This window comes from Peromyscus eremicus, chromosome 12, assembly GCF_949786415.1.
Source record: "Peromyscus eremicus chromosome 12, PerEre_H2_v1, whole genome shotgun sequence".
Classification (NCBI taxonomy): Eukaryota; Metazoa; Chordata; class Mammalia; order Rodentia; family Cricetidae; genus Peromyscus; species Peromyscus eremicus.
This window is the reverse complement of record NC_081428.1, coordinates 72,460,181-72,603,375: the sequence shown is the minus strand read 5'-3', so window position 1 is coordinate 72,603,375 and position 143,195 is coordinate 72,460,181. Positions and strand designations below refer to the sequence as shown.

The 143,195-nt window shown below is 49.7% G+C and overlaps 3 protein-coding genes across 5 annotated transcripts; 1 reads left to right on the top strand and 2 right to left on the bottom strand.

The window, feature by feature from the left end:
• The first annotated feature begins 18,375 nt into the window (after positions 1 to 18,375).
• Positions 18,376 to 24,943, top strand: Tbx1 (T-box transcription factor 1). Of its 2 annotated transcripts, XM_059277137.1 has the most exons (8): positions 18,376 to 18,630; positions 19,720 to 20,062; positions 21,506 to 21,607; positions 22,351 to 22,522; positions 23,029 to 23,184; positions 23,660 to 23,727; positions 23,805 to 23,905; positions 24,183 to 24,943. In XM_059277137.1, exons 1-8 carry the CDS (start codon positions 18,447 to 18,449, stop codon positions 24,653 to 24,655), a joined length of 1,599 nt encoding a protein of 532 aa, XP_059133120.1. In that variant the 5' UTR covers positions 18,376 to 18,446; the 3' UTR covers positions 24,656 to 24,943. The 2 variants fall into 2 exon arrangements, with proteins under 2 accessions (XP_059133120.1, XP_059133119.1); XM_059277136.1 differs by lacking the exon at positions 18,376 to 18,630 and having other exon boundaries at positions 19,603 to 20,062.
• A 25,584-nt stretch (positions 24,944 to 50,527) lies between these two features.
• On the bottom strand, positions 50,528 to 129,311 carry Gnb1l (G protein subunit beta 1 like). Of its 2 annotated transcripts, XM_059277335.1 has the most exons (8): positions 129,204 to 129,311; positions 128,981 to 129,076; positions 76,346 to 76,485; positions 75,871 to 75,996; positions 71,749 to 71,911; positions 67,671 to 67,769; positions 64,309 to 64,524; positions 50,528 to 50,952 (listed from the first exon to the last, which is right to left on the bottom strand). In XM_059277335.1, exons 3-8 carry the CDS (start codon positions 76,468 to 76,470, stop codon positions 50,701 to 50,703), a joined length of 981 nt encoding a protein of 326 aa, XP_059133318.1. In that variant the 5' UTR covers positions 76,471 to 76,485; positions 128,981 to 129,076; positions 129,204 to 129,311; the 3' UTR covers positions 50,528 to 50,700. The 2 variants fall into 2 exon arrangements, with proteins under 2 accessions (XP_059133318.1, XP_059133319.1); XM_059277336.1 differs by lacking the exon at positions 129,204 to 129,311 and having other exon boundaries at positions 128,981 to 129,181.
• Positions 124,904 to 127,274, bottom strand: Rtl10 (retrotransposon Gag like 10). Its single transcript, XM_059277334.1, is given in 5 exon segments — positions 124,904 to 126,004; positions 126,007 to 126,376; positions 126,379 to 126,545; positions 126,548 to 126,619; positions 126,622 to 127,274. Coding segments are annotated over 5 exon segments (1,197 nt in total). The 5' UTR covers positions 126,962 to 127,274; the 3' UTR covers positions 124,904 to 125,756.
• Positions 129,312 to 143,195: the final 13,884 nt, after the last annotated feature.

The following is a 143,195-nucleotide window of genomic DNA, read 5'->3' as shown; positions in this document are numbered from 1 at the left end:
CCCCTGGGCCTTGGTTCCCCCAGTTCTGAGGTTAGTGTTGGGAACCCTGGGTGGACATTGAGGTCTGGCAGTTCTGAGTTGTCCAAAGGAAGGGTCGTGCTGGCAGGAAGGTGGGGCAGCACCCACACTGGCCTCTGATGCCCTGTCCTCTACCCTGGGGACCGACACTGTTCACAGACCTTGGTCTAGCCAATTGCGCAATCTCTTGAACTCTTCACAAGCAGAGCTTTGTGGTGTCTGCGGGCACACCCTGACATTCTGGAGCCAGGAATGTGCCCTCTGGGGCTTATGCCTACAGAGCCCCCAGACTGGAAGCCAGGTGTCCCACAGCCAGAGGGCCTCCAGCGGCCACAGCTGCCCCTTGCCACCTCCTTCCTCCACATTTTGCATCCTCTGGGCCTTGGTTTCTCCGCGTAGACCTTCGCAAGGACAGGACATCGTTGGGAGGGAGAGAGGGTGCTTAGGAAGTTGGGGTTGGGGTGGAAAGAAGATACAGAAAGCAGGACTTGGGATCTAGGAGAAGGAAGTGGGCAGACCCCTCTCGGTCTCCTTCAGAGGAACACAGAGGCCAAGAGTCCTACAAGGACCAAGCAGAAGAACCTGAATTAAACTCCTAAGGCCACTGGGTCAGATGGTTCACAGACCTGGGACCCTCACAGGGACCTCACTTCCAGGTCACCACCTGGAAGACAGCTCAGAGTGGTAGGTGAGGGTGGCAGGCAGTGGCAGCACCCGGCCTCACCCCTTCTCTCATGCACACCCTGTCAGAGCCCCTTCCTTGTGTCTAGGCCCCTGGCCCCACTTGCACACCCAGACTCCAAACTGGAAAGACGGGCCGAAGAACAAACAAGCTCATACCAGAGCCCCTACCCAGGCCTGTATGGGCAGGGCCAGGAGCTGGGGTTCCCCGTCTCAGGGTCCCAAGAGCCTAGCTGGAGGGACAGCCTCAACACAGTGCGTCCCACCTCTCAGCTCCTCTCCAGCCATGCCAAGACCCCTGCTCTCTCCTCCTTCAGGATAGCGATCTTACCCAGCACCCTGGAAAGCGAGGACAGCTAGGCCAGCGTTCCAGCTGTTCATCTCTTGGGAGGAAGCTGCCCATCACATTGTGTCCAAGAGATGCCAGAAGGTCACTGCAGCTGGACAAATAGGACCAACGCCTCAAGATTCTTTTCAGAGCACAGTCTCTGGACACAAGGCTCAATTCTGGCATTCAGAAGTGTGGTGAGTACAGGGGTTAGGAACACCATAGAGACTGGACAAACACTCCCTTATTCAACCAACAAACCCCTAGTCTAGGGCACGCTGGACGATTCTCTCCCTCAGTCTGCTCTCGCCATCCTATCTGCTCCCGAAGAGTCAACTGAGACCTCTAGATCCTGGCTGTGCCTCAGACCACCTCTGTCTCTGCCTCGCCGGTGACTGTCATCACTGCTCCAGGGTCTTTGCAAACTCAGAAATCAAGAAGGCCCCGTGTCTTCCAGATCTCAGTGGTGACTTTCAGTGTGTTTGGGAATCTTAGTTACAGACAGGAGGAGAGAAGGAGTGTGCTAGGGAGGCCTAGCGCTGGAGAGGGCCTTGCATGGGGTGGTGCTGGGCTTGGGAGACAGGCCCTGACAGGATCTAGAGTCCAGGATGATGTCTGAGAGTGGTCAGGGACAGGCCAAACTGTACCTCCTTAGAGTCCTAATCTTAGGGACAGTGACACAGCTCAGAGGCCCTTACCTGTCATGTTGTGAGCTGGAACGTAAGCAGGAAGTAGCCCCTCACAGGCCATATTGCCTCTGCTGAAACACAGGGACACTTCTCGCCTGCTTGGGCCTTAGTTCTGACCCCATTCTGCCAGCCTGGGCCAAACCCCACGTTTCCTGGCCCCATGCCAACATGGAGGAGCAGGATGTCCCATCACTCCACAGGCTGGTATATCTGATTCCCCTGACTCCAGACCCAAGGGCTTTTGTGAGACATCTTCATCTTGCTGCACAACCCAGGCAGAGGGACACAACTGGATTCCTGTACCAGGTTCCAAGCCACCTGCCAGTGACATTGGCCAAGCAGTGGAGGGGACCAAGGGGCTCAGGGTGGCCATGAGAAGTGCGGGCCATGGGGGGGGGGCTGTCGTGGAAGAGGGTGAGGACAAGAACACAGGGCAAGATGGGGCTTGAGGGTAGAGGTGGCAGAAGAAAGCTCCTGGGTAAAGGACGGAGTAACACTGGGTAGGACTAGAGACCGGACTTCAAATCTGCTCAGTGGCAGCACTTCACTGGTTGGCCAGGCCTGTCCCCATGAGACCAGAATGCGGTGTGCGTGGTGTCAGTGCCAGTCCACACTGGTGTGCTTGGTGTCCATCCTTCCTGGGAGCTGACACTGTCAGCAGCCTAGACATGGGGCATGGGCGAGCAGTTGAGACGGGCACCCAGCTGTCCTGTGAGGACACAAAGCCCCACCCTCAGTCTGTGCCACCGGACACTCACATGACCTGTGCCTGGCTGCCTGCCCGCCCACCCAGCCTGCTGCCAATCACCAGTCACTATCCTCCTACCACACCTGCTCATGACTGACAGAGGTCTCTATTCCCGGCCAGCCGCCTGCTCGGGTTATATTTAGGCCACAGGGGTGGTGCTGAGCTGCTGACCCCCTCCTGGGGCCCAGAGCAAGGGCAGCTGGGCTGGGCTGACTGCCCAAGCCCGGCCTGGTGGCTCAGGCCGAGTGCTGAGGCCTCTGGGGAGATGTCTGCATGGCTGGTCCCTCAGTGCCTTGTACTCTGTTCCTCAACTAGTGGATGAAGAGAGGCCTGGGGAAGTGAGGCTGGAGTGGGGAATGGGTTCTTATTCACTCGTGGAGGTTGGACGTGATGGCTGAGGAAGATTCAGGGGGCCCAGCAAGACTGAGGAGGTAGGTGGTCCAGGCCAGGGTCCAGGAAAATAGCCGGGGACTTGGGCAGACAGTACACCTGTTTCCTCTTGGAGCTCACTGCACCTTGTCAGGGGTACCCTGAACCCCAGGCCCGGACCCAGGCTGTCTCACAGGACGTTGCTAAGCAGGAAGTAGCCCCTCACAGGCCACATCGCCTCTGCTGAAACACAGGGACACTTCTCTCCTGCTTGGGCCTTAGTTCTGACCCCATTCTGCCAGCCTGGGCCAAACCCCACGTTTCCTGCCCCCATGCCAGCATGGAGGAGCAGGATGTCCCATCACTCCACAGGCTGGTATATCTGATTCCCCAGACTCCAGACCCAAGGGCTTTTGTGAGACATCTTCATCTTGCTGCACAACCCAGGCAGAGGGACACAACTGGATTCCTGTACCAGGTTCCAAGCCACCTGCCATCTCCTGCACACACGCCCTGCTCTGGAGTCATCTGCCGCTGTATTCGTCAGGGTTCTGTAGAGGAACAGAACTGATAGAATGAATACATATTTATGTGTATATATAGTTTAATAAATATAATATTTATTCAGTCAGCTTACTTCAAAATAGTAACAACTGCTGTTCCACACGGGGAGGCCGGGTGCCCCAGCATGGGGAACAGTGGCTGTCACACACTGGAGAGGGTGACAGTCCAGTAGTTGCTCGGTCCCTGAGACCAGGTTCCTCCGTAGTCCCAATCTGGGGCTGGTGACCTGGAAATTTCCTGGTCAAGAAGCCACTGGTCCTCAGTCCATGGTGGGAACCTGTCAACACTGGTTCTGTCAACAGTAAAGGAATCAGCGGAGCAACAGAGCCGGTCAGCTCAGGAAGACTGAGATGGCTGAGCAATGGTGGGGGGGTCTTCCTCTTGCCAGACATCTAACGGAATGTGCCACCCATGCTTGGGAGACGCGTCATCCCACATCGATTAAAGCCACTTCTACAGGTGAGGCTCCCTACTTTCTACTCAAATGAACTTTTTTTGAGACAGGATTTCTCTGCGTAGCCTTGGCTCACAGAGATCCACCTGCCTTTGCCTCTGAAGTGCTTGGATTAAAGACCTGTGGCACCACACCCAGCTCAAATGATTCTAATTTGTGGCAAATTGACATTAACGCAACCGTCACAGGCTCCCTGTCTGTCCTGGGGTGCTCTCCTGAGTCTGACCACCTATGAAAGCGACAACTGCACAGACCGTCCCCTGCCACAGCTCTGCCTTGGACTCACGGGTCTGGCCAGGGACCACCACCCTGCCCAACCATCGGTTCCAGTTCCAGGGGAGGCTGCTCAAATCTCAGTCCTCCCCCTCCCCCCAGCTTCCTGCCCTGCTGACCCAGGATCTGAATGAATGTCTGGGTCCCGGCCCTAACCGCCCCCCCTCATCACAGGAAACACATCACTGGGGGACTGTGGGACCACAGACCACGCAGAAGGCATTGAGGGCAGGGCCAAGGGCTCTTGCCGGAAGTGGCCGCCCTACTCTCTGAGGTTCAGGAAGTAGGGGTCTCAGAAGCTTCCTCTGGGCCAGACGTGCCTCGGTGGAGCTGGGCAGTGGAGGGTCAGAGGCCTGGCTGCAGCTGCCCCTTCCTCTCCAGTCAGTCACCAGCTGGGTGGCCTGTGTGTATGGGCTGGGAAGCGGGGGTGGGGAGGGTCCCTTGGGCTCCCACAGGTGACCAGCAGTCAGAACAGGAAGACTCTGAGCCCAGCATCATCAGAAGATGGGGGAAGGGCTGCCTGAGACAGGGACTCTGGTGCACATGTGCCCACCTCAGCCCGGGCCTGTACGCTTCCTGCCAGATTGGCCTCAGCCTCAGTTTACCCATCTGTACAGCAAGACGTCCATCACTGTGCTCAGGGTCAGAGGGGCTCACATGGAACTAGAAACTCTGTAGGTGGCTAGGTCTGTGAGACACGTCAGGCCAGGCCTGCTCCTCTGTACACACACCAAGACACACACACCACACACACACACACACACACACACACACACACACACACACACACACTGAGCTCCTCTTTTCTCTACCTGATGCCAAGTTCACCCCACAGTCAAAGCCCTAAGGAACCTGCTTGGGCTGCACTGGAGCCTGGGCCATGTGCCCGCTCACATGGGTAACTGTGAGTGCAGGCAAGGGCTTGTGGGGGACCTCGGCCCACAGGGCCAAGAGTGTCCTGGGCAACAGTGGCAGCTAGGTCTTGAAGGACCACACTCTAGCTTGTCCCCCACTTGCAGAAGAGGCCTGGAGTAGAACTCTTATGCCCCACTGGGGATGGTGACTCCAGGGAGCCCCCTGGTTGTCCACCCTGGAAGAGTCTCAGAGGAGGTGGAGCGGGCACCTCAGCTCATGCCTGCTCCTCTGTGTGTCAGCTGGCCTGGCCTGGCCCACACATGACGAGTGGCTGTCCATCAGCACGGCCAGCCACTTTGGCCATCCATCAGCACCCGGCAGTCACAGGAGGAGCAGCCTGTTTGTTTTGCCAGGTCTGTGCCGCTCCCTGGGGCGGGGCCAAAGGAAATGCCATTTTCTGCCTGGGGTGCAGGGTGGACAGCAGGGGAGGCAGGCAGATATCAGGAGGGGTGGAACCCCAGGGGCAGGGCCAGGCTGGGATATGGAGGGACCCCTGGCTAGTCCAAGCTCCATGTAGATGCCCACAGTCTGTCCCTGTTCTGCCCCTTCTGGAAGCAGGAGTGTGACACTGAGGTCTCCTGGTTCCCATGGTGACTGTCTTCAGCCAGGTCACTCACCCCTGTTCCTGGCCACTGGGTAGGGTGGACTCAGGTGTCAGCTGCCACCAGTTGGGGGGTGTCTCTGTATCTGAAATCCAAGATGCTTGATCCTAGCTGTGCACACTGGTATGGGAGCTGCTCTGGGGATGAGGACTGGGACAAAGACTAAATGTTTTGGCGAGGTAGGGGCTACCAGGAGATTTAGAAGGGCCTGGACACTGACTTGGAAGCATCCAGCCTTAGAGTCAGAGCCAGGGATACATGAGGCTACATTAAAAGAGGTAACATACACATATCTGGTATCCAGGAAGCTAGTATCCAGACCCTGGGACAACGTCCTCAGCATCCACACTTGCTAAATTCATCCAACTATTATTTGTATTAAATGAAGATTCAGTCATACATGTGTCTGCATATGAAGTATATGGAACAAGTGTTATTTAGTGTGCTGAGGTTCAATGATCACTTTAGTTTCTTTTTCAAGATTTATGTATTTCTATTTTATGTGTATGACTGTCTTGCCTGCCGGCATGTATATATACCATGTGAGTGCAGTGCCCAAGAAGGCCAGAAAAGACGTTGGATCCCCCGGAACCTGAGTTACAGACAGTTGTGAGCCACCACATGGGTGCTGGGTACCCAACTCTGGTCCTCTGCAAGAACAGCAAGTGCTCTTATGTGCTGAGCAGCTCTCCAGATCCCCATCTGTTCTCACCAGGCCCTGGGGGGTGGGGGGACACCATACATTGACATACGTGGGGGTTTGGAGTGATTTTTAAAAATGGGATCTCACTATGTTGCCTGATCTGATGCTGAGCTTCTGGGCTCAAGTAACTTCTCAACTCAGCCGTCTGGTAAGCCAGGGCTACAGTCTCCCACTTCCGTGTCCAACCTAGGATATGTGTGTTTGTCCGTTCATCTGTCCATCCGTCCACCCATCTGTCCATCTGTCCGTCCTTCCTTCCTTCCACTGCAATGTTGAAAACTGATCTTAGTCTCTCCTCTACCGTGTGCTCACACTTTACACCTCCAGCCCTGGGCCACCAAGGACAGTCTATGTGCAGCGAAAATGAGGCTCAGAGTCCGTGGCATCTTGGCCGGCTTTGGTGGGTCTCTGCTCCTGGGGCAATGCTGACACTGGGACCAGAGTTTGGCTCTGTCGCTAGGATGAAAAGCCAGGAAGTACTGGGGTCAGGATGATGCCTGTTACCTTAACCCCTATGATGCTGTCCTGCTGCCCACAGGGAATGAGGGCTTCTGGGAAGCACACCTCTTCATGAGAAACTTTCAGAACACTCTTCCCTTCCGCAAGGACTGCTTCAGCATGAACGTGGCCTCACGACAGCTCTGCAGGTGTTTGCAGGGTGTGTCTACCTTGTGTAGCCTCCCCAGACTAAGAGCTGCTGTCAAAAGCGTAGACAGCAAAAGTAGACCGCAGGGATGCCACCTAACTAGATGTGTCTGTGCCGACAAAACCAAGAGTTGTGAGCAGAGCACAGAGGGCCTGCGGTTCTCCATGGAGGGAGCAGAGCCCAAAGAACTCAACAACAAAACCAAAAAGCCACTTCACGCCTCCCAAAGCCCACGGGAAGCCCCTTGGAAGACTGAGCAGAGGGTTGGGAATGTGGCTCAGTGTATAGAGCATTCCCTTACATGCATTAAGCCCCAGGCACCATTTCAAGGACTGCACGGAACCAGGCACAACGGGACACACCTAAGGCCAGCACGTGGGAGGTGGAGACAAGGAGAATCAGAAGTTCCAGGTCATCATCCTTAGCTACATAGTGAGTTTTCCAAGCCAGCCTGGTACACATGCCATCTTGTCTCAAAAAACAAAAACAAAAACAAAAACAAAAAAAGGCTGAATAGATACTTCTCAAAAAAGACAAACATGTGGCCAGTATATCTAGCACCAAACACTCGAAATAAAGGATATAGAGAAAGGGGACCCTTACACACTGCTGATTGGAGTGAAAAGTAGTGTAGCCAGGCAGTGGCGGTGCACTTTAATCCCAACACTTTGGAGGCAGAGGCAGGTGGATCTCTGTGAGTTCGAGGCCAGTCTGGTCTACATAGAGAGTTACAGGCCAGCCAAGATTGTTACACAGAGAAACCCATCTCAAAAAAACAAAAACAAACAAAAAGAATTAAACTCCCATTTGATCCAGCAATCTACAACCAAAGGGAATGAAAGAGATGACATCTGCATGCTCATATTTGTGACGGCTGTGTCCATGATGGCCCAAACCTGGCAACAACCGAACATCCAACAAACGATGAGTGGAAAAAGAAAGCACAGTAGAGCTCTTTAGTGGTAGACTATCCAACCATTGAAAAAGTGGAGATCCAGGCTGGGCTTGGGTACTTGCCTGTAATCCCAGCACTTGGGATGTGCAGACAAAATGGTCAGTAGTTCATGGTTTTCCTGCCTACGCAGGGAGTTCAAGGACAGCATGCAGTACGTGAGACCCTATCTCATAACAAACTGGGCTGCCTGGGGAGAGAGCTCCGTCAGTTAAATGTTTGTTATGCAAACATGAAGAGCTGAATTCAATCCCAGCACTCACATAAAAAAAAGTGTGTTCTGGGGAAATGGAGACTCCTTGGAGCTCAGTGGCTGGCCAACCTATCCTAACGGGCAAGTGCCAGGTCCTGTGAGAGACCTTGTCTCAAAGAAATGAGGTAGATGGCACTCGAGGAACACCCCTAAGGTTGACCTCTGTCCTCACAAGCACTGACAGGCACGCACATGCATGTGTGCCCATGAACACATGCAAACATGCACACTCACCTGTACACACACACACACACACACAAATAAGAGTAAAAAAGAAACGAGATCTCCATTTGCCACAGAATAGATGATAGGGAATGCTATATCCAGGGGCAAGCCAGAACAGGAGGACAAATTCCACATGCTCTCACTGACGTTGTTCTAAAATGTTTATCTCCTAGAGAGCGGAGCTGAGGGAAGCTGGGGAGAGGAGAATTAGGATGAGTAGTTACAATTAGACAAGGTGAAGAGAGCTGTGGGGCAGCATGGCGACTGTGGTTCATAAGCCATGTTCCTGAAGAATGCCAAAAGACCAGATAAGTGTCCCAACAAGCACTGTAACTCTTCAAGGTCATGCATTTGCTGGCTGCATCTGACGTTTCCACAGTGCACACATATACACCTCAGTGTGCTGTATTGCACATGAAAAATATATACCATCTTACCTGCTGATTTAAGACGGAAATACATTTGAATTCTCTAAAAGTAAACAAATGTTATTAAACTCTTGCTGCTCAGAGAAAATGTTTGCAAAATGTGCAATTAAAAAAGTCCCCTGTGAGGTGGGTGTGACAGCCACCCCATTTGCAGGTGGTGACAAGAGCACCTAGCCTGTGCTAACTTGAGGGTTCTGGAGCAAGAGGACCCATGGGCTGGGCCTGCTTCTACTCAAACAAAGGGGGACTTCCCTGCACCCCCAGGCCACACAGCCCCAGCTCCACCTCGTGAGCATTGCCTTAACTGGCCTCTTGGGCCACTCCCTGGTGGTTTTTGAATCCACTCACTAAGACATCCATTTCCTTTTGCACATTTCTCAGCTGTGGACCAGTTCTCTAGCTTTGGTGTCTTGGAGACCTTGAGCTAGCCTGGAAGGAAAAAGTCACACACTGGCAAATGCTGTGAGATAAGAGCTGTTCTGAGGATCCCAGAGAGCAAAGGAGCATGAGACCAGAGCCCAGGGCCCTCAACATCCAGAGCACAATCCTGAGATCTGCGCACCTTACCATGGAACAGGACAGAGAACCGAGAGGGGACACAGGGCCACGGGGTAGTCCACATGGGATCCGGGACCCAGGCAAACAGGTGATGCATAAAGCCCACATGGTGCCATCCATCGGGAGCACCTACCTGGCCTGCTCCCTGCTGGCTTGTTAAGGGAGTGCTACCTCAGTTTCTCCAGGTGTGTCTTGACCTCCAGCTTCAGTGGGCACCGTGGTTGCTCCCAAAAGCCTCAGGGCCTGCTTGTTCCCAGTGAAGCGTGAGACAGCCTGGCGCCTGCCCGCCTACACACTGTAGGGTGGCCTCTGGTCACTGGGTCCTGGCAGACACCATGGAGGGAGGGGCTGAATTGTCTTCAGGACTCCAATAAGGGCTGCTGTCCATCTGTCTGTCTTCTTAGGACAGCTGGTACAAACCACACCCAGACGGATGCTGCCTCCGTGCTGCCTGTGACCCCTCCCTACCTGACCTTCTCTCAGCCTCAGTTTCCCCATCTCTAGGAGAATCTCCTGGGGAAAAAGACCAAGGACTAAGTAGGATGGACCCTCCCCTCTTTCCTAGTCCCAGGGTTAAGCTGGCTGGGGGAAGCTGAGGGGTCCATGCCTGACCAGAGGCCCCTCCCCACCATGTATGACCCTCACATCACCTCAAAGCCTTTCACAGCTTAGTGAGCACCCACATGGGGTAGTGGCTTCTACCGAAGCAGAATGGACCCAGTCTCTGGCCTGCCATGGAGACCCCCATGCACAGTTGCATGCCAGGTCCTCCCAGCTGAGGAAATCTTTGTAGCAAAGCATGTAGCGGAGGAGATGGCAGAACCAGCCTAGACTGGGATGATCCAGGATACTATAGGGATCCAGGATGATCCAGGGAGAAGGCACTTCAGACAGGGACTCCGGCCTGGGGCCCCGGGCTGTCAGGACAGTTCACTGTCCCACAGCTGTCTCAGCTCCCATCTCCCCCACCCGCCCCAGGATTCTTATTTCACTGAAGAGATTAAGACCACCTGGCAAGAGCCCCCTCCCGATGGCCCGCCCTGGCCCCAGCCCCCCCCCAGCTCTGGAGCCCCTCCCCCAAACCATCTCTCCCATGCCCACATTCCCACAAAGCCTCCACACCCTGTTCTGCTGTGGCCCCAACATCACTGCCACCTGATGTCTGCCTGGAGTCACCTCCACATAAAGCCAGGCTACCCTCTGTGCTCCACACAAGCCTCCCCCCCCCACCCCCACCCCCCCCACCCCCCCACCCGCCTACAGTGATTCCTCAGCCCAGGCAGTCTCCAGTAGCTGTCCCTGCAGTGAGTCCTGGCCTCTGGCTGCCTAGGCTCCTGCCATCCTCAGCTGATGTTAAAGAGGCAGGACGGGCTGGTGCTGCCCTGACTTGAGGTTCTGAGCTTGGGTGCAGCCCAGCAGGCCTGGAACCTCAGCCAGCTCAGACTCAGACAGACCCAAGAAGAACCTTAGCTCTGGGAACCACAGCTCTGAGCTGTTTGCTTTGAGAAATTCCAAGCCGGCTCAGCAAAGCCTCAGAGAAGGGATTTGTCAGGGCCTGGGTGGGGCTGGGCCATGCTCTTGGACCTGGGAGATCCAGGCTGCATTGTGACTCATGGACCAATGGAAATTGAGCAGAGGAAGCCTAACTGGACATCCCTGGAGGGTACTCCTGGGACTTTCTCCCAATCCCAGGCCGGATTTGAGCAGTGCAATGCCGGCATTGGCCATCATCTCACGGCTAGGGGACCAGCTGGGATATAGGAAGGCCCAAGGAGTCTGAACAGTGACAGTGGCAACATCAGCAGAGGAGCCCAGGAACAGCTTGCTCTGTCCATTTTCTGGTGCCTCCCGCATTCTTCCCATTGTTCAGGTGAAAACACAGAGGCAGGAGAGGCCGGCGTGTCTCCTAGCACAGCACTCACCATGGTGAGCCCTGCTTCTGCCGCATCTCACAAGTGGGCCACATCATCCTCATGGCTCCCCCTTGCTCTGCAAGGTCAAGAAGACAGGGCCGTTGCCTCAAGTGGTTCTTCTTTCCTGTGGGACAGCACCCCATGCCTTCTCCTTATCTGTGTGGGGAGGCACTGGCAGAGCTGCCCGAAGCTGGCCAGCACCATTGTCCCCCACCAGGCTATGTCCCAGGCCTCTGTTCCCATCAGTCCCTGGTGGCATTGGCTCTCCTCAGGCCTGTGACAGGCTGGCCAGCTTCAGATCCAGGCTAGTGGGAGCTTCCTAAAAACGTGGGACCAGGGAGAGGTGGAGATTTGCCTGCATGGGCACTGGGCACACAGGCTCAAAACATCAGACCAAACTTCTGGCCACAGCCCATGCCGGTGGGGAAGCCAGAGCCCTGGAGGACAGCAAAGGGCAGAGTGGACAGGGAAAGCAGAGTCCTTATGGGACAAGCTTTCACCACGTACTTTCTCCAAGCAGTTCAGCTCCACTGTTGCAATGAGTATGAGGGCACGAAGTGACCGCTCACCTCACAAGAATCCCAGGTTCAGCTGGGCATGGTGGTATATACCTATAATCCCAGCATTCAGGCAGTGGATGCAGGAGTATTAAGAGTTCAAGGTCATCGCTGGCTTCATGGTAAGACCCTGTCTCAAACAAAAACAAAATGTTCTCAGTTTGGGGGCTAGAGAGGTGGCTTGGTGTTTAAGAGTACTTGCTGCTCTTGCGGAGGCCCTGAGTTCGAATCCTAGCATCCACACAGCGGTTCACTGCAATCTGTAGTAAGTACAGCTGCCTCAGGGGACCTGACCCGCCCTGCTGGCTTTCCCAGGTCCTGCACACATGGCTCACATAAAACACAAAAACGTACATGCACACACATAAATAAACTAAATCTTTCGAAAAATATTCTCAGTATAATATGTTTATTTTGCTACTTTGAAGATCTATAAGAAAAGCAACATATGGAATGATGGATCACCAGGATCCTAGGCCTTCAGAACTGGCTTATTTACCAACATGCCAGACTCGGGACTGGCAGTTTAGGATGGAAAGGGCCTTCCAGGTGGATCCATTCAAAAGGGCCGTCTTTACTGGTGTTTTCCATGTGGGATACTCTTCTAGTACGTGTGTTCAGGACACTGGCCCTTCCCCCACAGCCCGTCACCTGACTGTGTTCCCTTTAGCAAACAGCAGACATGAATGGACTAATATATTCTTCCCTTACTGTGTGGCAGCAGGTTCCACAAGGGCCTTGTCAATCAAAGGTCCACTTACATTTCCAAAATGTGTGTCAACATCAGAGACGACCAGTTATAGCAAGCCTACATGTGTGATGCACTGTGTGTGTACGCTCTGGGCAAGTGTCTGCATGCACAGTATGAATGTGTGTACCTGTGCTCACGGGTCTTTGTCCCTGTTCAGTCTTTGCACGAAGACAGCTATGATGACATATGTTATAGTATGTTCACACGCGTGAGCATGCATGCTCATACACATATTCACGTTTAAATCAGTGCTCCCAAGTGCTCATGTGTGTGTGGTAGTATGTATACCTGGCATCCTATCCAGTTGAGGTGCCCTGCGGACGAGGGGAAGCTTGGATGTTTTGGCAAGATCTTCTGGCCACTCAGCCTGAGTCAGCACACCTCCTCAGAGCTGGCTGGCTCCTTCTTTAGACAGTGTGGTATCTCCCGCTGTGGCCAAAGAGGGGAGGGGAAGAGGCTGTTTTCCTCAGCTGCCCACTCCACGGGCCACCTCCCGCCATGCCATCCCTCTAGCCTGAACCCAGGCCATCAGAGGCTCCGTACCACACCTCCGCCTGACAGTACCTGGCTAGAAGATGGACAGCTGACTCCCCATGTGGCTGGCTTCTTCCGCCAAGTGGGCAGCTAAATCAACAGGCTCAGAAACTGGAGAGGGGCTCAGGCCCGGGCTGTCCATCAGTCTGTCTGTTTGTTTGTTTGTTCTAGAGTTGTGGGGACTTCTAGCCTGCAGGGGGCCCTGGTGACCTGGGGGGGAGAGTATTGCCGGTCCAGCCTGACCACCCTTCTCTCCAGCTCCCCTCTGGACATCTTCTCCGACACTTGGCCCAGAACACAGCAGCCATACTGTTTCTGTGGGAGGCAGGAGGCCAGCTGTGCATGGCGGTCCTCCTAGGAGGTGAGAGTCCTCTTCTGTGACAGTATCTCTTGTCTTATTTGTCCCTGTTCACCCTGCGGTCATCAGTGCCTCAGGACCTAGACATTTCAGGGTCTGAAGTGGGTCAACCTTTGCCTGGTGGCTCTGGGGCACAGGGAGAGTCTCAGTGAAGAGGAGCCAGCAGCATGTCAAGTGACTCAACTCTCCGGGACCTCACCAAACCACAGGCCGCACGCAGGGAGCTGTTCACCAAGCTGCCCAAAAGCCTGCTCAGGGGTGCCCGGCCAGGCCACCAGGATGGCTCCCTGAGTTCCCTGATCCTCCTCCGCGACACCCCACTGTAGAACTGGGTGCTACTCTTTTCCAGGGGGCCCTGCTTGCCGCTGTCTGCCGCAGGCCACAGTGCTGAGTCCCGAGTGGGCAGCAGCCTCCTGGACGAAGTTGCGGTGAAAGGCTTCACAGGAGGGTGGGCTTGACAGGGTTCAGCAGTGGGTCCAGGGCAGAGAGGTAAGGTACCAGGAGAGGAAAGGGTCAAAGACCAGCAGGAGAATTTGAGTTAAGAAACGGGAGGTCTCAGGGAGCGGCCAGACAGGGAGGGAGCGCTTATCTCTCCACTGTCCCCGGGCTCATAAAATTCACGGGGCGGGCGCAGGGCACAGGAGCCATGTCGCATCTCCTGCCCCCAGCCCTTCTCTTGCCATGGGCCTGAACCCTATTCCAGCTCTAGCTCCAAGTCACACCAGGACCCACCAGCGCCTACTTCTGGCCGGGTACAGCGTTTGCACACGCGGCGCTTGTGCTAGTGGGGCTCGTGGCTGCACGTGCAGGTGCTGGCTGGATGTACCGCCCAGATTCTGATGGGATCCGGAGCCGCCAGCGCTCTCAGTACAGCCTACCAGCGCCAGCAGTACAGCTTACCCCCACAATTTCCCCCAAGACTGGGCGGCTGGAGACCAGGGAGGGCGCGAGGCCACTGGGCCCAGCGACTGTGCGGCACGGGCACGTTTCTTACCAGCGTGCCTCCAGAGCTGGGGGTCTCTCGATCTGCCTTGTTCCCTAGGGGTCACCCGGAATGGCTCAGTTACAGCCTCGGGCCAACCACCTACAGGACGGACCGACGCCGGTGCGCTCCCGAGGGGCCTGGGTCCCTGCGCAGGCAGCCGCCAGGGGGCTGGGAGCGGGGGAAGAGCGCAGAGCCTCCCGCAGGCCCGCGGCTCCCGGCTCCGGCGAAGGTCGAACTCCCACCCCGGCGCCTCGGAGACTCCCGCGCGTCTGCGTCTGGGGCGCCGAGGCAGAGCCGCCGACGTCAACAGAGAAGCCGGGGAAGCTGTTCCGGCGTGGCCACGGGCTTCCTTTGAGTCCTTGAGGCCGCGTCCAGGCAGGCGCTGGAGGCAATTCCCAGCTATCAATCCTGAAGTGAATTAACCGGGTCACGTAAAGCCCAGCCTCTCTCCGAGCCTCCCTCAGCGCCTTGAGGGACGTAGCCTGAGTCTGCCCTCCATGTTCTGACTTCTGGAGGAGAGGACCCCAGCGCCCCGACCTCTGCACGGATCCACCTGTGTGCATGTTCGCTCCAAGTAGCCCAGAGTCGACGCCGGGAGCCCCCTGGGCGCGCGCACTTTGTTCGGGGAGCCGGTAAGCCCTAAGACCCGCGGGCTGTCAGGCCGCCAGAGACGACGGTGCGCAGGGACTTGTGCTGCTGGGAGCCAGGCTCTGAGAGGCCCGCGTCGTTACAATAGACGGGGAGTGAGGAGTGGGGCCAGTGGGTGTGGGGGGCTGGTCTGCCCGCTCCCCTGGGGCAGCCACGTGTGCCCAAGGGAGGCGGAGCCGAGCCGCAGCGAAGCAGGCCCGCAGGATTCTCTAGGGGTCTGTCTCCTGCGCACTGGGAACTTCAGGAATTCGACTGGCTTCGCCTCCGACCCTGCAGATGGCCGACCAAGGGGTGTGTGAGTTGAGGCAGAGTCCAGCGACGGTGCTGGGGTGCAGCCAGACGCCCATATGGCCTGCCACAGGGCCAGGGTTCAAGGCAAAAAACAGCTGCCCAGCTTCTCAGCCCCACTCCGCTCCTCCATCTCGAGCCTCTGCTCCCCACTCCTTTCCTACCAGCCGTCAGTCTGGAAGCTAAAATTCGGTTTTAGGGCCCCGTGAAATGGTCTAGTCAGGGATGTCAATCCCCTGCCTCAGCTTTGAAGAATTGCTCTTCTCGCTCTTCCTGGCATGGGCAGGAGCGGAGGGTGCAGCCCAGGCCCCAGCCACGCACTGCGCCCTCAGGACTAAGATGTGCAGCTCACGACCCCTGCATGCAGCCTGGCTCGGTGGGGCTGCAAACCACCGGCTCGCAGCCAGGCCTCCTACCGCCACGGTGGAAGCGCGGCCGGCAGGGGGAGCGAGGCGGAAGGGAGCGGCGGCCCGTGCAGGTGAGGGAGGAGCACTTCCCGAGGGTAAGGCTCTGCGTTCCTTCTGAACCTGTGCGCGCGGGGTGTAGAGCTACCAAATGGATTCGTTCCTTCGCGCTGCGAGCGAGAACTGGCAGTCAGGCAGCGACCGGAGGAAAGGAGCTCAGGCCAGTTACTGGGCGACAGGCACCGACCTCACAGTTTCGGGGCAGCGCCCAGGGTGGGGGCGGTCCTAAGAGCCGGGTCCTGAGGTCCGTGGAGGCTGCTGCTCTACTGCAAGCTGGAGGCTCGGGTGGACTCTCACTTGCAGGGTTTCGAGCTTCTTAAGCCAGTCTTCCTAGGGGTTCCAACTTTCTACTGTAAGGAGAGTTAGGGAGGAAGGGATGCCGACGACCAAAGGGGTGCGTATCTGCTGCTAGTGGAGCGGGTTGGCCACACAGAACAGGCTGAGTGGGGCCCCTCACCCATCCCCAGCGAGCCTCTGCTACTGGGATCGTTTGTATCCTGCCTGTGTCTTCGCTGTGAAGTGTTTGCTGACCCACAAGTGCAGCCACAGCAGGAAGGGGTTAATGGAGACTAGGGAGACTTCCCCTACCACTGCAGGTGAGGGCTGGGGGCATCAAGACAGACCCAAGGGCTGACGCAGAGTAACCAGGGGTTCCAGAGGTTTTTCACTTTCACTTCTCAGTGTTGGCCTCACTGGGGCCCAGAAGCTGGCTGCAGCCCTGGGAAGGGGTACTGGGGAAGACCCTGGGACGGTGTACATCCCAATCATGCAAGATCACCTGCCAGAGCCCTCCCGCTACATCTCTGCACAGAGCCCTCCCGCTACATCTCTGCACAGAGCCTCTGTGGACAAAGATCTTGATGCTGCTACATCTCTGCATACTGCTGTGACCTTTATGCACCCGCCCACCTGCCCAAGGCTGGGCTAGCCTATGGAGGCAGTCCCTTCTGGGGTTCTGGAGGCAATGGGGTATCCCTGCTCAGAGAAGAGGAAAATAACCTGTGGCCCGCCTAGACTCCACACTACACTCCTTAGGTCTGCCCCCAGGCCAGTGACACAGGTCACTACCAGTCCTCTGAATGGCCAGCCCCTCAGCAACCAAGGAATGACCTGGTGATAGCCTCCCTTTCTTAACGTGCGGTGTCCTTAAGTCTCAGCTGCAGACTGGGGCAGGCTGAGTGTACCGGTCCAGTTTCACACACACCCCACCCCCCCACCCCCGACCCATCTCGCACAGCTCCTGGGTACCCACTCCCTGCACCCCTGGCCTTGATCCTCCCTAGAATTCAAGTCTCCACCTAGTACAGCCCAGGAAAGGAGGCCCTGAGATTGTAAACACCCCAGGAGAGGCTGTCTGCATCCCGCCACATCCTGAGTCAGCTCAGCAGAAGGCCTGGTCCGAGGAAGGCCTTGGAAACAGGGCCTTGTCTACTAGTCTTCAGCAGAGTCAGGGAGGTTCTGGGCTTCATATCCTGAGCATAAAGGGCATGGGCATACTGAACGGGTCAGAGAGGCCCCAGAGATAGTAGAGAAGGTGCAGAAGAAGTGGGGCATTGATGTACTGACCTTGGACCTTGAGGCCCAAAGGCTGAGGGCCTGGTCCTGCACCTTAGCAGCTAGGCCTTGCTGTGGGCAGGCTGGCTGCAGGGTGGAGAGGGGACAGCACCCCACCATGCGGTCTGAATTTCTCCGACGTGTCCTCAGCTCCCTCGGCCGGCCAGGCCCCGCCCCCGGCCCTCCCTGCGCCCCGCTGGTGCGCAGGGAGGTCGGAGGAGCGGGCACTGCCCACCCTCCGGATGTAAAAGCGTCCTGGCCAGAGGCGGGCGGTGCGCGCGGGGTGCGCGTGACGCTGGGGCTCCCGGGCTGTACGGCCTGGGCGGCGTCCCACGGCTCGCTTCCCCACCACGAAAGCAAGCTGACCCAAGGGGCCTGTAGGGGCATTTGCTGGTGAGGTCCAGCTCTGCCCCGGCCGGAGGGACGAAGGACTCCGCAGCCCTGGGGCTATCAGCCTGTGGCCTGTGCGAGAGCCGGAGCTGCTCTCTTACCCAGGTGCAGGGGCCGCTGGGGAGGAGGTGGAGGCAGGTGGGGCCAAGGGCAGGGCTAGACTTAGGCAGCCCCTCAGTGCCTCACCAGTGCCCTGCCATCTCAGACTGGGACTGAGTGCTTGAGACATAGCGGCTTCTCCTTTGGGGCTGTAGACTCTGGTGGTGGCTTCGCCTAATAGAGGGGACGCCCAGCCTCCGCAGAAGCAGGGGGATGTTCAAGGGGCGTTGGTCACACAGAGCCCTGGGTGCAGAGGCCAGGGACAGAGAGCTTGGAAAGCAGGAGGGCCCTGAATTTCCAGGGCGCATCAACAGTTCGGACTCCCGGGCCAGTACCGGCTGAAAATGGGGGGTCTCATGACGCCATAATCCCCTGGGCCTGGGACCGACGGCTGTGAGTGGCACCACAGGCCCCCGCCCCCGGGCCCCCTGCACTGGGCTGGGCGCGGTTCTGCTGGGCGTACGCAGTCGGAGGCGGCGCCGGTCAGGCCCGGGCGCCTATGGACGCGCGGAGCCCGCTGTCTGCCCGGGCCAGCGCGTTCAGCATCGCCTCTCTTGTTGCAGCCGAGGCCTCGGAGGGCACCGCCCACCGGGGCCCCAGGCCCTCGGACTGGGCGAAACTTCGCCGGCTACCAGGATCCCCAGCCGGGATGCACTTCAGCACAGTCACCAGGGACATGGAAGGTGAGCCTTCTGTCCGTCTACACCGGCTGGCCGCCCGCTGGCCCCCTGCTGTGAGGCCCTGCGGCCCAGCGGGTAGGAAGGAGCTCTAGGCTGGGTGGGCGCCAACCTTGAAGCTGGGACGCCGGGGCAGGGAGGAAGGGCCGGCATTCCCCAAAGTCAGTCCACCCACCATTCTGGGACTCCAACCTCGGGGACTGAGCATAGCAGCAAGGTCTCCCAAAGAGAGGACAACGGGAGGCTTTGAACCGGCAGACGGAAAGATGGTTAGAGAAGAGTCAGGGAACACAGTAAGGGGGCAGAGGGAGACAAAAACAAACAAACAAATAAAAAATACAAAGCATCGAGATCATCCAAGAGGAAAGTAAACTGAGAAAATAGAAAATACAACAAAGGTAAGAAAGGAAGACACACACACAGGAAATAAAGATAATGAAAGAGAAAATGAAGGAAAACTTGAGACAGAAAAAAGTAACATTATTGACTAAGAGAAAGTCTTTAGATTTTATTTACCTTTAAAAGGTCAAAGACGAATAATAGAGAACGTACGGGAATAAGAAGAGGTTAGACGAAGGGGAGGACAAGGAGTTTTCAAAGTGGAAAGAGGGACACCGAGAAAAGAGAGAGAGGCAGGGGATTAGGAGAAGCCGCAGCAGCAGGAGAGGAGACGGCAAAGAGATGAGAAGTTGAAACCAGGGACACAAAAGGTAGAGGAGCAAGAACTGCGGGAGCGTCTGGCGCGGAGCAGAAGCCAGCGCGCGCTGGCGGCGAGCAGGGGCCGCGCACCGGCCCGCCGTCCCCGGAGCCGGTCGGAGCGGTCGGGGGGCCCGGGCCCGCGGAGCCGCGGCGGGGGAGGGGCGGGGGGAGGGGCACGGGCCATTGTCTCGGCGGGGCGGGGCGGGGCGGGGCGGCTCCGCGGGGCCGGCCCGCGGGGTGGGGCGGTGCGGCCCGGGGCGCGTGCGGCGCAGGGCCCGCCACTCGGCCCGCCGCGCGGGACGGCGCTCTGATCGGCGGCGGGCGACCTTCGGGTCATGATCTCCGCCGTGTCCAGCCCGTGGCTCACGCAGCTCTCGCACTTCTGCGACGTTGCAGCCTTCGCGGCCAGCAGCCTGAGCGGCCTGGGAGCCCCGTCGCCTGGCGCCGACCCGTTCGGCCCGCGCGAGCCGCCGCCTCCGCGCTACGACCCGTGCGCCGCCGCCCCCGGCGCCCCGGGCCCGCCGCCGCCGCGCGCCTACCCGTTCGCGCCCGCTCCCGGGGCGGCCAGCAGCTCGGCGGCGGAGCCGGAGGGTCCGGGGGCCACCCGCGCGGCCGCCGCCAAGGCGCCGGTGAAGAAGAACCCGAAGGTGGCCAGCGTGAGCGTGCAGCTGGAGATGAAGGCGCTGTGGGACGAGTTCAATCAGCTGGGCACCGAGATGATCGTCACCAAGGCGGGCAGGTCAGGCGCCCCCTCCCCGCGCCCTTGCCCACGTGCGTGCCGCGCCTCTGACTTGAGTGTCCAAGGGATGCGCTGGAGCCGGGCGGAGAAGCGGATAGAGGTGCGGCCCGGCCACCTGCGGGTCCCTCTGGCCTCTCTGCTGACCCGGCTCCAGCGACAACCCGAGGAGCACCAACCGCGAGTCCCGGGACTCTGCGAGTGAAATCTGTAGGCTGAGAGTGCGCCCGGCTGCGGCCAGGCAGCGGCCACCTAGGAAAACTCCGCGTGAGTTCAGTCTGTACGGCGATCTCAAGAGCAAACACCCCCTAACTGTATGGATAATTTTAGGAAAGAATTAAGACCCTAAAAAGCCAGTGCGCTCAGTTTCCGGGAACTCGAGACCAGGTTTTCTTGGGCCTCAATTTCGGCCGCTGTGGGCCCAGTTCTCCATAAGCCTGGCAGGGTATCGGTGCCAGTCACCCTGTTATTTGTTTTAAGGGCCGAGAGGGAAAGGGAACAATTGCAGATGCTCCCGATTTGACCAGTAGACAAAGGCGGGTGCTGGGTTGTGTCTAATGTACACACCAGCTCGGTGGCCAAGGAGGCTCAGGGCCTGTTTGCAAAGCCTTCTCGAGGTTTCTGTTTCCCTGCTGTGCAGCCGTCCCAGGGGAACCTAGGGCCTGTCCTTTGCTGCTGCTCTGTGGATTTTCTCCAGGTTCTTTTTGCTGTCCATACCCACACAGCCTACTGAAGAAAGCGGCTAGGCCTCTTGGCCCCGGGGCAGAAGAACAAGGGCCTTGAATGTCTGGAGGGGTTCAGAGGAGAGAGAGGGAACCGGGAACGCATAATCTAAGTCCTTTGCAAGTAGATTCTTGGGGGAAGTGGGGACTTGCCTGTGTCCTACATAAGGTGGAGAGACTCTGGCCAGGTCTTGGGAGCTGGAGATTGGAGTTCTGAGGTGTCGGCTTTACTGGGGGGACTGGACGCAGTAGCAGTGGAGACTTTTGGAATCACTGCAGCGCTCGGTTTCATTTTGTTGGAGCCGGGAACTTTTTCACTTTGCTGGATCAAGCAGGGGAGGCTCTAAGAAGTCCGGGGAAGCCGGGGTCTTAGGTGTCCTGCTGCTGGTTTAGGCTAAGTCCAGAAGCTAAAGGAATTCTTTGGGCAAGGCTGTCTGTGTGGGCAAGGAAGACAGAATAGGCTCTGGGACGGTGCAGCTGGGCACCTGGTTAGCTATTTCTGTGTTTCAGAGAGGGACCTGGGGCCCGGCCTGCTGCTTGCCTTGCCCATGGTTGGATAAGGGCCTACTTGAGGTTAGAGGGCGAGACTGAAGGTCTGGGCTGAAGACAGCAGCTGAGGAGGGGCCCCGAAGGCAGGGCTGATCTAGGGGCTGCCAGGCCAGAGAAGTCAGAGCAGAGGGCAGTCCTGTCCGCCCCCACCTGAGGTGGCCCGACCTCCCCCCAGGCGAATGTTTCCCACCTTCCAAGTGAAGCTCTTTGGAATGGACCCCATGGCTGACTACATGCTGCTCATGGACTTTGTGCCCGTGGATGACAAGCGCTACCGGTGAGCGGGGGCCCTTGGGACCACTGGGACAAGCTCAGGGAGCAGGGAGGGTGTCCCTGGCTGCTGACAGTCTTCAAATGCCACACAAGCCAAGTAACTCTTTCATGACCGGGTCCTCCTGTACTGGCTGCTCCACTGACCGCTCCTGCCCTGCTCCCCTTCGCCCCGCTCAGATCCCACCCCGGTTTATTCTCTAGAATAACCTCGGAAATCCAATGTAGTAACACCTCTTGAGCTTCTGCCTTTGCCCGTGCGCCCCGCCACTTTACCCCTGTCTCCTGGTGAACGTCTTGTCCCCTTCCCCCATCTCTAGAGAACCGTCAGTTCCAGAGCTATGCCGGAAAGGTGGGGTGGCTGGTAAAGATTATGCAGGGCGGGCCTGGGCTGCCTGGACAATTAACAGTAATTAATAAAGGGAACATGGGCCGCCCTGTGCCCAAAGCCACTGGCCGGTGACGCCAAAACCAGTCTCCTGCCTCCTGGGCCCTGGGACAGGCAGACCCGCTTGCAGCGAAATGCAAGAGGGGAGTGGCTTCCTCTTTTTCTGCCGCAGTAGGGCCGGGACTCGCGGGCCTTTTGTGTGTTGCAGCCTTAGGAAGGTTTCTGGTTTATCCACAGCCCCTTCTCTAGCCTCTGTGACTTGGGAGTCCTGATTTCGCCGTGAACAGAAACAACTCTGAAGCACAGGGTTTTCTTGTTTGCCTCTACATAGTATGACCCCCCTACCCCCCGTGTTGCCCTAGGTACGCCTTCCATAGCTCCTCCTGGCTGGTGGCAGGCAAGGCAGACCCTGCCACACCTGGCCGAGTGCACTACCACCCTGACTCTCCGGCGAAGGGCGCACAGTGGATGAAGCAGATCGTGTCTTTCGACAAGCTGAAGCTGACCAATAACCTGCTGGATGACAATGGCCACGTAGGAGACCCCTTTCCACCTTCTGGGCTATCCCCCTGTGGCAGGCCTTCCCCATCGGCTAGAGACAGAGGCAGTACTGGCGCAGCACTGGGGTGCTTGGCCTGAGAGGGGTCGCCTTCCTTCTCTTCCTGGCTCTGAGCTCACGGTGGGGGCTCTTTAATTAGGAAGGATGGGCCCTTCATGAGAAGAGGGCCAGGCCTGTGCAATCCCAGCCTGGGGGCCGCTCTCCTGCTGGGTGGAGCTCTGCCTCACTGCTACCACCCCCTGCAGGCCTGGGGCGAAACTGGGGGTCCTAGGGAAAGACCAGCAACCCCATCATTTACCCGCTGAAGCATCCTTCCCTGGAGGTCCTAAATGGGCCGCAAGGCCCTGTGCCGTCTGTAGAAGGAGGGCATTCGCCCAAACTAGCTAAGGAGATTGATTCAGTGCGTACTTAGACTTCGTGATTCTGGCCCAAATCTTCCTCCAGCCTTAGGCTGGAGCTGACTCCCACCCTTATCTTCCAGATTATTCTCAACTCCATGCACAGATACCAGCCCCGCTTCCATGTTGTCTACGTGGACCCTCGCAAGGACAGCGAGAAATATGCAGAGGAGAACTTCAAAACCTTTGTATTTGAGGAGACGCGCTTCACTGCAGTCACCGCCTACCAGAACCACCGGGTGAGGGCCTGCTGGGGGGTCCCGGGGACAGGCACACCACTGCCCTCTCCCTCCGCGGGCCGGCCCAACCTCCCTATATCAGCTTGACCTCTGTAGCAGCGACTGTCACGGCGGCCTGAAAGTTTGTTTTCCAAACCATTCCGGAAACTCCCCATCAGAGGCCTGATCTGAGCTTCACCCAGATTCCGAGGGCGCCAGCTCCGTTGCCCTATTCGTGCTGGGAGGCTGAGGAGGGCGGAGGTGACCACATTCCCATCCCAGCCAGGGACACTCTCCCTGGTCGCTTATTTGGGGAGGCAAAGATAGGTCTAGTGAGAGAGAGGAGGCGCACCGTGCGGGGGCGGGGGCTGTTGTGGGCCCCTTCTCCTCTAGACAGCGCACAAAGCCTACCCCTCCAAAGCTAGAAACACTCCCTTGTGCGCCGCTGCGGAGGTCGGGCTGCTAGCACGGCTAGTTTACGTCGGCTTCCCCGCAGATCACGCAGCTTAAGATTGCCAGCAATCCCTTCGCCAAAGGCTTCCGGGACTGCGACCCCGAGGACTGGTGAGTGCCCTCTGAAGAAAAGGCCAGCGCCTGGGCGCCTGGCCTGGACGCCGGTGGTGACCCACTCCCTTCCGCAGGCCCCGGAACCACCGCCCCGGAGCGCTGCCGCTTGTGAGTGCCTTTGCTCGCTCTCGGAACCCCGTGGCTTCCCCGACGCAGCCCAACGGCGCGGAGAAAGGTAGGACCCGGGGTCGTGGGATCGCGGCCGCAGCCCGTGCGCGCTCCCGCCCCCCCCCCCCGGGTCGGCCGCCGCACCGGGCCTCGCCTGCACCCCGGGGCGTCGCGGCTTCACCAGTTGCACAAGGAGGTGGCGGGCGGGCAAGCGGGCACTCGTCCTCCCGCCCTCTGTCCCGCCCGCCGCGCCCCGGACGTCGTGGACCCGGGGTGGGTTTGGGGACTGCGGTTCGGTTCGGCAGGTGCGTTCCGGACGGTCTCACCCCCGGCTCTCCCCGCAGACGCGGCAGAAGCCCGGCGAGAGTTCGATCGTGACTCCGGACCCGCAGCGCTCGGCGACGCCGCGCACCCGCCGCAGCTGCTGGCGCGCGTGCTGAGCCCCGCACTGCCCGGGTCTGGCGGCCTCGTCCCACTACCCGGAGCGTCCGGAGGCCGGCATAGCCCCCCGCACCCCGAGCTGCGCCTAGAGGCGCCGGGCGCGTCCGAGCCGCTGCATCACCATCCCTACAAGTACCCGGCCGCCGCCTACGACCACTACCTCGGGGCCAAGAGCCGGCCGGCGCCCTACCCGCTGCCCGGCCTGCGCGGCCACGGCTACCATCCGCACGCGCACCCACACGCGCACCCGCACCACCACCACCACCCCGCGGTGAACCCGGCCGCCGCTGCCGCCGCCGCCGCAGCAGCAGCAGCAGCCAACGTGTACTCGTCGGCGGCCGCGCCGCCTGGTGCCTACGACTACTGCCCCAGATAGTGCGCCCGCGCGCGCGCGGCCCCAAGGGCCACCTAAGGACGCGCTCCCCCGCTGGGGAGCCTTGCGGGCCTCCCGCCCGCCAGTGCCAAAGCTCCCGTCCGAGGCGGAAGGAAGTGGTATTTATTGTTCTCCGCGAGACCGCGTCGCCTCCGGCCCGGCCGGCAATTGCAGTGTAGACGACCCGAGTGAGCCCCGCCTGCGGGCGGTGTAGATACGTGTAGATATGTGTAGATACTGTAGATACTGCACCGGCGCCGATTTCATAAACGGTTTCGCCTCTTTTGGAAACTGCCAGTGTGGCTATTCATTTGCATCCCGTTCGAGCGGGCATCTTTGGGAGAGAGGGACTTAGTCTTTCCAGGCCTGGTCACTGGTGGGGGCTTGCAGCAGGGGTCTCCACAGCTCTAACCAGCCCTCCCCTCCTGTTGGCCTCTCTGCCTCTCTCCCGCAGCTCCCCGGGTCCCCGACAGGCTGGCTGTCTGCGGTTTCCCCAGGGCAGGCACTGGCTTTCCCTTCAGTTCCCCACACCTGAAGCTGCTGCTGCAGGACTTGGGCCTGAGCGCTGACCTGTTTGCAGGACTAGACCCTACAGTTTTTCCGAGGAAGCCGGGAATGATGGTCCGGACAGGACACTGTCCATCCGGCCTCCGATGGCATGTGGAAAGACAAAAACAGGCGTGCTCTTCCAGCATTGCCCTGACTTGGCACCAGCCCAGAGTTGAGTTCCTCCTGTTTATTGACTTTATTCACTGAATGTCCCCACAGAGTGACCGGGGAGGGGTGGGGGGCGGGCGTACAATGACAGTGGTCGTGAGTCATCTTGAAACTCCCGTGTGAAGCAATTTTCCCCAGGCCAGGTGGCTGGGTGACCTGTCTCCATTAACTCAACACCATCCAAGTGGCCAAAGGAACCCTTTGATCCCTCCCTTCCTGAGCAGGAAGGGCCAACCGAAGGCCAGCCAGAGTCAAGGCTGGCTTATGCCTCAAACAAGTGGGAAATGCCAGGTTCTACCCCTGGCCCTCTGTTTCAGTGTGTTCATGGCACTTGCTGCCAGTGGAGACACCCCTTTCCCAGGCACTTCCAGAGGTTAGCCCCAAGTCTAACTTTGTCTCACGTCTGACCTGTCCCAGGTTGGTGGCCAGCCCCTTCCCTCCAAGGGTATCTAGCACCAGGGCATGCAGACTTCTGCAGCTTCTGTCCGTATGTCCAGAGGAGACATAGCTGTAGGGCGTTCTGAGGGCAGCTACAGACACTTATTCCCAAGTCCTGCCCCTACCACACCTTCAAATGCAAGTTTTCCTTCTGCAAGTGACAGCGGGCTCTGCTCAAGGCCACCTGTTCCACATTGGCCTCATAGTTGTGTTCCTGGGAAGCCAGGGATTCCATGTCTACTGGAGAAGTAGCCTGGGGTTTGTCCTGCAGAGGGCAATGGTCGGCTTCAGGCAGCCCTTCTCCCCATGGAATGCAACCATATCACATTCTTTCAACATGCAGGGGAAATGGGGAAGAGCTGTTTCATTAGAGACCTCCACTTTGGTGTTGTTTAAAGCTGAAGAGAGCTGTCCCAGCACCTGGCTTTTGTAAATAGAGGTGGAACAACACATCACAGAGCAGAGACCCTAAGTGTGCAACTCATTGGCCTTGAAAATATCCCTGCTCCCACAGAGCTGGCTCATTCATAAGGAGAAGTGGGCCATGGCTAGCCACACAAAAGCACATTTTATGACTCAGGTCCTCACTGGTGTGATTCCTAGTGTCGACCAGAGGCAGCAGGGAAGGATGCTCTCAGCACCATGTAGGGACCCTTAAAAACCAAGGACTTCTCCCTCTGCTCCAGAGATGAACCTAAGAGTGTCTTGTAAACAGAAGGCCATGCAGGGCACACTGCTGTCATGTTCTCCTTGCTCCTTTATGGTTGCTGTGTGTCTGCTTGGCGCTGCCTGGCCGCTGATCTCATGGAGCTGATCTCCCTATGGGCAGCTGCCTCTGAACAGCCCTTAATTGCCTGATGGGAGGTGATTTCCAGAAGTTTCTTTTTCTGTGATGGCCAATCTGGGTTTTTGTTTGTTTGCTTGGTGATAGATAGATGTGTGTGTGTGTGTGTGTGTGTGTGTGTGTGTATGTGTGTGTGTGTATGTGTGTGTGTGTATATGTACAGACACACTATATATACATACATGCACACACTATCTATCTGTCTATCTATCTATAGAAACAGAGACAGACAGACAGACACACACACACACACACACAGAGAGAGAGAGAGAGAGAGAGAGAGAGAGAGAGAGAGAGAGAGAGAGAGAGAGAGAGAGAGACGTGGAGAGGGGGGTTTCACCATGTAGCCCTGGCTGTCCCAGAGCTCATTATGTAGACCAGACTGGCCTCAAACTCACAGAGATCCACCTGCCTCTGCTTCATGAGGGCAGGATTAAAGGCTTGCTCCACCATACCCTGCCTTGTTTCTAAATGTATACAACCCCAGTTCAGACTTTGCACTCCCAATGTGATGGTATTTGGAGACAGAACCTTTAGAATGTGACTCAGGGGTGGGGACGGGTGGGTAGGAGCAGGTAGAGCTCCCCTGAGAAGGATTAGTACCCATTTAAAAGATGACATGGGTGCTCTAGAGATAGCTCAGTGGTTAAGAACACTGGCTGATTTTCCAGAGGACTGGAGTTCAGCTCAAAGCCACCTGCAACTCCAATTTCAGGAGCTATGACAGACGCCCTCTTCTGGTCTCATCTCCACAAGCACTGCCCACACATGGTGCATAGGCAAAACACCTATACACATAAAATAAAAATAAACTTTAAAAAGGGGGCCCCTCGGGCTGGAGAGATGGCTCAGAGATTAAGAACACTGGCTGTTCTTGCAGAGGTCCTGAGTTCAATTCCCAGCACCCATATGGTGGCTCACAACCATATGGCTCCCTCTTTTGGCCTGCAGGGATACATGCAAACAGAACACTGTATACATAATAAGTAAATAAATTTTTTAAAAAAATGGGGGGGTCCCCTCATTCTTCTGCCACAGAGAAACTCCAGAATGTGGCCATCTGCAGCCCTCATGAGAGCAAACCACTCCACCACCCTGATCTTCACTTCTAGCCTCCAGAACTAAGAAAGGGAAATGAGCACACCTGTAATCCCAGCTCAGGAGACAGAAAGGTGGGTCTTTGTGAATTCTAGGTCAGCCTGGTCTACATAGAGAGTTCTAGGACAGTCAGAGCTACAAAGACCCTCCCTTCAAAAGGAGACACGCCTCCTGCTCCCGCTGCTAGCCAATAGACCCGCCTCCTGCTCCCGCTGCTAGCCAATAGACTTTGGGCAGTTATTTGACTGAGAGCCACTGTCTTGCCCTTCCACTTAGCAGCTCTGAAGCCACACTGCCTGCTCTGCCCTGCGTCAGCTGTTGTGCTGTCTTCTACCGGTACAGAAGGTCTTCTTTTACCTGCGTCTCCTTCATTACCCACACCCCAGTGGCTGAGCTCTCCCCCGTGATGTACCCAGGGATCCCTAGATGGTACAGATGTTCCGGGCTCCTATTCATGCCTCAAAACTCTTCAGAAACATAATAAACACCCAACTGGAGAACTAGACCAACTAGGGGAGGATGAGACGATGTCCAGAGCCACAGGCAGCCAGCGAGGGATCCCCGGGGGCGCCTGCTCGGCAATGGTGCCTTTGTGTGAAGGAAAAGTGGGGGAGCACCATGCTGCCCTGGGTCTCCCCCAGGGGAACATTTGGGATGCAGAGGACAAGGGCAACTGCTGAGGGGTGCCTAGAGTGGTGCTGACAGGGAGACCCTGGCTGTTCGGCAACTCCAGCCCCAGCCCCAGCTGGGGATCCAGAGTGTGTGTGATTCCTGTGATGACAGTGTGGAGGATGAGACACCCAGCTCCAGGTGAACTACAGATCAAAGTGGCAGCCAGAAGGAGCAGGGCACTGGCAGGGACGAAGGGATGGCCAAGGAGGCATGATGTCAGGATAGGCTGCTTGGACTGGGCTGTGTGCCTCAGTTTTCCCTCTGTGCTGTGGTGGTGCTGGGTCAGTGTAAATGCTGGGGATCCACGTGGACTCTGGGCTCCGGGCCACTCTTTTTTTTTTTTTTTTTTTTTTTTTTTTTATGTTTCCTGTCCTGTGTGTGTTTCTTAGGGTCCCAGCTGAGCTTGGCCAATGAGTCCCCTCCTCCCGACCCCTCCTCCAGCCAGCGTCTCTCAAGCCACCTTCACATCCTGCTGTGGATCCAGCCCAGAGCAAGTAGAGACTGGGCCCCTGGCCCTGCGAGGCTGCGGGACCTTCCTCCTGGCAGTGAGTCTCACGTTCTCTGCGTTTCCCTAACCACACATCAAGCCTTTGATTCAGTTCCCTTTCCTGCTTGTTGTATTACTTCAAACCAGATGGGCTCCTCAGATGAAGTCTGGAGACTCCATGTCTGTGTAATGCTGCCAGGTCTGTGTGTGGGAAACAGCAGAGGCAAAGGTATGCCGCTCACATCAGCCGGGCTGGGGGAGGGGATGCCAAGCTCTCACAGGACGAATTAAGCTGTCCTCCTAACTGTAAGGGATGGCGCTGCAACCTCCTTTATCAGTTTTCGTTTGCCGATTTCAGGTACCAATTTCACCCCCCTTCTACTGTTCCCTGATCCACTCCGGGACTTTGGGTTCAGGCTTCAGCCTGACAATGTTCCCACCTGTCAGAGACATGACTGCCTGTGTCTTTTACTGGGCCCTTGCCCACCCATGCCCCATACCCTCCTGCTCTCCGCCATTCTAGCCCTGGTTCATGGCAGCACCCGCCTTCCACGCTTACCTTTAATCATAGACAGGTTTCTTAGACCCCCCCCCCCCCGACAGTTTCTCTTATGCTAGCGTCACACAGCAATGGTGCCAGTGGTAGCACCCCAGGCTCCTGAGATGACTATGCATTAGAGCCCTCACCCTGAGGCCCTGGTTCTGTTCCTAGGTGGGTGGAATAGAACCATTCCCTGCGTGGGACTCTTGGAGGCTGGTGGGCTGGTGGATAGGGACAGCCTGGTAGACTTGGGAACATAGACCCACTACCAGACTGTTCCTGTCCCATCAGCTTCTGGTCCTCCTGGACTCCTGTGGTGAAGGCCCCTCCCTCAAGGTGAGCTGACTTTCCTGAGGTGGGAGTATTCACAGGAGGAGTCGAGCCCACAGTCAGACCCCATCTCTCAGGAACTAGCTATATCTCTCCTGGCTCAAGAAGCTATCAATGGGCTTCTGAGACCAAGCACAGTCCTGCTCCATTCTCAGGCTGCTGCTCAACAGCTCCAGAAGGGTGTGGCCTCCTGGGGACCAGGTGCTGGGCCACAATGGCCTCTAGGCTCCTTCATGTTACTGATCTGCTGCTCAGTCTCAGGCTGTCCCTTGCTCTGGGTGCCTCAGTTTCCCTCCAGCACCGGTTCAGGGGATTCCCAGTCTATGGTCTTGCCTCTGTCTAGACTAATTGACTGTCTGGAAGGTGAGGATCCCATCACCAAAGGCTGGCTTACAGTAACAGAAAGTCTGGGTTAAGCTACGATGAGATACTACCTCACACCCACAAGGACGGCTGTTCGGATTTGTTCGTTGTTGGTTGGTTTTTTGTTTGTTTTGTTTTTTGAGGGAGAGGGTTTCTCTGTGGAGCTCTGGCTGTCTCAGAACTCATTTTGTAGACCGGGTTGGCCTCAAACTCGGAGATCTGTCTGCTTTGCTAGTGCTGGGATTAAAGGAAGATGGATATCCTTACAAACAAAACAAACAGAAAATAGCAGTGTGGCTGAGAGTGTGGCTTAGTGGTGGGCCTGTGCCGAATACCCGAGAGACAAAACCCAGGTGAATTCAGTCCCCAGTTCTGCAAAAAAGGAAGAAAGAAAAGCCAGCTGTGGAGGCTCTTAGCTATAATTCCAGCTCTTGGGAGGCCACGGCAGAGGACTGGACAAGTCTGAGGCCAACTTAGGTAAAAACAAACAACAAACAACAACAACAAACAACAACCCCACAAATGATTAGCTAAAATAAAGAGTAACTGTAGAAGGAGCATGCAATTGCAGGTCCCAGGTACCTCAGGGGCAGGTGTTCATCAGAGCAGCTAGGGCGGGGCAGACTCAATGATTTTATCGTATGGTCTAGCAGTTCTACTTCTTGGGACACCTCAAAACAATTGAAATAGGGGCTCCACCCTGCATGTGCACACCCATGATCACAGCTGCATCACTCACAATAACCGAGAGGCAGAAGCAACCTACGTAACCCTGGGTAGATACATAAACTAGTGTGTTCATGCACAGTTTGAAGGCCACTATCATCCGGCCTTCAGAAAGGAGGGAGCATGGAGGGGCCTTGACAGTTTGCTCAGTAAACCAGCCAGTGATTAAAGTTCTCAGTGACATCAAGGCCACCAGGGGTCTGGAGACAGCTCTGGGTTAGGACCCAGGTCGATTTCCAACACCCATATGTGTCTCACAACCATCTGTAACCTCAGTCCCAGGGGATTTGAAGCTCTCCTCTGGCTTCCTCACATGCTAGGTAGCAGGTAAAACACCCATGCAAATAATACAGAATAACATAAAACGCTGGGGGGGGGGTGACATACACCTTAATGAGAGGCAGGTGGATCTCTGTGAGTTCAAGGCCAGCCTGGTCTACACAGAGACTGCCAGGCTAGTGAAGGGCTACATAGTCTCAACACAGACACACACACACACACACACACACACACACACACACACACACACACTGAATGGAGTAAGAATAAAAACAGAAAGTAATTAAAATTTTGTTTTTAGTTTTTAAAGACAGGGTTTCACACATTTAAAACCTCCTGCCTTCTTAGAAACGACAAGATGGCACTATTTGACCCTAATGTACTGATGACATAATTTGGTGTTGTAGTTTGAATGTGTCCCCTTCAAATGTCACCAGTGGGATATTATTATGAGGTGGGGCCTTTAAGTGGAGTCTCCTCCCCTCAAAGATCCTTCCTCCCCTTGTAAAAGAAGTTTCACATATAGCCTTATGGTTTGGATGTAAAATGCCACACACACACACACACACACACACACACACACACACACACGCACACGCACACACACGCACACACACACAAATAAATAAAGACAGGGTTTCTCTGTGTAACTCTGGTTGTCCTGGAACTCTGTAGACCAGGCTGGCCTCAAACTCGGAGATCCACTTGCTTCTACCTCCCGAGTGCTGGGATTAAAGGCATGGGGCACTATGCCTAGCTGAATTAAAATTTTGAATGGGGAGCTGGGGAGATGGCTCAGCAGTTAAGAGGACATGTTGCTCCTGCAGAGGACCTGTACCACATAATGGTTCACTGCTATCCACAGCTCCAATCTCAGAGGATCTGAAGCCCTCTTCAGATCTCCACGGACACCAGGCACAACAGTAGTACATATACATACATGCAGGGAAAACCCTTGTACACAGAAAGTAAAATAAATCTGAAAAAATATTTTGAATGGGAATTTGAGTGGAACAGGTTAGCACTGAGGGGTTGAGGGGTGGGGAGTGCAACAGCCCTGGCTGTCCTGGAACTCACTCTGTAGACCAGGCTGGCCTCGAACTCACAGAGATCCGCCTGGCTCTGCCTCCCGAGTGCTGGGATTAAAGGCGTGCATCACCACACCTGGCTCGGGTTGGTACTTTTAAGAAACAAACAAACAAAAACCTTCAAATAAAATACGGAAAGCAGAGTGGTGGGCGCCAGGAGCCGGGAGGGGGGTGGGGCTGTTAACAGTCATTTCAGTTTTGCACAATGACACTTCTTGAGGTGGATGCTGGTGACAGTTGCACAAACGTGCTCTCAGCATCACTGAACCACACTTACGAATGGGTTGGGTGGACAGTAGTATTGTTGGGTCCGGTGGCAGTGCTTATACAGGGGTTGAGTGGATGGCAGTATTGCTTTGCTTTTTGCTGGAGCTGGAGCTTGGGGCCTTTGGACATGCCAGGCAAGTCCTGCACCACTGAGCAAACCCCTAGCCCCAAGTTGTGTGCATTTACATCTATTTGACAATAAAACAGATGCAGCGTTTGCAGACCCCACCCCACCCGTGTGTCCCTCCCTACCAGGAGTGGTTCTGTCCTCTACGAGGTTTAGGCAGTGGCTGGGAATGCTTTTGTTGTTTGTCACTAAGGCGGGGTTGTATTCAGGTAAATGGTAAGTAGAGACCAGGAACGTTCCTCAGCATTCTTTTGAGACACAGTCTCTACATAGCCCTTGCTGTCCTGGAACTCTCTCTGTAGATCAGGCTGGTCTTGAAGCCACAGAGACCCATCTGCCCCTGTCTCCCAAGGGTTGGGGATTAAAGGTGTGTTCCACCACACCCAACTCTGCTCAGTACCTTACGATGCATGAACTGCCTCTCACACATGGCTATTGGGTCCAAGCATCAGAGAGTCATAGTGGAGAAGTCTGTGATAGACCCTTTCAGACAGCTAGTGTGTCCCAGGCAAGAGTTCAGCCTGGAGCCCCAAGTCCTACCGAGCATAATGCTTTCCTGTCTTCTGGGGCCTCTGCCCCAGGTAGCCCTACACCTGCTGGTGAAGCTGCTGCCCAGACTGGATTACCTGAGGGGGCCCAACGACAGTGGAGGTATCCTTGAGAGACTTAGGAAGGCTGGTGATTGCCTTGTGGGAGCCCAGCTATTAGTACCATTTCCCTACACGTGGCCTCTGCAGACACCCCTGCTCTGGCCATGTCTCCTTGGCCCCAGAGTGGAGGGTATCTGTGAAGCCACACATGGGACTGGTCAGTACTGCCATGCCACTGCCACCAAGAAGATGGGAAGTGTCCCGGGGCCTTCCTCCAATGAACAGTGCCGAGACTCATGCCCACCCCAGTTCCTGGCCACTTGAGGTCCCCTGATGCCTCGCTCTTAGTTCCCTCCTTGTGCAGCACTGAGATCACAGATGCACAGTACAGGTCCCTGACCCTAGGGGACCAGTGACACTCTTGCTCTTGGTGGGCCCAGTCTGCCCCAGCAGGGGGTTGGCAAAAGTGCGGAGCACGGGGCCTTTCACACCGTTGATGGTGTCGGGAGTCACAGCTCCTGCTCTGAGGAGCTACGTGTGACCTTGAGGAGAGAGGTAATATTCACAGGTAGCCAGGCCGCCGTGTCTGGCAAGATAGAGGAGTTCTGTTGTGGGATGGTCTTTCTGTATGCTGTGAATATGTATTGCTCTCATTGGTTGATAAATAAAGCTGTTTGGGCCAATAGCCAGGCAGAATAAGGTTAGGCGGGACATTCAAACTGGAGGTGAAGAAGGGCTGAGTCTGGGCAGGCGCCAGCAGCCGCTGAAGGAGCAAGATGCCAGAGTACCAGTAAGCTACAGTACACATGGCAATACAAGGATTAATAGAAATGGGTTAACTTAAATGTAAGAGTTAGTTAGTAATAAGCCTGAGCAATAGACCAAATGGTTTGTAATTAATATAAGCCTCTGAGTGGTTATTTACAGGTGGCTGCAGGATGGGACGGGACAGACAAAAGCTCTCGTTACAGAGTTCAGTAGTGGGTAGGGGATGGATGTAGGGAACCATGATGCTCCCACATCTGAAGTTCACATCAGCCTGGGATCAGGCAGTGGAGTCTAGTTGCTGGGCAGCTGGTATGCTGCCCAGCAACTGACCCAGTTGGTTGGGTGAGGCTTAGAGCAAGTATGTCTGCAAAGAGGTAAAGAGATGTGTGCTCAACCATCACAGCAGCCCCTGTCCAACCCAGGACAAAGCCCAGGTGTGCCACAGCAGCAGGGCGGTGACTGTACCAGGAAGAACAACTCACTCAGCAATGGAAAAGGAAGGAAGTGCTGACCTAGGCGACTACAGAGGCTCCAGCCACGGTGTTGAGTAAAGGAAGCCTGGCCTGGCTGGCACCACGCTGCAGGACTCCACACATGCACAGAAAGGACCAAGCCACGGTGAGGGTCAGCGTGTGCCAAGGGCTGCAGGCGTGGGAAAGGCCAGTTACGACAGGGCGGGAGGATTTTATTGGGGAATGGAACTTTTGCTAAAACCTTGTCAAAACTGGGGCAACGGCTCAGACAGTAAAGTGCTTGCTGAACAGACAGGAGTTTGATCTGCAGAACCCAAGTGGAAAGCTTCGTGCAGCGGCACATGCCTGGAACCCAGCACCGGAGAAAGGGAGACAGGAGGAGCCCTGGGACACTGGCTGACCCAGCTGAATCTATGAGCTCCAGGTTCAGTGAAAGACCCAGCTCAAAACATAACATGGGGAGAGGTGGCTCAGAGGTTAAGAGCACTGGCTGTTCTTCCAAAGGTCCTGAGTTCAGTTCCCAGCAACCACATGGTGGCTCATAACCATCTGTAATGAGATCTGGTGCCCTCTTCTGGCCTGCAGGGATATGTGCAGACAGAATACTGTATACATAATAAATAAATCAATCTTTAAAAAAAAAAAACAAAAAACATAACATGGTACATGACCGAGGAAGACACCGGATGTGACCTCTGATACCCATGTGAGTGCATGTCACACACACACACACACACACACACACACACACACACACACGCACCCCTTGTCAAAACTCACAAAACTGGGTGGTAAGGGAAGGTGAATTTTACCAAATGCCATTTCTCTTGTGCTAAAGAACGACTTGCTGGGGTCTTTTCCTTTCATCCCAGCCTCTTCCTGGCTACCTCCTTTTCCTCCTCTCCTGCTACAGCATGAACATGGTTTGTCTGTCCAGACTGACATCCTGCCGGTATTGCGCAAGACTGACCGACACCCTGTTGGTGTCAGGTGACTCACGGGCAGAGGAAGACTGGTGACCTTTGCAGGGTGAGTTGGTCTCTCCAGAGAAGCTGGGAAGGGAGGCTGCAGTGTGCTCTGCCTCTGGTACATTCCTGTACCCTCCTACCCTGTGTTATAACCCGAAGTAGCACAAGGCCAGCTACAAGGAGCCATATAATCTTGGACCGGTCAGCCTCTTCTCTAAATAACCTATCTTGTCTCTACTATTTTGTTACAGCAACAGAAAATGAACCAGCCATTGCTTGCCCTCTCAGCCCCTTTACCTGGGCTTCATGGTGTGTTTGGCCTAGCCTTGAGTACTATTATTATTATTATTATTATTATTATTATTATTATTATTATCATTATCATTATTATTATTATTATTTGTTGATGGTGCTGCTGTTGTGCTAAGGATCAAACCCTGGGCCTCATGAATACCAGGCAAGGACTCTACTGCTTAGCCAAGTGCCAAGCTTTTCCCACCCCAGGACTTGCAGAGCCAGAAGGACAAGGGACTGAGAGGGGACTACCGGCAAGGCCTTTGTTTAACACTGAAGATGGGCAAGGGTTGCAGGGCTATGTTTCCATTCACTTTGATCTATGTTGGAAATGTCCAAAACCAAAAAACTAGTATATTAGTTACTTTTCTGTTGCTGTGCTAAAACATTGTGACCAAAGCAACTTAGAGAAGGCAGGGTTTATTTGGTTTATGGTTCCAGAGGGCTGGGAGTCTGTCATGGCAGGAAAACGTGGCAGCGGGTGACAGGCATGGCGGCGGGAACAGCTGAGAGCTCATGTCTCGAACCATAAGCAGGAAGCAGTGAACTGGGGATGTGACCTCAAAGTCTGCCCCCAGTGGCAGACTCTTCAGCAAGGCCACACATCCTCAGCCTCTCAAAACACTGCCACAAACTGGGGACCAAATGTGCAAATGCCCGAGACTCTGGGTGACATCTCACTCATACCACGTCAACTATAGTCATTCAGTAAATGCCCAGGGACGGGAGACTGTGTTGTACAATCAGCAGCTCTCTAACCAGCTGCGGGCTGACTCAGTGGAGTGTTCACATCTGAGGGCTGTGGATGTAAAAGGGTAAACTCTCTTGACATTGGAACATCATAAACGAGCTGTTGAAACACTAGTAGAAGGCTATGGCTGGAGCTGAGTGTCCAGTGCCTGTCTACCGTGATGCGGTCCCGAGTTTGATCCTGCACTGCCGAAAAACCTACCGACCAAGCAGCAAACAGAAGCACCCAAACCAAACCCACCCAAAACAAAAGTCAGGCCTCTGCAAGCATGAAACAAAAACCAGAGGGCGAGCCTATCAGACCCGAGGACAATTCCAAGTCTCAGGGAAGACACGCTTGTCAGGAAAGAATGAGTCTCTGAGATTACTTCGAGAGTTTGCCCATCTGCTCTCTACAGGGCGTCACTACACAGGATGGTTAGCTTTAGACTGGAGATTCTCCTGCCTCAGCTTCACCCCAGAAATATTACAGCAAATGAACATGATACATCTTTCTTTTCTGTTTTGTTTGTTATTTTGAGACAGGGTCTTTCTTTGTAAACCTGGTTGGTCTGGAAGTTGGTATGTAGACAAGGCTGACTTCAAACTCACAGACATCCGCCTGCTGCTGCCTCTTGAGTGCTGGGATTAAAGGCGTGTGTCACTTTTTCTTTTTTTTTTTTGTACTTTTTTGTACTTTTTCTTTTTTCTTTCTTTTTTTTTCAAGACAGGGTTTCTCTGTGTAACAGCCCTGGCTGTCCTGGAACCAGGCTGGCCTTGAACTCACAGAGATCCGCCTGCCTCTGCCTCTCAAGTGCTGGGATTAAAGGCATGCACCAACACTGCATGGCTAGACTTTCCTTTAATTGCTTTTTATGATGCTGTGGATGGAAGTCAGAACCTTGGGCATACTGGGCAAGCTTTACCAATGAGCTACATCTGTAGACTAAGTGTTTTTTTAATTTTTGTTTGTTTTTGTTTTGTTTTGAGACAAGGTCTCACACTGTAGCCCTGGCTGGACTAGAACCTGCTTTGTAGATCAAGTTGGCCTAGAACTTGAAGGCAATCTTTCTGCCTCACCATCCACAGGGCTGGGATAACAGGCATGCCAGAGCCAGCCTAAACTTGTTTTATTTGTTTGATTTTTGAGACAGTATTGTGTGGTTTGAATGAGATGGTCCCCACAGGCTCATATATTTGAATGCTTGATTACCAGAGAGTGGAACTGTTTGAAAGGTTTAGAAGGATTAGGAGGTGTGGCCTTGTTGGAGTAGCTGTGGCCTTGTTAGAGGAAGTGTGTCACTGGGGTTGGGCTTTGAGGTTTCAGAAGCCCGTGCCAGGTTCAGTCATATTCTCTCTGCCTGTGGATCGGGATGCAGTTCTCAGCTACTGCCCAAGTGCTGTGTTCCCTACCATGAGGATGATGGACTAAGCCTAGGAAACTGAAAGCAGGACCCCAGCTAGTGCTTTCTTTTGTAAGAGTTGCTGTGGTCGTGGTGTCTCTTCACAGCAGTAGAACAGTGACTAAGACAGGAGTTGGTACCAGGAGTGGGGTATTGCTGTGACAGGGTGACCATGCTGCTTGTTGTCAGAATGTGGACTTTAGGATCAGGAAGGCAGCTGAATGCTTTAAGTAAGGCTTAAGAGGCCACACTAGTGGAGCATGGGAGACAGTGGTGCTGAGAGCAATGTAAACTATGATGGCCCAGCTCAACAAGTTTCAGAAGGGAAGACTTTAGCGGGTGGCCTAGAGACAACTCTCATGATATTTTGGCAAAGAATATGGCTGATTTTTGCCCTTGTCTTAAAAATCTGTCTGTGGTTAAACTGTAGTTTTGGATTCATGGCTTTGGCAGAGGAGATTTCAAGATAACCTAGTATTGATTGTTCTGTGGTTTTTAGTAATCACTCTATAATGATCTATAATGAAAATGAGCTAGCTGGACAAAGAAAAATGCAAAATGTACAGTTTGAGGAGAAAAGGAGCACCAGAAAATGCTTTATTGGAACCAAGTGTTATGCTCAAGAAGATAAAAAGTTTAAAGTAAAGCCTGATGCTAAATGGAATAAAAGGAGAGGTGACCTCAGGGCAAGACCCCACCCAGCTAAGCTTCCAACTTGTGGAAAGGAATTAAAGAAAAGCTTAAGCAGTGAAGGAAATGATCAACAACAGAAAGATGATGCAGATGTGATTGAACAAATGGGCCAAGTTCCAGCCCCATCAAGCCACAGGACTAGGCAGGTTCAGCCACATGATTTTGGCTTTGGAGTCAAGGATAGAAGAAAGGGGTTGTGGAATATCTGTGACTAAGGAAAGCCAATGAGGCCAGGCATGTGTCAGGGGTGTCCCTGCATGGAGGCCTAGATGGGCCATTGCATGAAGCTGTGAAGGTGAAGCTTGGATTATGTAGGAGACCCCAATATGTTGGAGCTGCTAGAGTCATGGGACATGTGCCGAGAAGAGCCGCAGACGGGGAGTGGAACCAGCCCTGAGAGAGGAGTGTTGCAGTCAACAAAGTCAAAAGGAGTTGTTCTTAAGAGACAGCGTGTTGACACTGGACACTGTTTTTTTTTTTTTTGGGGGGGTCTTTGTTGGTTAAGTTGCGGTGCTTGTGGGCAGCGGCCATGCCGACAGATGTTGTGGTGGCAGAAGAATCACGAGCCATGGTTACCTTTCTAGAGCTTTATTGGGAGAGAAAGGGAGAGGGAGAGGGAGAGGGAGAGGGAGAGGGAGAGGGAGAGGGAGAGGGAGAGGGAGAGGGAGAGGGAGAGGGAGAGGGAGAGAGAGAGAGAGAGAGAGAGAGAGAGAGAGAGAGAGAGAGAGAGAGAGAGAGAGAGAAACCGCACAGAGGAGAAAGAATATGGAAGGAGAGGTGATACAGAAAAAAAGCAGAGAGGGCACGCCTGCTTTTTAGGCTGGGATGCCATCACAGGCTGGTGACATAATTAAGGACATAATCCTTACAGTTTTGCCATCCAGGTCTCATATAAATCACACACGGAGGCTTTTTTTTTTTTTTTTTTTTTTTTTTTAGTTTGGTTTTTCGTGACAGGGTTTCTCTGTGTAGCTTTGGTGCCTGTCCTGCTCACTCTGTAGACCAGACTGGCCTCAAACTCACAGAGATCTGCCTGGCTCTGCCTCCTGAGTGCTGGGATTAAAGGTGTGTGCCACCACCACCCAGTCATGGAGGCTTATTCTTAATTATGATTACCCAGCCTTAGCTTGGCTTAGTTTCTAGCCAGCTTTTAACTTAAATTATCCTATCTACCTTTTACCTCTGGGCTTTTCCCATTCTCTTACTCTGTGGCTTGCTGTGAAGCTGGATGGCTGTTCCCTAGAGTCCTCCTCCTTCTCTGGCTCCTAGATCTCTTCTCTCAGTTTTCTCCTCTATATATTCTCTGCCTGCCAGTCCCGTCTATCCTTCCTCCTGCCTTGCTACTGGCCATTCAGTTATTTATTAGACCATCAGGTATTTTAGTTAGGCACAGTATCACAGCTTCATGGAGTTAAACAAATGCAACATAAACAAAAGTAACACACCTTAAAATAATATTCCCCAACAGGACACAGAGATGCAGAATTTGGAGTTTGCCTTGCTGGGTTTTAGCCTTGTTTTGGTCCAGTATTCCCTCACTATGCTCCCCTTTCTTCCTTTTGGAATGGTAATGTATATTCTGTCATTGAATATATGTTGTAAGTATGTGATCTGTTCTTTGATTTTGATTTTACAGGGGTTATAGATTGCCATGAGTCTTAGAAAAGACTTTGGACTTTGAAACAGTGTTGAGGCTGTTATAGACTATGGCGACTTTTGAAGTTGGACTGAATGCATTTTTGCATTATGATATGGCTACAAGCCTATAGGGGGCAGGAATTTGAATGTGGTGGTTTGAATAATAATGGCCTCCACAGACTCATATTTGTGAATGTTTGGTTCCCAGTTGGTAGACTATGTAGGAAGGATCAGAAGGCATGGTCTTGATGGAGGAGGCACATCACTGTCGACTACAAGTATCTTGCATAGCCCAGGCTGCCCTGAAACACACATATCATAGAGAGCTCTGGGTTACTCCTGGCTTGTTGGATGTGCTCTTGGGGACTCCATGTAAGAAGTTTGCCTCCCCTGAGATCATTCTGCCATGAAAGAAATTTGTGCAATCATCTTGTCACCAGTCCCTAGTAGCCCCTGCCAAAGGGCCTGGTACATAAATGAGGACGCTGAAGGCTGAGGAGGGAGAGTAGGTGCTTCAGACATGACTGCTATGTGGCAGAGACATACTCTGTGTCCAAGCTTCTCTTAGACCCCCGACCACAGCCTCTAGGTGAACAGATGGCTGTCACACCATCAGTTTATTATCCAGCAACAGTGACAGGATGAGCCAATTCTGAAGCAGTCCATGTTTACAAAGACAGAACTAAATACCTCTGGCCTTATGCCCTGGGTAAGTGCCCTACTGTGCTGGGCCCACCTTGATGCTGAGGTCCCTCAGGTCCATGCAGAAGCCCCAGAGATGCCCTGGCATTGTGAGGCACAGATGCTTGGTAGCAGCAGTCAGGACCCCTCATCTGCACATAGTGGGGGTGGGCATCTTTTAAAGTGAAGGCTGACATGCTTTCTCTGTAAAAACGGCTGTGGCTTGGGTTCTGTCATCCCTGACTAGACATCATGGGGCACTGTGGGTTGTAGGCAAAAGTTTCTGTCCCACCAGCAACTCCCAAATACCTGGCAGCCGCTTCGCAAATTACCACACAGAGGCTTGTATTAATTATAAATGCTCAGCTGATAGCTCAGGCTTGTTACTAGCTAACTCTTACACTTAAATCAACCCATATTTCTATTTATGTTTTGCCACGTGGGTTGTGGCTTATTATCACATTTTTTACACGTCCTGCTTATTTGGTGGCTGGCTCCTGACTCCGCCTTCCTTCTTCCCATCATTCTCCGTTTGGCTTTCCCACCTAACTTCCTGCCCAGCTACTGGCCTGTCAGTTTTTTATTAACCAACGAGAGTAATCCATATTCACAGTGTAGAAAAGGATTGTTCCACAGCATTTCCCCCTTTTTGTCTAATTAAAAAGGAAGGTTTTAACCTTAATATAGTAAAATTTTATACATCAAAAACAGTTACTAAGTAAGAATTACAGTAACACTATCTAATCCATTTGCATTTGGCAAAATTAGAGAAAATACTTAATTTTGGTGAGTCGTTTTGTATCTAATTTACTTTCTATTATAACTAAGGAAAACTATGATTATAACTATCTAGTCTTCAACTCCATCAAAGACCCCAGAAGGGTGAAATGTCATCTAATGACAGGGACATGAGGCTGTCTGGACAGACACCCAAAGTTCCTCTGCAAAGTTGGGGCATCCATCTTCGGTCTATAGGTCTAGCATATCTGACAGACTTTCCTGTGAAGCAGGAAACTTTGAAGGACTGTCCTACTTTGTCTTGGCAAAGTTTGGCAGTCACTTTTCTTGTGTCCTGTAGGTCCGGTTTGGACAGTAACTGTCAGCAATTGAGGCAAGGGCAGTTTCTTTGCCCACATGGCTAGCTTTTGCTATAAAGAAAACAAACTCTATATCAATATTCTTCGATGCCCTTCATCCTCTTTGAATTAATTGGTGCTGTGAGAAACAAACGTGTCTCATTGTCAAAAGCCTAAGTTCTTGAAACATTTAAAATGCCATATTCTGTAGGTCTTTGAAGTGTTTGAAGATTGCCTATCTATCTGAAATACATCTCTATATGACCTTGAAAACCTAACTAACATGACTACAAGTTTGCTACTATAGATGACTATTAATATGTATTTCTTAATTATATATTTTTAAATGAGCTGCAAAAACACAATACCTTAAACAAAGCAGAAATATACATACAGTATAAAATTAACTTTAAATTTGTATCAATAAACCAAAATCCATACTAACAAAATATTTAAGATTAACAGTTGTTTTTCAGATTAAAGTAGATTCAATATCCTATCATTTCTATATTCTCCCTTTTGTTTTTAGAACAAGATCCCTGACTCTAATTTCCTTTGTTTAGCTTTGTTCTTGACCAGTATCCATAACAACTTGTAACTAACCCTCCTAAATGATGACAAACACTTCATAATTTATTTTTTGGGAATGTGGCAGAGTTCTCTAGACCATTTCCTGTTCATTGGGAGTGCTGGTAATGTTTGGGGAACCCTGAGAAAATTTAGGATTACGGTCAAATCTTGACTGGAATATTCTGTGAGGCTGGATCATCTCAGCCAGTAACTCTGAAGTTGTTCTGGATGCAGAACTCAGAGGAAATTGCAACAGTGGCACTCTGAAATGTTGGATCATCTGGGCCATCCATTCCCACTGGAGATTTTCCAAGGTGTCTTCCTTGATCAAACCTGATTTTTCTTAACCCAGGACAAATCCATAGCCTCTCATTTCCTGTGTAAATAAAAGCAGAACTTCTTTCCCAAAGTAACCTATCTTTTGACTTAAATTTTGAAGTCAAGATATTTTTAAAATATATAGGTTGGTTTAATCTAGCAGCCTTCATAATCAAATGCCTCTCAGCAGTTATCATCTGTTCATTAGCAGTCAAAAAATTAAAAACAACACAATAGCATACAGTATCCAGACTCTGTATTTTCTATCTTTATGTGGCTTGTTTTTTTTATTACTCTATTCCTTTTTAAAGGACTTTCTCTACCCCTTTTCTGTTTTCTCTCAAGCCTACACGTTTTTAAACACACTGTGACCCATTTAGAGGCTCTTTTTGTCTGAATCTGTCCTTACTGCACATCTGTAACCTTTTCTGTCTTCATGAGCAAAAAACTGCTGTATAACTTAGATCATGGCATGCTGGCTCTGGCTCCTCCCCCTCAGTTCCCTGAGAGTTTAGTCTTATGGTGGTAGCACATTTACCGCCAGCTCTGGGAGTCTTGTTTACTGCCCCAACTCTGAGAAGTTTCTAGATCCATGCTGCCACAGAGCAGCATGCTTCTGGCTGCTCAAAAACACCAAATAAGTGTTTGGTGGTCGTGCCTCTTAAAAGAGCTGCCTGTTTTTGCTGCTAGCACCAAGCCAGGAAGTCATCTCTTAAAAGAGCCATGCCTCTGCTCATGGCCAGCAAACAGAGCCCACTGGAAGCCATGCTTGACTCTGTTCTTGTGTGTCTAGAATCCTTTTTAAGCTTTGTCAGGTTTTATGTGGAAATTTCGGGCACATGTTGGAATGCCACATGTAAATGGATGTTTCCTGTCCCAACTATCTAGTCCCAAATAACCGACTCAGAGTGAATATGAATTATAAATGCTCAGCCAATAGCTCAGGCTTGTTACTAGCTAACTCTTACAGTTAAATTGACCCATATTTCTATTTATGCTTTGCTATGTGGTTTGTGGCTTACTACCTCCCTTATGTTTTACATGTCCTGCTTGTTCAGTGGCTGGCTGGCCTCCCTTCTGACTCCGCCCTCCTTCTTCCCATCATTTTCAGTTTGGCTTTTCCACCTAACTTCCTGCCCAGCTACCGGCCTGTCAGCTTTTTATTAACCAATGAGAGTAATCCATATTCATAGTGTAGAAAAGGATTGTTCCACAACACTGGGCAGTGCACTGGGGACAGCTGTGGGCAGTGCATAGGGGGGCAGTGCATGGAGGACAGCTGTGGGTAGAGCACTGGGGGCAGCTGTGTGTGTGGTGGGGCAGCTGTGGGCCATGCACGGGGCAGCAGAGTGCAGGCATGCTGCTTCTCCTGGGCCCCCTCCCTGGCAGGGGTGGACCATGAAAGCACCCTGTTTATTTTATTCTCTTGGGTTTTTTGAGATAGCTTCCTTCTATTGAAGCACCCATTTAGATCGCATTTTTCATTTTATCTTTTGGGGGACAGGGTCTTACTATGTACCCCTGGCTGGCCTGAAACTCACTATGTAGACATGGTTGCCTCCACACGGATCCACTTGTCTCTCAGGTGCTAGGATTAAAGGTGTGGGCCACCATAGCTGTCTCGTTTCTAAATTTACTTACTCTTATTTCATTTTTGTGACCCGGTTATCTTGCTGCACAGCCCAGGCTGGCTTCAAACTTGGCTCTTCCTGCCTTTACTTCCCAATAGTGTGAGCTTCCACGGAAATGAGCGCCTGCTTCCACGGAAATGAGCGCCTGCTTCCACGGAAATGAGCGCCTGCTTCCACGGAAATGAGCGCCTGCTTCCACGGAAATGAGCGCCTGCTACCAATCCTGGCTTGATGCTGTTAGCCACGCGCTGCCCCTCACGGTCCGTAGTGTTACATGTTCCCTGAGCAGAGCTGAGGAGTCTTCCCTGTAGAGTCCCATCATGCTCTACCAGGCAAACTCCCCACCCTTCCCATCTATCCATCCTGTCCAGACACTGCCTTCCTGTCTGGTTCCTGGGCCTCGCTCAAAGCCAGAGAATAGCTTGCTGATTCCAAAGAGCCAACAACGTGTTAGGAGAGCTCATGTACCAAGCTACCTGAGACGCCCAGAGTCCTCGGGCAACTGAAGAACACCTATGGGGGGTGGGGGGTGGAATGGGGGTGAGGGTGGGGGCCTCACAGCAGAGGCGGGCCTGCAGACCCTGCAGCAACATGCCTTTCCCAGAGCTGCTAGGGTTGGTGGTTCTGCACCTTGTCTGCACGAGACACAGGCATACAGCAAGTTCAGCTTTAATGGTGTCATTGATGCTAGCTTGCTGTCTGCCACGTCGGGGTTCCGCATGAAGTTATACCTAGTTGAGAATCAAGCGTTTCTAACGAGCCCCGAAGGGATATTTTCTCTTTGTGCAAACAGTCCTTTTGTGCAGAGGGAATTCTGTGGCTTCCTGGCAGACACAGGTGGGAAACACTTCAGTGAACACCACTCACTCCCTGCAGTTTAGAGCTATGCGCTGCAAGTCAGCACAGCCAGCCCTGGGTGACAGGTGGCTTCTCTGCATGCCGTGCTGGGGGCCCCTCCTTGGACGGCCTCCTTGGACCCCTCAGTGCCCAGCACTAAATCCAGATGCAGTCTGTTTAGCTTCCTCCCAGAGGTCTGAGGTCCAGACTCACTCTGATCCCTGTTGTCTTAGTTAAAGAGTTTCTGTTGCTTGGATAAAACACCATGACCAAAAGCATCTTGGGCAGGAAAGAGTTTATTTGATCTTACAACTCTCAGGTCACAGTCCATCACCAAAGGAAGTCAGGCCAGGAACTCAAGGCAGGAACCTGGAGGCAGCAACTGAAGCAGAGGCCACGGAGGAATGCTGTTTACTGGCTTGCTCCCCATGGCTTGCTCAGCCTGCTTCTTTATACAACTCAGGACCACCTGCCCAGAGTTGACACCACCAATCATTGATCAAGAAAGTACCAGGCAGACTTGCCATATAAAGGCGTTTTCTCGATTTAAGAATTCTTTCCAAATGACCCTAGCTGCGTCAAGTTCACAAAAACAAAACAAAACAAAACAAAACAAAACAAAACAAAAACCCCAAACCTCAACTAGCTGGCACAAAGTTATCCAGGGAACAGAAGACAAGGCTACCAGGGTCACTTGTCTGTCCCAGAGGGGCCTAGCTAGCAGCACAGCACTAGGCAGGTGCTGACTACCCTCGGGCTGGAGCGCTATCAACGGCCTCACAGAGGAGTCCAGAAGGGGGTGGGCATAGAGAGGTCCAAGGCAACATCTATTCAGGTGGTCACGCCACAACTCCAGGGCTTGAGTCCCTGTGAGTCTACTGGGTCAGCTGCAGCAGCAAAGCTGCTAGGCATCTCTGCTGGAGCTCACAGACTACAGCAGCATCCAAACCTTAGACCGAGCTACCAAAGTTACCAAGCAGAAATTCTTAAGGCTACCCTATTTGCCAGATAGAGGGAATGTGGGGCAGAACTTGGGGCAGGTCCTCTGGAGTTCAGAGCCCTGCTCATCAGCCACAGCATCTGCTAGGATCAGGTAAGGAACCATCCTTCCATCGCCTGACTGCCCCCTTGAAGTGCTAAGGACAATTATCTTGTGCCTGTGCTCCTGACTCAGAGAGACACCCAACAGGGAAGTTGGGTATGGAGGCAGACAGGTAATCTCACTCAGGAGGCAGAAATAGAGGGATAGAATTCTAGGGCAGCCTTGGCTACATAGAAAAGCCAGATGGAAAGGATGTTATGACGGAATACACCAACCCAGAACCACCAATGAGCACAAGAAATGCCGCCACTATTTCCGGCACTCGTTTTCCATGGCTGTGAGTAGTCTCCCGTGATGGAAAAGGATGTGGGCAGCCACCGGGAGGCAGATGAGTGGCGTCTGCCTCTCTCGGGTGACTGGCCAGCTGGTCTGGGGCTCTGCCTCTGCCTCCAGGAGCCCCTGGCTTGTTCTGAGAACACGCACAGTGTAGGCACGGGACTTCAGGTGCTGCTTCTGGGCGGCAGTTCTGTTCTGGGTGACTCCTTTGCTGCAACTGATAGGAAGCCGCTGTCTGCCCAGACACAGGGACCACTTTCATGGAGGCCTCATGGCTCAGCCAATGTGGACGATGCGATTTAAAATGACTCCCAAAGGACACAAGAAAGAAAACAGCAAGTTTTGGGCTTGGGAAAGAAACTACAGGGTTGGATCTACACGGCCCCCATCATGCAGACCATGTACTGAGTACAGGAGTACCCAGAGCATCCCATGTACAGATAGGTGCTGTGGTTCTTCCACATCCCACTCCCTCTGTGGTACGCCTTTTCCTGGGGAGACATGTACAAGCATCTATCCACCCCACACTGGACACAGATAGGAAAAGAAAGCGTCTCACCCGCGTCTGCCTTAGTGAACCAATGACTTCACTGGAGTTACTTGCAGAAGCGTAGGTGGCGCAAAGGCAGCTGAGATGACCCATGCCAGCACTGGGGATCTCTCCATCAGCAGGCATCTGCATGCCTGCAGCTCCCTGTCCGACCTGCAGGCAGCGCCACTGGAGAGTGCTCTCTCCCCAGTAACTGATACTGCTTCCTGTAGCTTTGGGGAGGGGCCTTGAGAGTCTTAGAATGAGTCCTGTGAGCCGCCTTCCTCGGAGGCGGGAGAGGACGGTCCAATGCGGAGGAAGCAGCTCTCTAACCACCAGGCCATGGACAGAAGGGTCCCAGGAAACCCACGGCGCTGCGCACTGGCTGCCACCTCCAGGTGTGTGGCAGGAAGGGGTGGGGAAAGTTCAGCAGAGCTAGGCTTCCTGAGGCAGCCATAGTGACCCACACAGGCTGGGAGATCATCTCCAAAGATGCTGGGGAAAGGCAACTGAAGGGCAGCGCTGCACGGTGCTGCTGGGGTACCACACCACGGTCTGGGCACGGAAAAGAACGGGGCTATCTTTCCCACTCATAAATGGGCTCCCCAATTTTCCTAAAACCCTGCTCCCCCCCCCACACACACATACACAATCTTTGACCAGGTCTTTCCTCATAGCCCAAGATGGCCTGGCCTCAGAGATCCACCTGCCTCTGTCTCCCAGGTGCTGGGATTAAAGTTCAGGCTCCGCCGCAACTTCTCTTAAGGGGCCACTGAAGCACTAGCCTGTGCCCTACAAAGCTGTCCGACTTCCTTTGTACTGCCAGTTCCCAAATAATGGCAGAGACTTAATATTATGAAAGTCTGGCCTTAGCTTAGGCTTGTTCCCAACTAGCTCTTATAACTTAAATTAACCCATTTATATTAATGTATGTTCTGCCATGTGGCTCGTTACTGCTCCATACTGAGGCTCGCTGGCTTAATCCCGCAAGCCTCAGATTCTTCCTCAGCTCCTCTTTCTCCCCGGAAATCCCGCCTATCCTCTCCTGCCTAGCTATTGGCCATTCAGCTCGTTATTAAACCAATCAGAAGGTGCCTTAGGCAGAGACACATTTCCACAGTGTACAAAAAGATTATCCCACAACATGGACAGCTCTGACTGTCTGACTCTCCACTCCTGCCTTGGGCTCCCTGGGGATGGAGAGCGGCTGTGTAAGTTGCATCACTGTGACAAGGAATACCTGCACAGCAGCACCTCAAGGTAGGAAGGGTTTATCTGGGTTATGGTTTTGAGGGTACACAGTTCACGTGGTGAAGTGGTAGGTCACACTGCACTAGTCAGGAAGGGCAGTGGGGAGGACGCACCTCTTCCAGAGTCTCTCCCTCCTGAAGGTCCACAACCTTCCCAACTGCCGCCACCATCTGGGGACGAAGCGTTCAGACACAGGGGCTGATGGGAACAGTTCACACTGGGACTGTAAGAGGCAAGCTCCTGCTTCTCCCTGCCCAAGACACACAGGAAGCTCTGACATCCCCCCTCTCCTTCATTTGTCCGTCTTCCTCCCTTAGAAACTCTGGAAGAGGGTAGGGAGAGGCCAAGGCACCCCACCCTTTACCTTGAGAAACTTGGGGCCTTGTCCAAATTTCAGATGCTCAAAGCTACAGGGCCTAATATTTAGGGACTTGGTATCAGAACTTAAACAGGGTAACACAAACAGGACACTTGGGACAGGGTGTCAGGTCCCCTGGGGGAGTCTGGGAGAGGGATGAGCAGTGTGTCTTGCTACTACTCTAGCAGGGACTTTCTTCAAAGAGTGAAGAGGCCTGTGCCTATGGTCAAGGGCTGCTTTGGTGACCAGGGTCAGACTGCTCACAGATCTGCACGCTTCTGCCTATGTGTATCAAGTTGGCCCGCCCTGTCTCTAGGGACTCCAGGACAGTCAGCCCGGTCACAGACCTCTGCTGGTCAGATTCTGCTGGGGGCAGTTCCCGATTCATAGCCTATTGCAGAAGCATTCCCGCCTGTCCTTGGCGACTAAGTGCCACCTTTTATACATTGGCAGCTTAGATCCCCACTGCATTTAGAAATTCTAAGCTGAGGCTGCAGTTGCTGTGGTAACATCTCATGGCTTCAGTTGGAGCCATACCTTTCACAGGCATACAGAGAGAAGCAACCATGAAGCCCTCTGAAGACGCTGGGCTCCCCTGGCAACTGCCTCCCTCAGTGTGGGGCAAAAGGAACATCCTCCCGACCCACCTGAAGAAGGTCATGTTCCCATCTCCCAACCATTTCCTCTTCCAACTGGGCTTCTTCGCTTCCCATTACGGACACCCCTTGGACTGTGTTTAACCAACCTGGCACCGATCCAACTGAGCCTCCTCTGGCCCTGGGGCTGTGACACCAAGCCATAGTTTGTGCTGCATAGATCTGACCCGGACCACACACTCCTTCGCTGTCCTCCCTCCCACACATGCCCCGAGCTTGGGGACATCAGGCTGTGGCACAGACACATTGGGCCTCGGCAGGCTATGTGTAGAGTTTGCTCATAGAACAGAGTCCCAGAGTGGAGTTGGGACTCTTAAGGTCAGCAGTGCCTGGCAGGGCAGCACTGGGGTGCTCCAGCTCTTCAGGGTACAGAATTCTTCTAAAGCAAGGTCCAAGGTCCCCCCTCCTCAGCTGCGTCCTCACTTTGCAGTCTACAACCCCCAACCTGTCGACACTACCTCAGAGGCGGCTCACCAGTCAGCCACATGCTCAAAGAGGCTTTGGCACTCACTCCTAAGTAAGGCCACGTTCCTTATGGCTGTGCTTGTGCCCTGGGCACTACAGAGGGCTCTGGCTTGTGGCCTGTCTCAGCTGGTTTCTGGGCTGTCCCCTTTACCTTGTCCCTTCAGAGGCTAGTGCCTCCTCTCTTGGTCTTCTGTCTGGCTTGCACTGCATTCCACAGTGCCTCCTTCCCTGGCCACTTGGTTACCCCATCAAGCCACTCCCGCACCCCTTTAGGGAGCTCAGTTTCATCCTTTCCTCATCCTGGCCTTGGGTGTCAGGAGTTCCTGAACATTTCTGGGACAAGCCAAGGGGATGTGGCGGACAGCCACTGTGGGACTGACAGGCTCCCAAGGCCAAGCCCTGAGTACCTGCACCCAGAACTGCCTGCTTAGAGTAAGACTGATGACGGGCCTGCTTGGAATCTGACTGCTCTGACTCTAAGGGGAGAACACAGGGACATCTCCATGGACAGTTCCCACCTTGAGCCTTCAGGTCGGCAATGGGAAATTTATTGTCAAATATGTTCAGGCTGGCCATCCTACCAGGTCCAAGCTACAGGGCCAGGTGTCTGTCATCAGGTACTGTCATCTGAATGAACAGAGAACCTTAGGAAGAAAGTGGCTTCCACAGACCTTTGGCCACCATTTGCCGTCCTCAGAGGCCCCTGAGGACTTTCCACAGGGCCAGGTCAACACTGGGGTAAGACAGCAGCGTCCGACAGCGAGGTCACGGGCAGGGGTAGAGTGACCAGATGCTGATACGCTGGTCCTTGGACCCCGCAGCAAGCAAGCCATCGGTGGCGAAGGCCACGCAGTACACGGAGGCGCTGTGGAAGGCCAGAACAGCCAGTGGCTTCATTGTCCTCCAGTGAAACACACGGATGCGATGGTCCCAGCCTGCTGTGGCTAAGATCTTGTGGTCTGGCCGGATGGTGACTTCGGCAATCCCAGGATTGGTGAGTTCCTGAGTCTTGTACACCTGTAAGCGGGCAAGGAAAGAAGAATTAGGCTGCCCTTGGGTCTGCTGCAGTCCTTGGCCACAAATATCCCTTCCCTGGCCCTACTCTGCCATAGGCTCTGTGACAGCTACTCATTCTTGTCCATCCGGCCTCTTCCTCAACCCCAAGATCACAGCAGGGGCTCCCCTAAGCACATACAAGGCCACGGGGCTGTGCCCCTCCGCAGGCTGCTTAGACAACTCTAGCCCTGGAGGAGCCCGGGAGGCCAGGTCCTGGGTTCTCAGCGTGGAGGAGCACAGTCAACATTTCTCCTGGAGGAACCTCCACTCAAGTCTGTGGAATGTGGGTGATGCAAATTCCATCAACAGTCACACCGAGTCAAATGAGACCCCGAAACAGGGAAGGGGTTCTTGGACTGCCCAGAGAAGGGAGTGGCAGAGTGGACGGGGTGTTGTGGCTTGACTATGTTCCTCAAGAAGTCACAGTCAGAAACCCAATTCTCAAACTCACCTATTAGTGCTATCTAAGGTAGGTTATTTGGCAGGGAATTAAGGATATGTGAGATGACGAGGCCTATTAGTGGCTTTCTCGGAGGAGGAGACCTGTTCTGTCTTGTCTAGGGATAGTCCCCATGTTGTGACTGGAACTCAGCAGACGCAGGCTTTTGAGCATCCTGGACTTCAGCATCACTAGCCAAATAAACTCATTTTTAAATAACAATTTTATTTTTATTTTATGTATTTGAGTGTTTTGCCTGCACACATAATCTGTGTACTATGTGTGTGTAGGGCCCAAAGAGGCCAGAAGAGGGCATCGGATCCCCTAGGACAGGAGCTACAGAGAATTGAACTTGGGCCCTCTGCAAGGACAGCTAGTACTCTTAACCACTGAGCCATCTCTCTGGCCCTAAACCTCTATTCTTTAGACACTACCCAGGCTTAGCAGTCTCAGGCATTTTGTAATAGAAAATGGAGTAAGGTGCAGGGAGAGGGAAACAGCACTGGAGGAGGAAGAAGGAATCCAGATGTGCTCCTCACTGGCTATGGACCCCGTTTCTCCGGCTCTGCTGTCAGTGCGGTCTATTCCTCTGTATACTCTCCACAGTGCCACTCATCACTGCGCCCTGCCAAATGCAAGACCAATGCGGCCACCCAGATTTTAAACCCAGAACTTCAGGTTAAATAAAAAATTCCTTTATAAGTTAGCCTGCCTCAGGTTCTTTGCTACAGTAATGAAGGCAGCCCTCTTGTTACACAGGCCTACCATGCCTCAGGTTCTTTGCTACAGTAATGAAGGCAGCCCTCTTGTTACACAGGCCTACCCTGTACTCTGAAGGCCACTTGACAGCTCTGTTCCTGTGAGCGGCCTGCCTCTGAGCCACAAGCTTTCTGTTAGTCTCTTTGTCTTCAGTGCCTTCTTACAGGAACACATCTCCCTTTGTAGACAATGTTCATCTCCACAAAGATGACAAGGAGGCTGGGCATGGTGGCCCGTGCCTTTAATCCTAGCACTCTGGAGGAAGAGGGACAGGTGGTCTCTGTGAGTCTGAAGCCAGGCTGGTCTACATAGTGAGATTTTGCTTTAAAATGGGAGGAAGGAAGGAGATACAAGGAAAAACGAATGACAGTACCCATGGGATTGAGCAGAAATGGTCACAGAGCAACTGACCTACAAATTAACACAACACAACCCGATGAAGTAGGCTATTCTTGAAGCTCATGGTGGGACTTGGCAGGGCTCAGGATGGAGGACGGCAAGGATGATAAAGGGAATGAGCACCAATGGAGACCTTGAATGAGGTAGGATGGGGCTCAGGAGGGCAGGAAGATCAGAAAATAAACCAAGTGAGCACAAAACAGTTACAATGCACCACAGAAAACATGGAGGGCAACAGAAGAGCACTCAAAAGTAAGATATGCTCTAAAATTATTAGGGCTAAGAGTAAAGAGAGACCTTCCAATAACCAGGCCAAAAAAAAAAAAATCACATGGAAGATGAGGGCACAGCAGAAGCTGTCACCAGGAAGTTCCAGGGCTACATGTGTGCCAGCAGAGAGCGGAGCAATGCTCATACAGGCAGAGGGGGAACATGGTCCAAGAGTTTTATATCCAGCCAAACTGTCACTCAACTGTGAAAACAGTAGACAAACATTTTTGAACATGTAAGAGCTGAAAGAATATTGCTCCTGTAAGTCCTTCTGGAAGAACGAGAAGATTATCTCCAGTCTTGCAGGAGATGGCTAGAGGACTGTAGTGAACGGTCTGGCAGACAGCACTCATCTGCTCACCTACAGGATTAGGTCCAAGACATGGGGATTATGGCTAGGAGAACCAGTTATGTAACTAGCAGAAGCATGGGCGGTGATGAGAAAGATGGGGTGCTGCTGAGGACTCGCTCGTTGTTTGACCTTACATCTGAGATGATCTGACCCCTACCATAAATGATGGCAACTCCGCACATTCCTTCTCCTCTTCCACCTGAGAAGAGATGCTTGGTTTTCTGGTATTTGCTTTGCATATCTGTATATGATAATACCAGAGCAATAAAAGTATAAATATTCTCCGACTTTAAAGACTGAATTCCATCCAAGGTTAAATCAAATCTGAGCTATGTGCAGAAGGACCTCAAAGAGCCACGCATCCGATAAGCCAGGCCGAGTGAGAGAAGCGGGGATCATTTGGGTTCCAAACTCAAGGCAGTAAGTAAGATAAAACTCGGTACCTAACACTGACCAAAGGTACAGTTCACACTCAGGGGTTGTGACTGCATCCAGCAAACAGGCTCGTCCTTCATAAAGTGGTTACAATAAAGTGCCCAATGCCTAACTAGTCATCTTGTTGGAAACAATCATGAAGGGGAACAAAACACACAAGGTAATTGTTGACAGGTCCTGGACAGCAGGCAGGGTGGGGCCCTGGCATTCTCTGCCTGGGGACAAAATCTAGCTAGAATATAATAGTCACATTAAGTTGAGGAGACAAATAAAAATCTGGGGCAGCTAGAAGGTTGAGATCTGTGAGGTTGAGGTGGTGGAATGAAGGGAGACGTGATGTTTTGGGGACTGAGGACTAGATGTGTGTTTCCTAGAAGACCTTGTTTGAGGTCTAGGCTCTGTATGTCATCACAGCAGATGATAGGTTTACCAGAGAGAGGCTGTGGCAGGGTGAGAGGTCAACAGTGAGAGCTAAAGACGGGCTGAGCCACCAGGCCTCACATCAGAAATAATGATCCAACCTAGGAGTGCAGCCTTCTCTAGATATCTAACAAAGTGGGAAGCCAGGCCTGGCAGAGTCTAAGGGAATCTGGGGTTTCAATGCCACCACAATGAAGGCGGTTGAGACGGCTTTTCCACAAACCTGCCCCAATGCAGCATGAAGCCATGTCCACACAAGTCCAATGTGACCAGCCAGCCACTAAACACTAGAGAAGAGGCAAATGAGCATCGGCACAAAATAACAGAATCCAGTGTCTTCAACACACACATTTACAATGTCTACCACATTAGCAGTACTTACTAGACACAGAAAGGCAGAACTACATGTTCCATAATCAAGGGAAAATCCCGTCAGTAGAAACTGATCCCCCAAACGGTGCAGGTACCAAACATAAAGAAAGATGTCTATGAAAGGAAAAGGGCCGTGCACATGGTGCCAAGTGTGACAACCTGAGTGTGAATCTTTGGGACCCATGGAAAACCCAGGAAGGTAGGGCGGCCACTGGGAAGGTGGAGCAGCCTACCTGTAATCCCAGTATTTGGGACGCAGAGACAGAGGATTCTGGGCCAGCTGGCTAGCTAGTCTAGTTAGAACTGGGGAGCTCTGGGTTCAGCAATGGTGGAGAATCATCAAGGAGGACACTCAATGTCAACGTTAGGGCTGCAAACACATGTGCATGCTCATATATGGACACACATGTCCATACACATGTGAACAAGCATACACAAACACACGCGCACTACACACACAAAAAAACCTAAAGAAAAATAAGTCAAGATAATTATAAAATTATTTATATGAATTAAGCAGACAGGAATTATTATTACAGAGTAAAAATTATAAAAAGAATAAAAATATAGAACTAAAAATATCAATTAGAATAAAATGGATAGGACAGGGCTAATAACTGAGTAGAAATTTTTTATAAAAAAGTGAACTGGGCCAATGAGCTGGTTCAGAGAACAAAGGTGCTTGCTACCAAGCCTGTGATCCTTGGGACCCACAGGTAGGAGAAAACCTACTCTTGCAAGCTTTCCTCTGACTTCTGCATGTTCACAGTGCACACGCACAGCACACAAGCACACAAAATAAATAAAAAATGTCTTCTTCCAGATAAAGGGGTTAAACTCTGGATAGGACCTGGGCCTACAGGAAAGTGCCAGAGGTGGCAGCTGCTGATAAATATCAGACACTCTGTGTGTGAGTGCGTGTGTGGACGTGTGATGTCTGTGGTGGGGCAGGGATGCTTAGCAGGAAGAGCGCACTGGCTGCTCCTGAGCACCCACCTGGTGGCTCACAGCCACCTGTGACTCCAGCTCCAGGGATCCAATGCCTTCTTCTGGGCTCCGCTGGCACTTGTGTACATGGGATACACTCATACGCAACACAGAAACAAAAACTAAAAAATAAACTTAAAAAATACTGTATTTCAAAGCTTAAAAAAACTGTTTAAAGCAAAATTAATATAAGATGGATGTATGCAGAAGCCGAGGTGATAGCAGCGACAGACCTCACGGCGCATGTCTGAGAACATGTCTGAGAACACAGGTGCAGAGGTACTGGACCAGCGTGGACAAACAGAAGACAAAGAGCAGCAGAGGGTTAAAGACGGGCAGCCAGAGGACCGCGAATTCTCCCAACCAGAACACCAAGACAAACGCACCAAAGGCCCCAACTAGGAATCAGTGATGGTCAGGCAGCATTAAACAGAGCAACACACAGCTTGGTGTGGTGGTGCACACCTTTAATCCCATCACGAAGGGGGCCGGGGCAGGAAGAGCTCTGTGAGTTCAAGGCCAGCATTCCAGGCAAGCCAGAGCTACACGGTGAGCTCTTGTCCAGAAAAAAAGGACAAGAAATAACATGTTATCCATAAAGATAATTTTTCAAACACACATAAAGACATGCTGAAGGCAGAAGCATGGAAAAGATGTACCGTCAAAGAGCAAAGCTAAGAAAGCAGAGGCTGCTGTTCAGTATCAGCTCAGGCCGTTTTCAAGACAAAGAGCACCATGAGACACTCCAGGCTGGGTACAGTTCGGTAGCAGGGCTTGCCTAGCACCTGGGAAGTCCTGGGTTCCATCCCAAGTGTTCTCTCCCTCTCTCCTCCCCCCTCCCCTGCTCTGGCACACTTACATACAACACACACGGACACACAGACACACACAGACACACACCCCCCTACATATAACCTCAGGAAGAATGGGCCATTTGTACGGAGGAAGCAAGCATCTGAAACGCTTCAAAGATCATGAAACAAGTGGCAGAAATGAAGGGTGACTAGGCACAGGAGGACAGGGTCCCGAGCCCCTTGCTCAGGAACTGGTAGAAAACTAGACTGCAGCCCGAATCAGTAAGGACTTGAACTACAGACTGGCTTATATGACCCATGTCAAGCTGACATAAAATTGCCCAACATCGGCACTGCACCTGTCTTCTCTAGGTGTGTGAGGTCTGCTCTCACAGACAATGCCACACACAGGACCAAAATCAGGCCATGCGTTCATAAACACTGAGACTGACAACAGGATTAACTAGATTAAAGATACCTACAAAATCAACAAGTATTTGGAGATTAGCTAATTTCTTCTAAAGAAGTTATGGATCAAAGAATAAATCACATGAAAAAAGATCTAGGCTGGGCATGGTAGATCTTGAGCTCACTATGTAGCCAAGACTGGCTTTGAACTCCTGATGGTCTTGGCTCCACTTCCAGTGCTGAGATTGTAGACATGAGGCACCAGACTTGGCTCTGAAGACTAAAACAAAGACACACCAGATAGTGGTAGCACACGCCTTTAATCCCAGCACTCAGGAGGCAGAAGCAGGTGGACCTCTGAGTTCCAGGCCAGCCTGGTCTACAGTGGGAGTTCCAGGACAGCCAGGGCTACACAGAGACCCACCCTGTCTCAAAAAACAAAGACATAATGTCTAAGAAACCTGTATGGGATCCACTTTGGGAGATATCTAGGCTGGGGTTGACCTGCCAACAGCCCATGCAGGTGGGATCCAGGACTCTGGGCCCCACAGAGGCCCTTCCAGAGCACAGGTGCATCAGAACCGACTCACATACATTCAGAGGCCACCACACTGGCCACCTTGAGATCTTACCAAAGGACTGAAACATGGCCTTAATTTATGGGAGGAGGGCTACCATTCAAGAATGTCCCAGCATGCCAGGCATGGTGGCACATGCCTTTAATTCTAGCACTTGGGAGGCCGAGGCAGGCAGATCTCTGCGAATTTGAGTCTAGTCTATAGCAAGTTCCAAGACAGCCAGAGCTATATAGAGAAACCCTACATTTCAAACAACAAAAACCCAGGACTGTTATGGTATAAAATGAGACATTCTGGGCTGGTGTGGTACATATGTCATCCCAGTACTTAGGGGCAGGATCAGGAGTTCAGTCATCTTGGCAGTGTAGGCTGCATGAATCTGTCTCAAAAATTAAAATAAGGGGCTGGAGAGATGGCTCAGCCATTAAAAGTACTCACTGTTCTTCCTGAGGACCCAGGTTTGATTCCCGGCACCCACATGTTAGCTCACAGCCATCTGTAACTGCATTTTCAGGGAGACTGTCGCCCTCTGTCCTCTGCCGGCATTGCACAACATGGTTAACAGACAGAGACACATACATAAAATAAAAATCTTTTAAAAATTTAAAAGAGGGACTGGAGAGATGGCTCAGTGGTTAAGAGCACTGCCTGCTCTTCCAGAAGACCCAGGTTCAGTTTCCAGCACCCACATGGCAGCTCACACTGTCTGTAATTCCAGTTCCAGGGGATCCAACACCCATGGCACAACACCAATGCAAATAAAGTAAAAGATTTAAAAAAAATAACGAAAAATAAAAATTTAAAAGAAAAGAAAATCTATGAAAGAATGAAAAAGAAAAAGAAAGCATCAGTAGGGCAAAAGCTAGCTTCATAAGACACAGCTACAACTTGAAGGGTCAGGACTAAGAAAAACTAAAACCCACATAGGAAACTCGGTGTGAGCCCCACTAACAGCCGGTGGACAGACTGCTCTTCTAGACGGTGACTGAAGAAAACTAGGAAGATAATTACTTTATTGGCTGTTCTTAAGCTAGCCTTCCAATGCATAAAGCAAGAAACGATGGGAACAGGGAAGAGAGGAGGGAGAGGGCCAGTGGGAGGTTCTCCTGTACCTCAGGGCCTTGGCCACATGTGTGCCTAGGCAGGCATCTACGTGTACAGCTGTGTGTCTGGAGAGACAGACATTTTCTTCTCAAGCACATGTGGGCCACTGATGCAAACTGAACCAGCCCTCTGCATTTCAAAGAACTGAAATCATTCAGACCTTGTTTCTCTGACCACAACGTAATTAAGTTAGAATTTGAAAACTAGAAGATAACTGGGGTGTGGGGTGGGGAACCAAACATTTGGAACCATAAAAAACACTCCAATCAGCTTAGAGGCCAGAGAACAAACGAATACAGGGTCCACCTAAAAAACGAGGGGTGATGGTACCTGGCAGTATGGGAACCAGCTCCAGGGCAACTTCATGGGAGCACAGGCAGAGGAACTGAGGCTGACAGGTGCCATGTGCCCAAGGACAGTAAGAAGAGACGAGGACGGGACTAAAGAATGTGGCTGACATTCACTTACCAGTCACCAACAACTACAAAATGTTCATCAGACAAATATGTAGACCTTCACACCTGAAGTTAAAAGTCTAGAAAAAGATGTCTCCCGCCCCAAGCCCAGCATGCAGACTGAAGCCGCTCAGGCCAAGAGCGTGTGGAGGGGCAACAGGAGGCTCCAGGTCTCCCACCCCAGACCTCTAGCTCTGCAGCACAACAGCAATAAAGAAGTTAATTCCTGCCCAGACTTAGCCTCTGAGCAGGAGGGCAGGGACCTCTTCTGCAGCTCCTAGCCCCTCAATCCCACCAGCAGAACCATGTGGTAAAAGCTTGGGTGCCAGTCAACGGCACACCCAAACCGACCCAGCCAAGCCAGCAAGAAAACATGCGCTGCAGGGGGTTATCTTAGAACTAGTCTTCGAGACGGAGTCTCACTATCTGGCAGGAACGGTCCGATTCCTCGGCTTCCGGAAAGCTGAGACCACAGGTGCACACTGCCACGGCAGGCTTTACTTCACTGCTTTGATATTAACGGGAAAACAACTGCATTTTCTAGATTAACAGTCAAGGGGAAAATCCAGGGCTGTAGAGACAGCCCCTCTGGTACAAAGTGTTGGTTAAGCGAGCACGAGGACCTGAGTTTGCACCGCCAGCACCCACATAAAAAACCTAGAGCAGTGGAGAGCGCTTGTGACCCCGGCACTGGGGAGGCAGAGACATCAGGATCCCGGGGTTTGCTCACAGCCAGTCTAGGTGAACCGGTGAGCTCCAGGTTCAGTAAGAGACTCTTTCTCAAAAAAATGAGACTGGCTGGGGCTGGAGAGATGACTTAGCAGTCAAGAACAAGTACTACTGCTCACGCACCCACGTCAGGCAACTCACAACTGCCCGTAACGAACTTCAGCTCTAGGGGATCTCACACCCACTTCTGCTTCTGCTCACATGCACATACACACACTTTAAGATAAAACAAATCTTAAACAAAATAGAGTGGAGAGTGACTGATGAGGATACGAGAGGTCAACCTCTACCTGCACAAACACGCAGACACATGCACATACGTCTGTACATACATGAACACACAAGTAAAAGAAGGAAGCCTGTGTCAGTCAGAGAGGCAACAAACCCATCTGTCAAAACCCAGCATCCATTCACAACCCAGTTCACCCCCACAGACATGGAAGGAACTTCACCCAGTAAAAATCTGTCACTGCCCAGTTCCATCCAAAGTGACCAGCTCATGTATGACAAGTCTGGGTCCCAACCAGTGCCACCAGCAACTCCTCCTCCAGCTTTCTTGTTGCCACGCCCTCCCCTGCCCTTCCATTGCTGGGCTCCAATTCATGGAGCTGCTGATACCCTCTGCTGTCTCTTGTGGCCTGGATATTCTGTCCGCCTTCTATGTTCTCACCCAGCAGAGCCCCAGCCTTATATGGGCACAAGCAGTTAAAAGGGCTACAGAGCGTAGCTGTCCAAGAGCTCAGGTGGGTCCTCTGTGTGCAAGGCACCTCTACACTGTCCTCTGTCCTCACTGGCTCCATACACAGGCTGCACTCAAAGCCTGCACTGGGGCAGTGTGTGGGGCAGATGCTGTGGCATGGTGCGCCTGAGCACGCATGTGGGGCCCACCCATGCCTGCAGACAGACCCACTGCTCCTCCTGAGACTGAAGTGCTATCTACGGTCCTGGGGGTCTGGGGTCCGGGAACATATGCAGCAGACTGGATTAACACTGGTTTTTGTTTTTGGTTTTTCGAGACAGGGTTTCTCTCTGTAGCTTTGGAGCCTGTCCTGGAACTCGAACTCACAGAGATCCGCCTGCCTCTGCCTCCCGAGTGCTGGGATTAAAGGCGTGCGCCACCACCACCACCCGGCATGGATTGACACTGTTTTATCGTTGTCTCCCTAGGAATGCTGGCTTGGCCAAGGTAGAGAGGGGACTTTGGGCACAGAGGGCCCCCTGGAACCCACGCAGGGCCTACTCAGGGCTCTGTTTCAGGGGACACTTCCTTGCTAACTCCTTGTCCAGGAACTAAACACTGCTGATTCCCAGAGAGATGAGAGCAGCTTTTATCCTATCCTGGCTGCTAAGTAGTCTGTGCCTTGACGAGGGGGTCCGAGAGAGCCCTGACTGTGATCCTCAGAGGCAAAGAGGTGTGCAGGGGCAGAGGGCAGTCCTCACACTGACTTTTTCCTGCCTCCCTACGAGTTCTTCATGTTAGAGGGGCCAAACTACCGACTCTGACCAAGCATGGCCCTCTGGGTTAGGAGTAAGTCCGCTTCTACCTCATCCACACCTGGAAACAGGCATAGCATGGAGGTAGAAACAGCCCAGCTGGAGGACTGGGAGCCTGGTAGGAACCTCAACTGGAGAAAGACCAGCACTCACCCTGGAGGCCATGCTCCTGAGTATGGGAAGATCTGAGGAGCAAGGAAGGGTGGCAAGGCCCTGCGCTCCTATATTCCTCATATACAGACAGTGGTATGCACTGTACCCACGATCCCACTGCAGACCCCATGTTCTGCTCCAGTATGCACAGGCACTCCTGGTGCACGTGGAGATGACCAGCTGTCCCCAGTGGCTTTGGTGAGGCCATGACTGCAGCACAACCAGAACTGCAGATGGACACAAGGCTGGGACTCTCTGCTGGCACACTGGGCTGCTCTGGCCCAGGGCTCTCTTGGGTAGGGGAGTCTTGTTATTACTTAACGACCTAAAATACTACTGGCTGTAAATCAATCCCTGCTTCAAGGCTGTGGGCCCTATTCCACGTGGAGGAAAGAGCAGGGCCTGGGTACCACCTGTATCTTGAGGCCCAAACCTGACGGCCAGCAGCAGAGCCACCTCAGGGAGGCAGGCGTGAGCTAACGTCCCTGGGGTTCCCCAGCCACTCCCCGGTAGGTTGTCCTCTGCAGGCATCCTACTGGTCATAGTAGCCCCTCCCTGACAGCCCCGGCCAGGGCTCAGGACCCTCCAGAAGGATCTCTGGCCACCAGTGGCTCTTACAACTCATGACCTCAGGTGCCAGGAATGCTCGGCGCGGCACCATCTGGTTCTGATTACCCATGCTAGGCTGCGGGCGCCTCAGCCAGGGATCTGTGTCCCGAGTGGCTGGGAGATTGATTTGGGCTCCTCGGAGATCTTAGGAGGAGGATGTGAGGAAAGCACGTCTGAACCAACGTGGGGTTTGGGCCAAGGCCGGCGGCCATGTTTTGCTGTCATGGCACCAGTAAGGATGCTGTGGACCGGAGGCCATCTCACTGGCTCTCAGGTGTTAAGAATGACCTCAAACAGCTTGACTTGGCAAATTACCAGATGCTTCCTTTTCCAAGCCTGGGCTTTACAGAACCAGGATCTCCGGGGCCTCTAACACTGGACCTTCACCAGACTCAGGAGTCATTCTCACCCTCCCGAGCAGGGAGGCGAGCTCAGCAGGGGGCCTGAGGCTCTCTCCCTCCTTTGATGTAGCTGCGGAGCCAGGCCCTGCCCACCTCACCCCAACTGCTTCCAGGCTGCAGCGCCCTGTCCCCCTTCTGCTTTAACTTTTCGATTCATTAGTAGAGTAAAAGTTCATCTCTGGACTGGGACATGCCCATAAATTAAGCCTTAAGTTCTAGCAGCTGTTTCCCAAACATGTAGGGAGATCCCAAGAAGACATGGGCTGGAAGGGTCTCTTCCCAGGTGCAGGGCACAAGAGGCCTGAGTCGGAGCTGTACAGATCTTACAGGAGCTGCCTAGGCATCGGCCCTCTGCCTTCAGGCTGATGAGTCACACCATAAAGGAATGGATGCTGGACCCCACAGGGTGGTGCTGCTACCCTTTACCAGGCCAGAGGCAGGAGCGGGTGTATGAAGGAGACCCCAAGCCTACCTGCCGGGCTCAGCACCTAGTGAGGTGGGGACTCTGGCACACAGATCCAGTGGTTGAGTACTGTGCTTTCTCCTATGCTCACAGGCAGGCCATGGTTCTCAGGGCTTAGGGACTCTTCTGCAGGTTGGACACCCTTTCCTTCACAGCAGGAAACTCTCAGACAGAGGGAAGGATGGATGGCTGGACATAGGGACAGTTTTACTCTCAATCCACTATATGCCCAGCACAGCTGGACCGCCAGGGATGGTCAATGTTCAGAGTTAGGATATGTGCCTGCCTTACCGGTGGGCCTCACTGTCCACTTTCCCTCTCCTCCTGGGCATTGCTGGTGGGGAGGCCAAGTTATCTATGCTGTCTCTACTTCCTAGGGAGGCACTCCTGCCTCTGCACCTCCTTGGCCACAGTCACTGTGCCCAAGCCATGGCATGTTGTTTTGGGGCACCTCTTACAGTTCTACTCCACATCAGCCACCTTCTGATCTAGGACTTCCCTTGGCCCCCTATCTACTGTCCACAATCAGTCCCTTTCCCAGAATGACCTCATGATAAGGCCCGAATTTATACGCTGGGTTTAGTGACGCCCTCAAGACCCTGGGTGCTGCGCAGCACCAACGTAGCCCTGACTTTCCCCATCCACATGCTTCAGGAACTGTGGTAAGTCACTTAGACCTGGACCTGATGTGTTCAAAGCAAACAGTATCCTCAGCTACAAGGCTTGAGCTGGGCAGCATGAGGCGGCTGAGCAAGGCTTCTTTCCCACTTTGGGAAGGCTGCAGTAATGACCTCTGAAGCCTCCTATTAGATTGAGGCAACTTGGACCACCATGCCCCAAAGAAGGGTTGGCATGGCCCCCTAGCCAGGTCCACGGAGGCCAGGAGCTGGGCTATGGCCACATGATACTCCATATGGCATGCAGCTCTCCCACCAGGGCCGCTCCCAATGTTTGGCCAAGGCCAGGTCTGTCTTCTGAGACTCCTGGTGACAGGCTCCTTATCTACCCTGGGTCAGGGTACCCAGGCCACCTCTAGGGTCTTGGCAGCCTGTAGTTTGCCAGGCCTGTACAAAACCAAGTCCTGGATACCTATTTCACAGCCCCTGCCACAGTCCCTCCATCTCAAATGGGAACAAGCCAGCTAGGCCCATTATGCTGCACTCCAGGGGACAGAGATAATCCTGGACAGAGATAATTCCAAGTGGGATGGTCCACGAGACATTGTGGGGTTGTCTCTAGCAAGCCCTGCCCAGCCAAGGCCTTACTGCCTGGTGGGCTTTCCTGTGACCTGTGAGCAACAGTCTCCCCAGGACCAGCTTACAGATCCCATCGGGCCATGGCTTTGCTGGATTTGCCCATAAGTTTTCTTTTTTTTCTTTCTTTTTTTTTCTTTGATTAATCAGTTCCTTACTGACCAAATTCCTCTGAGTTTTCACAAAGGAGTTTGGTCGGCCTGGACATTACGTGCCTTTTTTCTAGATGGACAAGACTTGATGGCTGTTAACCCGAGGTCCAGGAGAAACCCAAACCATGTGAGTGGTGAGCCCACGTCCACTGGTCCTGGCTCCCCTACTGCCTCCGAGTGATTAATTAGCTAGGGAACTGCGGCCGCTCCTCTTCATGCCTAAATATTGTTTCGGCCTATCAGACTGTTAGTGCAGAGCAGGATAAATGAGGCCCGGGCCTGTGCACTGACCTGCAGGGACTGCTGGCTGTCCAGACTCCAGACAGCCAGCACCTTCCCGGCAGAGCCCGAGACGCCCTTGGCCTTCTGAGAGTCGAAGTCAAGGCCCATGACAGGTTCTTCATGGCAGGCGATTCGGCTGCACACCTTCCGCTCCGAGACGTCCCACAGGGTTACCGATCCATCCTCATAGCCAGCCAGAAGGAGAGGGCGGGGACTGGAGTTAGCCTGTGGGGAATAGCAGTTGTTGGCTCCCAAAGGGTCTTGTCTCCAATGAGCGTTAGGGCTGTGGGAACATCTCTCTCCAGCCATGCCCACAGTGGGGCCGGCCCAGCTGGAGTAACAGTTCCTCGGCTTTCCATAATCTTAGCAGCCTCCCACATCCCTCTCATGGGGCTGGCAGCCCAGTACCTGAGGAGCTGGAGTCCAGACCAGTCCAGCTGAGCCCCCAGGACTCACAGTCATGCATTTCCACCTACACTACATCCTGTCCAGAGCAAGGACCATATGACACCCACTGGCCCCCACCAGCACCCTGGGGCAGCTGAGGATGGACTCAGACTTCTTCCTCGTGTCCTCCACGTAAGGTAAGACTTGAAGTCACTCCTTGTTGGGAGCAGTCATCTTCTAGAACCTCCGGGCAGGGAAATTTCAAGCTCAGTGAGAAGGACTTTCTGGGCTTTGTTAACGTAGCCGCAGAAGCCCCCACCCTTGGAAGTTCGGGGTGAGAGGCCCTCACTATCGTGATGGATGAGGGCGAGGGTCAGAGGGCTCTGCGCCCTGGGCTGACGCTCGTTTATTTAGCCTCTGAAACAACTACAAAAGAAGAGTGCTGCAGGATTCCAAGTCACCCTCAGGGACATGCCATCAGTCCCTGCACTGCACAGCAGCCCAAGAGAAACTGCACAGGGCTGAGCGCTGAGGCCCAGGCTAGCTGGAGGCCTATGGTATATAGCTAACAAACAGCACAAGGGCCAGGGCTCTCTGGGTCAGCCCAGGCTGTGGCTGGGGGTGTGGTGCAGTGTGAGCCTGGTGGGGGGGAAGAGGAGGGCCCACTGTAGACCAATATCTGGAAGGATGGTAATAACAAGGAAAGGACTCAATTACCAGACTTTCTGCAAGTACAGTGAACTTGCCAAGGCCAGAGCCACCAAGGGGGCCTCTATATGTCCCCACAAATGGCTTGTAAACTGATTGTATGCTGCTGGTAATTCAAGTTCACACGTACAAAATAGGAAGGAGTGAGGCTCCTGGGAGGGGACCTAGAGACAAAGATTGGCTCTGCTTCTCCTGCCCTTTTAAGTATAGCCTGAAAGATGGTAGCAGGCCAGGGCCTACAGGAACCTCAACGGTGTGTACAACTCAACTGGAGAGCCCCAAGACTCAGACAGGGAACCTTCTCTGAGGGTGGGTACTGATGATGTTAGCTCAGGCCTGATTTACAGCCTGACCTATCCTGTAATTATTACTGCAGCAATGTAGGGCAGCTACTTTAAAGCATGAGTTAAAGATGGACCTGAGTGTTTCAGAAAATACATCAGGTCAGGATACTTTGCCACACTCTGATCAGTGAGTTCATATCCTAGGATTTCTGGATTTAGGAGGACACAGAGCATTCCTATAACCAGAGGCTTTTTGCAGCTATGGGCTTTACATTGGATCTGTATCACCAACAAAACCATGATTTGTCCTTCTGTCAACTATATTAATTACCTTAACAAGTTAGTACATCCCTTTCTACACATCTTTTTTCTGGTGGAATTTTTACATGATTGGGCAATGACCCACGTTTTCCAGGGTGCAGAAGAGGATCAGTGCAGCTATCGGTGCCTGTGCCAGGGCCTGTATGTACCATGGTCATCTCCTTGGATACTTCAGCGTGAGTTAGGTTGGGAGGCAAAATGAAGATACATTCATTTTCCCAGGAAAGCGCCCAGAAACTCTTGAGAAACCCCATCTGGACACACTGAGGCCGAGAACTAGGCTCTGCCCGAGTCAGGCTATAGACTTGTGGGCCCAGGAGCTCCGTCAGCTAGGCTCTCGGGAGCCTTGATGCCCCGAAGGCTTTTCTCCAGGAAGCTGCAGAGCAAGGGCTGCAGCTAGGGTTGGCTTACTCACGGCTTCAAATCTAACTCAACCCTCTCAGTCACACTGCAAGGGGCTGGAGGGATGCCGGCGTGGTGAAGAGCACAGCTGCTCTTGCAGAGGACCCAGGTTTGATTCCCAGCATCTACATGGCCGCTCACAACAGTCTTTAACGCTAGTTCCAGGGGATCTGAAGCTTTCTTTTGACTTCCACAGACACCAGGCACACAAGTGGTACACACACATTCATGTAGCCAAAACACTCATACATATAAGATAAAAATAAAAAAGGAAGTTGCAAGGAGAGCCAATTGAAAGCAGGCCAGACGTCTTTCTGCTTTCCATGCAGACAGAATCCCTGGGGCAGGCACAGAGATGCCCTCCCATGCTTCTTGTGGGTCATGTGGGATTCCAAACTGAACAAGCCCATCTCATCTCACTCATAGAAGAGCTCAAGGAGGCAGCAAGCCATGATGCAGAAATCACCAATGAGAAGTAGGAAGATGGCCAAAAGGGTCACAACCCCTCCCCACATGGGCGCTGCCCTGTGACTGGCCTACTGCAGTGTCTGTACCAGGCAAGACTCTGAGGCTTCCGGAATTCTTTGCAGATGACATAGTAAACAGAAGTGACCTGGGAGGGAAAGATGCTGACCTGGATGTGGCCAGGGGAAGGCTTCACCTTGAAAAGGTCTAGGCCTGTTTATGTGTGTAGGGACTCCAGACCTTAGGGCTGTGATGACTGCCTGGGTCCTAGTTTTTGCAGCAGTCCCAGGAGATGGCCCCTGACCCTCCAACAGAAACAACTATCAAGAACAAAGGAAATAGTTACAGGTTAGACTTCCCTGGAACGACCGTAGGGAAATCATCTGCTAATGTTCCTGGGACCTCTATAAGGTAGGGAAGTAGCAAAAGTGAATGCCCAGAACTGCAAGGTCCAGGCAGGCTGCTGACATCAGTCAGCTTTCCCCACAGCCTCAGCAGAGCCAAGGACCACAGCTGACCCAACTATCCCCTCATCACAGCCACATCTGGGCATCTGTGGGGCAAGCCAGTCAGGGCCTGTGGAGGGTGGGTACTGGAATCTGGTTTTCCTGCAGTGTTTCTGTTGGGGTTTCGTCCAAGCAACAGCAGCAGCCTGAGAGAAGCGATGTCCAGTCGATGTTGGACCACAGAGGACAGCAGGTACATGTTCTCTAAAGGACAGTGCCCACAGATTTGATGACAAACCCAGCCCTGAGTGGGGCATGACTCAGGGCTGTTGGGTGTGGCTGGCGCACGCTGTCTTACCTGCCACAGCCCCAGGCACATGGGCATGCCTGGCTTGGCATCTGCCTCCGGCTTCAGGGTGCACACTGACGTCTTGGATGGCATCTCCAGAATCTGAACCTGACAGTGAGAAAACAAGCTGATTTGGGCTGATGCCAAGCTGAGTCTATGCTATGCAAACAAGAGACGTTTAAGGCGATTAGCCAAGGCTGCTTCGAGTTTCTGTCTGCTCCTCTCCCTGTAGGGACCTGAGAGCAGAGCCTCCTAATTAGTTTGCACAGGCTAAAAGGCTTAGATGCTCCTGGGGTCCTTGCAAGACAAATGCTCACCTCATTCCTGAATGACCAGCCCTTTACCAGTAAGCAGCCCCAGTTTGTCATTTGGGCAAAGCAGGCCTCACTTACTTGGTCCTGCTTACTCTGGCCATCCTCCTTCCTTTGCTAGCCTCAGTTAGGATTTGCAAGGGCTCTCTTTGAACAACCTTCAGGCACATAACATGATGCAAAGTCTTGTTCAGAAGGCCTGAACTATCTACCTAGGAAATCAGCATGTTGCCAGAGGTAAAGCCAGGTCCACTGAATCCTGGTTTCCTTGTACCCAAGTACCTGACTTATCAACCCAGATTACCTAGATGCCAAGCCCTTCTGTGCCTGGCCTGAGATAGGCCTTGTGACCCACATGGCCCAGCTTCCCATTGGGTATGCAAATCCAAGTGGACTGCTTGTATGCTGACCAGCACCATCCACAAGGACCAGACTGGATTGGGTTCCCAGACATCCGGTATCTACAGTGCTAACCTGGTACTCTCTCCTGTGAGCTTAGCAGAACAGAAGGGCCCCATATGACACGCTGCAGCCCAGCACAGACCAGATGTTTCCTATGCCTTTTATCTGCCTGGGGTTCTACTGCACTGTTGTGCCTATGTGTACCTTCTGCTGTCATGTGAGCTGAGCCGATTTTGGAATCCTGGAGTGTCTCTAGTTACCAGCAAGAGCAATTCTCCATGGCAACTAGCAAGAGCATGAATACAAATCTGCTTAGCATGCCTTGGTCTACACACAAGGCACCAGAGCTCCAAAGGGATGGAGAGAATTAATTGGACAGCATATACCAGTACGGCCAGGCTGGGACAATTTCTGAGAGGCCAGAGTGTGGGCAGCCACCCGAGTCCTGTGGGGCTGGGTCCAGGGCTGCTTCCAGGCAATGCGGAATGCCAAGCACACAGCCTGGTCCTTCAGTTAGAGTCCTGCTGATGTGCCCACTTCCGATAATGAGGGCCAGGGTGCTTGCTCTGTGGCAGGGTAATCTCATCAGAGTCCCCATAGTGAGTGGACTTCTAGTGGCCGAATTAAGCACTAGGAATGGCCCACAGCTCTCTCTCTGTCTTATCTGCTGCAGGCGAGTCTTGTAACCCTGCCTTTGCAGTGGGAGGAAACATGCTCAGGCCTTTAGGAGACAGACTGAAGAACACTTGGCTGTCTGTGGGAGGCAGTAAGGGAGAGTCCTAGGCGCCGGTAATGTCGGAGGGCAAGGCATCAGGATGGCTGTCACAGCTCCAGGGACCAGTAAGCATGACAGTGCCCAGAAGATACGGTTCCAGGGAGGCAGGGAGGTTACCATGAGGTAGTACTCAGTGCCCAGAGGGGTTGGTGACTAGTCAGACTACACAGCAGACACACCACCCGAGGGCAGAGGAAGCAGAATCCATCACGGGAAGGCGGCATGTATGGAGGGAGCCGGGGCAGAGGACAACACAGGCCAGGAGATAGGGCTGCTGCGGGAAACCGAGATGAGCGGAGGCGGTGGGCCAGCAAGTGCGCATTAGAGTGGTTCCCAGGCCGGAAGGCAGAGAAGGGGAGGGGGCTCCTATCCACAGTCCTGTCTCCTCAGGCCCACAGCCCTCCACAGCCAGCAGCATGAGTAGGCAGCTCCTGCTGGGGCTGGCAGATCAGGCCCGTGCACCGGGTTAGGCCTGGCTCCTGCCCAAGAAAAGTCATTTTGTCTCCAACCAGATCTAGTTCATAAATAATGAGATAGTAACAGGCATTTATTTGTTCATGATTGCATTTAAATCACCAATTAGGAGCTACACACACTTTTCTTGCCAGTTTGCCAAAAACCTGTTAAAAGTTTTATTAATGTGAGGGGTGGGGGAGTTGCTTCCTCCTGTACAGCAGGCCAGGCAGTACCAGGTCATCTCAAGCCACAGACCCACAAGATGCCACTCTAAGGGTTAAGAGAGCTCAGATTCTCTCAGGCCGCTGATCAGTACAGTTTTCCTCTGTGGAGGTCACAGGTTTCTGTGCAGTTTTAACCAGCTTCCTGGCCCTAGTCCTCGGTGCAGGTGCCATTTGTATTTTCAGAAGAGTTTTTATGACATTTATTTACTCACCTCTCTCTCTCTCTCTCTCTCTCTCTCTCTCTCTCTCTCTCTCTCTCTCTCTCTCTGTGTGTGTGTGTGTGTGTGTGTGTGTGTATACAACTTTTGTGACACAGTTCTCTCACCATGCAGGGTCTGGAAATTGACTCAGGTTGTAGCTAGGCAGCAGCACCTTTACCTGCTGAGCCATCTCAACAGCCGGATGTTGTATTTTCAGAAGCTGCCAGCACATCCTGGGCAAATGGTTATTTTCCAGTCTGCCTGGAATCTGCCTAAACTGGCTTGGGCCCAAACAATGCCTGGGAGCACGCTCCCACCCCTCACGGCCGTCTGGGTGGCCACACTTGCCCAAACCTAACATTTTCCCTTCTGGAAACAAAAGCTGGCGTTGGGTGCCAGATGGAAAGCTCGAGTGTCTGTAGGAGGCCCCGTGCTCAGGGAGGCTGGGCACTGCTCCTTCGGCTCCCAGAGGTCTGGAGAAGCAGGGTAGGCAGGGTGCTGCCCTGGGTCTGACCCTGGGATCCTGCCCCTCTGATACAGGATGGTTGCTGTGTTTTCTATGCTCTCAGTACATATCCAGACTGGGCTCCTAGACAGTCCTGGGTTCACCATAGCTCCTCCCTGAGGCCCCTCATATCCAGCCTCTCCCTGCTGCCACAATGGGGTCTCCTTGAGCTCTCACGAAGGGACAGTCCCTGTCACGGTTTGTGGGCTGTGCAGATTTTGTATCTGTGACTTCTGCCTCCCCACGCACCAGCCTTCCCAGAAGGCACATGTGTGGAGTGGTTTCCCTGCCCTGAGTGTTGGCACTGAAGCACAGCCCTGGTGTTTTGGCTGCTCATCACTGGCCATGCTCTCTGCCCATAGCTCTGCATACAGGGGATGGATTCCACAGGGAGAAGCCCTGAGACAGGCTTAGCTTCGTACAGAAAGCAGAGGGTCCTAGTGCTGCCGCCCGGGTCCATCTCCGGGGACGCCCGGTGCTCTCACCTCACTGCTGACGGGTTGCCGTTTTCAGATGTTCTTTTTTTTCCCCGTTCTCTTTCTTTTTGCCAGTTTGTGGAACAGTTTGGTTCACAGAAGACTTGGGTGCCCCGGAGTTCCTCTGTACCTCTTCTTACCTCCAGACTTGGTCCCATTCTGGCTTTTGAAATTCAGGCTTTATCCTCCCTTCTCCAAGCCTGTGGCCACTCCCCTCCTCATGCAGCCTCCAGAACCTTCTCTTTCCCTGTGTTGTAGCTCCACCCCTCTGTGAATTCCCCTGCAGCTTCGGTTCTCTTCACCATGTCCCTGGACGGGTGTCTCTGTTGCCTCTTCCAACAGGCTAGCACCAAGGCCCCCAATTTCTGGAGGTTCCTCTCTCTATATAATGTGTATGTACATGAATATGTGAACAGACATGTATGCTTATGTGTATGTGTGTGCACAAACACTCAGGCCTAGACACAGCCCCGAGTGGCCCTCCTCCAGGAACAGCACTATGCTGAGTACCAAGGTCTGCCTGAACCCTTCGTGATTCTCACCACTGCCCTGGAAGGGTCAGAGCTCACAGGCTGTGCATCAGCCTGAGGATGCTGGAGCTGTGGTGGAGCAGGTAAGCTGTAGAGAGTCCTGTGGTAGCACTGGGCCCTCCTTACCGGGGGAGTGCAAATGTGTCTGGTTAAGACAAACCCAGTGTCATTAGTGCATGGAAGGGAGCTCCAGAAGACTGGTCCTTACCTCATCACTGCCCTTCCCAGGCACAGCAAGCATCCAACATAGCTGTCCCCTGGCCAGGACTGAGCTCTTGCAGAAGCCCACACTGTCCAACTGAACTGTGTCCATGATGGTGTTCCTGCCCTCTGCCAAGTCCCACAGGCACAGCCGCAGATCCCGGCCCTGGCTGACGAAGCAAGGGGAGGAGGTCTGTGAGACACTGTAAGCATTATGTACCCACTGGACTGGCATCTATCTGGTCCAAAGCCCTTCACTGCTGAAGGTGGCCACGTTTCCAGAAGACGGCCACGTAAGCTTTGCACCATCCAGGCTAGCGGCCTCAGATGAAGAGGGTTTCTCCCTCAGTGTTCACAGCTGAGTTGGCACCTAAGGCACTGAGGCCAGGACACTCAGTAGACTAAGAATGTGGACACTGAGGCCTGCACCTATGACCAGCCTGCTGCCGCTCAATGCCACTAAAGTATGCTTTGCACCCCTTCGCTCTCTGTAAACTGCCTTTAAGGACTCAGAAATCTCGCTCGGGTCTCTTCCACAGTACATCTGAGACCTACATTCAATCAAAATGCCAGGCAAGCATGTAGAGAGAGCTCTAGGCATCACCCGAGCTGGAAACAATCCAGCTGCTCTGCAACAAAAGAACAGCCAAGTATACTGTGCCACAGAGTGCCACTCAGCAAGGGACGGCGCCGACTGCTGACACACGCAACAGCTGGAAGGAAGTTGAGCCACGGTCTGCTAAGTGAAAGAAGCCAGATCTGAAGATCTGCAGCATGTAACTACAGCCCTGTGGTTTCCAGAAGAGGAGTGGGCACAGGGATGGAGAGCCATGAGAGAATGGACCACAGTGGGTAGCTCTAGGCTTTGTGGGATGGCAGGTTGCTTCATGTGGCCCTGGGGAAATGGACACATGGCAGTGCTGTGCCAAACCCACAGATCCACAGACAGTGTGACTGTCATTGTGTACAATGACAACAGCCCCAGCCAGCTGAGCAAGAGCCAGGAGCCGCTGAGGGACTGCTCCGACTATGTAGGTGACACAGGACACTGGTTCAGGAAGCACACACGGAAGCTGAGCTGAGGCACGCGGAGAGGTGCTGACTGAGACTGTATGCTAAAGATTCATAACTGTAGAAACAGTGAACCTGAATAGACCTGGATCCTTACAGGCACTGGCTCTGCCCTCTCTGGCAGAGAAAATATTGGAGCCAGTAGTGGATGTAGGGATGTGGTTCCTATCCAAAGAGCTGTGGCACAGCTGGTGAGCACATAAAACTGTGGGTCACATCAGGACCTAGAGGTCAGTGTGAACATGTGTGTGGCCAGACACATGCAGATAGGACGGACACACAGCAGAACATAGGTGGATGTGATAGTATGGGCAATGTAGGTTCAAGTTTCCGTCCTCATGTGCCACCCACGGACAGCCTGGGGCTCAAACTCATCAGTTTTCTAATCACCACAGCCAGATTTCTGGAGATGTGGATTCTAGGGCTGGAGTAAGGAAGACCAGGATGGGGTTCAAGTATCTTGCAGTGTGGGAGGTGAGGGAGCATCAACAAAACAAATGAAACAAAAGATGCTCTTGGCAGCGAGCCAGGGACTGCTCTTCCTCATAGGTTCCTCAGTTCTGATCACAGCAGTATTCTACCAACCGGAGTGAGGAGGAATGAGGGAAACCGAGTCCCACGAGAACACAGACAGAACTACTGCAGGCAGAAGCCACGGCAGGAAGCTACTAGTGGGAAAAACCAGGCATGAGCACAGGCTCAAAGTGTCCCCAGAATTTTCTAGGGCCTGGACTGGCTTTAACAGGCCTGCATGTCCTTGGACACCCCCGGCCCCTTCTATGACCTGCTTCTCAAGAACCTAGGAAATACCATTGGCTGAGGGCCTTTTTCTTTTCTTCTCCTCCCCCTCATCCTTCTTTTTTTTAATTTTTTTTTTATTTTGAGACAGGGTCTCTCTATAGAGTTCCTGGCTGACCTGAAGCTCACAGAGATCCTTGGGCCTCTGCCTCCTGAGTCCTGGGATAAAAGTCCCCTGCTTCCCCATTTTCTAAAGGCCTCACTGCCAACAGCATCTTTTATTTCATTTGTTTCGTTAAGGGCCATCAGGCACACATGAGGACCTCTTTTCTAAAATATGTGGGACTGCAAGTGCTCAGATATTTTCAGAGTTTGGAATATTTGTGTAAACGTCACCAGGTAAACCTCCCTATTGTGAAAGCAGGAAATATGAAACGCTCTGAAATCTGAAACTTTATGATGCTAAAACTTTCAGATTTTTATGTGGGCAGTGGTGCTGCATGTTTTTAATCCCAGAATTCAGGAGGTAGAGACAGGTGAATCTCTGTGAGCTCAGGTCCAGCCTGGTCTACAACATAAGGCATTCCAGGTTAGCCAGAAATACATAGAGAGATCCTGCTTCAAAAACCAACAAGAAGCAAGCTTTCAGATTTTCAGATTAGGGAAAGTCAACTTCTTGGATGCTGACAGTGGGCCAGCAGACACCTGGGTGACCGAGGCCAGTCTCACCTGCCAAGGAGACACGGGACTCACGCACCTCCAGCACCATAAGGTTGGCAGTTACCACACTGGGCTTCCTCCCCAAACCCAGGGCCTGTCTTACCCTGACCCTGGGGGCATTCTGCAGAGTACCTGCAAAGTAACCGGATCGTGGGAAACAAGGACCAGGGAACCGATCCCAGAGCCCACATGCAGCTGTTAGCATTTCCTTCCTGTCGCTGACCTTGGATACTGCTGTCAACAGGGCTGAATATGGAGGGGAAGAGCAGAAAGGATGATGGGACAGCGGGCTTTGCCGGCATCCCACATCAACAGAGGAACTGGGAATCTAAAAGAAGCAACAGTGAGCTCTGGAGATAGGCTAAGATAGGCTCCTTCTTAAGACTCAGGAGCCCGACCACATGGGGAAGGCCTGACCAATGTGACTCCATTACCATGAAGACACCCCTAGGAGAGTACAAATATATGTCACCCTGTTGCAGAGATAATCTGTGATAGAATAATGATGCTATGTAAAATATAAATAGGACTTCACATATCAATAAGAAAAATGCAGTCAGTCCAGTAGGAAAATGGGCTGAAGCCAGTGGTATCGCAAACTGGCCTCAAACTCAGCAATCCTGTCCGGCTTCCTGAGCACTGGGACCAGAGGTATGCATTAAGTACCTGGTAGTCTTTTGTTTCCCTAACTTAAAGTTAGGAAAAACTCATTAAAAAAAAAAAATTCTGCTCTTTTTCCAGACATTCAGCAAGACAGTCTAGCAGTCCTGGGCTGCTGCCCACGGCCCAGTGGGCGGGGCTGCAGTGCCGTCCTTGACTACCCAGTGGTTACTCAGGTGCCACAAGGGTCTGCGTACTCCTCATGAGCCTGTAAATAAGTGGTTTCATGATGAGGAAGGTAAAGAAATGCTAGCCGGTGCAGCTCTTGTGGCCCAGGTGCAACCAGGGCTGGGGGTCCTCCAGCCCTGGGAGATATGAAAGCACACAACCCTTCCAGGGCCTCTTGGAGAAACCTGGACTCAAACACAGCTGAGGCCAGGCAGCCTTGGTGGGCCGTGGTCTCCAGTGCAGTGCAAATGCAGCTGGGCATCCACACCTGCAGCCCCACCACAGGCCTCCTGACCTCAGTGGGGACTGTAGGAGGGGCGGCAGCGCCTGGCTGGGAGACAGGGTGTTTATGTAAGTGCCAGCCCCAGGCCACCCGTCATGCCTTTCAAGCCACCCAAGTGTCCGGGCCCTGGGTGGGCAGGGACTCCTGAGGGCTGAACTTTCAGCTCTTTTGAGCCTGGGCCCTGCTTTAGTCATCCCTGTACCTTTTCAGCACATGGTACGATTACCTCTGCCCACTTCTAAGGCACAACCCCGAGCCTTTCTATGAGCTGCCTTCGGGGCTGGTGTCAGCTACCTCCGACGGCACCTCCCAGACCTATCTACTTCCCAAAGGCTAGAGCTGGTCCCACACTCTTCACAAGCTACAGCCAACCTGGCAAGATGCTCTAACACCTTCGGTTCTGGCTAAAGGTAGTCACAGGGGTCTGTCAAAGAGTTACCAGCATAAGTCCCCTGGGACCTGGTGCTCCTTTGTGCTGCTGTGACCCACCTGAGGAGTTGGTGGCCCTGGGGCAGTGTCTTCAGCCAGGTTACACCCTGGCCCCTGTGGCCATTTAGAGTGGCAACTATTCTTCTGGTCTGTAGGCTCCAGATGTGCACCAGGCCACTCTGAGACCTGTTGGAGTCAAGCACAGGCAGGGACAGGGGCTGCAGTCAGTAGATATCTTGAACTTGCTCCAGGCCAACACTACACACAGCCAGTGGAAGGCGACACACTCCAAACTGAAGGTCAGCAAAGGGGGACAGAGGGCCTACAGGTGGGGTACTTAGTCAGAACTCAGTGGTGTGAGACAGAGGCATGACTCCCTGCTCCTCCAAGGAGTTCCAGAATAGACAGTGTCTCAGGCAGGTTCTGAAGGTGTGGCAAGCAGTGTCTTCTGCCAGCACCTTAGATAAGCACCACGCTCTGTGAAGCCTAGTGCTGGACTTCACCCTGGGCTTGGGGTGGGGCAGCTGTTACTCACCCCGAGAAAAGGAGTGGGTTCCCCAGAGCTTGGGATGCTGGGCAGAAATGCAGCGTGTTCACAGGTGACTGTGTGCCTCGGAGGACAAACGTGGGACCAGGCGGTGGTGGGAACAGGCCTGCCATGTGGTAGATGCAGACCTGGGGTGCAAGGGAGGGCATGTGAGTGGCAGAGAGCTCCACATTTCTCCAGAAGGCAGCTGGAGAGAGGGTCTAGAAAGCTGTTGGCTCAGTACCCAGCTTCTGCCTCTTCTGGGAAAAGGATGCTGCTCTCCATCATCCAGACAGGTTCTGTGGCTGCAGAACAGCCAGCTCTTGGCATGGACTACAGGGCTGCCGGAAGTGCAGCCCATCCTGACCCCAACTGCCAGCCTGTCAATGTTCCTGGTGGGCACCTCCAGGCCTCCCGTCCCCATCTTATCTGTCAGATCCAAGTCTGGCGTCCCTCCTTGGCAAGCACGATCTGGGAACCCTGTATAGAGGTCTTGCTGCCTCTACAGTAGGGCACTTGCTACCAAGCTCAAGGCCCCGGGTTCCATTTCCGGCACCACAGAAAAGGAGCCTTTGCTTGGCCAAAAAAATTTTTTTTAAAAAACAAGATTTAATTTCTATTTATGTATACATGTATGTTTGTGCACATGTCTGAGGGTGGCCAAGGAGGCCAGAAAAAGATATCTTAGCTAGAGTTACAGGTGGTTGTGATCACCCACGTGGGTGCTAGAAACCAAACTCCAGTCTTCTGCAAGAGCAGTAAATGCTCTTTTTGTTTGTTTGTTTGTTTGTTTGTTTTTGTTTAATGCCGAATGCCGTTTATTGAAGGAGGGAAGAGGTCTTAAATACAGGCTTACAGCACAATGGGAGAAGCCCGGAGGGCAGATGTTTGCTACTGTTTTACAATCTTGCATCTAAGCTGTTAACGCCTTTTATGCAGGATACATAGACAAGGAACTTCCCTTAAGCATTCAGGAGAGTGGAACCCAGGAGGGAATTAGCAAAGGGAGGATATCAAGGTCAAGGTCAGTAAGCAAGACAACAGTTACCCAAAACGGGGGTCAGGACCCTACAGGTCCCCCTTTTTACTAATAAATGAACTTCTGACTTAGGATGTGTGGGATGTCAGCAGTTCACCTTACTCGTCATGGAGACGCCTGTCCAGGCCACACAGGCACTCTGTCTTAGGCTGGTGAGCGTCCCCCAGGCATTACCCATCTCTGAATACTCATTATCATACAGGCTCAATCGTGTGTGAGCTGCAGAGTTAACTGCTGCCAAAGATCTCAAAGTGGTGCTGGGCTTGCAATCTGTGTGTTCGACACAGAAAAGACCAACAGAAGTCCTAACCCACCCATAGCCAGTAGGCTATAGGCAACTGAGCCATTGCCTTCCTTAATGAGCCTTACTGCAAATTGGAGTCCTTGTAAGATGGTATCCCAAAGGCAAATGGAACTTGAGTCAATAAATTTATAATTTTCAAAGGCTTGGCCAAATTTGATTCAGGCTCCTGGACCTTCAGGCAGGCCCATGTGAACACTTTTGGCAAAAACTCTAAGTCAATTAAATATCACCCCATACCCATTATCTGCACGCTTTCAGAATGATCAGGTCCCCTCAGCCTTTACTAGCCATCAAGTGGCACCTGCTTACCCTGGTCTGCCTTCAGTCTGGATCCCCAGACACCTTTTTCCATGCACTGTGTGAAGATGTATTGCTGTGACTGGTGTAATAAAGAGCTGAGTGGCCAATAGATAGGCAGGAGAGGATAGGCAGGACTTTTGGGGACAGAGAGGACTCTGGGAAGAAAGATGGATACTCCAGGAGAGGCAGAGTAAACAGGATGTGCAGGAGGAGAGGTAACAGCCATGAGCCACGTGGCAGAACGCAGATTAATATAAATGAACTAATTTAAGTTGTAAGAGCTAGTTAGGAACAAGCCTAAGCTATAGGCCAAGCTTTCATAATTAATAAGAAGTCTCCATGTCATTATTTGGGAGCTGGCAGGACAGAGAAAGACTTGTTATACTTCCACTTGCCCCCTGCTATAAACCCCGACTTGTAACACTTTTCAGTTAGGTTCAATCTCTTTTTCTCACAAGAGCCCACATCCTTCTCCCTATGGTGTTCCACGAGTCAGTATTCAAGACTGCCCCCTCCCACAGTGACCCTGCATACTCACAGCACTCATCCTGACACACACTGGGCTGACCCTCCCGGCAGGCTTCCCCTGTGACTCCCTTGGGAGCCCTCCACTCTGGAGTCCCTTGTCTTTCCTCCCTAAAGTAGGGTAATGGCATGCCTGGATGACAGATACCATCCCTGCCCCACTGCCAGCTTGGGGAGTCTGGGCTGTGTCACCCCTGTGCTGTGCCCAGTGCCAGCACCTGCTCAGCAGACATGTGTTTACAAATGAGAGCTGTGTGGGGTCCTAAGAGTGCTACAAACAGCCCTATTGGATCCCGGCCTGAACTGCCAAAACCTCTAAGTATTTTTGCTTGCTTGTTTGTTTTCAAGACAGGGTTTCTCTGTGTAGCCCTGGCTGTCCTGGAACTCTCTCTATAGACCAGGCTGGCCTTGAATTCAGAGATCCACCTGCCTCTGCCTCCTAAGTGCTGGGAATAAAAGTGTGCACCATCATTGCCAGGCCAAAACTTCTAATTATAACCACTCTGAGACTAGCATACTCTTTACTTTTGAGAAATTGAGGCAGGAAATGATTGGGTGAGCTGCCCCACATTGCTGGGAATGGGCCTGAAATGCTCTCAAGGCATGTGCCACCAAGAGGCAGAGCAGCCAGGAAAGGTACATGGGAAGGGGCAGGACCAAGTCATCTGGCCACATCCCAGAACTGCTGGCCCAGCCAACAGACCACTCCACAAAGCACAGGACTTGTATTTAAGACCTGCTAGAGTCTACCTTGCAGAGGATAAAATTCCAGTGCCCTAGACCACACATTCAACCTTGTCTGTAGTCCGCCCCCTCACACCAGGCCAGTCCCTCAGCTGGCTGCTCTTCACAGGCAGGGGTGGCCCCAAAGCCACGAGCTGGGATGAAGGTACAGGAGAAAAGGTCAGAGGCAGACAGCAGGGGGGCTGCAGCAGGTTGTTTCAGGAGTCTTTCCACTGGGCAAGGGCACATCCTACTCTGCTTACATGCAGCCCGCACAGCAGGGAGGCAAAGCTCTGCCCAACCTGGGTGGCAGCTACAGCCGTCAAAAGAACACGGCAAAGAAAAGAATGGAGCAGAAGAGCCGGGCAGGATTCTTCCAGAGTGGAGACTGGGCTTTAAGGCTGGTGCGGACTGTGGGAGGAGGACCTACAGGCTGAGGCCACACGCAGCTATGAGCAGTCCAGAGGCCAGGGAGGCAAAGGCTTCTGGAATAGGCAGCCTCTCCTATTGTACCCATCAAGGACATCCTCCACCAACAGGCCCCAGTGCCACGCTTCCACACTATCCTATGCTCTCACCTTCTCCTCTGTTACAGGAAATGCAGGTATGGGCTCTGATCCATACCACAGTGGAAGGCACACAGCAGTCAGAGCCAGGCTCCCTGGAGACCTGGGCCCTCTGGAGGGTAGTCTAGGAGGACGGGGTAGGATCAGGACCGTGCCAGGGAAGGCCAGTGAGGTCTTACCCATGACAGTGGCACGAGATCAGACAGGAATCTAGTCCTACTGACCTGATTTAGGTCCCACCAGGTCAAGCCCTAACTCTGCCCTTGGACCCTGACTCCCTCAAGGGCTTTCAAAGAAACAAGGTTACCAGGAATGCATGTATAAACTGTCAAATCCCTTCTTTTCTGATTCTTTTGGGGGGTGGTAGGGAAGGAGCTTTAGCTATACAAAACTCATCATTTGCTAAAAGCTAACTCTTCACAAATGTGAGGTGACTTCTGCAGAGAAGACATGACCTCACAGTGTTCACAGACACATGACCCTGAAAAGATCACAAATGCTGGAAGAACTGCCTCAATCAGGTAGCCCAAAGGACAGGTTCAGAGGGCAGCTGTGGGCCCTCCAAAGCCCAACTGTGTTCTTGCAAGATCCAGGTCCACAGGCGCTAGCTCCACCACTGCCAAGAACTTAACCTCTTACAGCATGTTCACCTAACAGGAAAGCCCCAAGGCCGGGATAGGGGCATCCTGCCACACAGGTCCAAGCAATGAGGTCTGACAGGCTATATCCCCCTGCAGGAGGCCACTTCGGTAGGCATGGGGTGTAATCCAGATACCACACATAACTTTAGCCATGTGTATACACACAGACACACAGATGCTCACACTTATACATGCATACATACACACCGATCCACACAGATGTACCCACTTCAGATACATTCCACATACAAGGGCATACAGACCCTCAAGTACACACCAAAACACATGTGTACACTTGTGCTCACATGCACACTCATGCACATACATGTATAAGAGTTCTCACACACATGACCCTGGGCATTGCCAACCTAAGCTCAGCCCACACTTGCCGCCTGCCTGCGGCATGGTGGGAGTTTCCAGAACCTCACAGCAGAAGGCTCATTGTGAGGTGATGAAATCAAGGTCTCCTCTATTGTCTCCCCAGAAATGCAGGGAACAAACCCGTCACGTCACGCTGTTACAACAGCCGAAAAGCTCAGGCCAAAATGATGCATCAACAATTAAGGGCTCCATCATTTCAGGCAATTAAAATAAACGCTTTATTTGAAAACTAATTAATTCTACCTACATATTTTTCCTATGACAATATCCTATGATTACTTGATTTATGACACCTAATTATTCTTTATTAATCTAATTGAGAATAATTGTATTATCCTATCTCTCCTGGCCCCTGGCCGCCCCAGTGGAGGCCTCGGCCCTTGTGCACGGCCCATGCAGAGGCGGCTGCGTGGTCCTGAGGCTCTACCTCTCGTCTCTCCCACTATGAGTGGGAGGGCAAATGATCAGAAAACAATGCAGCGCACACTTTGGTTCTGCCTGCTCTTCAAGATGTTGGAGCACGATAAATTATTTCAAAAATTTACAGGAGAGACAACCTGGCCATTTGGGAAATGGATGACCTTTCCTATAAATGTTACAAGTGCCAAAGGCCCTTGGCCCACACAGAGTGAGTGATAACCGTGTCTCCCTGGGCAAATTACAGCAGCCTTTGTCTAGACGCCTCAGGGTCACCCTCTTGGAGAGGCTCCCTCTCTATGACTCTACTGTGCTGCTAATTCTAGGTCAACTTTACACAAGCTAGAGTCATCCATGAAAAGGGAACCTCAGTTGACAAAATGCCTCCATCAGGTTGGCCCACAGGCAAGTATGTGGGGGGCATTTTCTTGATTGATGATTGAAGGTCCAGTCCAGCGGTGGTGGTACCATGCTTGTGCAGGTGGTCCGGGTTGCATAAAAAAGCAAGCTGAGCAAGCCATGGAGGAAAAGCCAGTAAACAGTGTTCCCCCATGGTCTCTTGAGTTCCTGCCTCCAAGTTCCTGCCTCTGCTTGAGTTCCTGCCCTGAATTTGCTCAATGACAGTCTGCGATCAGGACAACTATGCCCAACAAACTCCCCCAGCTGCTTCTGATCCTGGTGTTTTATCACAGTAATAGAAAGCAAACTGGGGTGGAGGGGATACATTCCAAATCAGGTCTGAAAAAGATCCAATCTGGTGAAAAGTTGCTGGGAAATAGGTTTCCAGGGTTACTCTTTTGTGGTTACTAGTCACAAAGGAAAGTGTACCTTTACAATGAAGACACCTAGCTGTCATCACCTTCCCCAAATGATAGAAGCATTGCTTATCTCCTGATGATATGCGATAAGATGTTATGGCACAATCTGCATGAACCCATGCTGACAATGTCCAAACATGAAGCTGGCCATGAGCAAACAGACATATCCAGACATGGGACACTGCACAAGAAAATTAGCTTAGGCATGTGAAAATGGCTAAGGTCAAGAGAAACTACAAAAACAAAAGGCAGTGATTCTTTGATATTAAAGTAGACTGTAGACATATCAAAACCAGCCAGGCAGCTCTCAGGAGGCAGAGACAGGCAGGTCTCTGAGTCCAGGGCCAGCCTGGTTTACAAAGTGAGTTCCAGGCCAGCCAGGGCTACACAGAGAAACCCTGTCTCAACCCCCATCCAGAGAGAGAGAGAGAGAGAGAGAGAGAGAGAGAGAGAGAGAGAGAGAGAGAGAGATCTCACAACCCAATGTACTGTGAACCTCAAATATTAAATTAGATACAGGATCAAAACAGAGAGGGCCAGTAGGCTGGGCACGAGGGCACACACCTTTAATCCCATCATGTAGGAGGCAGAAGCAGGTGGGTCTCTGTGAGTCTGAGATCAGTCTGGTCTACTCAGAGTTCCAGGCTAGACAGACAGGGCTACAGAGATACCTTGTCTCAAAAAACTGGGAATGGGGTGGGGGTTTAGAAAAGAAAGGCTAGGATCAGGAGGATGGCTCAGTGGATAAAGGTACTTCCTGGTAACCTGAGTTGAGCCCCAGAACCCACATGGTGGCAGAAGAGAACTCTACAAAGTTATTCTCCAACCCCCCACACACATGCCGTGACACCCCCATATTATGCATATGCATACAAATAATAAAATGAGTAAATAAAAATCAAAGGGAGAGCCATGAAGGCTATTTGGGGGATATCTGACTTTGGAGATATTTGAGAAAATCTGGGTATGGACAGTAGATCATATATATGTGTATCTGTGTGTGTGTGTGTGTGTGTGTGTGTGTGTGTGTGTGTGTATTTGCATTTTTTTAATGTTTAGGGATGTTTTGCCTGCATGTATGTCTAAGTACCATATGCATGTCTGGTATCTGTAGCGGTCAGAAGAGGGGGTCAAATTCCTGGAACTGGAGTTATAGGTGGTTCTGAGCCACCATGTAGGTACGGAGAATTGAACCTGGGTTCTCTGTGACAAAATGTGATCTTAACCACTGAGTCATTTCTCCAGGCATTAGTTTTTTGGTTTTGGTTTTGGTTTTTGGTTTTCCTGGTTTTTTGAGACAGATTTCTCTGGGTAGCTTTGGAGCCTGTCCTGGAACTTGCTCTGTAGACTAGGCTGGCCTTGAACTCACAGAGATCTGCTTGTCCCTGCCTCCTGAGTGCTGGGATTAAAGGCGTGTGCCGCCGCTGCCCAACCACTTTTGTTTTTGTTTTTGTTTTTTTTAAAAGATTTATTTATTTATTATGTATACAGTGTTCTGCCTGCACACCAGAAGAGGGCACCAGATCTCACTATAGAAGGTTGTGAGCCACCATATGGTTGCTGGGAATTGAACTCAGGACCTCTGGAAGAGCAGCCAGTGCTCTTAACCTCTGAGCCATCTCTCCAGCCCCCTTGTTTTGTTTTTAAATTTGGTAACAAACCAGGAAACAACAGGGAACACTATGACTGATCAACAGAAATTCAATATAAAATCAGAAAGAAAAAAATACTGAAATAAACCATCAGAAAAGCAGAGACATTCGGGGCAATAAAGTCTAAGAAATATGAGAGACGAGATCAGAGCAAAAGGAAGCACTTAAATCAACAAGGACTGAACGCCTGGGGAAGATGAGCATTACTCGAGCCACTGATGACTACATCATGATTAACTTCTGAAAAGCAGCAGGAACATAGCCATGGGAGCCAGGGCAGCTGATCTGATGGGTTCCTCTCTCAAGGACACATGTACTAGAGCTCAGTCCCAACGCAGTGCGGGAACCTTTACAAGGTGGTACCTATTTATAACAATTCACACCCACTGTCCAGGGAGTCCTGCCCTCAGAATTGGTCTCCAGGTTTTGGGCGTGAACTGCAAGAGAGAATCAGGTCCCTGAGCAGCTCTCTGGATCCCTGTCCGTGAAGGGCCCATTCCCTCTTGCACACACATATGCTACGATGCCATCTCCTCTGGCTCTTTACCAGAGGCCACCACTGGGGCTGCCCACTCGGGGACTTTCATTCCCCCAAACTGTGTGCTAAGTAGACCCTCTGTTCTAGTTAGCATCCAGCAAGCACTTCGCTGTGGTAACAGAAGCAGAAGAAGCATCCTTAAAGTCAGGTTTCTTTCACTTGGACTCATCAACCTGAGAAAATTTTATACAGCCTTGGGTCTATAAATACACACAGTGGGTTTACTGATAGTAAGTCATAAATGCATTCTAAAACAATTCTTGGATATACAGACACCTATTAACGATAAAATCAAGATTACATGCTAATGAGATGAATACACTTATTTATTTTTATATACAAAATTAAGTCTTGTCCGAACATTTAATACTGCAGGATATAAGGAATCTTCAGTGTTTTCAGGGCTGATAGAGAACTTGATTTTTATTACTGTTGATTCTGAGGGCATGGCTTTAGATTAATATATAACAAAATGGCAGAAGTATATTTAGAGTTATTTCAAAAATTGTTGGAGCCGGTTGGTGGTGACACAAGCCTTTAATTCCAGCACTGAGGAGGCAGAGGCAGGTGGATCTCTGTGAGTTAAAGGCCAGCCTGGTCTGCATAGTGAGTTCCAGGACAGCCAGGGCTACACAAAACCCTGTCTCTTTGTGTAAACCTGTATTTAAGACCTCCTCCCTCCTTCAATAAATGGCATTCTGCATTAAAAAAAAAAAAGAAAGAAAAGAAACCCTGTCTCCAAAAACAAAACAAAACAATCATTGGAAAGTCTCTCCTAATCCCAAGCTAAATTTTATTAAACAAATTTTATGCAACTCAACCAATAACTTTAAAAATTAAGCAAATACAACCCAAATATAATACACTAATTTGATACTTACCTAATTGAGAATAATGGTAGGAAAAAATTGGGAATTTTTCCTTTCTCTAATTAAACTATTCTGTTTCTAACGGCAGAGAACTGTGCAGTAAAAACGCTGCGGCTTACACTACCCAAGTCTCCTGCGTCTGAGCCTTGCTGTCTGGGACGGCACCTCCTGGCTCCAGGTGGGAGAATGAAATGCTCGGTGCAAAGCGTGTATGTGGTATGTTCAGAACCTACGGGGCGAATGCTGCCACAGACACCTCAGGCTCGCGTGCATTTCATTTTCAGTTAATTTTCTGTTGCTTTGCTCAGAAACCTTTGCTGTTACCATTACTTGTGACCCACAGTTGGAAAAGCTAGACATTATAGACATTAAGTACTGAAACTGACAAAACACTGAAAACAGAGATGTTCTCAGATGAGGAAAAATGGAGAGGGTTTCTTATTAGCAGATGAGCACGGGAAGGATTGCTAAAAGAAACTAAAATTCATGCACAAAGGAAATGTGGGACCTCAGAAGACAGGAGAAATGACAGCTACCTGGGTGGATCTAAAAGCTTCTCCTGCCGGGCGGTGGTGGCACACGCCTTTAATCCCAGCACTCGGGAGGCAGAGGCAGGCGGATCTCTGTGAGTTCGAGGCCAGCCTGGTCTACAAAGCGAGTTCTAGGAAAGGCGCAAAGCTACACAGAGAAACCCTATCTCGAAAAACCAAAAAAAAAAAAAAAAAAAAAAAAAAAAAAAAAAACCAAACCAAAAAAAAAAAAAAAAAAAAAAAAAAAAAAAAGCTTCTCCTTAAAAAAAAAAAAAAAAAAAAAAAAAAAAAAGCTTCTCCTTGCTCACAGAGGTCAGAAGAAGGTGTCAGATCCTTTGGAAGTGGAGTTACAGATGGTCAAGCTGTCTTGTAGGTGCTGGGAACCAAACCCAGGTCCTCTGGAAGAACAGCCAATGGTCTTAACAGTGAACCATGTCTCCATTAATAATCTTTAAAACCATAACATTAGCCAGGTGTGGTGGCACACACCCTTAATCCCAGCACTCAGGAGGCAGAAGCAGGACTGAGTTCACGAGTTACAGGCCAGCCTGGTCTACACAGTGAGTTCCAGGACAGCCAGGGCTACACAGGGAAACCCTGTCTGAGTAGGAAAAAAAAAATAGAGGGCATTACAATTTTAAACATATACTCACTGAACAGGGGTGAACCTAACTTTATACAAGAAATACTACTAAATATATGGTGATGAATTAATCTACGCATAGTAATACTGAGTGACTCCACCTGCTCTCTAGTACATAGCTCATCCCAACCAAAAAAGAACAGAGAAACATCAGAATAAAAATCAAATGGATTTAATAAACATCTACAGAACATTCCGTCCAAACACTGCAGAGTACACGTTCTCCTCGGCAGCCCCTGGAGCTTTCTCTAAAAATCTATCATATTAGGAAACAAAGCACGTGTCAGCAACACAGGAAATTGTAATGACTTCTTATGTCCTAACGGACAAGAAAAAAAGTTAGAAATCAACAAGAGAAAATACAGAAAATTCAAACTCAGAGAGATTGAACAATACAGTCCTGGGTGATGAAAAGGTCAAGAAGGAAATTAAAAAGTCCTAGAATTTAATGAAAATGAAAACGTCACATGTGAGACAACAAGGAAAGGAGTCCTAGCAGAGCATTTCACAGCTGCAATCGCCACTCAGAGAGCTCTCAAACAAATAACTTAATGGTGTATCTCAGGGCCTGGGAAAAACAAGAACAAGCCAAACCCAAAAGGAGCAGACAAAGAAATAATCAAGGTCAGGGCAAAATTAATTGGAATGAAAATGAAATGGAAACAACAAAAAAGTCACTACAAAGAATCAATAAAATGAGCCAGTTCTTTGAAAAGGTAAACAAAATCTGCAAGCCCTGAGCCAAACTAACTAAAGAAAGAGAGAGAAGACCCAGAAATCACCCAAATCAGTAAACACAGAGATTAAAAGGGAGATAGTACATCAGATAGCAATCAAATTAAAAAAACTGTAAAGGGCAAACATTAAAAACATATTTCACTGGTAGGCCCTGTCATGGTTTCTTGCCTCAAAAAAAAAAAAGAAAAAAAAAAAAACATATTTCACCACATTTAGGACCAAGGTTAAACCAAGAAGAGATAATTTTTTTTGGATGAAGTTTTATTTGGTTGGTCTTTTTTTTTCCATTTTTATTTATTTTTTTCTATTATCAGCTTCATACAGTACAAATTCTTATTCTAATAGTGAAATGTTTCATGAGGCTTGCCCAGTGATTGAGTAAAACCAAAACTTATAAGCCACAGTCATCTTAGGGTCCCCCCTGCTAGGTAGCCTCCCTGGTTCTGTGGGTTGCAGTCTGATTGTTCTTTGAAAAGATAGTAATTTAAACATACCTATAACAAATAATAAGGTTGAAACAGTAATTTAAAAGAAAAAACCTCCAAACTAAAAAAAGGTTTAGGCTTAGCCGGGCAGTGGTAGCGCACGCCTTTAATCCCAGCACTCGAGAGGCAGAGCCAGGTGGATCTCTGTGAGTTCGAGGCCAGCCTGGGCTACCAAGTGAGTTCCAGGAGAGGCGCAAAGCTACACAGAGAAACCCTGTCTCGAAAAACCAAAAAAAAAAAAAAAAAAAAAAGGTTTAGGCTTAAAAGGATTCACTCATCATTAACGTGATGCCAAGTGAAATGATGTAGCAACAGAAAACTGCAGACCAATCTGCCAGATAAACATAGATTAAAATTTCTCAATAAAACATTTGGAAAAAAATTTCAAGAACACATCAAAATGATCCTCGGCCAGGTATAGTGGCACACACCTTTAATCCCAGCACTCAGGAGGCAGAGGCAGGTGAATCTCTGTGAGTTCGAGGCCAGCCTGGTCTACAGAGCGAGATCTAGTACAGTCAGGGTTACATAGAGACCCTGTCTCAAAAAACAAAAAAACAGAGGATAGAGAAATAGATACGGAGTTAAGAGCATTTGTTGCTCTTCCAGAGGACCCGGATTCTAGTCCTAGAACCTACATGACAGCTTACAAATGTCTGTAACTACAATTCCATAAGATATGACACCCTCTTCTGACTTCCGAAGTACCAGGCATGCACATGATGGCCATCCATACATTCAGGCTAAACACCTACACACATAAAGTAAAATATATATATTAAATATATATATAAATGGGGCTAGAGAGATGGCTCAGAGGTTAAGAGCACTGGCTGCTCTCCCAGAGGTCCTAAGTTCAATTCCCAGCAACCACATGGTGGCTTACAACCATCTATAATGAGATCTGGTGCCCTCTTCTGACCTGCAGGCATACAAGCAGGTAGAACACTACACATAATACATAAATAAATCTTAAAAAATATATAGAGGGGCTGGAGAGATGGCTCAGAGGTTAAGAGCACTGACTCCTCTTCCAGAGGTCCTGAGTTCAATTCCCAGCAACCACATGGTGGCTCACAACCATCTGTAATGAGATCTGGTGCCCTCTTCTGGCCTGCAGTCATACATGCTGTATACATAATAAATAAATAAATCTTTTAAAAAAAAAATATAGAGAGAGAGAAATGAAGCCGGGCGGCAGTGGTGTATGCCTTTAATCCCAGAAATTGGGAGGCAGAGCCAGGCGGATCTCTGTGAGTTCGAGGCCAGCCTGGTCTACAGAGCGAAATCCAGGACAGGCACCAAAACTACACAGAGAAACCCTGTCTCAAAAAACATATATATATACACACACATACATATATGTGTGTGTGTGTGTGTGTGTGTGTGTGTTCATTACAACCACCTCAATAGATGGCCTTTGATAAGATTAAAAAAAGAGCTTTGATAAAATCCAAAATCCCTTAATGATAATAATGAAGACATTATGGATGGAAGGAGCATACTTCAACATAATAAATACATATGATAAACTTTTAGCCAATGTCATGTTATAATGGAGAAAAAAACTTAACCAGGAACAAAATAAAGACAACCACTTTCTTCATTCCTGTTCTATATAGTACTTGAAGTCTTAGCTAGAGCAACAGGATAAGAAAAGGAAATAAGAGGAATATAAATAGGAAAGCAAAAGTCAAAGTATCCTTACGTACAGGTGATATGATCTATACATAAAAGGCACTAAACACTACCAGAAAACTCTTAGGACCATAAACACCTTGAATGAAGTGTCAAGATGTGGTATTAGCATACAAAATCAGTAGCTGAGCAATGAAGAGCTCAGTTAGCAAAGTGCTCACTCTCAACAGGTTTTCAGTTCCCTGAATGCCGTGTGGACTGGACTGAAACCTTTTTCATTGTTGCCAGCATTCAGTTGGCCAAGTTTTAGCCTACGATCCTATGATACTTGGCCCAAGTTTCCTGAGAGTGTGCTTCATAGGAAAACTGAAGAAAAACCAAACTAAAATGTGGATTCTACATCCTATCACAAAGATGCTTGCTGGTCCATGTTTATTGCTGGTCTATTAACGAAAGATAGGGAATGAAATCGGCCTAGACATCCATCAAGTGATGAATGGCTAACAAAAATGCAGTATATATACACAAAGAAATTTTTTTTAAAAAGTTGTTCAAGACAGGTTTTCTCTGTGTAGCCCTGGCTATCCTAGAACTCGCTCTGTAGACTGGGGTAGTACACCACCACCACCCAGCTACACGAAGGAATTTTATTCATCTGTAAAGAAAAGTAAAATGGGAAAATGGAGTTAGAAAACATTATATTAAGTGAAGTAACCAAGGCTCGGAAAGACAACACAACATATTCTCTCATGCAGAGACCCTAGCTTCTAACTTTTATATATGTGCATTTGTGCATTTATGTGGGAGTGAGTGTACGTAAACATCAGGACACTAGAAAGAGGTCCCAGCGGAGAGAAGAAAAGGCTTTAAGAGGAGGAGGGTAGCAGAAAGTGGAAGGGGAATACTGGGGTAGAAAGGGTTAAGCAGGGAGTAGGGGCAGGAAAGGGGGAAGAGGAAGGAGGGAGGAGGAGGGGGAGGGTTGTTGTGTGATATTTTATTTGTGTTCTGACAAATAAAGCTTACCTGGAGATCAGAGGGTGGAGCTAACCACTAGTTAACCACAGAGGCCAAGCAGTGGTGGCACACATCTTTAATCCCAGCACTTAGGGGAGGAAGCAGGAAGATCAGGAGTTCGAGGCCACCCGCTATATGAGATTGAACTAGTCTAAAAGAGAAACAGAGCTGGGCAGTGGTGGTGCAGATTTTTAATCCCAGCACTAGGAAGGTGGAGGCAGGATCTTGGCCCCCCATTCAGTCTGAGGATTCGTGGAGGTAAGAAGTCTCTAGTGGCTGCTGTTCTGCGTTTCTGATCTTTCAGCTTTCACCCTCTATATCTAACTCTGGGCTTTTATTAATAAGACTAATTAGAATTGTGCTTCAGAGGGTCACCCAAACTGAAGATATAGGAAAAAGCCAAAAGGAGACCTGATATCTGATAAAGCAAATTTTAAAAATAGAGATAGCTCAACAGAGTAAGGGCCCTTACTGCCAAGTGATAACCCAACTTCAATTCCTGGGACCCAGTAGTGGAGAATCAGCTCCCTTAAGGTATCCTGCAGACACCGCCCCCCATACATGCCACAACTTCCATACAAAATAAACAAGTAAATGAAACAAAAAGTACCTTAAATGGGTGGATAAAGATGCTCCCAGAAACCGTAAGTTATTAAATGAAAATCTTAGTTCCAGGGGTGAGCTATCTCCACATGTTGTTGGTCAGGGGAGCCCCCTGGGTTGCTACTGGGGTTGGTTACCTACCAGAAATATCTGGTGTCTCAGTCACTGTTCTGCTGCTGCAAAGAGCCACCATGACCAAGACAACTCTTAACAAAGAAAGCATTTAACTGGGGGCTCGATTACTATTTCAGAGGTTTAGTCTATTATCTTCATGGTGGGAAGTATAGTGGATGCAGGCAGACATGGTGCTAGAGAAGTATAAGTATCAATATCCTGATCACAGGCAGAGAGAGAGACTGGGCCTGGTGTGGGCTTTTGAAACCTCAAAACCACCCTCAGTGACACACTTCCTCCAACGAAGCCACACCTCCTAATCCTTTTAATCTTTTCAAAGAGTTCTACTCCCTGGTGACTAAATATTCAATTATATGAGCCAATATATTCCAATCTTATTCAAATTATGACAGATGGTAAGACCCTATTGCTGAAAACACATGTGTCCCTGTTATGGAATATTATTTTAAGGTGTGTTACTTTTGTTTATGTTGCATTTGTTTAATTCTGTGACTCTGTGTTACTGTACCTGTGTAAAACACTTGATGGTCTAATAAAGAAATGGCCAATAGCAAGACAGGAGAAAGGATAGGCAGAGCTGGCAGGCAGAGAGTATACATAGAAGGAGAAAACTGGAGAGAGGGATCAAGGATTGAGCAGCCAGAGAAGGAGGAGGACTCCAGGGGCCAGCCACCTAGCTACACACACAGCAAGCCACAGAATAAGAGTAAGATACAGAAGTAAGAGAACAGGAAAAGCCCAGAGGCAAAAGGTAGATGGTATAAGTTAAGTTAAGGAAAGCTGGCTAGAAACTAGTCAAGCTAAGGCTGGTCATTCATAATTAAGAATACTTGGGAGCTGGGTGGTGGGTCCCCCAAAAGAAAAAAAGAGCCGCCGGGTGGTGGTGGCGCACGTCTTTAATCCCAGCACTCGGGAGGCAGAGCCAGGCGGATCTCTGTGAGTTCGAGGCCAGCCTGGGCTACCAAGTGAGTTCCAGGAAAAGGTGCAAAGCTACACAGAAAAACCCTGTCTCGAAAATCAAAAAAAAAAAAAAAAAAAAAAAAAAAAAGAGCCAAAAAACAGTATCATTTTGGTGCCCAACGTGGGGCCATGCAGGGCATAAGAAATCAAGAAAGGAAGGAAGGAAGGAAGGAAGGAAGGAAGGAAGGAAGGAAGGAAGGAAGAAAGAAAGAAAGAAAGAAAGAAAGAAAGAAAGAAAGAAAGAAAGAAAGAAAGAAAGAAAGAAAGAGTATATGGCTCCTTTAAGAATTTTGCCGGGCAGTTTCTGCTGGGCAGTGAGCAGGAGCAGCTAGTACATTAAGTAGAAACAAAAGACTAAGTTAAAAACACCTGCCACAGCACAAGCATCAGCATTCTAGAGTTCTAGGAAGGTTGAATGCAATTCCTGCTCAGACAAAAAGATAGAAGTAAAATAATATAAAACAGAATAAGCCACATATAGATGGGAAATACACAGGGAGTCTGGATTCTGTTTGTTACTGTGTTAATTTTGAACTCTTTGAATGGTACTGAGCAAAAGACAGCTGCTAGGACTCATGGGATTGTGGACTGGACTGCTAAATTGAACCAATCTATATATTTTAGGAATGCCTTAGCTTTAAAAAAGAAGCCAAAAATATATTTGTCAAATGGAAATCAAAAATGCTTTGGAGCTTTGTCTCCACAGGAGATGAGAGGCTGCATTCCTTCAGGGTTAATATGGATCAGGTTTGATCAGGTGAGACCTCCTGAAACTTGACAGGTGATATCTATCAGCAAGAGTTACTGCTGGTCTTCCCGGGACTTGGCCATTATCTTAAATTTTCTGTCTGGGACCTTAAAGATACTTCATCCACAGACAGCAGGAAGAAGTATGTTGAAAACTCCACCCACATTCCCAGGAGTTGGGGGGTGTGGGAGGCTTTTGGTTATTTGGTGGATTATGGATATTATAATTTAGGAGAATATAGTATATTGATATAAATTTAAAGTTATTTTTGTTACACTGTATATATGTTTCTATTCTTGCTTAAAGGATTTTTGTATATTGATACAAATTTAAGGTTATTTTGTTACAACATATTGTATATATGTTTCTATTCTTGTTTAAGGTATTGTACCTATGCAGTTAATTTAAATATGTAAGGTAGAATTCTGGCTTTTTAAAAATATTTATTTTTATTTCATTTGCATTGGTGTTTTGCCTGCATGTATGTCTGTATGAGGGTATTGGATCTCCTAGAACTGGAGTTACAGACAGTTGTGAGCTGCCATGTGGGTGCTGGGACTTGAACCTAGGTACTTTGGAAGAGCACTCAGTGCTCTTGACCACTGATCCATCTCACCAGCCCCAGAATTCTAATTTTGAAAGCTATTATAAACTATATAGGACAATCAAGAAACATAGGTCAGTAGTTAGTCATTTATAACAATCAAATTTGCAGATATGTTAGGTATGCTTTCCAGATCATATAGAGACATATTTTAGATAGATGGTCTTCAAAACTTTCAAAGACCTACAGAATATGGCAGTTGAAATATTTTGTTAACTTAGGGGTTTTCATGACAATGAGACACATCTGCTCCTGGTAGTATCAGTTTACTTCAGAGGAGATGATGGGCATTGAAGAAATTCCTTATGGGGTTTGCTTTTATTGTGGCAAGATTAGCCACTGGGCAAAGAAACTGCTCGTGCCTTTTGACTGCTGACAATATGCTGTGCAGAATGGACATGCAGAACACACAGGACAAAGACTGTTGAACTTTGCCAAAACAAGGCAGGACAGTCCAAAATTCCTACTTTATAGAAGAGTCTGCCAGATATTCTAGGCCTATAGGCTGAAGATGGATGCCCCAACATTGCAGAGAAACTTTGGGTGACTGTCTAGGCAGCCAAATGTCTTTGTTGTTAGATAATATTATATCCTTCTGGGTCTTTGATGGAGTTGAAGACTAAATAGTTATAGTTGCAGTTTTTCTTAGTTATGATAGAAAGTAAATTAGGTATAAAACTTTGGATTCACTAAGATAGGATAGACAATGCATTATTTTCTCTGAATATGCTAACTACAAATGGACAGAATATTGTGAATGTAATCCTTACTTGATAATTGTTATTGTATATAGTATTACTATGTTTAAGTTAAAACTTTTTCATTTTTATTTAGATAAAAGGGGGGAAATGTAGTAGAGTATTATTTTAAGGTGTGTTATTTTTGTTTATGTTGCATTTATTTAACTCTGTGAAGCTGTGTTACTGTGTCTGTATAAAACACCCAATGGTCTAATAAAGAACTGGCCAATAGCAAGGCAGGAGAAAGGATAGGTGGGGCTGGCGAGCAGAGAGGATATATAGGAGAAATCTAGAAGAAAAGGAGAGAGCTAGCAGCCAGAGAAGGAGGAGGACCCAGGGGCCAGCCACCCAGCTACACAGCAAGCCACAGAGTAAGAGTAAAATTTTCAGAAGTAAGAGACGGGAAAAGCCCAGAGGCAAAAGGTAGTTGGGATAATTTGAAGTTAAGGAAAGCTGGCTAGAAACTAAAACAAGCTAAGGCTGGGCATTCATAAGAAAGTATAAGCCTCCATGTGTGATTTATTTGGGAGCTGGGTGGCGGGCCCCCTAAAAGAGAAAAAAAATGACCCAGTCCCACAACATAAAGAAATCCAACTGGAACTGAGATGAAGGTTCTTCAACAGCTAGCTCTCACAATGCTGAAAAGTGCTGCTATAGGCTGCTGGGGAGAACTGTCTTCTCAGATGGGGACCCTGCTAGACCACCTGTGCCCACAGCACACTTGTGTAAACAACTGCTTTCTTTTTTTTTTTTTTTTTTGTTTGTTTGTTTGCTTGGTATGAGTGCTCTATCTGCACACATGCTTGCATGCAGAAGAGGGCATCAGATCTCATTACAGATGGTTGTGAGCCACCACGTGGTTGCTGGGAATTGAACTCAGGACCTATGGAAGAGCAATCAGTGCTCTTAACCTCTGAGCCATCTCTCCAGCTCCTAATCAACTGCTTTCTACAGAACTGAGGTTTGCTCCACAGGAGGAAACGCACGTCTGGACCATCCATCTGGGTAAAAGCCTGTTGCTGGGGAAATCACAGGCCCTAGTGGGCAAGCCGCAGCTACTGTCTCGCTAACTGGGCACGATGAGCCTATCACCTTGCCTTCTAATAACTATGTGTAGACCAGCATATAGGCCAGTGCTGCCGTCAGCTTTAGTCAGAGAAGCTTCTTTGTGCAGTGGTCAGCAGTAACTGCAGAGACTCCTCAGAACTGGGCCAAGTGATGTGAGCAGTGACTGTTGAATGCTCAGCCCTAGACAGCACATCTCACGCCCCCCAAGGTTCAGGGAACTCACACAGAGAGGACAGAGAAAGGGTAAGAGACGAAGGATGAGATGCTGTACCATGGAATGCTACCTTCTGGGTATGACACAGCCATGACGCTCTTGAACTCACTGCAGCTGTGATTATCTGCACAAGATTGGCCCATCAACATCTTGTCACAAAAGAGAGAAGGAACTCATGAGGCTCCACCTCTTACTGATGCAGTTTATAATTACTGGGGGAGGGAAGGAAACTTTTTGTCAGTAGGAACAACCACAGGTAAAATGCCCATGGTTCCGTAAATAATCCCTCACCCATGCACACACACACACACACACACACACACACACACACACACACGACCCTGTAAATAATTTCTCACCCAACTTCACACACACACATGATCCCGTAAATAGTCCCTCATCCATACACACACACACACACACACACACACACACACACACACACGCACGCACCAAAGTAGGAAGGCTAGGTGAGAAGAAGAAAGTGATTGGTGAATGAGGGGGACAAGAGAGTAATAATGGGCTCAATATATCCAAAACACATTATAAACATGTGTGAGAATGACATAATGAAACCTACTACTATGCATAATTAATATATCCCAATAAAAAGATTAACTATGCATATGTTAATAAAAACACATAGCCAAAAACAAAATAAAAAATTAGAATACCTACCTAGGCACGGTGGCATACACCTTTAATCCCAGCACTTACATGGGAGACAGAGGCAAGTAGATCTCTATGAGTTTAAGGACAGCCTGGTCTACACAGTGAGTTTCAGGACAGCCAGAGCTATGTAGAGAGAGGCCCTGTCTCCAAAAAAAAAATAAATAAAAAAAACAAAAAACAAACAAACAAAAAAACAAACAGATAAACTAAAAAAAAAAAAAAAAAAAGGCGGTACTAGAGAGACGGCTCAGCGGTGAAGAGCACTTGCTACTCTTGTAGAGACCCATGTTTGATTCCCAGAACCCAACATGGCAGCTCACAACCATCTGTAACTCTAGTTCCAGGGGATATGATGCCCTCTTCTGGCCTCTGAGGATATCACATGGTACATAGACATACAAGAAAGCAAAAAAAAAAAAAAAGGCAGCAAAACACACATACACATTATAAAAATAATAATAAGCAAATAAAATAGCAAAAGATAAAGATAGGAAAGGAAGAAGAGAACAAAACCTAAGGAAGGAAAAGGGAAAAAATAGACCTAAATGAGGCCAATTGCATATTATTATAATAAAATTATATTATTATAAACATAAACAGTCTTAACATGTTAATTTTTTTCTTTTTTGAGACAGGATCTTGCTATGTTGCTCAGGCTGGCCTCCAATTCACAATCCTCCTGCCTCGTCTCTTGAGTGTTTAACATGTTAACTTTAAAACCCAAACTTTTCACAAAAAGGCCCATTAGGAGCCAGTGGCATGGCTCTGTTGGTAAAGGCGCTGCCATCAACACAGACTACCTCAGTTTGATCCCAGAAACCACATGTGGTGGTCTGAAGAAGATGGCCCCTGAAGGGAGTGGCACTATTAGGAGGTGTGGCCTTGTTGGAGGAAGTGTGTCACTGTGGGGACGGGCTTTGAGGTTTCTTTTGCTTAAGCTTACCTTAGTGTGACACTCAGTCAACTTCCTGTCGCCTCTGTGGCAAGATGTAAGAACTCTCGGCTCCAGCACCATATCTGCCTGCACAACACCACACTCCCCACTGTGATGATAATGGGCTGAACCTCTAAAACTATAAGCTGCCACCTCAATTAAATGTTTTCCTTATAAGACCTGCCATTGACATGGTGTCTCTTCACAGCAATAAAAACCTTAACTAAGACACCACATGAGAGAAGAAGGCAAACAACACCACAAAGTTGCCCTCTGACCTCCACACAGGCATTGTGACATACATGCGCATGTGCATACAAACAAAATAAATGTAATAAAAGTATTTAAAATGCTATTGCAAGTACATGGAGAGCCGAGTCAGCTTATCCATCCACCTGACGAAGTCCACACACACAGTTTCATCCAACAGCTCAATGTGTGTAGAACATGATCACGACAGTCCTTATCCTGGGCCACAGAATAAACCTTAACAAATTTCAAACAATCAAAGTTATAGAAAGTCTATTCTTTGAACATTGAACGAAACTGGCAATCAGCAACAGAAAGGCAAATCTCCAAATATTTGAAAATAAAATAATTTTTTTATGGGTCAGAGGGAGGATATCTGGAGAGAAATTAGAAAATATTCTAAACTGAACAAAAATAAAAATGCAACATATGAATATTTGTAGTTGCAATTAAAACTGCTTAGAGCAGTGGTTCTCAACCTTTGGGTCCCGACCTCCTTGGGGGGTTGAATAACCCCTTTCACAGGGGTCACTTAAGACCATCAGAAAACACAGATATTTACATTACGATTCCTGACAGTAGCAAAATTACAGTTATGAAGTAGCAATGAAAATAATTTTATGGTTGGGGTCACCACAACATGAGGAACTAACTATTAAAGGGTCGCAGTGTTAGGAAGGTTAAGAACCGCTGGTCTAGAGGGAACAGACTAGAGTGTAGCTCGGTGGTAGAGCACTTGCCTAGCATGAGCAAGACCCTGGGTTTGACCCCCAGCACCACACTCACACAACTTTCTCTTACACGTCCTCATTTTGAATCAGCAATGTGGAGTCTATGGGCACAGTGTGACATTTCAATACATGCACACACGGTACCATGACACGATCAGGATAATTAGCACACACATCAGTTCAGTCATCATTTCTTTGCACTGGACAACACTCTTCCAGCTATTCTGAAACAGACTATCATCAACCAGGTACCCTGCTGTTCACCAAGTGCCACCTCTTCAACCTCCACCCTCTTCTTGGGCTGTTAATGTCTAATCAGCTCCCAGCACTCACAAGGTAGCTCACAAAACATCTGTAACTCTAGTTTCGGGGGACCCAGTGGCCCAGAAGATGTCCTGCCCTCCATGGGCACTGCACACACATGGTACACAGGCAAAACACCGTACATATGAAATAATTCTTTAAAAAGCAACACAAGCCGGGCGGTGGTGGCGCACGCCTTTAATCCCAGCACTCGGGAGGCAGAGCCAGGCGGATCTCTGAGTTCGAGGCCAGCCTGGGCTACCAAGTGAGTTCCAGGAAAAGGCGCAAAGCTACACAGAGAAACCCTGTCTCGAAAAACCAAAAAAAAAAAAAAAAAAGCAACACAAGATTATAGCGTTCACACGCGTTAAAGTTTTGGTCTTCAGAGTGCTGCTATTGGACGGCAATGGAATTTTTAGGAGGTGGGACCTAGTGGGAGACCCTTAAGGTACTGTGGGGTGTGCCTCTGAGCAGGACTGTGGAACCTCAGCCTCTTCCTTTGCTTTGTTGTACGATCTCCGTTGCCGCCACCAGGCATTCCTGAAGCCCAAACCAACTGGTCCCTAACCTAGGACTGGCACCTCTAGACCTGTGAGCTAATAAATCTTTTCTTTCATAAATCCATTTTCCTGGGTATTTGCTTTGTTAAAGCAAAACTGACTGATACGTGATAAGAGACACAGTACCTAGTTTTATTCTCTGTATAAGGATGTCAGTTCTCCCAGTCCCATTTACCTAAAGAAAATGTCATTTCTCTAGTGCACACTCTTGGTGCTTCCATTTAAAATCAGCTGACTGAAGAACAGATAAGCTGCCCACCTACAGAACTATCCCACCGCCTCAATTCAGTTCCCAAAGACCCAATCCACTGGGTCTTTGGCCACCCCTTCCCTTTCCACCACCCGCCCCTACTGCTATGTGCCTACTCAAGTGCAGGTGGACACCCCCTGCTCAAGTGCAGGTCACACCAGCCAGAACAGGTAGGTAAACATGTGGAAACTCCCTGCTGGACCAGAACTCTAGGCCACACAGATCAGAAGACCAGAGAGGAAACAGAAACCCAGGAACAAATCACCCATACGACAAAGACAAACTCAGAAATTGACACCTAGACCTATAATCACCCCAAACCCGAATGCCTAGACACCAGCATTAGAAAACAATCGACAACATGGAGCCCACTACCTATGATGGGACACCTCATGCAGCCCTGAGGCAGGGGGAGGGCTTGGACTTGCCTCTACTGGATGTTCCTCCCCATGGGAGGCCTTGCCTTCTTGGGGGAGGAGAGTGGGAGGTGAGTTGGGGAGGAGGCTGGGGGAGTGGGAGGAGGGAAGAAGGGGATCTTTGATTGGTCTGTAAAATGAATTAAAAAATTTTCTTAATAAAAAAAAAAGAAAAGAAAACAATCAACAACAGCCAAGACAATGCATCCCCACTAGAGCCCAGCTAATCCACCACAGCAGGCCCTGACTATTCCAACACAGCTGAGGCATAAGAAAAAGACCTTAACATCAGCTTTATGAAGATGACGAGGTCCTCAAAGAAGTGAGTAAATCCCTTAAAAAAAATCAAGGAAAAGACAAACAAAAGATTGGAGGAAACAAAGAAATCCCATAACGCAAGCCAAGAAAAAACAAACAGTTGAAGGAAACAAATAAAACTGTTCAAGACCTGAAAACAGAAATAAGAAAACATAAACTGTGGGAATTCTGGAAATGGAAAATCTAGGTAAGCTGACAGGAACTACAGACGCAAGCATCACTAACAGAATACCAGAGATGGAAGAGAGAATTTGGTATTGAAGAAATGATAGAAGAAATAAACACCTGGGTCAAAGAAAATATAAATCTAAAAAATCCCTGACACAAAACATCCAGGAAATCCGGGACACTATGAAAACACCAAACCTAAGAATAATAGGAATAGAAGAAGGAGAAGAATCTCAGCTCGAAGGCCAACAAAATGTTTTCAAGAGGATCATAGAAGAAAATTTTCTAACCTAAAAAAGGAGATGCCTATAAAGGTACAAGAAGCTTACAGAACACCAAATAGACTGGACTAGAAAAGAAAGTCTCTTGGCCTCATAAATAATCAAAACACTAAACACACAGAACAAAGAAAGGATATTAAAAACTGTAAGGGGAAAAGAGCAAGTAACATATAATGGCAGACCTATCAGAATTACACCTGACTTCCCAATGGAGACTCTAAAAGTCAGAAGGCCTGGACAGATGTGCTGTAGACTCTAAGAAACCACAGAAGCCAGCCCAGACTACTATACCCAGCAAAACTTTCAATCATAGATGGAGAAAACAATATATTCCATGATAAAGTCAAATTCAAACAATATCTATCCACAAATCCAGCCCTACAGAAGATACTAGAAAGAAAACTCCAACCCAAGGAAGTTAACTACACCCAAAAACCCAGGAAAAAAAATAACCTCACACCAGCAAAACAAAAACAAAACAAAACAAAAAAAACACTACTACCAAAATTATAGGAATTTACGATCATTGGTCATTGATATTTCTCAATAGCAATGGACTCAATTTGCCAATAAAAAGACACAGACTAACACAATATATGCAAAAATAGGATCCATCCTTCTGCTGCAAATAAGAAACAAACCTCAACATCAAAGATAGGTATTACCTCAGAGAAAAGGGTTGGAAAAAGATTTTCCAAGCAAATGGAGCTAAGAAACAAGCTGGTGCAGCCATTTTAATATCTAACAAAATAGACTTCAAAAAAATAATCAAAAGAGATGGGGAAGGAGACTTCATACTCAAAGGAAAATCCACCAAGATGATCTTTCAATTCTTAACATTTATGCCCCAAACACAAGGGCACCCACATCTGTAAAAGAAATATTGCTAAAGCTTAAATCACACGTCCACCCTCACACATTGATAGTGGGAGACTGCAATACCCCACTCTCACCAACAGACAGGTCATCCAGACAAAAACTAAACAGAGAAATACTGGAGCAAAGGGATGTTATGAACCAAATGAAATGAACCTAACAGATATTTACAGAACATTTCACCCAAACACCAAAGAATACACCTTCTTCTCAGCACCTCATGGAATATTCTCCAAAATTGACCACATATTCAATCACAAAGCAAATTTCAACAGATACAAGAAAATTGAAACAAACACCCAAATCCTATCAGACCACCACAGATTAATGCTGGATTTCAACAATAACAGAAATAACAGAAAGCCCACAAACTCATGGAAACTGAACAACTCTCTACTGAATGACTCCTGGGTAAAGGCAGAAATAATAAAAGAAATTAAAGACTTCCTAGAAGTCAACGCAAATGAATTCACAACATACCCAAACTTATGGGACACAATGGAAGCAATGCTAAGAGGAAGCTGATAGCGCTAAATACCTATATAAATAAATTGGAGAGATCTCAATCTAGCAACTTAACAACACACCTAAAAGCTCTAGAACAAAAAGAAGCAAAGTTCACCCAAGAGGAGTATAGGGTAGGAAATAATCAAACTGAGGGCTGAAATCAATAAAATAGAAACAAAGAGAACAATGCACAGAATCAGTAAAACAAAGAGCAGGTTCTTTGAGAAAATCAACAAGATAGACAAACCCTTATCCAAATAAACTAAAAGATGGAGAGAAAATACCCAAATTAACAAAATAAAAAATGAAAAGGGGACATAACAACAGACGCTGAGAAAATCCAAAGACTCACTAGGTCATAATTTAAAAACCTGTATTCCATAAAATTGGAAAACCTAAAAGAAATTGATGATTTTCTTGATAGATACTACTTATTAAAATTAGATAAATATCAGATAAACAATTTAAATAGACCCATAACCTCCAAGGAAATAGAATCAGTCATTAAAAGTCTCCTAACCAAAAAAAGCTCAGGGCCAGACAATTTTAGTGCAAAATTCTACCAGGTTTTCAAAGAAGAGCTAACACCAACATTCCTTAAATAGTCCACAAAATAAAAACAGGAGGAACATTGCCAAACATATTTCATGTGGCCACAGTCACCTTGATACCCAAACCACAGAAAGATTCAACAAAGAAAGAGCATTACAGACCAATTTTCCTCATGAACATACATACAAAAATATTCAATAAAATATTTACAAACCAAATAAAAGAACACATCAAAAAGATCATCCACCATGATCAAGTAGGCTTCATCCCAGAGATGCAGGAATGGTTCAACATATGAAAATCAGTAAATGTAATCCACCATATAAACAAACTGAAAGAAAAAAAACCCACATGATCATCTCATTAGATGCTAAGAAAGCTTTTGACAAAATCCAACACCCCTTCATAAAAGTCTTGGAGAGATTAGGGATACAAGGAACATACCTAAACATAATAAAGGTAATTTACAGCAAGCCTATAGCCAACATCAAATTAAACGGAGAGAAACTCAAAGCAATTCCACTCAAATCAGGAACAAGACAAGGCTGTCCACTCTCTCTGTATCTATTCAGTATAGTACCTGAAGTTTAAGCCAGAGCAATAAGACAACTGAAGGAGACCAAGGGGATACAAATTGGAAATAAGTCAAAGTATCGTTATTTGCAGATAGTATGATAGTATACATAAGCAACCCCAAGAATTCTACCAGGGAACTCCTACAGCCGATAAACACCTTCAGTCAAGTGGCTGGATGTAAGATTAAGTAAAAAAAAAAAAAAAAGTAGCCCTCTTATATACAAATGACAAATGGGCTGAGAAAGAAATCAGGGAAACAACATCCTTCACAATAGCCACAAATAATATAAAATATCTTGGGGTCACTCTAACCAGGCAAGTGAAAGACTTGTATAACAAAAACTCAAGTCTTTGAAGAAGGTATCAGAAGATGGAAAGATCTCCCATGATCATGGATTGGTAGGATTAATATAGTAAAAATGACCATCTTACTAAAAGCAACAGATTCAATGCAACCCTCATCAAAATTACAACACAATTCTTTACAGGCACTGAAAGGACAATACTCCACTTCATATGAAAAAACAAAACACCCAGGATGGCTAAAACAATCCTGCACAATAAAAGAACTTCTGGAGGTTATCACCATCCCTGAGTTCAAACTCTACTAAAGAGTTTTAGTAATAAAAACTGGATGGTATTGACATAAAAACAGATACATTGATCAACGGAATCAAATAGAAGAACAAGATGTAAATCCACACATCTACGAACACCTTTTTTTTTTTTTTTGTTAAGAAGCCAGAAATACACAATGGGGAAAAAAAGCATCTTTAACAAACGGTGCTGGTGTAACTGAATGTTTGCATGTAGAAACATGCTAATGGGTCCATATTTATCACCCTGCACCAAACTCAAGTCCAAGTGGATCAAAGACCTCAACATAAAACCAGACGCACTGAGCCTGCAGAAGAGAAAGTGGGTAATAACTTTGAACGCACTGACACAGGAGACAACTTCCTGAACAGAACATCAATCGTCTAGACACTAAGATCAACAATTAATAAATGGGACTTCATGAAACTGAAGCTTCTCTAAGGCAATGGTCACTGTCAATAGGACAAAACGGAAGCCCACAGAACGGGAAAAGATTTTCACCAGCTCCCCATCCGACAGAGGGCTAATATCCAAAATATATGAAGAACTCAAAAAACTAGATATTAACAAACAAAATAATCCTATTAAAATGGGATACAGATCTAAACAGGGAATTCTCAACACAGGAATCTCAAATGACTAAGCAACACTTAAAGAAATGTTCAACATCCTTAGCCATCAGGGAAATGCAAATCAAAACTACTTTGAGATTCCATCTTACACCTTGTTAGAATGCCTAAGATCAGTAACACAAGTGACAGCTCATGCTGGAGAGGATGTGGAGCAAAGGGAACACTCCAAAAACGTGTACAGCCACTATGTAAATCAATATGGCAGTTCCTCCGAAAATTGGGAATCTATCTACCTCAAGACCCAGCTATACCAATCTTGGGCATATAACCAAAGGACTCTCCACCATACTGCAAGGATACTTGCTCAACTATGTTCGCAGCAGCTTTATTTGAAATAGTCAGAACCTGGAAACAACCTAGATGTCCCTCACCTGAACAATGGATGAAGAAAATGTGATATATTTACACAATGGAGTATTACTCAGCTGTTAAAAATGACACCATGAAATTTTCAGGCAAATGGATGGAACTAGAAAAAAAAAATCCTGAATGAGTTAACCCAAACCCAGATAGACAAACGTGGTATGTACTCACTTATAAGTGGTTATTAGTTGTTAAGTAAAAGATAATCAATGCCACAATCCACAGACCCAGGGAGACTAGGTAACAAGGAGGGCTCAAGGTGGGATGCATGGATCTCCCTGGGAAGGGGAAATAGAATAGATTTTGTGGGTGGACTGGGGCAGGTGGGGATGGGAACAGGAGGGATGGGGGGTAGAGGGAGAAAGTACTGAGAGATATGACTAGAATTGCGGGAAATGGGGGGGGCTGCTGTAAAAACCTAGTGCAGTGGAAACTCCCTGTAATCTATGAGGGGGACCCTAGCAAGGACTCCTAGTAATAGGGGATATGGAGCCTGAACTGCCCATCTTCCGTCACCAGGCAAGGCTGCCAGTGGAGGGTCTGGGACACCAACCCAGTCACAAAACCTTTGACCTATAATCTGTCCTGCCTGCAAGATGTGCTGGGGCAGTGGTAGCACAGAGCTTGTGGGAGTGACCAACCAATGGCTGGTCCAACTGGAGGCCCACACCACGAGAAGAAGCCCATACCTGACACTGTCTGGATGGCTAGGAACCACAGGCTGGACATCCCAGAGACCCATAGAACCAAACACGACCGGCAAAAAGAAAGAAAAAAGTAAACGATTCCCAATGACACTCTACTATACTCACAGATCAGAGCCTAGCCTGTCATCAGAGAGGCTTTATCCAGTAACTATTGGAAACAGATGCAGAGACCCACAGTCAAACATTAGGTAGAGCTTGGAAACCCCGTGAAGAGTGGGAGTGTGGTAGTTTGAATGTAATTGGCCCCCATAATCTCATAGGGAGTGACACTATTAGGAGGTGTGGCTTTGTTGGAGTAGGTGTGGCCTTGTTGGGGGAAGTGAGTCACTGTGGGGGTGGGCTTTGAGGTTTCCTATGCTCAAGCCACACCCAATATCCCAGACCACTTCCTGTTGCCTGCAGGTCAAGATATAGATCTCTCAGCTCCTTTTCTCTAGCACTATGTCTGCCTGTATGCCACCATGTGGCACCATGATGATAACAGGCGAAACTCTCAAACTGTAAGCCACCTCAATTAAATGTTTTTCCTTTGTAAGTGTTGCTGTGGTCATGGTGTCTCTTCACAGCAATAGAAGCCCTAACTAAGAGGGAGGAAGGATTGTAGGAGCCACGTCTATGACACCAGGAGAACATGGTCCACAGAATCAACTAAGCAGGGCTCATAGGGGCTCACAGAGACTGAAGGGACAAGCATAGAGCCTGTATGGATCTGAGCTAGGTCCTCTGCATATGTTATGGCTGTGTAGCTCAGTGTTTCTTGTGGGACCCCTAACAGTGGAAATGGGGGGAGGGTCTCTGACTCTTTTGTTTGCTCTTGGGACCCTTTTCCTCCTACTGGGTTGACTAACCCAGCCTTGATATGAGGGTCTGTGCCTAGTCTTATTGTAACTTGATATACCATGTTTGATTGATATTTCTGGGAGATCCAATCTTTTCTGAAGGGAAACAGAGGAAGAGTGGATCTGAGGGTGGGGCTGGGAGGAGTGGAGGGAAGGGAAACTGTGGTTGGGATGCAATGAAAAGAAAAAAAATCAGCTGGCTAGGGACTTTAGGTATAGCTCAGTTGGTGGTGCTTGCTGCACAGGCCTCAGGAGCCGAGTCTGAGCTCCAGAGCCCACGTGGAAAGCCAGGCATGTGCTGGACACTTGCAATCTGATGCCGGGGAGGCAGAGACCGGCTGACCCTGGGGCTCACTGGCCAGCCACCCTGGCTTACTCAGGGAGTTGCAGGGAAGTGACAGACCCGTCCCAAAAAACAAGGTAAGGGCTGGAGAGGTGGCTCAGTGGTAGAGTGCTTACTGCCTGTAGTTCAGATCCCAGCACCCACACTGGGGTGCCTCACAAACACCTGTAACTCCAGCACCAAGGATCCAATGTCCACCTTCAGACCTCTGTGGAAGCCTGTACACACACAAACACAAATAAATAAAGTAAAATAGAAAAACAAATCTTTCGGCTGGTTTGGCTTGCTAACATTTCCACATGCACATTCATTAGGGACACAGTCTGTGATCTTCTGTGAATGCTGGTCTCACACAATGAACTTGGAAGAATTCCTGTAACTTTAGAGAATGATTTGAGACTATTCTTTCTGGTTTATGTTTTCTATTCATGTTTCACTTTTTAATGTTCTCTGCATCTAGAAGTTTATCCATTTCTTCTATGTTTTCTGAGCATATAGATTTATTTTACTTTTGTGGTATTAGTTATAATGTCTCCTTTTTTTCTCATTTTTCATCTTTCTGGGTTCCCTTAGTGGTAATTATGGTTCCCTATAAAACCAAACTTTGTCTCAGTGATATTTTGCATCATACTGTTCTCAGTTCATTTATCTCTGCCAGGTCTTTATTATTTCTTTCCTCCTACTACTGTGGAGCTTGTTAGTTCTTCCTGTATTGTGAAACAGGGTCTCACTATGTACATCTAGCCAGCTGGAATGCAATATATAGACCAGGCTGGCCTTGAGTCCAGAGATCCACCTGCTTTTGCCTCCCAACCACATGGCTGGTTAGTTCTTTAAAAAAAATATTGATTGAGTGTGTGTGTGTGTGTGTGTGTGTGTGTGTGTGTGTGTGTGTGTGTATGTACCACAGTTCATCTGCAGTGGGCAGAAGACAACACTTGTTTGTATCTTCCACCTTGTTCAGTCACTGTGATGAGCACCCCAGGCTAGCAGGCCTACAGTCTTCTGGGCGATTTTCCTGTCTCCACCTCCCATCTCACCGTAGGAATCCAGTATTACAGACACCACTACAACATCTGCGTTTTCTTGGTTTTGTTATTGTGTTCTTAACGTGGATGCTGGGGCTTGAGCCATCAGCTGAGTCACCCCCCTTGGTTAGTTCCTGAGACACATGCTCTACACCGCTCATCTGAACCCTTCTGCCTCGTGGACTTGTGGTGGCAAACATCTTAATACTACTTTTGCTGTACCCCACATGTTTTTGCTATATTGTATTTCTATTTTTAGATATCTCAAAATAATTTTAATATTTTCCTTTTAATTTCTTTACTAACCTACTAGTTGCTTGGGGGCATAGTGTCTAATTTTCATTTACTTTTATAATTTCCAGAGCTCCTACTGTTGGTCTCTAGTTTTGTGGTCAGAAGAGAGATAATTCTGATTTTCAAAAATTCTTTTAGAGACTTGTTTTGTGGTCTACGATATGGTTTACACTGGTGAGTTGCATGTGCTGAGGAGACAATGTATTCTGCAGCTGCTGGAAAGAATGGTCTGTGTATACCAGTCTATTTGGTCTATACTAGTTTAACTTTGGTGTCTTATTGTTTGAGTTTGGGTAATTTGTCTACTGGGATGCTGACATCCCAGCTATTACTGTGTGAGATCCTATCTCTCCCTTTAGACATAGTACCATTGGCTTTATGTATTTGGTTGCGCTGTGTTGGGTACATGCATTATCAACAGATGAACTGAAACTTTTTATCATTATATAATAACCTTCATTTTCTTACAGGTTTTTCTATTGGTGTTAAATATATTTCCCTATTCCTTCACTTTCAATCTGTGACTTTACACAAGAAGCAAGCAGAGAAGCTGCCTCTTTCAACTTTATTGAGGGATCCTTTCCCCAAGAGAGACGTTTTCTGGTTGATAGGAGCTACCTTACCTTATCAGTTTGGCATATTGCTAGCTTAGATTCCAAGTGGACACAGTAGTTAGTTTACTGTGATGCTCATTGGTTATAATATATAATATATAATACACTTGGTTGTGTCAGTGGTCTAGCCTGTGGGTGTCTGTGATGCAGTTGTGTGGCTTTGCTAGGAATAAAGCTGTTGCCTGGCAGACTGTTGAGCCACAGACTGGAGGCTGTGTGGCAGGCTCTCCAGTGGGTGGGGCTGTCACACTGGGTTTGTGTCCTTGGGGGCACTGTGGGTTGGACAGCTGGTTCACAGGGACACAGTGAGGCTGCCACCTGACCAGCTACCAGTCATGCCCAAGTGTTCACAGCATGTCAGGCTTGTGTCCACTCTGTTCTCTGGGGCAGGGGTACCACATCAGTTTAGAAGTCAGAGTCCTGACACTTCTGCTAGGTCTATAATTTCAGAAGCTGGGGCTGTGGTATGATAGCTGATCAGGACTGTGACAGAATGATTGCAAATCCTCAAGAACACAGACACACAGCATATGCTGGTCTCTGGGGGTTGACGCACTGTAGAGGTAGATTTAGACTCTCGATGGCCCAAAGCCACAGATACTTACGTCACAGTATGTGGAGAATGTAAAAACGTGAGCTCTTACTCTTGGCACGACAGCCCTATAAACTCCAGACAACTCTCTAATATCTCAGGTTCTGTGAGGGCTGCTGAAGTCTCTACAGGGACTCTGAGGTCTCCTTCTAAGTAGAAGGTCGGCTCTGGTTTTGTGCCCTGCAAGGGATCCCGCTGTGTCCACTCCTTCCAGTCACTCCACTCTATCTCGTTTCTGTGGGGAGAGTGGGTAAAAGGCAACTCCATCTGGCAACCTCTCTCTTCTACAGGGAAGTTCAGAGCATTAGAAGACAACACTGAGAAGTAGGAAGGGGACCAGACACGGCTCTGCAGCTAAGGGTACCTGCCACCAAACCTGATGACTTGAGTTCCATTCCCGGGACCCACACGTAAAAGGAGAGAACTACCACCACAGGCTGAACTGACTTCCACATGTGCACCAGGGCACACACAGGCCTACACACATACAATGGGTAAGTGTAATGAAACATTTAAGAATATAGGAACGTAGCCAGGCAGTGGTGGCGCACACCTTTAATCCCAGCACTCGGGAGGCAGAGCCAGGCGGATCTCTGTGAGTTCGAGGTCTACAGAGTGAGTTCCAGGAAAGGCACAAAAGCTATACAGAGAAACCCTGTCTTGGAAATATATATATATGAATGGTCTCCAAGGCAGGCATGGTAAACATACCTATAATCTCAGCACATGGAGGCTGATGCAAACAGGAGGAGCATATAAATTGGAGGCCAACCTGAACTATAAAGGGAGTTCCAAGCTACCCTGAGCTACATAGTAAGACCCTGCCTTAGATACAGGGGAAGGAGCCAGCCACAGTCTTCAAATTCCAAATCAGCAACTTAGCTTCCATTTTAGAAAACCAGAAATAAGCCAGGTGATGGTGGCACATGCCTTTAATCCCAGCACTCTGGAGGCAGAGCCAGGCAGATCTCTGTGAGTTCGAGGCCAGCCTGGTCTACAGAGTGAGATCTAGGACAGGCTCCAAAGCTGCACAGAAAAATCCTGTCTCAAAAAAGAATGAAAGAAAGAAAAAAAAAAACACAAAAATAATCATTGCATAAAATCAGACCTGGAGGGAAGAAGAGAGATTAGAGAGAAAATAAATAAAATAAAGACCAGCACAAATAGAAAGGATCAACAGAACTGGGTGTGGCCACTTAAAAAGGGAATAAAATGGGTAAATACCTCCTGACCAACAATGTTAGAAAGAGAGAAGCAGCCAGGCGGTGGTGGTGCATGCTTTTAATCCCAGCACTCGGGAGGCAGAGGCAGGTGGAGCTCTATAAATTCAAGACCAGCCTGGTCTACAGAGTGAGATCCAGGACAGCCAGGGCGGTTACACAGAGAAACTCTATCTCAAAAAAACCAATAAATAAATAAATGAAATAAAAGAAGAGAGAGAAGGAATAAATTAAACACTAACCAAACACTGAAATGGTGAGACACTGTAACCACAGCATGGAGCCTGTAAAGAGCAGCTTGGATGAGATGACCTAAGAGCTGCGCTGACTGAAGGAGCAGCCGCACTCTGAGCAGGACCCAGGGCTGCTACAATCAAGGCAAACACTCACTGCTAACCCACATGCTACAAGCTCTGCTCAAATCCCTGCAAAAACAGAACACACACAGTAATACAGCCCACTGTGATCATCATCCAACACATGTTACCAAACACAAGAAGACACAACACTAGTTCTGTACAATGTCTTCCAGAAAATCAAAATAACAATAAATAAGAACAACAGTAATAACGATTAATAGGAGTTGGGGATTTAGCTCAGTGGTAGAGCGCTTGCCTCACAAGCACAAGGCCCTAGGTTCGGTCCTTAGCTCTGAAAAAAAAAAGACAAAATAATAATAATAATAATAATAATAATAATAATAATAATAATGACAATAGTAGTTCTTAACTAACCTTGAGGCGAGAGGTACTTTCCTGATAATACAAACCAATATCCCTCATGAAAATAAGATATAAAAACCCTGAAAAAAAAAAAAAAAGGCCAGGCGTAGTAGCATACGCCTTTAATCTCAACACTAAGGAGGCAAAGGCAAGTGAATCTCTCTGAGTTCAAGACCAGCCTGGTCTACATAACATGTTCCAGGCCAGGCAATGCTATCTTGTCAGACTGTATCTCAAAAAACAAAAGCAAAACAAAACAACAACAACAACAAATCCTGGAAAAAAACAGCAAAGAACCCATCATTACAAAAGCATATACAGCCGGGCGGTGGTGGCGCACGCCTTTAATCCCAGCACTCGGGAGGCAGAGCCAGGTGGATCTCTGTGAGTTCGAGGCCAGCCTGGACTACCAAGTGAGTTCCAGGAAAGGCGCAAAACTACACAGAGAAACCCTGTCTCGAAAAGAAAAAAAAAAAAAGAAAGAAAACAAAAGCATATACACCAAGGGGCGGTGGTGGCACACGCCTTTGATCCCAGCACTCCAGAGGCAGAGGCAGGCGGATCTCTGTGAGTTCAAAGCCAGCCTGGGCTACAGAGTGAGTTCCAGGACAGCCAAGGCTACAACAGGGAAACCTTGTCATGAAAAAACCAAAACAAACAACAAGAGTGTACAGGCTACCCACCTACAGTTTCTCTTAGGAGTGAGAAGCTGAGTCAGTATTCAAAAGCAAATTGATATAAATACAAAACACTGAAGAAAACTGCCCAATCACACCAGCTGACAGAGATCATCCTGGGATAATTCAACGTTCACTCATGATTTTTAAGAAACTTTCAGGGCTGGCAAGACAGTTCAGCAGGTAAAGGCACTTTAATCCTGGAGACCCAGGTTTGGTCCCAGAACCCATCAACGGTGGAAGGAGAGACCCAACTCTACAAAGCTCTCCCTGACGTCCATGTGCACGCTGTGACAAGTATGTGTTCACATACACATCATGTACTCATACACACACAGTAATAAATTAAAAACTTTCAGGAGGCATAATCATAAGAGGAAATTATAAATTTGACTTAAACAGAATCAGAAACTTTTGCTCTTTAAAAAAATGCTATAAGGGCTGAGCCTGGTGGCGCACGCCTTTAATCCCAGCACTTGGGAGACGGGGCAAGCAGATCTCTGTGAACTGGAGGCCAGCCTGGTCTACAGAGTGAGTTCAAGACAGCCAGGACTACATAGTGAGACCTGTCTCAAAACAAACAAACAAACACAAAAACAACACCAACTAACCAAACAAACAAAATACTAAGAGGGGCTGGAGAGATGGCCTAGCACTTCAATGGAACTCACAGCCCTCCCAGAGGACCCACGCTTGGTTCCCAGCACCTATCCCGGCAGCTCAAAACTGCCTGTACCTCTCACAAACACCGTAAGCCTACTCGGCAGAATCTAACATACTCTCCTAGTCTCCACAGGCACCTGGTACGCCCGTACACATGTGACACACACACATAAAAATAATTGTCTTGAAAGTTGATTAGAATTTTTTGAGTATTTGTGTGTGCGTGTGTGTGTGTGTGTGTGTGTGTGTGTGTGTGTGTGTGTTTTCCCCTGAAGCTAGAGTTACGGCAATTGTGAGTCATAACCGACATGATGCTGGGAAGAGAACTCGGGTCCTCTGCAAGAGCAACAACAGCTCTTAGTCAATGAGCCATCTCTCCAGTCCAAGTTATGAAAATTTTTAAAAAAAATACTATAAGAAAATATAAAGAGAAGCACCTGGGAAAAAATACTTGCAAATGATATATCTGTATATCTGATAATTAATCTGTATGATGAGATATAATGTGTAGTTCAATGGTAGAATGCATGTAAGTTTGATTCCAAGGTGGAAAGGTAGAATTTGTATCCTGAATATTAAACAAAAATTGGGCTAGCACACATAAATGGTAGTATGTATGTGAAAACACACAAAACCAACAAACAAACAAATAAATAAAATGTCCTTTTAAGTTTTTTAAACATGTCCCAGCCATGGTGACACATGTCTACTCCTAACACTCAGGAGGCTAATACAGGACTGGTGAGGGTTCAAGGTCAGAATGAACTACTCGGTATGTTGAAAGCCAGCCTAGGATACAAAATGAAACTCTGTCTCAAGAAACAAACTAATAAACTCAATGCTGACCTGCAGCTTGGAGTTGCCACACTTGCCTCCCCTGCAAGACCCTACCAGACCTGGGTGTGCAAGACCCTGCCAGGAGACCTGGGTGTGCAAGACCCTGCCAGGAGACCTGGGTGTGCAAGACCCTACCAGACCTGGGTGTGCAAGACCCTGCCAGGAGACCTGGGTGTGCAAGACCCTGCCAGGAGACCTGGGTGTGTAAGACCCTACCAGGAGACCTGGGTGTGCAAGACTCTACCAGGAGACCTGGGTTTGATCACCAGCACAAACCAAAAGAGTGTCATTATTAGTGACAGGGACACACAACTGTAATTCCAACACCCTGGGGGCTGCCTGTACTACATAGATAGCCCCTGGGAAAAACAGTAAAAACAACAAAATGAATTTTATTTTTCCAAATAAGACAATAAAAATATATTTAAAATTAAAAATAATAAAAACATTTAAACAAACATTTCACCATAAAACAAGTGATTGACAAATAAAAGCATGAAAACATAGTATTTTTGGCCATTAAAGCAGCACAAAACAAGACTATAATAAAATGTCACTGTGTACTTAGCAGAATGGCTAAAATAGAAGCTGTCACCAATTCCTGGAAAATACGTAAAGCAGCAAACAGCCACACTCTGTAATGGGATTACACAGTGGTACAACCACTTTGAAATAAAGTTTGGTCATTTCTTTAAAAACAGTCCCAAACTGGAAACAACGCAAACACCCATCAACAGCTGAGCAAACAGCCATGTATCCACACAATGGAACATACGTACACTCTACTGTACGAGGGAGGAAGTACTGACACACGCTTCACCGTGAATGAATCTCAAAATAATCAGAAAGAGTAAACACTCTTGAGTCTATTTATATAAAATTCTAGGAAATGCTAACTGACCTACTGGGAACCCAGGGAAGGGAAGTGTGGAAAGGGGGAGGGGAATGCACACCAGGGGCTGGAGGAAACTTTGAGGACAATGTGCCCATTGTGCTTAAGACAGTGTGGCAGATTATCCCAGGTGTTGAGAACTATCAAGCTATTACTTTAAATATGTGCAGTTTAATGTATATAAATGTTTCATTTTTCTAAAACTTAACTAAAACAAAATTAAAACCAATTAAAAAATCCATAAAAAAGGCAGAAGATGTCAGGCTGTGGTGGTGCATGCCTTTAATCACAGTACTCAGGAGGCAGAGGCAAGAGGATCTCTGTGAGTTTGAGGTCAGCCTGGTCTACAAAGCAAGTTCCAGGACAGCTAGGATTGTTAGACAGAAAAACTTTGTCTCAAAAAATCAAGGGATAAAAGGGGGAGGGGCTGAAGAGATGGCTCAGTGATTAGAAGAACTTGCTGCTCATGCAGAGGACCTGGGTTCAGTTCCCAGCACCCACATAGTGGCTCATAACCCCCAGTAATTTCAGCTCTAAGGGTCCAATACCTTCTTCTGATTTCTGCAGCTATCAGGTACACATGTGGTGCACATACATACATGTAAGCAAAACACTCTTACACACAGAACTAAAATAGTAATAAATAATTTAAAAAATAAACCACAAGCCGGGTGGTGGTGGTGCATGTCTTATACCAGCATTCGAGAGGCAGAGGTAGGCAATCTCTGAGTTCAGGGCCAGCCTGGACTACAGAGTGAGTTCCAGGATAGTCAGGGCTACACAGAGAAACCTTGTCTCCAAAAAACAAAAAACCAACAAACCACAAAACACCGTCTAAGACGAACAAATGGTAAATAAGCAGAAAAAGTTGCTCACTCATAGCCATCAGGGAGATGCAAATTAAACAAAAATCAAGATCAGTGAGTATCGATCGAGTGGCTAGAAGTAAGAAAGGAAGACAAGACCAAATGGTGCCAAGAATGGCAGCTGAAACCCTGAGGCGGCTGGTGAGAAAGCATGCTGTGTGAGCACTCTGAACCCAGCAGTTCCACTTCTAGTGTCTCAAGAGAGACGGAAACTTAGGTGCAAACAGAAAAGTCTCTCCATGAATGCTGAGTTTCATTCATAATCTTTCCACACAGAAAATAACCCAAATGGCCCTCCTCAAGCAAACCGGCTACAATGAGGACCAAGCTATCAACAAATCCAACAGTGCGGGTTAATTTCCAGAAAATTATTGTAAGTAAAAGGATACATGATGTTCGGTTCTGTTTCTAGAGCTTTCTAGAGAAGGCAAAGTGGAGCTAGGAAGGAGACTGGTGGTTGCCGGGGTCAGGGAGAGGAAGGAGTTGTCTGCGGCCTGATGCTGCTGGAGTCACACTAAGCCTCACTGTGTCAAATGCTGCCTCTACTACTAAAGTATCTTCCAATCTATGCTGAGGTAAAGATTTGATGGAAGCCAAGCATGGAGGTACACACTCAGAATTCCAGCACTTGGGTGACTGAGGCAGGAGGATTACAAATCTCAGCCAGTCTGGGGTACAATGCCAGACCCTGGGGGTGGGAGGAAGAGGAAGATAGAGAACTGAGTAAATAAACAAAGAACTGGAGATCTCCGGAGCAGAGTCCACTCCCACACGGTACACTCTGGCTATGCACTGGCCCCCTTCCTCAAAGGGCAGGATGAAAAGGCCAAGTGCAGCGGAGAAGCCCGAGGAGCACCAGCTCTGCCAGCCGACCAAGGTCACCGGGCAGTGAGGAGTCACATGGATGACACACACTGATGATTTCATGTGAAAACACAGGCACTTTATCTTGGTATTCTTCCTCCCTATACCCACGGCCACGGTGTGATCGTGAGGCAAACAAGCGACACACCAACCGAGGAACGTTCTCCAGGCGACAGACAGACAGACAGACGCCGTGCCTCACGGCTGCCGCAGTGACCAACAAGGAGAGGAGACCGTCGGGGTTAACAGGCTAAGGGGACAGGAGAGGAGATGCAAGAGAGGTCCTGGGACAGAACAGGACATTAGGTTCAATTCAGGAGTCTGCATTCAGCCTGGATTTCGTCCTCAGTGGTGCCCAACTCAAGATCTCACTGAGAGCGAGCAGACTCCCTCTTCTGTGTACACTAACATGCTCGGCCCCTGCTCACCTGGCCATTTTCTGGAAGTCTACATCAAATAAAACACACTATGCAATACATGTGGGGTCATTTTCTTGTACTCTGGTTAATGGTACTTAATTTGCCATTACTATATGATGAAAACTCAATTCCTGTTTAGACATTTCTGGCTAAAAACAACATTGCTGCTGCTGGGCTCTTGGGTTTTTTTTTTTTTGGGGGGGGGATTCAAGACAGGGTTTCTCTGTGTAGCTTTGGAGCCTGTCCTGGAATTCTTTCTGTAGACCAGGCTGATGTCAAACTCACAGAGATCCGCCTGGCTCTGCCTCTCGAGTGCTGGGATTAAAGGCGTGCGCCACCACTGCCCAGCTGCTGTTGCTGTTAAGATAGGTTCTTCCTATGTAACTCTGGCTGTCCTAGAACTCACTCTGTAGACCAGGCTGGCCTCTGACTCAGATCCTCCTGCCTCTGCCTCCCAAGTGCTGGATTAAAGACTGTGCATATGGTGTTTTGCCTCCATGTATGTATGTGCACCACATGTGTGCAGTGCCCATGAGGCCGAAAAAGGGCATTAGAACCCCTGGAGCCAGAGCCATGAAGGTGCTGAGAACTGAACCCAGGTCTTCTTCAAGAGCACGTGCTCTTAACCACCAAGCCATCTCCTAGCCCCAGAGGCACTTTCTTTGGACACAAAGCAGCATGCCGGCAAAGAAAGGTTAGCTTTTCCCTTCAGTGCAGGGCACTTGTCAGAGACGGGAAAGACTCAGAATCCAGAATCCACCAACGGGCCAGGCTGAAGGAACACAGCCAAGGCCATAAGCAGACGTGCAGGAGATGCACATAAGGATGCAAGTGGGCTTCCTCCCACCTCTGCTCGGCCAGCACCTTCCAGGATCCACTAGAACAGAAAAGGCACTCCCTGAACAGTCCTGGTCTGAGCAGAGGCCTCTCTGATGGAAGAAGTCAGTGGCATCAAAGCCCAGAAGCTCAGAGCTGGCCCCCACTGCAGCTCTAGCCAGAGTCCTGGCTGCCATAGCCAGTTCCACGTGCTCTCTCTCCTCCGGGGAGCTGCGCTGCAGCTGCAGCTGCGGCCCTGAGCTGTCCAGCCAGACAGCTGGCCTGGTGGCCAGTGTTTCAGCTTAAAGCCCAGGCACCCAGGACTGAGCACTGTCCTGTGAATTCCACAGTCCGTCAGAAACGGCTTCCAGTACCTTCTCCGTCACTGAGACTGAAAGCCACTGAGGAATACCACTTTTGTGGCCTTGGCTCTGAGCCCAAGACATAGGTAGGAGCTGCTTCCAGAGCAACCCAGCGAGAGACCTCAAGGCCTGTGAGGGGTGGTCCTGCCATAAATAACACCAACACTTCCACAGAGGCAAGGCCTGCCTCCAGTGTGGCAGTGAAGTTGTTCCCTGTCCCACAAGGAACTCAACACACTCCCAGGCAGGGCTCATGTGCCGCCAGCTCTGGCGTCCGGAGACCTGGTCTCTACCTACATCAGATGCTGCAGCTCAGGCCAGGAAAGACCCCAGGAGGCTGGACCTGCCCATGCCCATGCTGCCCCTCCCTGCCCCAAGTGCGCGGGAAGCAGGTCTGCCGAGGTAACTCAAGCTGCACAAAGAAACCATTCCTGGAATGGGGCTCCGTGTGGCGACTCGGAGTCAAAGGCGCACTTCATTGCTGCTCTCCAAATCCCAGGCATTGTCAGGGCCTTCCCCCTTTGAAGCCTTGCTGAGTGATTGAAGCGTCTACTTTCTGAGGGGCAGATAGCGCTGGGCCAGTAATCTGACTCTAAGCCACGGGATAAAGGTAGTTTGTTTCCTCTCAGCCTGTCTGTCAACACCTCCTCAGTAATTAGCCCTAATTATTACAAAGGGCCAGCCTCCCATTCGGTTATTAAATCAGAAATGGTATCATGGCTGGGCATCTGTCAGCGCCCCAACTGGCGACCTTCGATTCACTGAATCCTCTGTCAGTCTCCGCCTTGGGAAGTACCCAGGCAGGCAGGGAGGCAGCAGCTTCAAAGATACAGAACCCAGGAAGCATTCTGGGGCAGCAGGGAGGCAAGGAGGATGGCAGGAAGATAAGGAAAACAGCAAAGAAGGTGGGTGGCTGCAGCCCAGTGCCAACGTGGGAACTGGCACCTTCCCCAAGGCCTGGAGGGCAACACTCCAATCACTGTCTCGCCTCGCTTACTCCAGGGCTGACCGCCATCAGTCTGTGAATGTGTAGACAACGGCTCTTTCCCTGGAGGGCAGGATACCCCAGGACTGCATGGGACATCCTCCATGAGAAGGACAGGCAGGCTGCGGCCTTGGCAGACAGCTCGGCCTGAGGCCCAGGGAAGCCCTTACCTAGCTTTGTGAGGTTGCACAAGGATGTTCTCCAGGCTGAGCTGACACCATATTCCTGAAAGCCCTGAGCAGGCATGACTACCCCGCAGCCTGGGCCAGAGCCTTGACGTCTCTCCAGGAGAAATAGGTTGCTGCTCGTTCTACAACAGAGGCCGAGCACCTGGCAAGCATTGCTCTAGCTTTGAGGTGGTGCTGCCCAGCAGGATTCAGGTACTTCCCTGGGGGCAGTGTCCAACCCCAGTCCTCCACACCTCCTGGCCAACAGCACCTTCTGGTCACTCATCTCATCAGGCCTCATAGGCCCCTCTCAACAGGCCCCAGTGACTTAGGTGACAGAGACCAGCTCCAGCTTCCTATTAGGCCTGCCCCGCTGGAGACAGAGCCCATGTGATAGACCAGGGCAGTACGCACAGGTCATCACATCCCTCCTCCCAGCCCACCAATGCTATTTCTCTCTTCTCTCAGCAGTACTGCCATCGGGTCCCTGTCAGGTACACAGACAGCTGAGTCCTCGTGGCTAACAAATGCCACAGTGGTAAGGCGGGGCTAGTGGAGTAGTGTGAGCGGATCTCACCTCGGTGCTTAAAAATCTCCCTGGAGTATGTGAGGCAGAGTACTGGTCAGCCCCGTCTATAAGGGCTTCCAGTCAGTGACTGAGCTCAAAGGTAATGCCAGGATGGAGCTTCTGAGCTGCAGGGCAGATAGGCGTTCCCCAAGAGCAGGCAACTCAAGCTGCACCCAAGGGCGCTCACTGTTCAGGCGTGGTCTAAGGAGCCCAAGAGGTGTCAGGAAGGAAGCCTGCTCCGAGGCACTTATGGCGAGGTGGGAACCCAGCTAGCACCAGCCACAGCCTTTCTGTGTCTGGGCACACGGCAAGTGTGCTGCTCTACAGGAAGTGTGACCGTCCTTTGCACTACGACCAGCTTTAGGGCCCAGTAACCAAGTCCCCTTGGAGAAGGTGTCCTTAGCCATGGTGGTGGGGACACTGTCCACCAGCGTCAAATGTCTGGGCCCTTGCACTGTACAGACAGACACCAGGGACAGAATGGGGGAGGGAGCAGTCAGATGTCTCTTTCCATCTGCATGGCAGCTCAGCCACTGGTAGTTCAGGCGTTAGTACAGCAGAAGAATCTGACAGACAGACAAGCATCCAAGAGCCACCTACACACCATGGCGCTTAGCATGCTGGGCTCACCCACCCACAGGGCCCTCCAGGGCTCAGTGCCCGCTACAGAGGACACAGCGGTTCAAGGGACACTAAGGTAACTCAGGATTCTGCCATCCTAGAGAACAGGCCCAAGCATGCTGCCCACAGACACAGTGACCCCAGGATGTGAGACACAAGTAAGAAACAGCCGGGTAAAGGGCACCCCAGAGCCCACTACACTCTCCTCTCCCTGGGACCAAGTGTGGCTTAACAGTTAGCCCACACGAGGGACAAGGTGCAGGTGGACATTTCTCTACCATGAAATCGAGACTCCTCATAAAACCAGCTAACTAAGGATAGACTAGACCAGAGTGCAGCCAGGGAGCAGTCAGTGGCTGAGGCCAGACCCAGTCTATGCTCCATGGAGAAGGGAGAAACAGGATCCTCTGTCAGTCAGGATACAACAGGCCGCACTCTGGCATGTGCATGTGTGTACACACACACACACACACACACACACCCCTCAGTGGCCTCACACATGAAAAATTTATTGCATGCTCAGATTACACAGCCATTATGGTTGTCAGATTCTCTGCCCATCACAGGCCTTGACAGAAGACCCTCCCTTATCCCAGTCACACTAACAAGGAGACTCCAGGCTTAATGTCAAAGGCAACACATGAGACTTTAGGAAAACAGGAGAATGCCTTTGAACCCTCATGTAGGGAAATTTTTCTTAAATAATAAATGAAACAAGCCCATGTACGGAACAGCTAGGAACAGCCTACTCAGGTTAGAGACTAGCAATTCCACACCTCAGCACTGGCCCCAAGACCGAGGCCCTAAGGGGCCTTGCTGCCCACAGCACAGAGAGCTGCCCACAGCACTGCTGAAAACCACAACATGAAAATAAAACTCATCGCCGGGGCGGTGGTGGCGCACGCCTTTAATCCCAGCACTCAGGAGGCAGAGCCAGGCGGATCTCTGTGAGTTCAAGGCCAGCCTGGTCTACAGAGTGAGATCCAGGAAAGGCGCAAAGCTACACAGAGAAACCCTGTCTTGAAAAACCAAAAATAAATAAATAAATAAATCTCCTCTTGGGCATTGTTCTAGGCTGATGTACCCCAAATTCTTCGGCTGAAGTCCTAGTCCTACTGTGTGACAGAACATGCTTATATTTGGATACAGTACTTAAAGAAGTGATATTGGTAAAGTATCTTTAGGTAGGCCTGATACAGCATGCTTAGTATCCCAGTAGATTAGGACATGGAAACACATGCAGAGGGATGATTGGGCAAGGACACTGGGAAGATGGCCACCCACAAACCAAGGGGAGGTCTTAGGAAAAACCATTCTGTTTGCAACTTGACCTTGGATTTCTCCACTCCAGAATCATGAGGAGACACATATACACCATAGATTACAGGCCCACCCTTTCTCCACAATGGCCTCCAATGTGAACAGCTGCTTACTCGGCTTAATACTGAGTAACTCACCTGTGGTGGTTTGAATAAGGATGACCCCCACAGGCTTATATACTTGAATGCTTAGTCATCAGGGAGTGGCACTATTTGAAAGGATTAGAAAGGTTAAGAGATGTGGCCTTGTTGGAGGAAGTGTGTCACTTGGGGTGGGCTTTGAAGTTTCAAGAACCCATGCCAAGCCCAGTGTCTCTTTCTCTACATCAGGATGTAGCTCTCAACTTCTTTAGCTACTGCTCCAGCACCATGTGGGCCACCATGCTCCCCACCGTGGTGAAAATGGACTAAACCTCTGAAACTGTAAGTAAGCCCCCAGGTAAATGCTTTCCTTTAGCCAGGCGGTGGTGGCGCACACTTTTATTTATTTATTTGTTTGTTTGTTTGTTTCTTTTTTTCGAGACAGGGTTTCTCTGTGTAGCTTTGCGCCTTTCCTGGAACTCGCTTTGTAGACCAGGCTGGCCTTGAACTCACAGAGATCCATGTGGCTCTGCCTCCCGAGTGCTGGGATTAAAGACGTGCGCCTGCCAGGCGGTGGTGGCACATGCCTTTAATCCCAGCACTCGGGAGGCAGAGCCAGGCAGATCTCTGAGTTCGAGGCCAGCCTGAGCTACAGAGCGAGATCCAGGAAAGGCTCTAAAACTACATAGAGAACCCATGTCTCAAAAAAACAAAACAGAACGAAAACTCGTTTTCCTTTAAGAGGTGCCTTGGTCACAGTGTCTCTTCACGGCAATCGAACAGTGCCTAAGATACCACCCCACATGGGGAGGACCTTTGTAAGTCAGTGCAGCTGTGGCGTCCTTTGGCCACAGTAGTGTAGGTGGGGTGACACACATCACCCGTGACCCATGGTTCCCCACAGCATCATTGGACTGTGTAGTTGTACGTGCAGATGGGGGACCTGCTGGTAAGTGTTTCTGAGGTAGAGCAGCAAGCAGAGCATATCCAGCCCATTCCCAGACACACGGGCACACAGCAAACGAGGTGCCCACTCAGGTCACTGAGGTTTTTAAGATCCTGACAGAAGCTGTAAGAATGACAGCTTTACTTGCTCTACCCTACTGCTGGGTTTTTAACTCTTCTAGTTTTGCTGATCACAACGTAATGACAGTCACAGGGACTCAGACCTCAGCCAGGGCACAGTGGATAACCTCATTTCATTCAACCCTCCTGAGCACCCAGTGAGGACAAACTATTTAATACCTAACAGGGGTCAGGTGAAGAAACAAGGTGTGACTAAACTCAAGCCCACTCACAGATCCCACACACCACGATTACATACCACAACTACCATGGCATGAGCGCGTGGTCAGACATATGCATGCCTAGAACTGTTAATGTGGTAAACCTAAGCATTGGATATCCCTACCAATAGCAAGAAGGAGCCCATCTGCCATAACCCTGGCAACTCCGGACGTGTAAAACATAAACTTATAGAACTACTCATTTTCTGTAGAACGGCTCCAGTTTGGGTCTTAAATGCTCTGCAAAGCACATGTGTTAAAGGCCTGGTCCCAATCTGGGCTCTGCTGGAAGCTAGTGGAACCTTAAGGGGGTCTCATGGAAGGTTTCAAGTCACAGAAGTGCCCTTGAAGGTGATACTGGGTTCTCTGCCCCTTATCATTTTTTTTCTCATCCTGGACATGAGGTGAATGGTTTTGCTACGTGTTGCCACCATGATAAGCTACCAACAAATAGTGGACTAAAACCTCCAAAATTGATTATCTCAGCCCTTGTTACAATAGGAAGCTAATGAGTATTTTTATGACCTTAAAAAATGTCATCTTTAATGCATCTTGAGTATATGCTGGCACACTGATATAGGCATCCTGCTCTACTACATTCTAGAAAGCCAACCAGCTATCAAAGTGGTTTTACTGACATGCATCTGAAACACCACCAACAATGTACTAAATTTTCAATTATATGGCTCTAACATGGTTTTCCTCACTATTGTTTCTCTCTATTCCAAAATCCAAGTGCTTCAAATGTTGCAGCTTTACAAAGTACTCCAGCATCTCAGAGGATTTTATTACCAGTCTTCTCTGGTTTAAGGTTTTCCTTGGAGATAGGCCTTTTTTTTTGTTTGTTTGTTTGTTTTGTTTTCTTTGTTTTGTTTTTTGTTTTTTTTGTTTTTCGAGACAGGGTTTCTCTGTGTAGCTTTGCACCTTTCCTGGAACTCACTTGGTAGCCCAGGCTGGCCTCGAACTCACAGAGATCCGCCTGGCTCTGCCTCCCGAGTGCTGGGATTAAAGGCGTGCGCCACCACCGCCCGGCTGGAGATAGGCCTTTTAAAAACCTTTTGCTAGTGCCCATGGTCTATTTTTTAGAGATAAGATGTTGGGATGTTTCCCAGGGAAACACTAATCAGAGGCTTGTCTGCCATCTTGTCAAGTCCAGGGGAGTCCTTCTCTAGGCCATCTGTCCGAGTGCCAGCATGGGTGAATGGCCAGCCCCCGCACACAGGTCTGATCTGATCGCCTTCTCTCCCAAGGACTAGACCACCTGGTGGCGGGTGGATGCTGCTGTCACTGTTGCTGATGTCACTGTAGACAAGCTCCTTTGTAATGGTCTGAAGACCACAATCCAACCTCTTGTTCTTCCTACAGACACCTAGGAGCTGGTCACTGCAACTAAAAGGCCCTCCCTCCTTTCCTCAGTAGCAAGAACCCAACCACAGTGAGTGGACTCATCTTCTACATAGGACCAGACTAATTTTCTAGGTCACCTAGACTCTGCTGACTGCTCTCAAGCCTGCCAACCAGAGATGCCAAGCAGTGGGCCTTCGGACCTAGGCAGACCAGTACCCAGGCCTTCAAGAGATGCCCAAGGAAGATCAGGGTCAGCAGGAACAATGGCAATTTCAAGCAGAAGAGTTCACTTCAGGTCCGACAGAGGTGGGAGGGCAGATGCATTAGGGGCCAGCAAGATGGCGAGGGCCAGTGAGTGACTAGACCATCATCCCAGAGAGCCAATCCAGGTTCCACCATCAGAGCCACAGGCAACTAAAGAGTAAGAGAACAGTCCGTTCCAGCAACGAGCACTCATAGAACAGCTGGGCAACCTGGAACAGAAGCCTAGGACTACTGCAAAATCATTTCTGTTAGCAACATTCCCAGCTCTTTTGTGTATACAATGTCTGTGCTTAGAAACAACTGACAAATAAACCACTTGGACCCAAAACGTCTCCTTAGTAAGTTACCAAACCATCTAACAACCTGCTCTAAGTCTCACCGGATGTTTGCTCATCCCAGCCTTTCCAAAAGCAGGCAGCTGTATTTTCAGTCTATGGAAGCTTTCCTCGCTTGTCTAAGAACTCCTAAGTAGGCGCACGCTGTGTGCTGGGCAGCTTCGTCTCCATCCTCAGATCGACTTGGCTCAAAGGAGTGTGCATGCTCAGCTCTCTCTAAAGCTCATCCTTGTGCAGAACTGGTCTTTCTTCATTCCAGGCCTCACATTCCCATCTGCTACCCACTATTCTCTTTACCTAGAGCTCTCAGAAGTCAGATCCCAAGGCCACCCAACACCTGGCACTCCCTCCCCCATCTAGCTCCCCCTCCTCCTATCAGACCCTCTCACTTTCGTAGCCTCCATTGGGAACCACCGCTGCATACCTGTGACACTTGGCTGGGCTCTGCTGACAGTTTTGAGAACTTCTGTTCACAAAACGAAGACTGTTAGCAGCCACCATAACACAGCAGTAAGTCAACTCGGGTTTATTGAGACCAGCAATGGAAGCTCAATCTGCCAGGAGATGCAAGTCATTCCCATCAGCGGCGTGAAGTGTTGAAGCATCAATGTGGCAGAACACTCTGTGTGTGTGTGTGTGTGTGTGTGTGTGTGTGTGTGTGTGTGTGTGTTGCAGAGCGGGGACAGGGGCTTTTGTAAGCATAACCAGGTGTAGTGAGAACGTTGCCATGTAAAAAGGAGAGTGACTAGAGTTGAACCTAGCAAGAGGCTTAGCTCCCACCCTCCTGCATTCAATCCTCCCAGCTGGCCAGGGCTTCAAATAAGACCCCAGGAAGTATGGTTCTCAGCCAAGATGTCATCTTACCCTCAGAAGGATGACTATGGCTGCTTCTGCACTGCTCATAAGAAATAAATCCACCAAAGTGTACAATGACAGATGAGCAGATGTTTAAAAAGGCAGTGTATACATACAATTGGGTATTATTTAGCCATAAACAACAACAAAACAAATCCAAGCAACATGGAACCAAAGGCACTATGAAGTAAAATAAGCCCAGGTACAGAGAGACAATGCCACACACACGTCTATATGAGGAAGCCATCAGAGCTGATGTGGCGGAAAGAGAAGGCAGATAATAGTAACACGACAGAAAAGACAGGAGGAGACACGAAGCTCAGATAACTCCATGGCACAGTGTGCCCTTAGAGATGACAATAATGTATTTCATATTTTACAAGGAACCACGAGGGGAGTGCAAATACAATCCCATACAAAGAAATGATTAACGTTTAAGAAAAGAGAATAACAATCACCAGACTGAATCATTATACATCTATGTATCCAATTATATTATACTCCATAGATATACCATTTAAAAAATAAAAATAAAAAAGATTTAGTCCTAGCACTCACAAGGCAGAGGCACGGGGTTTTCTGTGAGTTCAAGGCCAGCCTGGTACATATCAAGTTCCAAGTCAGCCAAGACTACATAGTGAAACACTGTCTCAAAAACAAAAAACCAAACCAACCAACCAAAGGATTTACAAAGGAGCCGAGGCATCCTTCAAGCAGCCTTCTTTCCATTGTAGGCTAGCCTCAGAGGTCACAGAGAGCAGGGCAGAAATACCAACAGGGTTCTTTGTGGGGGCAGCATCTGGCCACAGTGCTACAATCTGATGGGGCTGATCTACAGTCTTTCCTGTAGGAACTGGCAGGTGGAACAGCACTTCCAGGTGTGGGGTGGGGCCTCAGCTAGGGGCCCAACACAGGCCCACATTCTGGTAGGAGCTGGGCAAGCTCACATGCCTGTCTGTCTAGCTATCCAGCCACGGGTCAGTGGAGTCATCTGTAGACAGCACTGTGCTGTCTGGGTGCTGTGGGACTCCCTCGCTATGTATGCACAGCACTTTATCATTGAGGACCACTGCTGCACACCTAGTCCGTGTGCAGAACGCAAGGATGAGGATGAGGGAGCACAGGGTTGGCTCTTGTGGGGTCTCTGGGACACTATCCAGCCACCGTGGGGTACCCGGAGATTCTTCCTGGTCTCCTTCGGCTTTAGAGCTCTTCTCTGGGGTTCTCAGCTCCCCAGATGAGCTGATTCTAGCTTCTAAGAATAAGAGTCAATGAATTTTGAAGATACTGAGACAAGTTTGGAGTCTGCGTCCTTTGGATGGGAGGCAGCTGGCCTCGAAGCACTATAATCAAGGCTACACGCACAACCAGACTGGTTCAGGGGCTCTTGGGGTCCAGAGGAGCTCTTCTTGGTCAGCTGTTGCTCAGGCCAAGAACTTCTGGATATAGAGTTAGGCCTGAACAAGCAGGGGTTAGAGGGAGCAGCTAAAGCAGGCCTCAAGGGAGCATCCATATTGAGTGCTAGGGCCACCGAGAACCTAACACTGTAATGCCTTACTGTGAGTAGCTGTGCAGCCACACTGGTGGCTGGCCTGATGTGGAAGGCACAGGACAGGAGACAGTGGCATTGTACTCAACAAAACTGTTTGGGTCTTGAATAACTTCTTTGAGATCCTGGCAGAAGAGTTCATAATCATCCGGCAAGGGCAGGTCCCTGTTGAGGTAAGGAGCCACTCAGGCCCAAGCTAGGCTAGGCCTGTCAGTCAGCTGAGGCTCTCACGGACACAGCTGAGATTGTCCTGATAGTGTTCAAAGTGGAAGACATATAATCTCCCAACTGGGTCAAAAAGTCGTCTAACAGCCATGGAAAGCTAGGAACCCAGTGGAAGTCCATCCTGAGTGGCCAGGGGTCTGGTATGCATCCAGCTGGAGAGCCCCTTTCTGTAGGCTTAATGCCAGAAGAATACTTAGCTGAGCTATTCCAATCCATGGTGGCGTCCACACACATGGGGTTACCATGGCAGGATCTCTCAATGCAGGAATCCACAAAGGGGTCATGCCATGAGGTAGCATCCATCTGCTGCCAAGGGTGTGCATTGGTGAAACTGGCGGTCACCTTCATAGGATTACCAGGGCTCTGCCAACAGTACCTGCCATGAAGCATGCCAGGAGTAGAGGAAGGAAAGGCCCACGTAAGGCCTGGTGCGGACAGAAGAGGCAGGCACAACACAGCAGGCCAAGAAGCAGCTGGACAGGGTGTGGCAGACTGCCATTCCAGGGAAATACTGAGGGCCGGGGGAGGCGAGCCGGTAAGAGTTGAGAAGCTGTCAGATGCCAGCCATCATCCAAGGAAATCTGTCCAAAAACAAGGTGGGGAAAGAGCAGGAACCAGGCCCAACCACCATCACTGAGCTGGCAGGAGGGAGCAGCAGGCAGAAAACCCCCGGGGACCTGACGAGATGCTCTGAGTGGAAGGAGAGGCCCAGGGGCTGGTCTGGGGGTGGGGGGTGGGTAAAGGAAACAGACAAATGCTGCCTGTGACTTTCAAGGTGTCATGACAGATGCTGTCAATCCTAGAAGGGGCCAGATCAGAACATCAGGGAATTCTAGGGCAATGGCAGTCACAGCTGTCATTTGTACCATCCGTGCTGAATGCTGACCACCCACTACCCACAAATGGGGTACTAGAGGAAGAGTGGCAACGTGATGCGTGTGCAGCCACACACCAACTAGCAAATGACAGCGAAGGGGCAGAACCCGTCCGTGGAGACACGCGCAACCACAAATCATTTCTCAGGCTACGGACTACCCCTCAGAGTGGAATGAGTGGGCTCCCGGCTGCCGGAACACTGTACACCGCTGGATCGGAACGTGCCACAGCATCCCTGCACACCCAGCACCAGGCACACCTGACAGCTTGCCTCGCTTGGTCTGTTTCCTCCTGCTCCCAGGATTCCAAAGCCCACCTGCAGGCAAAGCTACCCAATCCTGAGCACACCTTCCTCACGCTCATCCCAGTCAATAACCTGGCACCCTAACCCCCAAGGGTGAAAGTCTGCAATTCCACTTTGGAGTCTTCTGTTACCACCAGACCTGGCCAGAGCTCCCTCTCACGGTTGGACCCACCCTTCTTCCAAGCTGTAGTCACAAGGCCACACAAGGAAGTAGGACAAGGAGCCCTCCTCTGGGGCTCACATACTGCTCCAGTCTCTCCAGAGAGGGAAGCCCACCACTTGAGACCTCCTCTCAACTCTCTGCTTCATCCCTGCACACACACAGCCCAGTTCTCCACGGGCTCTCTCCTAGGAGCACCAAGTCTAGCACATCGTCACACCTGGTTTTCCATGTGTTTACCCCTGACCCAGAGTCAGTTTCCCCAGAAAGGTTCAGTAAGGTTGATCTTTGCATCTCCCAAGTGGCTTGCGAGTACCACCAGCACCTACCTCTCCCACCCAAGCATTCTGGACCATCTCAGGTAGGCCCCTAACTCACACCTGAAAGCCCAGCCCTTGACCTGGGATTCTCTCCATAATCATGAGCCAGATCCAGTCTCTCAGTGAGTTCTCAAAAAGTAGTGCCCACAAGCCAGGCCCCAAGCCCCAAAGCTAGGTGTCAGGCTGCCCACAAACACCTTGTCATACATGCCCAGAAACCAGTATGCCACCCATACCTCCTGTCCCAACTACTAACTTTAGATGTTATCTGCCCACTCACCTGGTGCCTGAGTGCCTCTAGCAACCTAGGAGAGAGGCGCCCCCACCCTCGCACAAACAGTCAACTCCTGCTTCAGCCTAGGTCTTCCTAACCCCGAGCCAGTCACTCACTTTTTGAGCCTCAAGATCATCCCAAACCGCCCTTGCCTATTAATCTGTGGAACGCTCTCTCTTCTCTCCATCAACCCTCCCTGGTACTATAGGTACTAGGTAGTTTCGCTCCTTTTCCTGATTGGACAGCAATCTACTGGAAGGAGGAGGGCCGCGGCGCATGGGAATCTTCCTCCGCAGGCTGGGCAGTACCTGACACACCCGCTGAGTTCTTTGCTCTAAGATCCAGGAGACCGGGGAACAGAACTTGCCCAAAGCCAAAATGTGAATGGAGGTAAGCTGCACCGCCCACCTGCCATCCATCCACCGCCATGCAGAGCATCCAGCTCACAAGCTCGGGGTCAGTGAAGCCCACCTACCTGAGAATGCGCAAAGCGAGGCCGCCAGGGTCAGAGGATGTGCTGGCGGACACCGGACAGAGCGGCGGGCTTCCGAGGCCAGAATCCCACAGCCACCTGCAAAGCGGAGGGCGAGGAGAGCCTGAGCGAGATCAGGGAAGCGGAGCATGACTCCGCAGGGCAGAGCCCTCACGTCCGCCCGCCGCCCGACCACGCGCCGCCACGCTGACCCCGCCCCACTCACCCCGCCGCCGAGGTCCGAGCGGCGTCCGAGGATTTTGCCGAGCGCCTCGTCAGCCACGCCCCCCTCCGGCGTGCGCTCCGGCGCCCCGCACGCCCCACGCTGGCCGTCCCGCAGGGCTGCGCGCGCACGCTCGGCTCGCCGCGCCTGCGCCGTGTACCGTGAGGCCTCTGCCTTGCAGACGTCCCTACGGTGCCAGCGCAACAGCCCCGCGCGGGGGGTGATGGGAGTGCGCGCTCCAGGAGCTTGCCGAGAGGCCGTGTGCGCAGGCGCCAGCTGGTCCTGTGGCTCGCAGGAGCAGGGGCGGGGCTGCTGCGTTCTCATTTTTTGCTGTCATCTGGAGGACTGCCGAGGGCCAGCCTGGGTCGCGAGGGCCCCGGTACTGAGAGGCTGCTGAGTCTGCAAGCCTGGGGAGCGCATCTCCCCGAGTGGCAGGTCCACACAGTACCTCTCACCGCCTGGTGCCCATGATCAGAGCCTAATGAGGCCCAATGTGTGCATATCTCCACCCCAGCCGGGGGAAGCAGGGCAAGCTGGCAGCACATCCCTCCGCTTGGAATCATAGCTAACAGCTGCAGGCAAGGCTTGTGGCTTTCTTCGTCTCGCGTGTGCGTGTCTTTGGGTGTCTGGACCCAGAGAGGACGATGAGGGCTCGGCACTGGGGCATTTTAGAAAGACCAGGAGATGAGCCTATGTGCCCCTCATGTGCATATGAGGATTTGTCCCTCTAGCTCCTCCGTGTCCTCGTAGTGTCATCCCACAACCCAGACATATGTGTTTAGATGGTCCAAGGACCAGTCCTTGGACCAGGAACAGAGGGCTTTGCTGCACGGTAATACTCCTGAAGTCAAGCACGTGTATAACACACCAGCTCCCTGTCTGCCCTGCTCTGGTGACTCCTTTCATGAAAGATCTCTGAAATGTTATCTGCATTTACACCCAAACTCACTCGCTTTGATCCTTGAAACGGGAATCAAAGATCACATTGTACTTTCCAAGGGTCTGTAGGGTTTTCAGTAGCCTGGGCCAAAAATAATAAAAGTGGCACCCAACCAGGAAACACCTCCTTGAAGTGTGAATGAAACTTGGATTTTTTTTTTTCAGTTGTATCTTTCCTAATTGACCTGATAATTTAAACTTCCTCCCTTAAGGGAGGGGTTGTTTCTGTGAATTCCGATCACCCTCAGGCCCCAAGCAGCTGGAACCAGCTCATGACTAAACAGCAGAGCGTGAGCAGAAGGCTTGAGCAAAAGACCACACAACCACGCCCCTCCTACAAAGGCCTTTCTCCAGATTGCCTTTTAGTTTTATTTTAGGGCACTACCTCAAATGTGCAGGACAAAATGGATTGTAGTAACCACTGTAAAGCATACAATGCAGTAGTCATATTAATGAATACATTCACAAGGCTGTGCAGCCATCACCATCCCCAGAGCCGTCTCATCGAACTAGAAACTACCCATTAAACAGAGTCCTCATCTCCGAACCCTGAGCACCCACCATTTTGAGTCTGAATTTGACTGTGTACCCCACATACCTGGTGCTCACACAATATTTGTTCATTTGTGAATTGTTTCATTTAGTAGGTTTTCAAGGTCCGTCTATGCCATAGCATGTGTCTGAATCGCCTTCCTTTCACGTGTTGACTGAGGGACTGGGGAGATGGCTCAGATATTAAGAGCACTGACTGCTCTTGTATAGGGCCTCCATTTGTTTGCCAGCACCCACATTGTGGCTCACAACCATCCATAACTCCAGTTCCAGGGTATCTGATGGCCTTTTCTAGTTTCTTCAGAACCGGGCACATGTATGGCTCACAGATAAGCATGCAGGCAAAAGAACTCTTACATATAAAAATAAATAAAAACTTTTTTTTTAAAAGAGCCAGCCTTTAATCCCAGAACTCAGGAGGCAGAGGCAGGTAGATTTCCGTGAGTTCCAGGCAAGCCTGGTCTACAGAATGAGTTCCAGACCAACCTGGTCTACATAGTCAGACCCTATCTCAAAAACATCCAAAAAAAAAAAAAGTGACTGGTCCTTCCTTTGACTGTTCACATTCTGTTTACCCTTCATCCCTCAGGACACTGAATTGTCTACACCTTTGGCCATTGTGGGTAATAGTGCTGTGGAATCATTGTGCCCTAGTCAGGGTTTCTATTGCTGGGATGAAACACCATGACCAAAAACCAAGTTGGAGAGGAAAGGGTTTATTACACTTCCACACACTATACATCATTGAAGGAAGTCTGGACAGGAACTCAAACAGCAGGATCCTGGAGGCAGGAGCTGATGCAAAGGCCATGGAGCGGTGCTGCTTACTGGCTTGCTCAGCCTGCTCTCTATCTAATAGAACTGGGGACCACCAGCCCAGGGATGGCACCACCCACTATGGGCTGGGCCCTCCCCCATTGATAAATAATTAAGAAAATGCCTTACAGCCAGATCTTATGGAGGCATTTTCTCAATTGGTTCCCTCTTTTCAGATAACTCTAGCTTGTGTCAAATTGACATAAAACAGTATCCAGGACACACTGTAAAAGATCTATTTGAGTCCCTGGTTTTAATGTTTTAAAATGTATGTGTTATGAATGTTTTATGTTCATTCATGTCTGCATCATGTGCATGCCTGGTACCCTCAGAGGACAGAAGAGGGTGATGGATCCCCTGGAACTGGATTTACAGATAGTTGTGAGCTGCCGTGTGGGTTAGTTCCTCTAGGAGAGCAGCCAGTGCTCTAAACCACTGAGCCATCTCTCCAGCCCTGATTTTCATTCTTTAGCTATACATCAAAAAAGAGCAGAACTGCCAAGTTTCACAGTGATTCTGTTTTGTTTTGTGATGAACTCCAGTGTTCCAAGCCGGTTGCCAGCACTGGTATCCAAGGGTTCCAGTTCCTCCACTACCTGCCAACAGGTGGTTTGGGCTAGGGTTGTGGCTCAGCAGTAGCTCACGTGCCCAGTATGAATGAGACCCAGCACAAAATACTAAGTTTTCCAATCTGTGAGCATAGTATGTCTTATCCTTTCTTTTTCTTTCTTTTTTTTAAGTCTGCTTTAATCCTTTTCAGCAGAACTGAACATAATATCAGTGCTTGTAATCTCAAATCAGGAAGGTGAGGCAGAAGGATCCTGAGTTTGAGGCTAGCCTGATCTTTATAGCAAGAGTATATCCAAACATTATTTTAAATGTTTATTATAATAATAATAATAATATATTATTATTGTGTGTGTACATGGTGCTGGAGCTGAGAGTCCCACATCTTGATCAGCACACAACAGGAAGTGAACTAAGACACTGGGTGTAGCTCGAACATATATGAGACCTCAAAGCCTGCCTCCACCGTAACACACTTCCTCCAACAAGGCCACATCTACTCCAACAAGGCCACACTGCTGTGGAACAATCTTTGTACACTGTGAATGTGCATTGCTCAAATTGTTAACAAAATGCTTATTGGCCAGTAGCCAGGCAAGAAGTATAGGCAGGGCTGCCAGACTAGGAGAATTCTGGGAAAGACAAGGTGGAGTCAGGAGTCACCAGTCAGATGCAGAGGGAACAAGAGATGAACATACCATACTAATAAAGGTACAGGCACATGGAAAAGCACAAATAGAAATACGGGTTAATTCAAATGTAAGAGTTAGCTAGTAACAAGCCTGAGCTATTGGCCCAGCATTTATAAGTAATATTAAGCCTCCAACTCAATTATTTGGGGAGCAGCTGCCTGGTAATTGGAAACAGGCAGGCGAGAGAGAAATGTCTGATTACACCACATCTCCTAATAGCGTCACTCCCTTTGGGGGCCATTTTCTTTCAAACCACCACAGTTATTCTATACTGTGCATATCACACACATACATTGTTATTATTATTATTATTATTATTATTGCCCATGAAGTGCTCAGGAACTTCAGTGACACAAGGAAGGTAGTAGCAGTGGACACCTTTGACCTGTTCCTTGTTCACTGATTCCACATTTTTGCTAGTTTGAAGGAGTTTTGTTTCATATGCAAGATGTTTTGCCTTGCATGCATGTCTGTGTACCACATGTGTGCCTGGTGCTCTCAGAGGCCAGGAGAGGGCATGGGATTCTCTGGAACTCAAGTTACAGACCTCTGTGAGTCACTGTGTGGGTCCTCAGAAGAGCAGTCCTTCTCTTAACTGCTGAGCCATCTCTGCAGCCCCAGAATTTTTTTTTCTGAGAGTGGTTTTCAAAACAATGTTCAATAAACTTAGCCAAATGCACTTCCTCTAGTGATGTAATTATGATAATTTATTTACCATTTGGTTAACGTACTAAGTTATATAGATATAAAGTATATAGATAGAATGTTCAAAAGAAACCATCTTGCATTCCTTTGATAAATCCCATTTGGTCACAATAAATCCCTTGTATGTGTTGCTAACTTCAATACGTTCATATTTTAAACGGAATTTAGCATGTACATCTGAAACAGGTATTGGTTTGTAACTTTCTCTGTTTGTAATGTTATTGTCTATATTTTTTTAATTTAACTGCAATAACATCCTTTCCAGGGTCTGATGCCCTGCTCTGGCCTCAAGGGGCCCCTGCATTCACGTGGTGCACACACATTCACACTGGTACACACATATACATAAATGAGTTAATTTAAAAATTGTTTTAGGTTTACCTATTTTGTGTGAGTGTTTTGCTTGCTTGTATATATGTGCACCGTGTATGGCTGGTGTACTCCCAGGTCAGAGAGGGCCTCAGATTGGATCCCCTGTGCTGGAGTTCAGATGGCTGTGAGCCACCACATGGGTGGTGAGAAAGGAACCTGGGTCCTCTGCAAGAGCAACAAGTGCTCTTACCACTCAGCATCTCTTTATCTTTTTATTTACATAAGCTTTTCCTATTTTTGAAAAAAAGATTTATTTTTATATTTTTCTGTGTGTGTATGCAGGTGCTGGGGAGGGTTCTCCTTAACCACTGAGCCGTCTCTCCCATCCTTCTGTTGTTGTTGTTGTTTGGGACAGGAAGTCTCAGCTCTACAGCCAAGGCTAGCCTAGACCTCACAATACTCCCTTCTCAGCCTCCAGAGTGCTAGGATTATTGATGTGAACCACTAGGGTGGGATGTGTCTGGCTTTCCCATTAAGGTAATGTCAGATCAAAGTTGGAAAGCATTTCTTTCTCCTGTATTTTCTGTAATAATTACTGTGACTGACATTTTCCCTCAACTTTTTGACAAAATTTGGTTAAATTACCTGGGCTGGGAGTTTTCTTTATGACATATTCTCCGTCTGCCTCTCTCTATCTCTCTGTCGCTCTGTCTCTATCTCTGTCTGTCTGTCTCTGTCTCTCTCTTTGATGTGTTTGCATACACAGATGTGTATGTGTGCTTTTGTGTGTGTGTCTCACTGTGTAGCCTGGGCTGGCTTTGAACTCAATCTTTCTGCCTCAGTCTGAGTGTTAAAAGATTCCAGACCACCATATCTAGATTCAAGAATTCAGTTGTGGAGCTGGGCATGGAAGTCCACACCCCTGGTCCCAGCACTTGGGAAGCAGAGGAAGGCAGATGGATGTGAGTTCCAGGCCAGCCACAGCTACACAATGAGACCCCGTCTCAAAAAAAAATTAAGCAAATTAAAATAAAAATTTTTTAAAGGAATTTAATTGTGGAACTGGGTCTGGTTCCCAGAACCCACATGGTGGCTCACAACCATCCCTAACTTCAGTTCCAGAGGCCCAGCACCCTCTTCTGTTGTCTGGGGGCACCAGACACACATGATGCACATACATAACGTGCAGGCAAACACTCATACCTGTAAATAAATTAAAACCTTAAAAACGAACCTCATTGTTTTATAATGAAGCTCACTAGTATACATGCTATAAAACTAATACAAATCATTTCATCTTAATACATATAGGGCTCCTTATATTTTCTACTTATGTAAGTTATGGATCCTGTCCACTTCATCTAAATTGTCAAATTTGTTGAAATAAACTTGTTTATTTTGTTACCTCATCACCATGAGTGTGCATGTGTACGCGTGTGTCACTGGGGATGAGCTGAGGGGTCACATGTGCTAGGCGGGTGCTTTCATTGCCTTCTACTAGCCCCCCAGTGCCTATCTGTGAAGTCTCAAACCTTGGGACAAATGGCTGAGGGTCCTATTTAACAGATCAAAGCAGACCTGGCCACCAGGTTCTCCCAGCTTCCCTCGGTCCCTACCTGCTGGCTTACCCAGCCCTCTACCCTGAACTGGGGAGTTAATTAACAGAATATTAACAGAAAGCAGTTAACTGGGTCTGGGCTGCCCTTTCCTGTAGAGGTTCTTCCCTGTGTAATTCAGACATCTCGGTTACCTGCCCCTTTGTACCTTTGGCCTCCCGGCAGCTGCTCCTGGATCTCCACTCTCCCCTCTCTTCACATGGCTCAGGGGCATGGCCATTCCGGACTCTCCCAGACGTCCCTGCCTCTGGCTAAGCTCTCCCTTTTATCTATAATAAACTTTCTCCTCCACCATCCCTAGGAGCAGCCATGGCCTTTACTTCCTTTTTTCAATTCAATATCTTTCGTGATAGTGTTTTCTCTTTCACAACTGAAGTTGAAAATCTTTCAAATATCCAACACTTTATTTTCTTCAGACTTTAACATTTTAAAATGACATTTATTAATTTTGTGTGTGTGTGTGTGTGTGTGTGTGTGTGTGTGTGTGCACCACAATGCATGTGTGGAAGTCAGAAGACAATTTACGGTGGTTGGTTCTCTTCTTCCGCCGCGTAGGTCCCAGGGATTGAGCTCAGGTCCTCAGACTTGGTGACAAGCACCTGGACTTCCTACACCATCTCATCAGCACCACACTTAAAAAATACTTTGGGTTTTGTTTTTTTTTTTTTTGAGACAATGTCTCATATAGCCCAGACTGGCCTTCAACTTCTGTGTGGCAAAGGATGAGCTTTTGATCCTCCTGTCTCTAGCTCTGGGAGGCTGAGGTTAACAGCAGTGTGCTATCATGCCCAGTATTACAGGGTACTGGGGTCAAACCCAGGGTTTCGTGGATGCGAGGCAAGCATTCTACCAACTGAGCTGCACACAGCCCTGCTTCCTGTACTATTGGTATCCATTTTTATTTTCACTCCTGTGAGTAGTCTGAATTTCTGCCATCTTCTGGAAGTGGTAGGTAACGGAGTGTAGACCTCTCTTCTCAATAGAAGTGTTCATTATGATATGTACTCTCCTGCGTGTCCGTTCTCCTGTCTGGTCCTGAGATGGGGTCTGGCTGCGCTGCTATCTTAGGAAGTGTTGGATTACTGTGAAGAGACGCCATGACCTCAGCAACCCTTAGAAGAGAAAGCAGTTGATTGGGCTGGCTTACAGTTTTAGAAGTTTAGTCTATTTTCATCATGGTGGAAGCATGTCGGCACGCAGGCAGATATGGTGCTGGGGAAGTAGCTGAGAGATCTGCAGGCAGCAGGAAGAGAGAGGCACTGGGCCTGGCTTGAGCTTCTGAAACCTCAAAGCCACCCCCAGTGACACACTTCCTCCAACAAGGCCACACCTACTCCAACAAGGCCACACCTCCTGATCTTTCTCCAGTATGGATACCACTCCCCTAAGCATCCAAATATACGAATATATTCTTATTCAAACCACTATAGTTGTCCAAACTGATCCCGAACTGTGGCTTCAAGGGGTCCTTCCACCTCAGCCTCCTGAGTAGCTGGGACTGTGGGCACGTGCTGCCAAACCTGCACTTGAACAGATGTTTACAGCTGTAAGTCTCAGCTCTAACAGCTGTTAGGCTGCACCCCAGAAACACCAATATGCTGGTTCCAAGTCTCACATCATTTCCCTTTGATTTAGCCTGAAGAATTTTTGCTTTTTTTTTTTTTTTTTAAATTTTTGAGACAAGATCTCATGTAACCCAGGCTGTCCTCAAATTTGTTGTATAGCCAAGGAGGGCCTGGAACTCTTGATCCTCATGCCTTCAACTCAAGAGACTAGGATTATAGGCATGCATCTCCATGCCTGGCTATTACAGCTGTTTTAAAATTTCATTCCAGGGGTTGGAGAGATGGCTCAATGATTAAGGACCTGAATTAGATTCCCAGCAACCATATCGTTTTTTTCATTTTTTCCCTAAACATAAGAAAAAGGTGGCCTCGGGCTGGAGAAATGGCTCAGTGGTTAAGAGCACTGACTGCTCATCCAGAGGATCTGGGTTCAATTCCCAGCACCTACATGGCAGCTGACAGCTGTCTGTAACTCAAGTTCCAGGAGACCTGACACCCATGTCAAAACATCAGTGTACATAAAATAAATTTTAAAAAAAGGCCTCTTTGGATAAGAGAGAAAAACATCCTTTCAGATAACAGTATGAACATTCTGTAGGAGTCCTGACCAGGTGCCTCACTTTGCCAGGTACCTGGAAAAACACCCAGGAGGGAGACCCTGTACCTAATACTACCCAGTCAGAGGAGGGACAGCCAGCCAAGGCAGAAGCCAAGGCACACTTCTGGTCTATGGCAACCACATAGAACAGGCAGAAAGAGCAGGCAAAGGCCAGCTGTGGTGGCCCAGCACTCCAGGCAAGCAGACCTCTGTAAATCTGAGACTTGAACATAGAAAGTTCCAGACTGGCTAGGCTAATTGAGGCTTTTTCAAAAGCAAAAAAAGAATATCTAGACAGGCCAGCTGTGTGCCGAGGAGAATGTTCATGGCAGAGGAACAGTTCAATCCATTAGGCCCCCTGTGGCATCAGGCATCTGGTCCTCCTCACAGCCTTCAGCCAAGTGGGTAGGGCGGAGTGAGAGCCTGTCTGAGTGGAGATGGCAAGACTCACTCACATTGTGTCTGGGTCTCCTGGTATGCCTGACACTGGGGGGCTGACAGGTACAGCAGCTTCTGAGAGAATGAAGGCATGGGATAGGAGACTTGGCCTCGCAAAGAATGGGCTGACGGGAATAACAAACTCCGTTTACACACAGCTTCCCTCACAGAGACTTTGAAAATTAAATACTCCCCAAGCTATGGAAACCCAGCCACTGGCTGAGTGCTAGAACTTTATTATTATAATGGGTCGGCCCAATTCCAGCCACCACAGGCAGAACAATGAGCCATTGAAGCCTCCCATCCACCCTCTCCCTCAGGCTGGGACCTGGTACCAGGCCTCGGGGGGGAGGGGGGGGAGGGCAGCAGGGCAGACATGCCATCTCAGCTCGCAGAGACTCCTGGGGGGTCTGGGAACTGCTTTTCTCACTCATCAAGCAGGGCCCCCATTAAAAACTACAGCAGAAAACCCATATGCAGAAACAGGTTTCAGGCTGACCCTCTATTGCACAGCTTGATGCTTGTGGGTTTGAGCTAACTGTACCTGCTTCCAGGGAAGTCACGGCAAGGTGCCGGAGACACAGGTGCTCTCATCATGCCTGGCCAGTGTGCCTTTATAACAAAAGTAGAGCAACAGAGACAATGGGGTGCCCTGCCCCATGCGGGGTGCCCCTGCCCCATGCGGGGTGCCCCTGCCCCATGCCAGGGTGCGTATCAGGCCCACACTCAGTGCAAAGCCCTGGGGTCAGTAGCCACAACAGGGGCAGGGAGCTGCGCCCATCTGGCTATCAACCCCCAGTTGCTATGTAACAAGGTCACACTATATCTTGTTTATGGTCCCACTTTATTCCCAAGCATTTGGTGTTATTTGATCATCAGTTTTAAGCCCAAAATATCCAATTTTATTGGGAGAGAACAAATTTAATTTTATGGAACTCCAAGGCCCACTCGCTGTCCCATGAAATCCTAGAGGGGATTGATCTGGGTCTCCTCGCCCATCCCTGCTGCCTTTGCTCCCGGCTTTGAGTTTCCTCCCTGAGATGAGGCCTTGCCCTGCCCAGTCAGGCAGCTGAGTCTGGTGTATTCAGCGACTCCTTGGGTCTATCTGGATTGGATTTCCAGCCTCTGAGTGCCCAGCACTCTGCTCAATCCCTGGTGAAGGCCAGCTCTGAACACAGAAGGCCTGTGATGGGAGTCCTCTTACTGCCTACTGGGAAGGCCTCATGTGCTCCTCAGATGGCACTGGGACGGCTCCTGGGACCCCAGCTTGGGTTTCAGGATTAGGGTAACCTGAGTATCATAAACCGCAGCAGGGCTGAGATTAGGCAGGCTCAGGTCTACGTTGCTTTGCTAGGCCCCTGGGAGATGTGAAGGTCTCCTCACTACCTTTGTAGCCACAGGTGCTTGGCTGTGGACCAGAACATGCAGGGCTCCCCAAACCCTCTGGTGGCAGGACCAGAAACATGAGAGCTCTTGGAGAGCTTAAGGGGGTTGGGGACAGCAAGGGGATGTAGCAGAAGCCAGGTCTCAGCAACAGGGATGCTCAGGGTGGTTGGTTCTGCAGGAAAGTGAGGGTCGGGAGCTGCCCATGAGTGAGCAGCCATGGCCCTGGCTGGCTCACCATCAAAGTCACAAGTCACCATCAAATGGGCCTTCTGTTCCTCCTCCTCCTCCTCCCAGGACAGCTCCCCATCCAGAGTGGACAGCATCAGTCTTGGACCTTGGGTGGACCGGGGCCATACCAGGCGGGCAATGGCAGACATGTGAATGACACTGCATGGAGAGGTCCAGGGACCACCTTCAGCTCTTAGATACACAGGTAAGTGTGACTGCAGTTTCCTTACTAAGGACCTATGTGTGCCACCAATGGAAACCCATGCCTGTCACTGTCTTCAGCCATCGGCTGTTGTTGTTTGTTTTTACTCTTTTTGGGGGGTTTGCCACCCAGCTCCCAAATAAATCACATATGGAGGCTTATTCTTAATTATAAATGTCCGGCCTTAGCTTGGCTTGTTGCTAGCAAGCTTTTCTTAAATTAGCCCCGTCTATCTTTTGCCTCTGGGCTTTTCTTATTCTTACTTCTGTAAATCTTACTCTTACTCTGTGGCTCGCTGTGTAGATGGGTGGCTGGGTGACTGACCCCTGGAGTCCTCCTTTTTCTTAGGCTACTTCTTTTTTTCCCCCAGATTTTTCCTTCTATTTATCCTCTCTGCCTGTCAGCCCCACCTATTTCTCTTTCCTGCCTCACTATTGGCTGTTCAGCTCTTTATTTAGACTATCAGGTGTTTTAGACAGGCGAAGGAACACAGCTTCACAGAGTTAAACAAATGTAACATAAACAAAAGTAACAAACCTTAAAAATAATACTCTACTCATCCTTTGTTTTACATCTAGTATCCTCCTACGAGTGAGTACATACCATGTTTGTCTTTCTGAGTCTGGGTTACCTCACTCAGGATGATTTTTTCTAGATCCATCCATTTGCCTGCAAACCTCATGATGTCATTGTTTTTCTCTGCTGAGTAGTACTCCATTGTGTATATGTACCACATTTTATTTATCCATTCTTCAGTTGAAGGGCATCTAGGTTGTTTCCAGGTTCTGGCTATTACAAACTATGCTGCTATGAACACAGTTGAGCATATGCCCTTGTGGTATGATTGAGCATACCAGGGAGGCTACCTAGAAAACAGGACCTTAAGAAAGACACAGGGATCGCCCAATGACAGAGAAATGGATGAGATCTACATGAGCAGACTGGATGTAAGCGGGGGTAATGAAGGGCAAGGGTCGAGGGAAAGAGAGCTTAGGGGAGCGGGAGATTCCAGCTGGATCAGGAACAGAGAGGGAGAACAAGGAAAAAGAGACCATGATAAATGAAGACCCCATGGGAATAGGAAGAAGCAAAGTGCTAGAGAGGCCCACAGAAATCCACAAAGATACCTCCACAATAGACTACTGGCAATGGTCGAGAGGAAGCCCAAACTGACCTACTCTGGTGATAGGATGGCCAAACACCCTAACTGTCATGCTAGAACTCTCATCCAATGACTGATGGAAGCAGATGCAGAGATCCACGGCCAGGCCCCAGGTGGAGCTCCGGGAGTCCAATCGGTGAGAAAGAGGAGGGTTTGTATGAGTGAGAATTGTTGAGACCATGATTGGAAAAAGCACAGGGACAAATAGCCAAACTAGTGGAAACACATGAACTATGAACCAATAGCTGAGGAGCCCCCAACTGGATCAGGCCCTCTGGATAAGTGAGACAGTTGATTAGCTTGAACTATTTAGGAGGCCCCCAGGCAGTGGGACTGGGACCTGTCCTCAGTGCATGAGCTGGCTGTCTGGAACCTGGGGCCTATGCATGGACACTTCACTCAGCCTGGGAGGAGGGGACTGGACCCGCCTGGACTGAATCTACCAGGTTGAGCTGAATCCCCAGGAGAGTCCTTGCCCTGGAGGAGATGGGAATGGGGGGTGGGCTGGGGCGAGTGGGGGGGGCAGGAGGAAGGAGGACAGGGGAATCCGTGGATGATATGTAAAACTAAATCAAATATAAAATAAAAAAATAATATTCTACAACAATTAACCATTGGCAAAACTTCACTCTGTTACTATGGGTTCTGGAAACAGGAGTCATGACCCCAGTCATGTGTGCTGGGCTTTGAAGGCAGGCTGCACATAAGGCCCAATGTATAGCTAGATAAGAGCCTGATGCCTCGTGGCTCAAACGCTCTATCCATCAGCCTGTGTCTTAGTGCTGACTCCCAGTTCTCTAGAGACCTCTTGGCACCCTGTGTTGAAGAATCTTCTGCCCAGTTATTTCACATCCTGAATATCTTGGGTCATGGTTGGGCCAGCCCTCACCAGCCTCTCTGGGAAACTCTTTTTTTCTCTGCCCTGTCTGGGAGGGTTGCTGAGCAACCAATGGCATGGCTGTGTCAGGACAGAGGTGTATGCACAACTCTGGGGACTCTCCCATCTCACCTGGAAGAAGCCAGACCAACAAGAGCCTCACCTGGCTGTGAGGGACAAGCAGGGCTTGGGCCTGGCCGCGCCTTCCTGTGCAAGGCACAGTGTGTGACTCCGTTTCCTTATTGGTGCCTTTGCCTAGTTCAGGAAGCTCATGAGGAGCAGCCCACAGCAGTGCAGCCTGAGCCTGGGTCAGGAAACAGCCCCGTGGATTCTGGTGGCTCTGGGCTTCCACTGGAAAAGGCACTTTGTGGGGACAAGGAGAAGAGACAGGATGAGGCAGGCTTAAATGGTACAGAAGCGTAAGTTTAGCTCAGGTTCCTCAGAGACATCTTTGGTGCTGAGGACCCACTAGGGCAGGTTTGGGGGATCTGGTGGTTGAAAAAGAACGGCCCCCATAGGCTCATATGTTTGAATGCTTAGTCATCAGGGAGTGGCATTACTTAGGAGGGATAAGGAGATGTGGTCTTATTGGAGGAAATGTGTCACTGGGGGTGGGCTTTGAGGTTTCAAGGGCCCAAGGCAGGCCCAGTCTTTGTCTCTCTTCCTACTGCCTGTGGATCAGGATGTAGAACTTTCAGCTACTTCTCCAGCACCATGTCTGCCTGCATGCCACCATGCTTCCCGCCATGCTCTTTGCCATTAAAAAAACAAAAACAAAAACAAAAAACGGACTAAACCTCTAAAACTGTAAGCAAGCCCCAATTAAATGCTTTCTTTTCTACGAATTGCCATGGTCATGGTGTCTCTTCACAGCACTAGAACACTGACCAAGACAGGGGCTGCTGCTTGAGTTCCACAGATGTCCAGGAAACAGTCTGGAAGCCCTTGTTCTAGTCCCTACCCCGGTTAGTGTTCAACTGCAGCTCCTGCACTCAGTACTAAGTCCACAGCCTGCAAGTTTGGGGCCAGAAGAGTACACCTCTGGGCTGGGGTTGGCCTCCAGGATCTAGGCCTGTCTCAGACCATTTGGATGGAGAATCAATTCACAGATGCTTCCAAAGGGAGCTAGGTCTGTGTGGTCCACTCCCAAGTATCCAGTGCCTGCCTGCTGGCCTCAAGCTATGGGAATGCCTGCCCATGTCTGGGTGTAACCTGCACACATCATTTCCCCTGTGCATCTCATGTAGAACTAAGAGTGGACTAACCAGGGAGGGAGGAGGAGAGGCAGAGGCCAGGCCAGGAGAGGCCAGTGTATCTGGCCATGCATTGTACAGAGGGGG

Coding starts and splice junctions, on each gene's coding strand:
- Tbx1 (XM_059277137.1), top strand. CDS start 18,447: ATGGACGCGCGGAGCCCGCTGTCTGCCCGGGCCAGCGCGTTCAGCATC. Junction 18,631..19,719: donor AGTCACCAGGGACATGGAAG/GTGAGCCTTCTG, acceptor GCGACGTTGCAG/CCTTCGCGGCCAGCAGCCTG. Junction 23,185..23,659: donor CCGCCTACCAGAACCACCGG/GTGAGGGCCTGC, acceptor GCTTCCCCGCAG/ATCACGCAGCTTAAGATTGC.
- Gnb1l (XM_059277335.1), bottom strand. CDS start 76,470: ATGGCAGGCCTGTTCCCACCACCGCCTGGTCCCACGTTTGTCCTCCGA. Junction 75,997..76,345: donor AACCCACTCCTTTTCTCGGG/GTGAGTAACAGC, acceptor TGACTCCAACAG/GTCTCAGAGTGGCCTGGTGC. Junction 64,525..67,670: donor TGTGCCTGGGGCTGTGGCAG/GTAAGACAGCGT, acceptor TATTCCCCACAG/GCTAACTCCAGTCCCCGCCC.